General features: G+C 38.2%; 8 protein-coding genes across 10 annotated transcripts; all 8 read left to right on the top strand.

The window, feature by feature from the left end:
* Positions 1-7053: 7053 nt before the first annotated feature.
* ece2b (endothelin converting enzyme 2b) lies at positions 7054-56035 on the top strand. 2 transcript variants are annotated; one of them, XM_079481196.1, is made up of 20 exons: positions 7054-7289; positions 7381-7461; positions 29968-30054; positions 30973-31117; positions 33491-33706; positions 40982-41106; positions 42579-42725; positions 42832-42894; positions 44892-45080; positions 48170-48312; positions 48551-48665; positions 49161-49271; positions 49416-49514; positions 49665-49742; positions 50093-50196; positions 50328-50438; positions 50548-50615; positions 51301-51491; positions 52762-52857; positions 53196-56035. In XM_079481196.1, exons 2-20 carry the CDS (start codon positions 7429-7431, stop codon positions 53370-53372), a joined length of 2298 nt encoding a protein of 765 aa, XP_079337322.1. In that variant the 5' UTR covers positions 7054-7289; positions 7381-7428; the 3' UTR covers positions 53373-56035. The 2 variants fall into 2 exon arrangements, with proteins under 2 accessions (XP_079337322.1, XP_079337323.1); XM_079481197.1 differs by lacking the exons at positions 7054-7289; positions 7381-7461 and adding an exon at positions 25789-26033.
* A 552-nt stretch (positions 56036-56587) lies between these two features.
* On the top strand, positions 56588-70084 carry ano7 (anoctamin 7). Its single transcript, XM_079480857.1, has 24 exons — positions 56588-56779; positions 58717-58870; positions 59183-59240; positions 59821-59969; positions 61292-61399; positions 61708-61844; positions 62162-62219; positions 62351-62461; positions 62953-63124; positions 63220-63310; positions 63413-63509; positions 63708-63851; positions 63949-64086; positions 64191-64289; positions 65178-65280; positions 65356-65467; positions 65540-65594; positions 65789-65886; positions 65970-66124; positions 66275-66480; positions 67065-67201; positions 68875-68965; positions 69207-69326; positions 69669-70084. The coding sequence occupies exons 2-24, from the start codon at positions 58781-58783 to the stop codon at positions 69801-69803; spliced, it is 2664 nt and encodes an 887-aa protein (XP_079336983.1). The 5' UTR covers positions 56588-56779; positions 58717-58780; the 3' UTR covers positions 69804-70084.
* A 668-nt stretch (positions 70085-70752) lies between these two features.
* Positions 70753-75252, top strand: rnf168 (ring finger protein 168). 2 transcript variants are annotated; one of them, XM_079481777.1, is made up of 7 exons: positions 70753-71206; positions 71448-71850; positions 72016-72086; positions 72278-72448; positions 73120-73214; positions 73621-73696; positions 73997-75252. In XM_079481777.1, exons 2-7 carry the CDS (start codon positions 71517-71519, stop codon positions 74675-74677), a joined length of 1428 nt encoding a protein of 475 aa, XP_079337903.1. In that variant the 5' UTR covers positions 70753-71206; positions 71448-71516; the 3' UTR covers positions 74678-75252. The 2 variants fall into 2 exon arrangements, with proteins under 2 accessions (XP_079337903.1, XP_079337902.1); XM_079481776.1 differs by having other exon boundaries at positions 70794-71206; positions 72278-72481; positions 73997-75009.
* A 3663-nt stretch (positions 75253-78915) lies between these two features.
* On the top strand, positions 78916-81532 carry LOC306908779 (transmembrane 4 L6 family member 5; the record flags this gene model as incomplete). Its single annotated transcript, XM_079481966.1, has 6 exons — positions 78916-78941; positions 79027-79180; positions 80062-80130; positions 80255-80409; positions 80745-80937; positions 81012-81532. The coding sequence occupies 6 exons, from the start codon at positions 78916-78918 to the stop codon at positions 81024-81026; spliced, it is 612 nt and encodes a 203-aa protein (XP_079338092.1). The 3' UTR covers positions 81027-81532.
* Positions 81533-86146: 4614 nt separating this feature from the next.
* On the top strand, positions 86147-88406 carry LOC306908872 (G-protein coupled receptor 87-like; the record flags this gene model as incomplete). The annotated part of the gene is made up of 2 exons (XM_079482113.1): positions 86147-86499; positions 87047-88406. The coding sequence occupies 2 exons, from the start codon at positions 86147-86149 to the stop codon at positions 87648-87650; spliced, it is 957 nt and encodes a 318-aa protein (XP_079338239.1). The 3' UTR covers positions 87651-88406.
* A 3779-nt stretch (positions 88407-92185) lies between these two features.
* On the top strand, positions 92186-96391 carry LOC306908871 (P2Y purinoceptor 14-like). The gene is made up of 2 exons (XM_079482112.1): positions 92186-92266; positions 94445-96391. The coding sequence occupies exons 1-2, from the start codon at positions 92230-92232 to the stop codon at positions 95443-95445; spliced, it is 1038 nt and encodes a 345-aa protein (XP_079338238.1). The 5' UTR covers positions 92186-92229; the 3' UTR covers positions 95446-96391.
* Positions 96392-100283: 3892 nt separating this feature from the next.
* LOC306908778 (P2Y purinoceptor 14-like) lies at positions 100284-101256 on the top strand (the record flags this gene model as incomplete). Its single annotated transcript, XM_079481965.1, is given in 2 exon segments — positions 100284-101065; positions 101067-101256. Coding segments are annotated over 2 exon segments (972 nt in total).
* A 9110-nt stretch (positions 101257-110366) lies between these two features.
* Positions 110367-111523, top strand: LOC306908322 (P2Y purinoceptor 14-like; the record flags this gene model as incomplete). The annotated part of the gene is made up of 2 exons (XM_079481084.1): positions 110367-110596; positions 110809-111523. The coding sequence occupies 2 exons, from the start codon at positions 110367-110369 to the stop codon at positions 111404-111406; spliced, it is 828 nt and encodes a 275-aa protein (XP_079337210.1). The 3' UTR covers positions 111407-111523.
* Between the last annotated feature and the right edge of the window lie 11104 nt (positions 111524-122627).

Genomic DNA, 122627 nt, shown 5'->3' with positions numbered 1-122627 from the left:
CACATTCACAAAATGTGAATTTTTTATTTTATTTTTTATAAATAGAAATCTTTGAAAGTAACAATATTATACAGATCAAACAGGAGACCATACAAAGAGGAAGAGAAAGAGAAAGAAGAAAAAAAAGAAAAGAAAAAATACAAATAAAACACAAAACAAAAAAACAACAGGTACTTCCCCTCTTTCCTATGGACACATTTTAAATACACACACACAAAAAAGATATATATAAAAAGAGCATCCATAAAAACAGGCGGGATATTAAGTTGAAAAAAACAACTGCACAAATTTTAACAACTTTAAATTCTTTTGGTTGTTTATAAGTAATAGAGATTTCTTTAAGTTCTCTAATTCTAACAAAAATAAATTGTAGTTAAGTGCAGATTTAGCAAACTTTTGTTAGTGAATATAATATTTGCAATGTGAAATATAGAAATTCACCACATGATCAAACATTTTACATTCATTTGTATATGAACATATAACATCTTTAAGAGATAACAGATAAACAATATTTGTATGGGCAAATAAAAAGGAGCTAGCATCAGACCAAAATTTAAGGGTTACAGGACAACTATAAAATAAATGAGCCAAGTTTTCCTCCTGCCTATTACAAAAAGAACATGTATCACCAATATCCGTAAATTTAGATAAAAATAAATCGTACACAAAATGTGAATGTGTATGTGTGACATGCATGTGTGATGTTTCACAGGAAGAACCCTATGCAGTTTCCGGTTGGGGAGACTTAAAGCAGAGTTATAGTTAAAGCGCCACCAGCTGGCAGCAGGAAATATGGCACAAATACATTATACGAGTCCAATATTTACCTGTGTAAAGGTGCAGTTCACCCAAAAATAGCAGTTCTGTCATCATTAACTCATCCTCAGGTTCACTGTAAAAAACACAACTTCAAATAGTTCTCCCAACAAAGGTAGAAGAAGAAGAATGTATCATTTTGGGTATACTGAACAAAATTAATCTAAATGTGGTACCAACAAATAATATTTTGTTGACTGTACTTAGATATCTAAGTGATTTTCCAAAGCGCGTCAAGAAGTTCGACCAACTATGTAATCTCAAAAAACAATTATATTGTTTGAAAGTTCCCAGCATGCATTGCAGAAATTGTAAACAGCTTAAGCAGTCTCTTAAATGGAGATTGTAATATAAATATGTATATAAAAATAGAACAATTACATATTGATGTTATATAAAACATAATCTTGGGTTGGTCAACTAAGTCCATAATTGAGTGAACTCGGAAATTTAAGTGTTGCATATTTGTTAAAAGTTGGTTCCACTAGTTTTTTTTCAAGTGACAGTCATGTGACATTACTCATTACTTTTTATTTTTTACAGTGTTGTTACAAACCTGTATACATTTCTTGGTTCTGCTACACAAAAGGAACATAGTTGGAAGATATTTGAAAGAATTTCAGTAACCAAACACATCTCACCCCCCTTTTACTGCCATAGTAGGGAATATAAATACTATGAGAGTTAATGGGGGATGATATCTGTTTGGTTACGGACATTCATCCAAATATCTTCCTTTGTGTTTAACAGAAAAAAGAAATGTATACAGGTTTGGAACAATCTGAGGCTCAGCCTCTAAATGATGCATTTTGGGGCGAACTTTCCCTTTAAATCCATGTGTCGAAGTGAAGATTTGAAGGTCTTTAATTGTTGAGTCTTCTGTTTGTCTTGGTGAGCCATTATCTGAAAAAATCATATTCCTTGCTTTTCCAGCATCTTTAATGTGATATAAATATGATATATGATACTAAGATGCCGTTTGGAAAAAACTGATCAGTGTAATTTGTTATTATGATGCTCGAAGTCTCGAACCCCTAACACCAGCTTTAAACTAAACCTATATTCTGAATCTGATTGTTTGACCTGCAAAGATTTTGATTCAGGAGCCAGTCCTGTTAGCGAAGGTATTTTTTCATTTAACCTCAGAAATCATAACGAAGTGCTTCAAGTATGTGCAGTTTACTATGTAAATAGTAAAGGAAACGATTCAACAAACAGAGGCTGAAACAATGAAATGATCAAAATAAGTCAGTGAGTTGAGAGCCTGCTTGTGTCCATTTTCTCCTATGATGTTTCTCTCCACCCACCACTCCTCCCACTTCACACTCATTCTCTCCACGGGAAGAAAGAATCACTGGCCTTCAACTGGCTGGAAACAGTTGCCATGGCAATACTATGACAACGCCTTAGTCCATCTCATTTAGTGATGCTATAGCAGAAAATTAGACTCTTAAAGCTGAATGACATCCTTCACCCACAATGTATCTGCAGTATTGTCCATGTGTGCCCATGCAGCTGTTTTATATGGAAACCATTTGTTCAACAAAATACTATATGGATGTAAAGACAAAACACTGATGTATTCATGCAATGTCACAATTCAGTTGCAATTGAACAGCACATCCGTTATAAACACAGATTCTGTCCTGCATGGCTGCACTTTCATCATGTTGGGAGAATCGGGAATATATGCGCTACAGTGAGGGATATTGGCTGGTTAAAGCTGCATTTAACCCAAAGTTTCTTGATTCAAACCAAGAAAAAAACAAGGATTGGTGAGTTGTGGAGTTTCCTGTAACCAGTGTGTGTGTGTGTGTGTGTGTGTGTGTGTGTGTGTGTGTGTGAATAAAGCTGTTGACCTCATGAGTCATAAGATGAGTCTGTAGAATTTAAAGAAGTGACAGCAACGATCAATGTATTCATTCACCTAACTGTCTGGTTTAATAAACCTCGAAGTATAATAAAGAGCAGCGTCTACAGGATGCAGGATATTGTATTTAAGGATAATGCTTGTATAAGACCTGCATTTTCTTTTAAATAGTCAAACACAGTTCAATTAAACTATAAAACTAAAATCTGACAATTGTAAGGAATTCTACTGTGTGACATTTATTAGTCTGTGGCTTTAATTACTCATGTGGCTGCTGTCCTTTTGAAACCTCACATCTTCATATTTTGGGATTTTTATTTTTTTGTCATAAAAATGTGTTATAAGTCATCCTTTATGTTTGTCACAGGATTTTGCGAATATCTAACCAATAAAAAGTATTAAAAAGTGCTATTCATAGATTAGTGAGTAAAAGTATAAAAGTAGGCCCAAGTATCATTTCCCGAAAACATATCAGCTTTCAGAAGAACAGCGAATACTTATGCTTAAATCTGTAATCTATAACTTTTGTCAGATATTGTCATCTTTATTTGAAACAGGTGATTTAACGTGCTTTTCTTTACACGGGATTAAAAAGGTCAAAGTGACATTTCCCACAAAATTGTACCTGACATAACAAATGTCAGGAATGAGGGTGGAAAAAGAACCCAAGCGCAGGCAGCAGCGCACACATGAATCACTTTAATAACACAAAAATAAAACGCATGATGGAGTGAAACAAACACCAGACAAGGGATAATTAACAAGGGAATTAACGAGGAAACGAGAGGGGCGGGGTCAAAGACGAGACCGTAGAGAAAGCACATCATGTCGTGACTGACAATAGAATGGTTCTCTCTACACAAACTGTGTGGCCCTGCCATGATTCTGCCACAACACCAAGAAAGACATGACATGATGAGGCAGAATCATGACAACAAATTATGAATCATTACTATCAGCTTAGTTTTGAGTAGGGAGCTGATCTTTTATTTACTTTCTCTTTTATAACTTATTTTTCAAGAAAATTCTCAAATCTCTGGGCCATTGGATACTTTAAAATTTTAACATGCGTAAACACAAACTAATATGAACTAACAAGAGGATTTTCGACATGTATTAATTTTTGTAAATGTAAGTTAATGTCAATACAATTGTTCATGTTATTTCATGGTGCAATAACAACTGTAAACAGTTACAACATTTGATTATAATAGTGTTTTAGTAAATACTGATATTAACATAAACTAAAATTAACAAATGTTCTAGAAGTATTGTTCAGTGATATGTTGCATTAGCTAATGTTAACAAATACAACCTTATTGTAAAGTGTTAGCGTTAGCGATGTCGCATGATCAGCTTGCAGCATATTCAGTTAGTATGGCCATATCTGCCTTAAACTAGCAGACACACATTTTCCTCCAAAACGCAAGTGCCTCTCAGACAATCATTTTGAGAAATGTCTTAATTTCATGTCTCGAGTTAAAAGGCACTTTTGCTCTAGTTTTATGAGTAAGTTGCATGAATTTTGTTCTTGCAGTGATTTGTGCAATAATTCACAGTGTTGTTGCAATCGCACTTTGACTTTGATATCCAGTATTAGTTTGGTTAAGTTTGAGTATTTTTGGGTGAAGTAGGCTACATGTAATGTTCAGTCTGTGAAAGTGAATGAGAATGCATCAAAAAAGATACTGTCATTTTTGACACAGAATGAGTAGACCTGAACAACACGCTGTAGAACTAATAAACACCGCCAAGAGTGTCACATGATCTTGATTATTTATTGAAATAAACAAACCTAAACAGAGATAGAGTCAAACTTATTTTAGGTGGCAAAGGCAAGACACATGCGCTGCCAATCCAGTTGAACTTGCATTGAACCCAAAATATTATTTTGAATATGTGACTAGGCCACATGCAGGGCTTGTACATTTCACCCAAAAGCAAAACCTGACCTTCTCAGAGAAAAGGAGGGGGTAGGTGAACAAAATTCTGTTGGAGGCAGAGACAAAACCATCATTGAATAGACATCCAGAAGTAAGTAGGAGAAATTGTCAATGGGAATAAACAGAACAGGCTTCAAAATTTAAGCGAGAAATGTGAATATCTTTCCTTTTCAGTCATCTTCACTTTACAGGATTCCCCGAGATCATTAGGTTTAAACACATAATAAAAATATGACGATGGGGACGAAGACTACCTTTTTTTGTTCCAGCCATGAATCTGAATAGACAATACAACACTAGAGTAAATTTCTATCACATTTGCTCTAAAGAGAACTGATTTCAACAAACAAACAAACAGCACATCTACTTTTTGGAGTGTTTGCATGAGATCAAGTTGGGTTCTTGGCAGGCCTTGGTCTTTGTTCAAGGTGAGAGATGAGAAGCAGACAGAGCTATCAGCAGAAATATCTGTCCTGTAACCTTGCTTTCCCATCTGGCATACGGGAGAAAATGAAGACAGGAGTTGAGTGCCGAGTTATATTACGCATACAGGAGTTAATGGAAAACACCTAAGAGTTACAACCTTCAGCTATCGATCACAAAGTGCATTTGAATTGAGCTGTGTGTTCAATGTTGCTGCTTTACTTTGTTTGGTGTGAACCAACCAGTAAATGCGTTTTAAAATAAAACAACACTTACAATAAACAATTCATAGTATTCGACAGGTCCATCACTTTGATTCAGAGGGACCGGGTGAAAGTAGGCTGCAGTAAAGTAATGTAAGTAATGCCACAGTCACAAACTCAGTTGGTGGCTACACCTGAGGAATAACAAATGCAATTTTTGTATCTTTCTTATGGATACTACAAGCCAATGAGTGTAATGTATTTTCTGATTTCGAGCCAGCAGCTCTTTACGCAGGTGCCATTTCATTTAAGTGATGTGGGGGCTGGGTGAACTCCAAGATGCAGAGATATCAGCCAGGTGTTTACGCTCCTTCCCAGACAGAGAGAGACGCTCAAATCAGTTTCATAACCCCATCCGAGCTTAACTCATGTAAAATATGTTTTCAATCACCAGTGATCTCCAGCGGTTTCCTGCACGCGAGAAAGTTTCTTATGAAATAACTCTGATATGAAGAGTTTATTTCCAAATTGAGAATTTAATTTTTTTTTAAATCATGTTTTATTGTGTATTACAATTAATAACAATCAACTTGCAGTTGATTTGTTTTGATTTAAGCCTTAGTAACTAAGTTCTCATTTTGGGAACAAACTCTTCTTTTAAATATCAGAAATAAAAGAGTTTTATAATCTGATGCCTTGTCACGAAGAACCGTTTTAGGTCCTTTGAAGCAACTGTTCTGATATGAACGATCTGGAAAGAAATATTGAAATAGCTTATTATTACCATCGTCTGCTCAACAATATGAAAGGCTACATGGCACAGATCAAATAGAAAGTGACAACTTTAGGCTTTTTGTTAATGTGGACAGAACCCAAGCGCAGGCAGACATGTGTCGAACAACAAGACTTTAATCCAAAACAAAGACCCTCGATGGGGAAAACATGAACAAACAAGACTGAAAACTAAAACTTCCCACAAGGGGAACAAAACAAACAAGGTCTTAAGGAAAACAAACTAAGACCACAAACTTGAGTCCAGGGAACAGGAACACAGGTAATCCAGACAGACTAGGAAGGGTAAATGTGCAAAGTGCAAAATGAACCGACAAGAGACAGAGGGAAACTGGGGCTTGATAAGGGGAAACACTAACAAGGACTGATGACACAGGGAGAGTGGCGGCAGGTGACATGAATGAAACACTAAGGGAAAGCTAACAGGAGGATTGCACGAGGCAGGTGAAGGGAATGAAACACTAAGGGAAAGATGGACCAGGGCTGGAGACAAGACTAACACTAATGGACCGCTAACGGGGAAACAAGGGGGCGGGACTAAAGGACGTGACTCACCGGAGAGAGAGCATGGCTTCTCAAACCAAAACAATGCTCCTTCTCCACACAAAACACATGGGACTGACATGATCCTGCCACAAGACTCGAAAACCAAGACAAGGAGAGGCAGGATCATGACACTTTTGGACTTTTAAATAACTCACCACACATTGTGGTCACCACAAACCCTGTTTGTTCCATACAAAGTCATATTTAATGTGGCCAGGTTCGTGCTTCTACTTTGCATAGTTTGGTTCATGTTTACCCTGACAAAGCACACCTGCAACCCACCAGTCGAGACCCACAGCCACGAAGAACCTGCAAAACCTGTTTGTATAAATTCATCTTTGCATTGAACGAGAGAGAAACAAACACACTCCACTCATCTAAAAAAGCGATTTTTAAAAGTGCACCAGCGCTCATCCCATTTGATGCTTATGACACAGATGCGGCACGGGACACAGATGCGGCACGGGAGCGCGCAGTCAATCACTGACCGGCGACGCGCTCGAAAGGGGCGGGGGAAAGAGAGAGAGAGCGAGCGAGCGAGCGAGCGAGAGAGAGAGCGCACAGGCTGATCTCAATCTATCACCCACAGACATCTTTCGATGTTGTAATACACAGAGAAGAGGACGGGTGATCTTTGGCATTGGCAAAACAAAGCATCATGCGCGCCTTTTTCTGAAGACGTTCGGCGATTGGGTAACGCATCTCCTGTCAGTCTTTGTGTTGATCGATAAACGCGAATGCGCGAGGAACGCTCTTTAACTCTCATTGATCGTGTTTGTTTCAGGCGCGAGGGATGATGGCATAGTCCCGTGCGGAGCGCCGATGCTGCACGATGAGTGTAGCGCTGCAAGATTTACGGAATAACGTGAGTCGCACTGACTATTACACCACATACATCTGCAGACCATCTCTCTGGCATGTGACCTCCGTGAAACCGATTCCCGACACATAGAGAGCCGAAGCTGAATGGAAGTAATCCTGCAGTTTTTCCTGTTTACTCTTCTATCGAGCGCCCGTCTCGTGTTTCGCGGGCACCGAACTCATTACAATATTTACTACTTTACATACGAGGTTGTTGGCATTTCAACATTGTTATTGTGCGTTTCCGTGTGTCTTTACGCACAAACGGTGGACGTCTCGTCAAACGTTGAGCTGCGTCATTACATTGTTTATACGATTATTCTTTTTCATCCGTAAACGCATCTATATTTAGTGACAAACTGTTTCCCGGTGACACTCGTCAAACCCGAACAACACGGATCCCTTTATGAAGTTTTCACCACTCCGGTTTCAGCGCAAGACGAACTGGTTTTATCCCTTGACTTTGTAGGCGATTGTTTGCAGGGAGTGGCCACGAGAGCATCTTGAGTTGCACGCGGTTTATATACTGGCGTATGTTTCCATGGCAACTAGAGCGCTGGGGGTCGCGCGACGGGAACTCGTTTGCTTTAAAAGCGACGCGCAAGCGCATCTTTTTTCACGAGCCTTACGTTTGTACAGGTCCTTAAGGAAAATTGTGAATGTTTTGGAGTAGAGTTCGTATATAATATGGTTACTATAGTTAAACATTTGTTTACATTTTCCAATGCGAATGTGAGGAGAAAACCATTTGGTTGTTTAAGTGTTGTTGGGTGGTTACTAGATGGTTACACGTTCTCACCTACAAGTTTCTGTGATATTCCTTATAGGTTTTAATGTAGGTCGGTGGGAACCCTCTTGCCTATTCACCATGCATTAAATTAATTTAATTTTAAAAGATACTACACCTCTTTACCAACCTTCAAGTATCATGCATAGAGGCCTACTTAATATTTAAAGGTGAAAAAGCAATAGGAGGAAATAATGAGAGACACCAATGAGAGGAAATAAAAAGGACACGTGAACACACTCATTTACAGAAGTTCATTTAATGCTGCTGCTCCAATTAGTCATTTTCCAATATGCTGAAATTCAATTACTGCTCCCAGACCGAGAGCCATTTCCAAACAGCTCAGTTATCTGCATTAACAAGAACATTGGCGCACCGCTGCACGTTATATATTGTGTACCAAGCTGTGCTGAATGTTTAGGAAAAAAGGCCAATCATTAAATCTTATGATGGTAAACAACCTCACAATATGCATGGTTTTAGAACAGTTTTATGGTTCAATGATGATCCACATAAAGCAACTGAATTCTCTACACACATTTAACAACCATCACAATTGCAACAGTTATTATAATCAGAATGATCGCACAGTACATCTTGCAGCAGCCCTGAGATTTCAGTCACATCACAGTTTTTTTAATTGCTGCGCTATTTATGTTCAGTTTGCACAATAGCAGCCTGCATAAAATGTTGCCAAATTATTGTTGAGGTTTTCTACAATTAACAATAATGTTGCTTTTGTTAAATCATTTCTACAGAGTCACTGTAAACCTTCGGCACGGCTTTGTTGATGTTTGGTGTGGCAGGAGACGTACTGGCCTGCCACTTATTGGATTAGGTGGTTATGAAGATAAAGATGTTACATAACCGGCATCATCCTGTTTGCATGTTTATGCCTTATAAAAACGTATTCAGGGAAATATATTAACTCATGACAACTGAGATGAGAAAGGCATTCTACAATTCTATATGCATCTTTACACTGCTGGATGCGTAGCGGCTGAGGCTAACGTTATAATTTAGTTTCAAGCCCTCTAGTAGTTGTACAATTATTTCTGTAAGTAGCAGTCATCCTTTGGTGTAATCCAGGAAAGACTTCTCAAATCCCCATCCAAACCATTATTGGAGAAAACCAAACACTGGCTCCACATTAGACGGACAGGGAGACTCAAGGGTGCGGTTTGCTGTGGGAAAGGCCGGTTGTTAAGCTCGCTGGAGGTGGAGTGCACTCTCTAGTCATCCCCTGTGTGACCCCTGAAGCATTTGCTCAGGGCTTGGGAGCACTGGTACATCCTGCCATTGGGTGGGTGAGAGCAGGGAGATGGACACACTTTCCTGTATACGCCAAGACTCAATCTGTACCGGTGTGTGTGTGTTCAGGGTCCAAGCTAAGGTCATCAGTGTAGCAATCCACCATCTCAGTCTGGAGCACATGTTCTTTTTAGAAGGTCTTTTGTGAGCAGCATTGTTTTGGCCAGCAGTTTTTCTTAAAACATCATCATAAATACATCAGGGATTGTGGGTAGTCTGGACACTGAACCCTTTAGGGGCTCTGTTTGTCCATCAGATGGTTTAAAATGCAACAGACAAACCATTATTTTCTCTGAAACAGGGTAGAAATTCAACAAATCAAGATTTAAATCAATAAATAAATAAAGTTTGTTGTCAACCTCCATTTTGCTTAGGTAAAAATGTATCCCAAAATTATTTACATATTTAAAGCGATTAAAAGTCTGGATTTTAAAAATAAAAGTATCATAAAATTGGTTTATAAGATGAACTCTAGTTTTGGTTCATAAGATGAACTCTAGTTTTGGTTCATAAGATGAACTCTAGTTTTACCATTTCTATTTATTGTTGATGCAACAGTTCTAGTATTCATTTAGTTTAAGGTTTTCAAATAATACTTTATTTGATTTCAACCAATACAAATATTGTAATAGTTATAGTTCCAGTGTAACATAGCTCGTTTGGTGATGAGTTTTCGATGACAGAATTTCCAATTTTGGTACCAACTATTGACCATCCACAAACTCTTTCCTATAACATTACCCTGTTTACACTTCATACATTCTCTAAACTCTTTTTCTTATTGCTCCTTGTTCCCATTAATTTAATCTGTTTCCATCATTTGGTTGCTTAACATTCTGCCAGCTCTGCACTGCAGTACCTGAGAGCTGGCATGAGGATGACAGGAGAGAGAGAGAGAGAGAGGCTGAGGTTTGCATTCTGCAATCTCTCCTTCTCTTTGTTGGTAGCCTCTAGACCAGGGGTCGGCAACCTTTTTGAAGTGCTGTGCCATTAATTTTTTTTTTGGCAACCACTGTGCCATTTTAACGTCAACGTTTAGTATTACATGTAATTGTACATTATATCTTTTTTAGATTGACACTATTTGTATACTTATACTATATGGCTATAAAACACAAAACAGAATGCAATGAGCAAGTTGCTTCAGAAGCATTATTTTTCAAACTAGTAAAAACACGAAGACTGCTGGTTTGTTTCTCATAACTGGAGACAGCGCGTCTGATGGACTCTGCCTTATCGGCCTCATCTTTGAAGGATTTTTCGTGTTTTGTTTCAAAATGGCGCTTAACGCTGGATGTACGGCACACAACATTTTCTAAACATAAAGTGCATACGGCACGATCTTTTTGAAAAACAAAACCAAATTCTTCTCTCCAAGAGGGCTGAAATGAACGAACATCAGTTTTTGCCTTCTTTTGCGTAGTAGCCATTTTTTAACCTCGTCTGAAATTCAGCACCACGGTGAGCGCAAACTAAGCAATCGATGACACGTGACATCTAAAGCAGACAACTTTATGTAAAAGATGTTGAGTACGATTACAGAATAACAGGCAATTTGTCATGCGAATACGACCAGTAGTTATTATTATTATTAGTAGTAATATTTTTCTTAACTTCACAAACACTAGTTTTGTATTAAATAAATCATTTTTCTAAATGTGCTTGGCGTGCCTTAGGTTGCCTACCCCTGCTCTAGACTGTGAAGCACTCCATTCTTCTTCCTCTTAATCATGTCCTCCCACATTAAATGTACGAAATGTCTGATGACTCTTATTACATTTTAACCACATTGCTGCATCGTTAGCCATTTCCTTTCTGCCCGGCACAAAATATTAGTTTAATCTGTTTTTCTCATGATCTGTGCATCATTTAAGCAAATTTATGTGAAGGCCAAAATTGTGCAGGATATTAAAGCTGCAATCTGCAATCTCTGTTTAAAACAGAAAATGTAAGTTTTACAGACTGGTCTTTTGAAGGGTTAAAGTCAAATGATCTCAGATAAAAATGTGCAGTGAAATGATTACACGTCAACAGTACAAATCAATGTTATAAGCTTATTGTAATGAATTGGTTTGAAAACTTGGTTTTAGGGAATATATATTTTAATATGGCATTCAGGATTTTTTTTAATCTATCAAGAACTTGTTTATAAGTAAAAGAAAAGTTGTTAGTTAGTTTACTTAAAATAATATCAACTTTAATATATGTTCTGATATGTGAAGTTTGTTTAGTTATATTTGAGCTATAAAATCTGCATTTTTTATTTTTATTATTTTTATTATTTTTAAAGAAATCAAAATATCTTGTTGATTTTGCGTCTTGTCGGATGTTAAGATTTTTTTTACTTGAAAGCAAAGAAATACTAAGTAAAACAATTTTGCTTGTGTGAAAGCTCAGACAACAGGAGGGAAGCTATTTGAAATCTGTCAGGGTTACACAAGCAGAAATTCACAGGAAGGCAGGAAGCAAGTAGTTAATAGATGAGGATAGCCTGTAAAGAACAGCTCCACGGCTGAGGATGACGTTAGAACTGCTCCCTCCCATGATTCCTGTGGTGCATTTCCACCATAACTCTTGAGTAAAGCTGTATGCATGACATACTCATAAATTGCTTATGTGCTCAAGAGTCCCAATTCTTCCTTTTAAAATGTGTGATGGTCAACGGTTTTGTCTGTAAGAGAGAAGCGTGACGGCTCCCCACAGGTTTGGCCCTTGAGTTTAAGGAGACAAGGGAACGTATTTGCGTAATGTTATTCTTTACTCAACTGCAAAGAAAAAATGAGGTATTCCTGCGAAAACTCAGTTCACTTCTTTCACTCATTTTTTCTTCCTTCCTTCCCTCTGCTTATCCTCCCTTCTTCCTTTCATGGTCTGCATGCAGTGAGTGAGGTAACCTTGATGCCCAGATCAGTGACGTCATTCAGGCACCCTGGGGAAAACACTGCACTCTCTCGCACGCAGGCACGCACGAACACACACACACACACACACACACACACACACACACACACACACACACACACACACACAAACACACACACAGTGTTGTTCTATTTGATCAATGACATGCTCAATTTGATGGTGGCGAAGCATACAGAACAGACAAACAACGTAGCATTCTCGTGTCATGAACAGCAGACATTTTTGGGGGCTTTTTACCCTACACATACATTACCTATTTACTCTCATGTGAGGAAATTATATACAATAGGATCCAACAGTTGGAGACCACCAGTGAATGTGCTTCTCTTTTGCGTTTCAAAAATGGAGAATCTATTAGTATTGGGTTTGTCCGTCAGTAAAAGAAGGGCCTTGTGTACACAGGTGTTTATGATCAATGTCATATTGGATTAGTGACTTAAAAATATGCATAATCGTACATGTTTTAATCGAATGCCTTAACCTTTCTTGGTATTCCATTTTAAAAAGCCATGAAACTTTATGAATTAAACTTTTTTTATATGCAGTTTTATATAATCAAGTGCAGGTATGTGTAATAAAGTTCGTTAGAAGGAAAGGAAGGAGGAGGGAATCGGCGGACATTCAAATAAAACTTTAATTAAACATAAACAAACAATAAACACGGTCGACTGCCGGCCATAAAACAAACACAAACTTAACACAATGTCCGGGCCCGGTCCTCTCTCGTCAACAGTCCTGCCGGTCGTCCTTTTAAGCTCCCGGTCTCCTCCGTGAGAGATGCGGGACCGGTGCGTCCACAGCTGATTGCACTTATCACTCACGCCACCGGCCCCGCGTCACGGCTCTCGTCCCGCCTTCCTCATCACAGTATGTTTGTTTGAAACATTGTTGATAAATACCTTATACAATATTATGCTTTGAACAGTGGGTTTTACTACAGAACTACAATAGAATATTATTGCTAATAGATTGAATGGCAAAGGGTATTACAATTTCACTGCATATCATACTTATGTCAACATGAAATAAAAAAGGTATCTAGTTGCTAGATGCACAAGATTGCACGAGAGAATTTCAGGGCGTATAACACGGAGTTGTTTTTGCTTAACGAAGTACTCGGCAATGTAAAGTGGATCTGTCATATCGCTTGTATATTACAATTATAACCCATTTTTGCCGGCTAAAAATACATACACTGTTATTCAACTGGAAATTACTCTGTCAACTCTGGCATGCCAAAAGCTCACAGATGCCATCTTGTACAACTAGTGAATTGGGCATGATTCATTGTTGCATATTGCTAACTGAAAGAATGTTAATAATCTTTCATTAAAATGTAATAAGTTGCTCTAACACCTGGCTTCAAGTCCTGTTCTAATTATTTTTTAGTCAAATGTCCTTTTTCACTAAGATTAAAGTAAGGTGTGTCTCATATGGGCCACATTTATTACGTATGCAACCTCAGATACTTTACTTTAGCTGTCGGTGTTATTCCACTATTGAAACTTAATTATTAAAACTGCATCCCTTTTTAAACAGCATCTCTCAGCAGGCGGTCATACGTTGTGTTTATTGGTGTAGAGCAAGAGAGGGACGTGCTCGTGTGAAGTGCGCTCAAGTGTCTAACTGCATCAGGGCAGCCGGCAGAGAACAGAATGGCCTTTTGTACAACAACAGTACGGTTCTGTGTCCGTACCCATACCGCAGCCACAATGGAAGCCCCATCTAACGGTGCAGGAGTGTTAGCACACTGTAAGCAGACTAAATGAAGACCTTATGAATGAGAGGCTAGGGGACTGTGGGAAACGGGTTGTTGTGAATGCGTGTTACTGTGAAGGGAATATATTTGCAGGAAAGGAAGGGATGCAGTTTGGTTTTATGTGGGATGTCCTGTAAATAACTGGAAGCAAATGGAAGTTATATACAGAGGGATGGTTGACCCTAAATAGAATGTTTTCTGTAGTTTTCTTTTACTTTCCCGCTAATTCATCCATACATTTACTAACCCCCATATCATTCCAGACCCATAGCTGTTAAGGTAATTGAAGTTGAATGACATAGTAGCTTACAGAGAGTATATTTCAAAGTTTACTTTCAACTAAAATTGTGTTACAAATATTGAACTAGTAATCTAATATTGATAAGTTCACTTGGAATATAGTTGCAGTACAAATGTAAAATTTTGAAGATGTGTGAAAGATTTTTATAACTCGGAATTTATATAAAACTGCCTTTTCTAAGATGTTTTCCAGATTTACAGATCTGGAGATCCTGATCTTGCAGACATACGCTCTTAAAATTAAAGGGGCTTATAAGGTTGTGAAACAGAAAGGTTCTTCAGATGTTAAAGGTTCTTTATGGAACCAAAGGGTTCTATGGTAGCGAAAGAAGTACCTTTTGAAGTATCTTTTTTGTGTACATGTGCTATCTGCGTGCACAATTTCTACATAAAGTATACTTTAGAAATAGACATGGACTTTACTTTTTAAAACAAGTGAGATACACATTTGAATGTGGCTTTACTTGTTAACAAGACATTGAGGCCAGATTTGATGAGGTATATATAAAACAATCATGGGTAACGAGACATACCTGGACACCATTAGTGCGGTTAACACAAAAGAACATGAACAAGGTGCATCCCAAATCACACACTTATTCTACACCATTTTGAAGTAAAAATAGTGTGTGTAAACTAGTGTAAAAAATAGTGTAAAACGTAACTAATCGCACTTTAACTTATTTGTTAAAAGACACCGCTGTATCGTTTCAAATTCAAAGCAAGAATGAACAACAGACGAATTCCAAGTTTAATTTTAAGTTATCTTTAAGTTGTGTTGTGAACATGCGGAAACTAACTAACTAAAATCAATATAATAACGTCACAAGCCCTGTCGAAACAGTATAATTTATAAATATGGTCTTGACATGCACCTTTTCTATATTGCAGATTTTCCCCAAATGTTAGGGTGGGATTAACAAAAGAGTCTGCAGATTTCATATAACCCTGTTTATGTGGGGAAATAACTCGAAAGAAAAACGTTATGTGAGCAAAGATTTATGTGAGGGGTTATTTGGCGCTACACTAGCAAAGTTCTCCTGTGGTGTGATGCTTCAATCTGACAGGGACTGAGGTCATTTTGGGCAAAACGGATAGAAAATTACAGCACCAGTACAATGTTCAAATAGATTTTTATTGACACGCATTGTCATTGTCTTAAAGGATTGTCCCTATTCTCTTCATGAGCAATGGGTGTGTTTCGGGGCAAAACGTGCAGTACACCAACCAGAGACTCATCTCTTATTCCCTTTTAGAGCCAGTTGCGTTTGCGCCATGGGGGATTCACTATATACGCAGCGTAATTCGCAAAGGTAAACACTGGACGCTTCTCGAGAGAGGAAACACATCTGCTCGTGCATGAGGTTAAAACGTGTATATATGCTCTGCACCCACCTAAAGGTGCATTTTACTAACATGCTTTTTACATAGCGATACGTCAACAATGCACCTCAACACACCTCATTTTCAGACCAGCACGCCCATGGGCGCACAAATGGGCAAAAAACGTTGCTATTTAAACTGGACTTGAAAATGAAAGCCGCGTCAGTGCTGAAATTAGCAAAAAAACACATTGCACTCCTCATTGCACCAGGTGGGGCCCTTAAACTTTAAATGTTGAAATGAAGACTTTTATAAGATAGCTGATAAATATTTCCGATTTTTCTTTTTTTTGCTGCTAGGGACAGTGAGGACAATGATAGAACAAACAATGATTGGAAGTACGGTATTGGGAAATGCTGCGTATACCGGAATCAATTCAATCAACACCACAGATCAATATATTAAAGCACACGCAATAATCTCCACAGTTGTAAACTCTCTTAACTTTCCTCTTTTAGTCTCTTGAGCATTACTTTTATTTGTACCTTTCCTTTGTTTTGTCATGTAGCAGGAAGTAAGCAGCCCCCCTGGCACATTTCAAAGGCCAAACTGTTTACTTTCTCACTATCATCATTCTGTCTAAGAACTCCCCTGTTGCTTCTATCATCCCCTTTTCGTGTCCCGCCCTTCTCGTTCCCTCTCAGACCTTCCCGACTGCGATATTGCATGTTGTTTGTCTGTTTGCTCGTGCTCTCTTGCATTTTTCCCTCCCTCTCTTAGAGCATTCTGCATGTGTTTATGGTCCCTCTGAGGGAGGAGAGAGTGGGAGAGAGAGAGAGGAAATGAAAGGGGGGAGGCAATGTCTTTCATGTGCTTGCGATGTGTGTGGTACAGTGCTTGTCAGTATTGTTGGTATTGTGTGGTGGGTTTTTTTGAATGAGAGGTTGTTCTGCTGTTGACAGCCGTCGCAAGTTGACTTTACAGAAATGAGCTCAAAAAATGCATATCTGAAGCTGCATCGATTTTTTTTGACTTACCGGGGCCAGAGATCATTGTTTTGATATGCTCACTTTGATTTAGCCAAGAAGATCATGTTCTTGGATCAACATCACTGTTACTGTCAACCTTATCAGATTTTAGGTTAGGCCTATGGTTATACATAAGACATTTGAATTGATGCAAGTTTGCTCTGTCATGGCTCAGCAGAGATAAAAGTACTTTAGTTGCGATTCATTTATGTCACAAATGCTTATTATGATATGAAGAATATAATTCGTAATATTAACATTGGAGGCATAGCTGGAATAACATCAACGTCTTTGAGGAGAGGTCATGTTAACATGACTGATACAAATATATTATCTTCGTTTTATCCTACATACAAGTAATATATAATTATTACATTCATATGACTTGTGCAGGCCATTTGATTTAATGAAGAATTTAAGGCTAAGTTAAAATCATTTTCATTTTTTGTATACTATATATACAGTATTAGTATACAAATCCTTGTGTTTGATTCCAGAAAGGGCTGTACAACACCTTTTTTGCACAGAGTATATTGTTCTTTATTAAAGTATACTATAGTGTTTACTACAGTTTATAAATTTACTACAAGTTAATTATTTTTTCATCTGGTTCAAATTAAGCTGACTTTTATTTTGCTTGAGCGTCAGTGTGCTTGACATTAGCTTCATTTAAACTGTGAAATGCTTGTAAAATAAATTGTGGATGAAGATCATGTATTCATGTCATGGTATAGTAAGATACAGACAAATCCACGAGTGTCACGCTTTTAACATGCTAAAGTATGCAACTCATTCACTCATAGACACATGGAACAAGCAGAGGACAGTCATATTTAAATAGTAGAATTCCGCTTTCGTGATTCCTTCCATGTTTTCCCACATCGCGCAGATAAGAGGGCTCTAGATCAATGGACTCGATACAGCCGGAAAACAAGTTTTAATTGCAAGAACAAAAGAAAAAAGAAAAAGATAGTGGTGCGCCAACGACAAATGCACTTCACACAAACAAGCGGCTCAGTCTAATGCACCTTCCAAACTGTTTCGCACACGTGCTACTCTTACATTTATTTGTAGCACAGACCGATTTTCTTCCAAGAGATACACGGGACTCTGTTAGATGTCCATCTATGCTAATTGTCTAGAGTAAATTACCAAGAAATAAAAGAAATAGCATTCATGAATGGGAGTTTATGGTTTTGATTGGAATTTGTCATAAGGTTTGACTTATGCTGTTCCAGGACATGCAAAAGAGCACCGCACATTTGATGTGTCTCCCCTATTTAACACACCTGATTCAATTCATGATTCAGCTCATTAGGATAGAGACTCGTAAACTGAACTGAATGTCTCAAATAAGGCAGACAAATGCGCAGTGCTGTGGGAGTCAAGAACCGTTCTCTTTCAATGTTTCAGAGATAATTAGTGGTTTGCTTTGTCAGCATTAACAGATGCGTGCGTCCTGGCTTGTTGTGTATGCTTGTGCTCGTGTGAGTTATCGAGCGAGTCTCACTGTCAGAGTGTGGAGAGAGGTCATGAATTGAAGAAAAGAGGAAAAGGAGATTGCTGAACTCTGACTTCCGTTTCGTGTCACCACTGAATGCTCGGGCCAGCGCTTTGCTCGTTTTCACTCTCTTACCCCCCTGTACACCCTCCCGCTCTCTTCCATGAACTGGGATTGAATTATTACCGGTAATGAGTAAAGAACTAGACGGCACAGGGAGTAATCACAACAAAGCTGATATAAAACTCTTCAAAGTCCAGACCCCCAAGACCCAGATTAAGAGCTGCTAGTCTAAAACCTTTAGAAAAAAAGTCAATTTTGTCAAAAAAGTCTTTGGTGAAGTCAATAGAATTAAATGGTTAGAGGACAGGGTAGGTTTATAGGCCTATCACAATGATTTTCACTGCATGCTTGCTTTTTCTCTCCGTCACAACGCAGTTTATTGCTTTGGCATAATACAAGAATTTTATTTGTGAACTGAACTTCATTGCAGGGTACATACTGTGTATAATATTTAGGGGCAGTTTCCTAGAGAGGGTTTAGCCTAGTCCCAGACTAACTGAAATGTCAGACTTGTCTTTATCTAAAAACTGCTTGCACTGACATATCTGAAAAGATAGTATTACGATTGTTTTGTCTCAAGACAAAGTATGTTTTTAAAAACATCTTAAACCAGGACTAGGTCTTAGTTAAACTAGGGTACTTCAAATAATCCCTGTCCGGGAATCCACCCCATACTGTTTATTAGAGATGTTAAGTATGTTTTGTCTATGTTGTAAAAATATAATAATAGGATTGTTTTGGATTGATTTGAATCATCTTAATGTACATGAAGTGTGCACTTTTGCACCATTGTTAGTTGGAGATTATCAGATACTCAAAATAAAATGACTGATTCTATACATAAAACAGAATCGAGAAAGTCAAACGTATTTTTAATAAGATGTCTATTGTGATAATTATGATAAGATGTATTAGTATTTCTTTAAGATGGCTACTGCACACTCTTAAAAATAAAGGTGCTTCACTATGCCAGAACCGTTTTTGGCTGTGTGAACTATAAAGAATGAATATCTTTAACATATGTAGAAGGTTTCTGTTGCATAAACGGTTCTTTGTAACGGAAAGGGTTCTTTAGACTAAAAAGTTGACAAGAAATGGTTCTTTTAAAGGGACACTCCACCTGAAAAAGAAAATTCTGCCATGAGTTACCCCCCCCCCTCAAGCTGTTACAAACCTGTATACATTTCTTTGTTCTGTTCAACACAAAGAAATATGTTTGAAAAAAAATCACATTTCTGGGACACCATTGAATACCCTGGAAGGAAAAATTTTAATGAACTGTTTGCTTTGCTACTTTCTTCAAAATATCAAATTTTGTGTTCAACAGAGCAACCAAAACAGGTTCTTCTATGACATCGCTTCCAATAACCTTTTGAAGCACATTTATTTAGCACATTTTAACAATGAATGTCAAATTGCTTATCAAAGTTGAGCTGGAAAACCGTTTTACCGGAAAATCTAATGATTTAATCACTTCATGACATCAGAGTGTTCTTACTGCCGTAACTATGACCTCTCTGTTCAAAACATTCGCATTCATTGAATAGAAAGTTTGAGTTCTGATTCATGTAAATAGTTGGGTAGCCACAGTAAGAACTATATATGCATTAATTCATCAGGTTTTTTTAAAAGAATAATTTATATATGGCATAATGTCTCATCTAGGCCGATTACTATAGCTACAATTGAGAAATTTCATAGCCTCTTCATTTTATGTTTAATCATAAATCACCAATGCACGCTTTGTTTTGTTGGACCATTGTTCCTGCATGCACTTAAACAGAGACTTTAAGCCGAGACACAAATCCAAGTCCGAGACATTGACCCATTGAATAATGAGATTCCTTAGAGAAATGATAACAACACTGTTGGTCTATAGACCAAAACCACAAGATCAAGTCTCTAGTTCCTATCACAGTTTGATGCGCAGGAACATCCATAAGTGCGCCATTTTTAAATTTCTGAATGAGCAGCCTGACATTTAAAAAATTCTGGATCAACCAATAGTGTGCATTTATGACAGGCCTACCTATTTTAATATTTTATTTGATAAATCCAAACACCAAAAATCGACCATAGTCTTTGCTTTGAATACAATTGCATTTGTTATTTGCAGTCGATTTGATACAGCCAGTGCGCAGGAGTTAAACACAACAGCTTTGAAAAGCATATCAATAATTTACTTTGTTTAACGTGTTGTCTCTCTCACTTACGCACAAAAAGACGCTCTGTCGATTACGACTGCGAGTTCAACACTCTTGGCCAGATTGCAAATGTGAGTCAAGCAATTTATCAGAGCTTTCCCAGCTGGTCACTATCCACCGTCAACAAGGCAGTGTTTTTTATGTTAAGTGTGTTTTGTTTGTGTAATCCGCACCCTGCGAGGAATTCCACTTCCTTCAATAACGAAGGGAGGTCACTTAGGCTCTGTCATGTGCGCTTAAGATTTAACAGATTGTTCGTGTGTGTCATCGCTCCTCAAAAAGCCCCTTTCCAACAAGAAAAAGCCACTCACTTCCTCACATGTGGTCAATGTGGGAAACTAATCGTGCAGCACTTGTATGTGTAAAGTGTATTTCTAATATGCGTTTGTCAGATGGGAATTTATTCATGCATATTTTAAGGTTAGACAATGTAGATTGTGTGATTGTATTTGGTGACCTCACCCGCATCACCCAGCGACACAATGTCTGAGCACCTTCATTAAGAGACCGTAGATGGCCGTTCTCAAACCTTTGCTTTCTATCTCTCAGTTTTCTGTTTTCTCTCTTGCGTAATGCCCATGCTGTCAGCTCAAAGCGAGCACTGTTACCTTATAATTCGCCTGGACAGTCTCTAAGCCCCAAAAGAGACGTGTGTGGCCCTCTTCATAACCATCCAGAGTGTGCCTATATGATTGTTTGGGTGGACCTCCTCTTTGGCTCTCGCTCCTTTCAAGGTGGCTTTGGGTTGGCTTGGGCTGATTTCTCGGGGCAGGAGTGTGGGGGTATTTCTAGCTCTCGGGGGCAGAGGTTGGACTTTGCCAGCCTTCCCCCACTGAGCGATTTCCTTTTGAAAACACTCCTCAGGAAACCACTTCAAACAATCACATTCCGCTGAGAGAAAGGTCCACGCCACTCCTGGAACTTGGGAAAACCTCTCCCTTCCCTTCATAAGGCTAGTCTTTTTTCTCCGTCTCGACCTTAGGAGCGAGTCTTCATCTCTCACTTATGTTGATGTCTATTTAGATGTCAGCTATCACATGCTTTCTTGCACATGTAGTGAGTCAACATTTGCCCCAGAAGTTTGCTACTGTTCATTTAAGAGGTTTATATGTAAATTATCTTTATTATCATTGGCAACCGTGTACTGTGACAGTACGTACTGTCTCCTGTGGTCTCATACAACAATATCCATCTGGTGCATAACACATCTCAGCGAAATCAGAAGACATCTATTTGATTCCTATAGCAAACGCTTTTATCCAAAGCAACGTAAATTTTACATTTTTGTTCACCAAGTCATGTTTTAGTAGTAGTAGACCAGCTGGCTATTAGTTACTCTAACTACCCTGGGCTCGAAATTGCCTCCTTCCATACTGTATACCATTTAAAAATCTGTAATAAAAATTGAATGTGAGAAATACCCGGCTGGTCTACTACTACTAAACATGACTTGGTGAACTAAAATGTCAAGGCTGTAACATGACAAAATGTGGAAAAAGTGAAGCGCTCTGAATACTTTCCGGATGCACTGTACGTTGACGGTTTGCTTTTTTGTTCAGTATAGTTGGAAATGTTTGATGCCTGTATAAGAAGGTTTCTTTGCAAAGCATACATTTTGTTGTTGCAGATGCACAAAACAATTTACTCTGAAATTCAAACCGTTAAGGTCAGACTGAAGTGACTGGGGATCTTGTTAAAAACTCATTTGTTTATTTCTAACACTGGAATCTTTCTGAACGTGCTGCAGAGCTTCAGACATATTTCACACAGTCAAACAGCCCCCACATCACGCTGTCATCAGTACCAGCTATAATTCCAGTATCCTGTTTTTTAGCCTTACGTAATTCACAGCTGAACTTAATTGTGGCGTAGTAACTAACACACTATTAAAGCAACACTTTGTAGTTTTTTGGCCTTAATATAATGTCTCTAAAATTATTTCAGTGGTGGAACAACTCTTTAACTGCGGCTGCTACCTAAACAGACTCATAGCGGCTACAACCACACTCTGTAAGTTCTGTGTTCGGGTCGGAACACACAGTCCCGCCCATCCCCTGCCTGCCTGCAGAAGAGTACGACATGGTTTCCTAACAACGTTTTTGCATTCGCCAGTTTCATCAGTTTAATTAATACATTTGCGTGTATTGGGCTGCCCAAGGGGAAGGTTATAGCGACATTATTTACAACCATTGTAACATTCAATTTCGCTCATCAACCACATGGGGGAACCGTGAGCCACTGTTCTATGGTGTTGCTTTAAATATTAAAATGTTGCACTATTAAACATAATATGTACCTCGCATTCAAACTAAATATAAATCCTCCGACCAGGAGCTGGAATAAAATGGTAGACGAAATGTTACTTAGATGTTTTGCAGAACAGACTTTACGACCTAGAAGTCTTGCCTGAAGAACAAATGATACAACCAAATTAAAGTGATAGTTCACACAAAAATGAAACTTCAGTCACCATTTACTCACACTCTTGTTATTAGTTGCAAACTAGATAGTACTTACTAAAAACCCTATTGTGTAAATTTTATGTCTGAAATAAGACCTGTTTAGTTCATCAGGTATAACAGTGTGTATACAATCTGGAAAACTTGTTTCCAGAAGCGATTCATTTATTCAGGTTCAAGAAACTGCCAATTAAAACAACGCAGAATTTACAATAGAGCGCACTCAAGACTTCATGTTATACGTAATTACGTTGAAAAGATCACGCTTGACATTGAAGAGAAGATGAGAGATTTTTTCGGCCTGCCCTACCAAAGTTTAAAATCGTCTGACATCATTATTTGACCTTTTAACTCCCTTTTTTACACGTTCAACATATAAACCCTGACTCGGTACTTCCGCCTACATCAAGCGTGACCTTTTACACGTAATTACGTATTATGTGAAGTCATGTGTGCGCTTTGCAGAACAGAGCAAGGCGAACATTTGTGTTTATAAAGCATATACATTTCTATTTTTTGGAGAATGAAAAATCGTTTCACTAGATCACCACTATATGGAGAATAATACTGGAATGTTTTCATCAAAAAATTTAATTTCTTTTCGACTAAAGAAAAAAATACATAAACATCTTGGATGACAACAGGGGTAAGTGTACAATTCCTTTAAGTTGAACAAAACTTTAATTATCGATCAAAAGTTTGATGGAACTAACCTGTGATCCTTCTACAAATTAAGTGCTTTAAGGCCCCCGTGAACCAGAAGTTGCGATTCTTTTTACTTCTGCATTTTGACGCTTTTCCGAGTGAAATGTAATTTTGAATGAGAAAAACAGTGGTTGTCTTTCTCTGGGATTTGATTGTATGTATAAAAACAGCCGTTGCACAGTTGAAGGGGAGGAGTTAACGGATGCTCTGCCCAAACCGTCTAACATCATTTAGGTTGGATAGTCATTACAGGAATGAAGTGCATTTTCAGATTAAACTAAAGATTATACGGGCACACAAATCTAAAAAAGAGAATGACCCACATTGATAAACTATGTTCAATAAACGCTGCAATATTTTATGAAAACGTAAGCATTGTAATTTTTTACTTCACTGGGACTTTAAGAAAAATCAGCTTGTTTTATCATATTTTTGCTTGTATAAACTGACTAATAAAACCCTTGAGACTCCCTGAAGTTGCCTAAAACCAACCCAATCAGATTTAAACTGTTGATTTCAGTCAGTCCGTGTTCTTTTTGTGCGTAGTATTCTTCATACGGTCTGTGAATGGACGGTGGGCGGTCTGTGGGTGTGAGCTGTCTCGAAATAGTGCATCATTTTTAATGGTTTGTCTACATTAAAAGTTCTGTGGCTGATCCAGAGGGACCTTTACTGTTCCTCAACCTCGTCAAGACATCTTAAAGGTCTTCTTACATAACACTCAGAGCATACATCATGACCTCATTCACTCTCGCTTTCTCTCTTCATCATTTACTCCATATTACGGCAGCGTTTGTTTATTGTCGGCATCGTAGTCCCGGGAATGTTCTGTAGCATTTTTCCTGTAATAGGGCACTGAAGTGCTTTGAGAAGGCTTCTGGTTGGCCGTTCCTGTTGCCAATAAAATGGCTTGTGAACATATTATGAAAGATATTGATTTAATTAGTGATAGTTCATGTGATGGGGCCTTGTTGCCATGGTGATGGGATGGGCAGTGCAAATATACGGGAACGGGAGTTTTATGAGGACCTTAAAGCAGAGATTTGACCTTTTAAACACTGTTGTATTTATCACACACACACACACACACACACACACACACACACACACACACACACACAGATACAGATACAGATTTGTTTATAGCCATTTGTGGGGTCTGTTTGCGAGTTCATGAGTTAAAATATTATATAGAAATATATAATCATCAGTTGAGAAATACTGTACATAAAATGTAGCGGGAGCATGAAAGGATGGAAGAGACGAAGACCAGTCATTAGTGAGACTCCATAGTCAAACTGATATTTGTCAATGTGGTGTTCTGCTTTCAGGTCCTCTTTGGGTGTTCCTACTGAATTTAGAATCACAATGAGATGTAGTTGTGCTCTTGAAAAAGTACTGTAGATGCGTCAAGCTATTTTATATGCCTTTCTTTCTTTTTCACTTTCAGACACGGACAGAATATATTTTTTTCATTTCCTCTGCAGCAAAATGAACTCTGAAGGCTGTGCATTAGGTGTTTAATGGGGTGTGGGTGAAATGAAATGAGAAGTAACATTGAAGTGTTTACGAGAAGCAACATCTCATAGAAACACTTCCCGTTTGTTTAAAAGATTGGGGCAAAGTTGGATGAAATTGTACATTTTGTTTTACATTTAACTACCCATTTTGACTCAAATCAAATTTTGCTTGTACCACGATTCTTTGTTATTAGTTTCCTGTTGATATGTCCAGCATTGTGCTTGCATTCAGGCACACTCATCTAATATATACCATCATTCCAACATGACTTGAAAGCAGAATTTGTCTGCAGTGGTTTGTAGATTCTTTTCCTGGTTTCACAGCGTCTCAGAGTCCACTGATGTTTACCATGACTTTACGATAAGGTTGCGGTTACAGTTTACGTAGCCTCAATAACTTTTTACAACTTCCCCATATGCGCATGTTTCACCGTTATCCACGAAACCGAGGTAGGAGTCTCCTTTTAGGAAGTGAGGTTTATCTGTTCTTCACTCCCAGCAGCCTTCCCTCTCCCACGGTAGCGACCTGCCCTTTCTGGGTCATGCTAACAAAACATTGGCTTTCCTCTCCCCCATTCTCCAGTCGATGGTTTATTCCAGTCACACAACGCGAGTGGCACCAGTTTACTTCTGCTTTTGGACTGCCGATGTCTTTCACGTTCTTTTTACAGCGCTAAGAGAGTATTGATGTATGGTGAGTATGTAGAAATTTGTCGTTTATTTTTTGGGATGCTGTGACATTTTTAGAGTGTGTTTGCTTGAAGAGATGTATATAAAACGGTTTGGAGTATACTGTCTTTCTGCATACTGTACATACTTTGAATACACAAAACACAATCGTCTGTCATTCTAATCAAGTTTTGAGCATTTTTGGAAAATGAAAAATCTAGTTTGTTAACAATAAAAATTTGAATTTTTTAAGAAAATTAACAATTACAAATCGTGACTTATTATCTCTGCTTGACACACTGGAGGTGAAGAGTCAAGAGAATTGCATTGTGGGAGATGGTATTCAGCTCAATGTAATCTGTTGTATTACTCAAATTTACTCAAAAAAATACTCAAAAGTTTATTATAGGTCATCTGGGGACAAATAATCTGCATACACTGTAAAAACAATGACTAGCTGCCTGAAAGTTAAATATAATTAGCTTTAATAAGTCATTTCAACTTAATTATATTGAACTATTGGACTTATTGAAAATACAACTATATTTGTTGAAGTCAGTTTAGTATAATTTAAGTTTAATTGACTCCTAAAGGTTATATAATTTAAAATGTAATGAAGCTGTTTAACTTAAGATTTAAAGTTTTTTTTACAGTGTACTTTGCGCAGTACATTAACTACTGGGTATACTGCAAATAGTAAATTTAAGCGTGGTATGATGCACATGACAGTTCATCAAAGATGTGTCAGATATGTATGAAGGAAGAAGTTTGGTTCAAGGCACTGTTTCAATGTCCAGCCAACCAAGAAACTCATGAAACCTTACCAAACCTCCGGAGATAATTCTTGTGGGTTTGACATCCTCCTAAAACTACAAAGGTCCACAACCACAGCCATTATATTTGAAAGGAGTGTGGGAAATCATGACAAACAACTGAAGTGTCATTTGGCTGCTTATGAGAAAACCTCAACCTCTGGAAAACAAGTCAATGACGGGAAAATGTCAAACTAGGGATGAGCAGTGGTTGTTACGGGTGTTTGTGTGGGCGTAGCGTGTGTTTCACATCACCATGAGTCAGAGGTTTTGTCTTTCTAATCTCAATTATGGTTTCCTGTAAAAGCCCATTGAGGAAGAGCGCACTGAAACTCCAAATCAGGCTGCGAAGATACAACATTTGTTTAACTGAGACACTAACAGTCGAGATGATCGAGTGTGGCGTTCCGGATGAACTTTAAAACATTTTCCAAAGGGCTCCCGGTGCTTTGTTGTACATCATTTTCTATAAACAACATTTGTGTGTGTGTGTGTAAGCCTGCAATAGAATCATTTGTCTCTTAACAAATGATGGTCTGCGAAGAAGTTTCGTTTAGAACAGCAAAAGCATTGTATAAGAATAGTTGTGTTATTAAATTTTAACAAAATATGTGTAACTGAGACATTGTCTTGGTCGTACAGTATGACTTTAAAATTGAAATTGAAAGTGTTCTTATATATGTATATGCATTTATTACTTTTTAAGGTTATCTGTGTATGGCAATGACCTGGACAGGCTTGTCTGATATACAGATTTGGCACTTCCCCAATACGCTGCATATAGATTTAGTAGTTCCCTCTTAGTTACAAAATTGTAATCCTTGTGTTGTATTTGGGACCTGTTTTACAAAAAAAGCATAAAGCATAATTCTAAAACGTATTATTTACCATATATTAGAGATGTACCGATATATCTGCCAGTATCGGATGATTAAAGCAGTTTTTCACACTATCGGCTATGAGCAAACAGCCAAGAACAGTTAAGAAACAGTATCAGTTTGATGTTCAATATTAATAGTCATTATTTAAATTAATAACATTCAGAAAGTTGAGTAATATTAATTTAATCTACAGAATCTGTATCGGCGGATATCACTCTAAATATTCTGCTGTTGGTATCGGTGGAAATGTATTATCGGTGCATCTCTACCATATATTCTGTCTGTTATCTGTCTCATCCAAAACATGTTTATTTTAACTATGCTTTTGACATAACATTCATTGCTCCGTATTCTTACTGCATGTCAACAATTGTCTCATTTCTACGTATTTCTCTTGTAGAATTTCAGGAGAAACGTCTTGGTCGGGTTACTTCCATCAAACTTTTACTGAGTAGAGCAACCTTTGAGCAATAAGCTGCTCTTTTCTGGATTTCTCTCCGTGTTATACGTGTATGTGTGTGTGTGTGTAATTTTGCTCAGATTTGTTTAGTCTGCTCTCGTCGAATGAGATGGGCGAGAGGTTTTGCTCCAGGCTTTTTCGTCTGCGTTTCTGCACGGCTGTCAGTGCAGGCAGACAGATATCAATAGACGCCGTAAACGAAGTTAGATTCATGCAATGTTTTCCATTTTCTATGGAGTAACGCTTAAAATCTTTGACACTGACGGAGCAAAAAGCCACCCCGAGGTGTAGATTAACCACCTCGTCTGCTGCGACTTGTCATAGTTGTGTATGCGTGTGTGCAAGTATGTGTTCATTTAAATTCCTCTCCAAAGACCGAGAAGGGGGGAGGAAACAAGGAACCCCCACCCCAACATTCATCTCCATTTCACACGCTCTTGCGACATGTCTTGTCGTCAGACTCTGAGCTGGATCTTGGCCCGCTCTTGCCTCAAGGCCTATTTTCTATTCTCTATAGATTTTTCCATTCGACTCCCAATTAGTGTTAAACTGTGTGAAATGAAATTTAGAGAGGTCATGACCTGAGGGATCAAATTTGACTTGATCTTTTGACATGTGAGGTACTGTAAAAACATGCAAGAACTCGTAAGTTCATCTTTTAGATTGTATTATGGTGACCAAAAAGATGCCCAATTGTTCATTTTTTTTTTTGCTTCACAAAAGCAGAACTAGGACATCCATTATTACACCTCAAGGATACAATTCCTGTTCTTGTTATTTGTAACAGTAAGATTGTGATGTCTGAAAAGTTAGCCAAATGTTGTGCAGTTTTGGATGTGTTAAAGCCTTTTAAAGGATCCCAGCCATAAGAAATGGACGTCTGTTTAGTGACATGCTTGATCAAATCACTGCAGGTTGATACGTTCGTTCTGCATTATACGTTGAACTGCTGATTCACCTTTGCCTCAACCTCACTTCATTATAAAGTCTCCCCAATTCACACTGGGTCAGGTTAAAGGAATTCCAAAAAGGTTTTTAAAAATGTGAAATCTACTAAATGAATTGTACAAAGAATGCAGTTTTAAAGTTTTCATTTGCTGGTGTGTTGTGTATGGTTTACAATGCTTTTGGGCTTATTTCACTGTTGTCTGCTTGGGGTTCGTTTGATTTCACGGTTGTCAGGTTTTAATGAATAAGCACATCCGGAAGTCACACCTTCTCCCAGGAGTATTTCATATTCCTCATAATTGAAGCATTTGGTAGTGTGCTAAATCTGGTCTGAGGTATCATTGATATGTTATGCATCTGTTCGTGAATAGGCATCTGTGCTGTTTGTGGTTGTAGAGCCGTTTGAAAATCCATCTCTGGCACAAACACATGCGGCTGTATACCTATCTTGCGTAACCCCATTTACTTACGCAATGTAACATAAATCCAAGTAAAACTGAATGTTTAATGAGAAAAGATTTTAGGTGAGATTGTCCCCATCGGGTATTGATTGAATTGTAAATGTGGTCTTTATGTGATGAGGGCTGGAATGAAGCACAATGCACTTTTGAGCTGGTTTGACTTAAAGGGGTTTAGGGTGGGGGGAAATGTCATTCACAAACTGCTTTTGAGGTGGATGGAAATGCTAATGTATATCCTTCTCCTTAAGGACCTATTCGGGTCTTCCATCCACAGAAAGATCAAATATTTCTGTTCTGTTATCAGACAAATTTGTTTGTACTTGTTGTGAATATGCCTTTGGTGGTGACAATGTAACATTTACAAATTAGTCATGCCTCTCTTTCTCTTGGGTTTCAGATGTCTAACTACAAGCGTGCAACGTTTGAAGAAGAGGATGGGACAGACATCCCCTCTGATGGAGCCATCTCTCCTGACAGTGTGGAGGTGGGTTGGGGTCAGCATGGGTACCTTACCTTAAATCAATGTAGACACTATTTAAATATACGAATGTGAAATGCAACAATATTAGTGACTCATTTTAAAGAGAGGGTAACAAAGGCAGTGTTACTTTGTTCAAAACATATAAGTTGACATGAATAAGGACAGAACAACCAGTGAGAGAATACTGGACAGAGAGTTACCTGACAGATTGGACTTTGTTATGTGCTCTGTGAAGTGCAGTCGATCATTACACAGTAATTATTAGCCGACGTGGATTGCACTATTGTTAATTATGCTTGCGATAAAGGGAAGTTCCATTAAATCACTGGGCTGGTTGGTTAGAGATGTTTTGTTGCAAGGTTGAGTTGATAATTTTTCAACCCGGTTGAGGTATTCACGAAGAATAAGATCAGTGAAGTCAGTGTGGAATCGGCAGGATGTAACGATGGATGCAGATTGTGTCTCGATGATAGGTGCATATTGAGAGGAAGAGGGGGCTCAGCACTGAACCTTGAGGTACCCAAAAAAATACATGAAGCTAACAAACCTTTCTGTTCTTAACAAACTGCTTACTTCATTTCTGAAATAATCAGTGGACAGTACAGTCTACTACAGTACAGTATTCAGTTATGATGTCCAGATTTTAAGAAATGTACAGTTTGGCTTGTTTTATGTATTTTTGCTTCTGTCTTTTGTATTGATATATTTTTTAATCTGAGTGGTAGCAATAAGGCATATTCAGCCGCTGACATACTCATCTTAGAATGTACATTGGTTATTATATGGCCAGTTTGCATAAGTCAAAGTATGCTATTTTTGGTTGCGTTGCCTTTGTTAGTAATCATAGCATGTTTAGACGTTAACCAACTAATAATGATGAATCCTGAAATAGAGCTAAAGTTCATGATAATTGTTTTATAGGTGGGCTTCCGCAAAGGTGGTGTTCAGCTGTTTGGTCCACTGGGCAGGAGGACTCAGCTGGAGGTGGTGTTGGCTGGTCTACTACTTGCTTCGATCTTAGCTTTGTTTGGTTGTGCTATCACACTGGGCATCCGCTATAACAGAGGTAACAGGCACAGCAAAAAAAAAATTATATACAAGCTACTGCTAATTTTGTCATTTATATGGAATTGATATGCATAAAATGGATTGTGTTTACTTTTTACTTTTTTTTATAAATGTCTCTGACCATACACAACAGAATCACTATTTATCCAAATTGATATTGTATTTTACATTTAGTTTTTATTGTTTGGTTTTCAAATAAAAAAAAATCTATAAATCTTTAGTAGCAGATACATTTACTTGATAAAATTATTAGTTATATTTAAATAATATCTTGAAATTGTTTTCTTTTTCTAACCTCATTGGTAATAGTTTCAGTCTCATTTTATACTTTAAACGAAAATATTTGCACATGGAGTAAAACAAGCCTTTAAAATATGTAAACAAACCTTGATCCATAGTTATTATAGTTTTGATTTTAGTTTTATTTAATTTAAAATAAATTCATGTTGTAAATTAGCTTTTATTTTTGGAATTGCAGTTCTTTATTTTAAATTAAATTTTGCTGTATGCTTTTGTCATTTGATAAATTATTTGTTGGTTTGTTTATGTTGATTCATAAGATTAATACATTTTTATTTAAGTTTTAGTTTAGATTTTATTTAATTTTTCATTTAGGTTAAGTTTTTTCAAAAACATTTAGTTCAATATTTTATTTGATTTCAATGAACAAAAACCTTTTGAAATAATTATTTTAGTAAACTAAAATAACCTTGTCTTGATCTCATTATCGCTTATCTTGTACTTTATACTTTATATTTAAGATAAATTATTAAGAGCGCTGTTGTCTGTACAAATTTATAGATGCCAGTGCTTGGCCATACACTGAAGGCAAGTGGTCCCATCATATACGCTTATTATGTTCCTTTCTTAATCTAGTGAGAAATATCTAATTTACTAAACATCACCGCTTTCACAAATAAATTTTTTTGTTGTATACATTCTCGTGAGTGTTTACATTTCTCCGTGAGCACCGTGCAACAACAGTTGGCTGGTCAGATCACAGACACAGAACAACAACACCCTGACTCCGTTATAAGACTATAATAAAGCAAAACTCACTCGTGAAATGCCAAAATTCAAACAACACATTACATGCCCCACCAGAGACAACAATATTTTCTACCACAATAAAGGACGCATGTCGCTCTGTCCCCAGAGCAGCTTTGGGACTCCCTGACCACTGCCTGGTTCATGTTCTCCCAACATAAAGACAAAAACTTAAATCTGCTAAGCCAGTAGTAAGGAGTGTTAAGAGATGTGTTCTTTGGCAAATTGTAACCTCTTCAGCACATGTTGTTTTTTCAACAATGGGACTTTGTGGGAGCTTCTTGCCGATAGCTTGGCTTCACGTCTTCTAACTGTTACAGTACTTACAGGTTACATCAGATTTCATTTGCCATTTTGGCTATTACTCTATCTTTTCGAATGGTAGCTTTTAGTTTTCTTCCACCTCGTTCTGGTTTTCGTTTCCATTTTAAAGCATTTGATATAATTTTAGCTGAGCGGCCTATCATTTTCTGCACTTCTTTATATGTTTTTCCTTTTCTAATACATTTTTTGATCAAAGTACGCTGTTCGTCTGAACTATGTTTGGAACGACCCATTTTACTCAGATTTTCAGAGAGAAAGACATTTGCTGCCTTCGTCTTTAAGTAAGGGCCACTTGTTTGACACTTCTACAAGTATAGAAATATAATTTCTAACAAAAACTGATGTGGTGACTGATCTGGTTATACTCATATTTAATATACATGTGTTGTTGATATAACATTCAGCCATCAACATTACTCTGCATAGATGGCATATGACACAGTACACTTTGTATATAGCACATCTGTAGATACAATATATTCATTGTTGTCCTTTTGTCTAATATTGTCCTTTTTGTCAAAAACGTATTGTCTCTCACATATTTATTTTTACGCCTTGTCACTTTTTTAAACCTGTATGTGCACTGGTAGCTTCTGTCACAAAGACAAATTCCTTGTGTGTTCATGCACACTTGGCAATAAAGCTCTTTCTGATTCTGATTCTAATACTAAACAATACAAAAATAATCAGTAATATTATATCACTACTTTTCACAATCCAATCAAATCCTCTCAGATTAAAATAAATTTAAATGATGGCATCAATTGTTTTGCTGCTTACTCGTTCATTTAGACACAGAGATTTCATAAGTAACATTTATGCATTTGGCAAACGCTTTTATCCACAGCAATTTAAATTGCATGATACTGTACATTTAGTTTTTTTTAGTATATGCAATCCCTGGGTCTTTGCGTTGCTAGCGCCATGCTCTACGCACTGAGCTACAGAAATGCTGTTAAATGCATCGCAAACTTTATATCAATCTGTTTTTAACCCACAGATCCGGCTCATAGTATTTGCCTCACAGAGGCCTGCGTGACCGTGGCCAGTAAGATCGTGGAAGCTTTGGACCGCTCCATCGACCCATGTCAGGATTTTTACCAATACGCCTGCGGGGGCTGGGTCCGCAAAAACCCCCTGCCAGATGGCCGGTCCCGCTGGAGCACATTTAACAGCATCTGGGACCAGAACCAGGCTATTCTCAAACACCTGCTGGGTAAGAGCCGGAAAACACACACACACACACACACACGCGCGCGCGCTCATCCTTTTTGCAGGATGGGATTCACTGAGTCAATCTGACTCACACAACTCTATATGTTTAGCAGAGAGGCTGAATGATTTGGTGGATTCTCCAGTTGAAATCTGCAGCATTCATGTTTTTTGGAGGGCCTTACACTTCAGTTCTCTGTACCGGGGTTGTTTTCGAAGCTCTGCTCAGCGAAAACTTTTATAGATTTCCGCTTTGAGCTACCTAATTACTTGTTTTCACTGTGTGCATTCAGCCCTGTATATCTGTGGGATAGGGGTCCGATGGCTTTCTTCACCTGTTTTGTGTTTCTTTAACCTTTAATCCCTTCATTGTTTGAACTTGCTTAGATTTTTGCACCGCTTATAAAGCTTGCTTTTATAAATTACAATTTCTTTAAAATAAATGTTCAAATTTTTGTTAAGCCCTATCGACTTCTGAATCTAGCTGGGACCCATGATGTAATTGCAGTTGTAGCCCTTGGACATCTGATGGGTTCATATCAAATAACCAGGTTGCCTGGTTAACTACAATTGTACTTGCTTGTTGTACCCATTTCTTGGGTTACTAATTGCTTGCTGGAGTGTTTTGGATGAATTGCAAGGCCGTAGTTTGGTGGTTTTAATAGCATTGTTAGATTGTTGCTAGAGTGTTACGGATGGTTGCTAAGTGGTTACGTACTAGCTTTTCTGCACGATTGTAGGTATCATACACAGCACAAATGATACAGGAAGTTTTGTTCACATTCCTGAACCCAAGCATGGGCAATTGTTATATCAAACCCAAGAAATGAATGAGAATTTAAAGGGACAGTTCACATAAAAATAATAATTCCGTCATAATTTTTTCATCCTCGTGTCAAAAGAAGATATTTTGAGAAAAGTCTGGTTTTGTGTTTATATAACGGAAGTCAATGGGGGTCAAGTTTTTTTTGGTTACCAACATCCTTCAAAATATCTTGTTTAGTGTTCTGCATAATAAAGAAAATCACACAGGTTTGGAATGTCATGAGGGTGAATAAATGATGACAAAATTGTAACCTTTGAATAAAAAAGTATCATTCGCTCTCTATGTATTTCTATGGTCGTTGTTACAAAATCATTATTCATTCCAAGGCCCCCTTGCAAGCGCTAATATCCTCCTTAGGAAATGCCGTTCATTTAGGTTTTTAATAATTCTTCTCTGAAATGATTGGCATGTTTGGCCCGAGCTCTTCATTTAATAACCCATGGTACACGCTTAAAACATTTATTTAAAGAACCTTTGACTGAATGGTCCTTCATGGAACAAAAATTGGTTCCTCTATGGCATCACTGTAAAGAACCTTTTAAGCACCTTTATTTTTAATAGTGTAATGCGACGGCTTTGATCACAAATTTTCTCTCTCTCTGTTTCTCTCGCTCTCTGTGATGTTAAACGTATGCACTCTCACACTGAAGCTCCTGCAGGCGTTCTGCCCCAGTGACACTCAGTCAAATTGACTCTGCGTGCTGCATCTCCCCCGCAGCCAGCGCCAGCGCCAGCCAATTGTCAGGCCCCTTTCTCTCGCCCCTTTCCCTTTCGACGCTCTGCACATTAAATAACTCTCAACTTACGTGAACGTGTATTTGATCTCATGTTGCTGATATATGATAGGCCTTTTGTGGATTGCGGTTTTATTGGCTCATGAATTTGTTCAGATAATGAAGTGTGTGTGTGCGTGCGTGTTCGGGAGAGACAGTAAACTGCTCATTGGATGTGCAGCATGCTTAGGTGAACACAACGCCTCAGCGAACAGCAAACGAATGGTTTTTCCCATAGTGTGTCACACAACCTGCACAACCCCCACTTAAAGATAGAGGAAAGATCTTCACTTCTGAACAGGGTCATGTGCTGATCTCATGCAACCTCCCTCACCTGTACTTTCCTATCTGTACTTCACTTTCCTTACAATAAGGAAAAAGCCAAATAATAAAAAAAAATGGTTTCTCGGCATCTACAATCACTACAACTCTCTTTTCTACAACTCCCCTCAATCCCCCAATTCCATTTTGGTTTGAAATAACCAATTTAACTCCCCACACACAACTGACACAAAATCTTGCAAACCATTTTGTAAGTCTTGTATATGCGTCAGAAAAGTGATGCGCAATAGGTTGAAAAACCTTTGTGTTGAGCTTCTTTTGTGTTCAGAGCTTTTCAAGGTTACAGCAGGTTTTAAGCGTGCTAAATTATTTCATAACAAATGTGAGGGAGGATATGGTGTTGTGCTTCAGGGCTTCTGTTTTGAATACATTTTAATTCATCTGAATTAATGACGGTTTTAATAATAAGGTGTGCATATGAATGAATAGTGCTGCTTTAAAATAAAAAACAGTAAAAATAAGTCATTATACATTTTAAGTGTTAGTTAACCACCATTCTTGTTTTCCGCAGTGCTGAAAACCATCCGCTGTCTTTTAAAAAGATGAATGTGTATTGTATTAATGCGTTTCCTGTTAAAAATGGGGTTGGGGTGTTAAAATGTTCATCAGATTTGTTACTCACTGTAGGTGTTACTCTCTGCCAAAATATTGTATGTATATGAATACATTTATGAGACCAAGATTAGTCATCAAAGTTTTCCGGTTTGTGAAGAGCATGAAATCTACGTTTTGTCCACTTTAAGTTCTTACATGACCGCAAAGCTAAGAGACACGGAGTACCAAACGTTTGCAAAACTTCATTTCTTGTTAAAGGGGAAGTTCACCCAAAAATCTACTTCGTGTGAATTTTTATTCACCCACATGGGTGAGAGAACTTCCAGCGTCTTCGTAGCACAAATGAAGATATTTAGATGACATCCGAGAGATTTCCAGGCCTCCTCATAGACATCATGGTTACAGTTTAATGTTGAATTTTAACTAGTTTTAAATTAAAGCACTTTTTATGACTTGACTAATTTTGTAAATTGGTCAGATGTGTTTTCTCCATATGAATTCACAGCTCAGTGCCTTTGAAAAATCTTTGTATTCCTCTTGTTTGCTCACGCCCCAAATATTTTCAAGAATATGAATGAACACAAAAGATCCAAATGTGGCCGCTTATAGGTCCAGTCAGTTATATCTAGCGGCAAGGTTGCGAATTGCAACCAACCAACCACCCACCCACTCCACCCCTCTCTTGAAACACTACGACGGCTGACAGAACAGGGCGAATTATGTACGGGGACCCGCGGTGTATGTAGATAGAAATAGCTCATTTTAAGGTCACAAAAACATAACGCTTCATTGTGTAAGCTCTTTATAAACATGTTTATTATATTGCGTTTCTATCAATAGATCATCCCAAAAATGACACACTGGACCTTTAAACGGTCGTTTGAATAATTCAGTGTATGGAAATGGTGAGTTGAAAAGTCAGACTAAGAATGTTAAAGAGAAGTTTTAAGCAATGTAACGGCAGATGGTGCTTCTGTATGTGTGTGGCTCACATAAAGAAATGTAAATCTAAATGCACTGTGTGCTTTGCACTGACCCACAGACGCTCTGAAAAAGACAAATGAGCACTTGTGCCCGCACACCCGGTCGATTGTCACCTTTTGTCCGGCAAAGACAAACAAACACGAGCAAATGCTGCACATGGAGCGAGTCCATTCCTCTCTCTCGTGTGTCCTTTCCTCAGACCCGCTGACCGGTAATTGGGTTGCTGCTCTGCCTCTGAGAATTTATTGTCTGAATATTTCTGCCTTCTGTGTTAATGTAATCACCCTCTTAGGAGAGGACGACACTATGAAGGAGGAACAAAATCAGTGCGGGAAAATGTTGTCTTGGGATTTGCAGCTTGCGGCACAGTTGTTTACACGGATGATCGTTGTGTAGATTATTAATAATGCTGCATCGCAGACACATAAGTAAATTATTCCTTCCTTCGAAGTGTGAATTTGTCATTGCCATGACAACAAATAAGAGCACCAATTGTAGTGATGCTTTCGGCCTGGATAAGTGTAATTGTGTGTTCTAGAGGGGGTGTTTGCCTGTATATCTGTATGTGTGTGCATTTATTTGCTCAAACCTCAACCTGTATTCCCTGTGAAGATATTTGAAGGTAAAATATGTTTCTTCAAAGACAGCGGTGACAAGTAAAAACAGAATTGTAAAGAGTTGATTCCAGTGAAACTTGCTGCCATTATTCTTGACATGTTGCTGTGTAGTTGCAAGGTGTCCTGGCTGGTTGTTAGGGCACTGGCATGTGTTTTCTCGGACGTTTATGGATGTTTCTCTTAAAATTGGTCAGGAGAAATAAAACCATAAACAATTGAGACTATTGTTCAAATTGATAAGGAGTATGAAGGTGTAAAATGATTGTAGATTGTAGAGGTACAATCATCTAGATTTCGCTAAATTTGATGAGAAATGTTTGAGTTTATATTGAGATCTTTAATAATAGATTTGTGATTGCAGACTTGACAAATCGGAGCTCAGTTTGATCAGATCAGAAGCAAACATTTCAAACAAACATTGAATTTGTTTGATGTTGAGAATAAATCATTGAGATGCTGAAGAGATCTCACCTGAGATTTTCTTATAGAAAGTTTGTTGGCCTATCATTTGGATGTTAAAAAGGTAGTTCAACCCCATATATAATAATGAAAAAACAAACATGTTACCCCTTATTATCTCAATTATTTCCCTAGATATGAATGGGAATAAATTGAGAGAGCTCAAACTGAGCTCATATGTGCCAAGTCTGCAATTAAAAGTCAATGTTATTGATGATCTTAATATAAACTCAAACATTTCTCATCAAATATAAAGAATGTCTTCCACACAACAAAAAAAAACTCGAAAGTACCATAAAACTAATGTGTTAATTAGATTTCTCCTCAAATTTGCCCACATCCAGATTTGTATCTATTTTTTGACCAATTTTAAGAGTAACATCTGAGACTTAACTGCAGTTTATAGTTGTGCGTCGTGTGTACATGGAACATACGGCGTAGCCTACGCAGAGACGAGTACACTATGCAGTAGCCTGACGTGCACCTTCCAAAAATGTAACAGCAGGTCATTGCGACGCGGAACGCATGCACTGTGATTGGTTCGGTTGAACTCCCTTCAGGTCAAAAGTATAAACGAAATCATGCGCGTTGCGGTCCGACGCAGAATAAATAAAAAGCCTTAAGTGGGAACCAAAATAAAAAACATAGTTGAGAGGTCCTTCAAATCTTCTGAGCTTTAAAAGAGCAACCTCTGAGCAATAGCATTTTCATCTTAGACTCTCATGCCATTGGTTGATTTAGAGGCTGACAGGTCAGACTGCTCAAACTAACAAACAGAACAGTGCCAGAGAGTCGCCATGTTTACACTGTTCACCTACTAATGGTTATGTGTATTACAATGCACTTCACATTAAAGCTCCTGTCAGACAAGAAACAATGTAAAACACGCAGGTCGCATACTGTATGTTTGGCTTGTTTGCATTTCTATTCCGTTTTGCACTCAGAGTTGCCAGTCACCTGTTTCAGACACGTCCACTTAACTGCACTGTTTCTCGTACGAAGTTAGAATGACAGCGGCAATGTTTTTCCCAATATTCACCGCTGGCTGCTATGGCACACGCTGTTTTGACTGCGACTGATGGCGGAGGTGATTGAAGATGAAAGCCACCCCTGCTCATTTGGCCCGCTAACAGCGGCTGAGTTTCGTTACGTTTTGTCACAGGGACAGCTGCCATGGAGATGACATTAAAAAGATGGATGACATGAGCCTTTTTTCACTGTCTCTGCGTTGCATCTGCGAGCGTCCCATCATTCCATGCGGTGAGGCTAGATCCAATCAGAGGGCACCGTATTGTCAGCTTGTCAGAGAGCTGGAGAAAATCAGTGGGCCGTTCCAGGGCACTGTGCGTTGACCCGTTGCGAGTTGTTTTCCCCGCTGTCATGTTTGTTTATCGAAACGATGTTGCTCCACGCATCCTAGCTGCGTGGGGTTTTTATTTCTTATCTCTTATTTTTCTTGTCTTTGGTTTACCCATGTGATGTCTCTCCTAAATTGTTTATTTTTAGTGCATGATTTTCCATAATCAAATAAGTGCCATTTTCAGGATTGTCACATCCATATTTCTCAAGAATGGACACATGAAAAATTTAATAACGTAACTATTTAATGTTCCATGTAGAGGTATCACTTCTGTATTTTTGGGTATTTTTGCTTTTGTTTTGTGCATTTTAATTCACATACATCTCTCAAAAAAGGTGTCCTTTTTTGTCACATCCATATCGTATTTCTATTTCCCTTTTTAAAAAAGGAAACCTTGTGCATAGACCGATACTTTTCTGATGGTTAGATTCCATCATCAACGGTTTAGTAAAATATAAATAGATGGTTCCGTATACTGGTAACAAATACATTCACTGAGCAGATATGTCACATCCATTACTTAAAATGTCAAATCCATAAATCTGGAACTGAACTTTTGCATTCCATTTAAAATGTGTAGATGAAACCTGTTTTTTTACAGATTTTGTTTTCTAAATAAGTCTCAAAATGTACACAATGCAAAATAAAAACAAAACAATCTATTTCAATTACGATTAACCTTAGCAATTTCGATTGCCCAGTTGAAGTAAAACATTTAGATATCAAACTGTATGGTCGTTTAGCCTGCTTATTGACATATGAATATATATATATATATATATATATATATTAAATATATTTATGAGCACCATTTTGTGTATATATGCACATAGAACCATGTTTTTTTTCAGATTTATTTCAATTTGTATTACCATAGTTGAACTACATGATGGTTAAACTGTTGTAACTATAATAAAACGGGTTAATTTGTGGTCCCTGTGCTTTTAATGCATATACTTTAGTTAAACTATGCTTATTATAGTAAAAAGTAGTTTTATTAAGATATCAGCAGAACACGCAACACTGAAAATATACGCACAGGAATTGATAAGAGGAATAACAATTTAAATCTCGAGTATCTGATTCATATTCCTTTTGTTTCAGATCCAATTCGTAGCCTTTCGATTCCGATTCCAAATTGAAATTGATTTTCGATTCCCAACCCTAGTTGTCACATAATAATATGCTTATTCATAAAGAACAACTAGATTTTGAAAAAATGTCTTATAGAACCTTATTATTCCGTTTTTGTGATTTGTGAATTCCGTAATTGTGATTTTTGTAAACTGACTTTTTATTCATTTTAGGTAAACGAAATGTTTCACAGCGCAACTCAAAAATGTTCTTCCCATGTTTTCCACAGAGAACGGCACATTTAATTCAAGTAGTGAGGCAGAGAGGAAAACGCAATCATACTACCTTTCCTGTCTGAATGAACAGCGAATAGAAGAGCTCGGAGCCCAACCGCTCATCGAATTGATTGCAAAGGTGAGTGTATTGCAGCGCCCCCTCTGGTGTGGAGGATTGGTAGTATTGTGGTTGGTTGTTTTAAAGCCAAAATTCTTATTAAAAAAAATAAATAAATTGTATTGTACTTGCAAACGAAATGTTGGAAACACATCAAGGTAAGAGGGAATTGTAAAAATGAAGTGTTATTGTGTTTAGAAAATGCCTATAGGAACACAAAAAAGGTGGATGTCACAGCTAGTCACTGTGAAAGTCGACATTTATCCATTTATTAATGAGGCACAATATGTGGGATGACCTTGGAATTCATTTGAAGTCTTTGGAAGTTGTATTGATTGGTCTGTCATGCGTCCCCTAAGAAAGATCTCATTGCCTTTATTGGAAGAACAACTTCATCGTCTGAAAATCAGTATGCCCTGAAATAATGAAGGTGTAGACACTGTTATGCACTCGCGTCTGTCTGAATCAGCCATTTTAAATAAGACATCTCTAAAACTATCCCTCGACACAGACTCTGGAAAATGAATCCATCTCGCAGACACAAAGCAGCCATGTCAAACAGCACTTCATCTTGCTAATTAAAAGCCCTCCCCGCACACACAGCTGTCCGCTGGAGGGTTTAAAAGAAATATGAGGATATAAATTGAGGTAGAAAAGAAATCCTGACTCGAGTCACGATCTTCCGTTTCAGCAGACTTGTGACAAGTCTGTTCCCTTCTCCTCATCTTTTGCTCTTTCTCGCATCTCTTGTCATTGATATAGTGATCGAGCGAATAGCGTTAAATGCATCAAAGTGTCGAGAGAGCCGAGAATAGTTTTATTCTCAGAGGTGAGATGGATTTAATTGACTTTGATATTAGATGTCAACTCAGACTCAACTTCCCTTTCGCTCCGAGTGCAAGGTGTCACTGCTTCTGGCCTTTTCCACACTTGCTTAGCTTTATGTGTTCAGAAAAAGTTTTAAGACTATTTGTAGCCATTCTACACACCTGATATTAACCGTCTCAGGTAATCTGATCGCACGTGGTCAGGTAGGACCATCATCATCATCAAAGTTTTAAACGGCAATACATTTTTTATTACTTTATATGTTGTCGGTGGTGATGGTCAAGTGGGCAGTAAATATGTAATCCAAAAGGTGACCTGAGTTTGATTCCAGTCTCATGATCCTTTGCCGGTCCCATTCTCCTCTTACCACCCTGTATTATTTTATATAGTAAAGTAGTTTTTCATTGTTTTTCTGACAAATGTGACATGGTTTTTAGGAAGTTAGGAAACGTATTATACACGTATAGTGTTGCATTGTAATTCCTGTAGTTTATTCTATAGAGTATTGCTTTAGCATTGCAAAGGTTATAGGTTGTCCAATACTCTGATGTTATTACCTGGTGTAAATGACCAGGCTCAGTACTAAGAATCCAGATCAAGAACCTCAATCATGTTGCTGGAAAGTGATTCAATTTATTTTCGTGTGCCCGTGTGTGTGTGCGCAGACTGGGGGCTGGAATATCACAGAAGCCTGGGATAAAGATAACTTTATGGATGTTTTAAAGACAGTTTCTGGACCGTACAGAGCTCAACCCTTCTTCACTGTGGGTGTCAGCGTGGACCCAAAAAACTCCAACAGCAATGTCATTCAGGTACATAGTTTAATGTTGAAGATATTTCCTTTTAAATTATATATAATATAGTTACCACTTGCATGACTATATTTACCACTGATGTATGTTTACCTGTGTTTCTCAGGTTGACCAATCAGGGCTTTTCCTGCCATCTCGAGATTATTACCTCAATAAAACAAATGAGAAGGTAAGATCTGGCAATAGAGTTCTATGTGTTCTAAATACTGAAATACTGCCCATCTGGAAGCGTTCAGGTTGAAAGAATGTAGGGAGGTGGTTTGAAAATCATAAAATTTGTGACGAAACATCATTCCAGCCTGGTAGTCAACACTCTGTAGCACATGCCTGCCAAATGTCCACGTGAATGTTAAGATTACCTCTCAAAAAGAAGAAAAACAAGATGCGTGAACGGACTGAACATCCGTTGCAGTATTTCAATCACTAAAAACAGAAAAGTTCCACTTTTCATTTTAAAGGGATAGTTCGCCCAAAAATTTCTGTCATCTGTCATTGTTTACTAGCCCTCAGGTTCTTTCAGACCTGTATAAATTGCTTTATGTATAACGCAAAAGAAGATATCTAAAAGAATATGGGAAACGAAACAATTCTGGGGCACCATTGACTACCATAGTAGATTTTTCCTGTTATGGTAGTCAATAGTGACCCAGAACTGTTTGGTTGAGATTAAGATTAACTTTATTGTCCATTCTGTTTGCCCAAAACCGGAAAATGTGCTTTGACACTGCATAAGAACATAGACATAAACCATACTAACACCACTAACACAAAATGAGACTAAATCAAACAGCTAAATTAATATAAATAAATAAAAAACATTCATACATACATAAAATCTAAACGATCCTTTAGAAGAAGATTAAAATAGTGAAGAAAATCTCTCACATCACATCACTTCAAGAAATTATATGGTTACAAACATTCTTCCAAATATATTTTCGTGCGTTCAGCAAAACAACGAAATGCATACAGGTTTGAAACAATGATGACAGAATAGATTTTTGGGTGAATTATCTTTTCCTTTACACTGACGCCAGGATGAAAGTATGTATTTTGGAACATTCTTTATATTTATGGGACAATAATGCTGCCGTTTGGGTTGTTACAACAATGATTAAATGTTAAACCTTTACTCATTGGGTTCCCCTGTGTTGGAATGAACAGCCAGCCTCCACTCGACCTGCAGGATCATTCGCAATTTACAAAAAACAACTCGAAACAAACCTGATCTTCATTTATTTGACTAACCAATAACTGACTGTTTTATGTCTAATAAAAAATGTTTTTCATGTTGGTCATTCTCTACCTTGCTTGCTTCAGCTCCTCCTTATAACATGGCTTCTTATACTATAATATAGCGTGTTGACAAAATGTTATATGCACTCCTACATGTAAGTCACTTTGGATAAAAGCATCTGCCAAATGAATAAATGTAAATGAATATGAAGACAACATGCACGTCTCAACTTTTCAGGATTATCTTTCTGTGCTGGGATTCTGTTTAAGTACAACTCTGGCAAAACCTGGTAAAAATAACAAGGTGGCTGCTAAAGAAAGCCTTATATTTCTATATGCCTGTGTTGTCACTACGAATGGGGATTATTAAAAGAAAAGTCCTGTTCGCAAAAGCTGACAAAATAAACTTCTAATAATTGTGCTTTTAAAATTTAAAATACTGTATTTGGAGCAAATGCTGATCTTCTTATCTGCAGGGGCATATATATTTTTTTGCACTTTCTAGAATGATAATGCAAATGCCCCGTCCTCCAATACCTTTCTGTTATAAATGCCACTTTATCAAATGCTTTAGATGATAAGGTAGCCCAGACAGGCAAAAATGAAAGCATGATGACTGTGTGCGTCTCAGTCATTCACCTTCAGATCTTCACTTGAATAGATATGACCTTACTCCAGAATACAAGTATTTGTTCATTTTCTTTTGAATCGGTCTCGTTTTCGTAGAGAAAGTGGAAACACGTCTTTATATTTAGATGGAAAGGGTCTTTACTGCTTCTATTCATGGTGCATGCGGTTCTGACCTACGCAAACAACTACAGGGTGTTTTAAAATGAGGAGTTCTTCAGTGTGAAACTGCAGGAAATGTTTCTTTGCATGTTTCTGTTGTGTTATGGGTTAATGTCATGGTGTAAATGTCACTGTGTTTAGGTGATGAAGGCCTATCTGGACTATATGGTGGAGTTGGCTTTGTTACTGGGAGGAGACAAGAATTCCACTCGGGGTCAAATGCAGCAGATTTTGGACTTCGAGACAGCGCTGGCCAACATCACCGTGCCTCAGGATGAGCGGCGAGATGAGGAGAAGATCTACCACAAGATCTCGATAGCAGAGCTGCAGGTATGCGTGTTGTTATATGAGGGTTTAATGGGAGTCTTCAAGGCTTATGGTAGTAGTGTGTTAAACGGGTGAAAGTGTTTCGGGATAATTCAATTTTTATCTTTAAATCAGTTTTATGAGTGAGGGTTTCAGCACGTATTGCTTGTTAAATGTCTTAGCGTTGAACGTGTTTGTGTGAGATAAGAGGAGAACGAGTCTATGAATAATGCAATATTCAGTATAGCCACTGTGTGTGTGTGACAAGAATATAGAATTGTTCTTTCTTTCTTTCTTTCTTTCTTTCTTTCTTTCTTTCTTTCAGTATCCAGCAGGACATTTTCTGCTTGTTTCTCTTTGAATCTAATATTCTCTCATGTGTCATCTGGCTTTAATTATTAAGAAATGTTTTCTTTCTGCACCTGCATTCAGGAGACTTTAGCTTTTTGAAGGCTCCTGTGATTTCCGTGGCAACAGTTGCTGAGCAACAGTATAGTGAGGTAGAGGGGGTGGAGGGATGGGCTTAGCGGTTCATCACTTATGATGCCTGATATCAGATGTCTGCTCTCTTTTAAAGGTCATTATGTGCTATAGCAGTTTAATATGATATGTTTTATAAATATGAGGCTTTATGTTAAATTGATTTGTATTTACATTTATAAGTGAAGCTTATTATGCAGAGGCTATATGTAATTGTAGGCCTTTTGCTGTATACAGTGCATTCAAACATACAGTAGCAGCCTGACTGACACCATGTCAACACGCCACATGACAACTTGTTTGTTCTTAAAGGGTTTGTTGCGCTACGCCACATTCACAAAATTCCAAATTTTAATGGGCTATTATGTCTTTTGTCGTGTCACGTGTAGACACAGTGTTATGTACCCAAACATATATTTAGAACAAATCCTGCACTTCCTTGGTATTCAATCAATAGTTGAATTTGGTCATCATTTATAATTTTATTATTTCTATCTGTCAATATACTGCAACAGTCCCATTCATTTTACCCCATAAAAATGGGTTGCCAGACGCCAGGGTTGCCAGATCGGTGTTACAACGCATGCCCATGGCCACCTCGATACCAAAAGTCTCTACTATACGTAAAATACATATTTTACAGACCTAGTTATGCATTACAGATTAGTGTCAAAAACACTATTACACACAGTTTATTCTTTAAAATCACTTTGTAGAAGTGGTCATAAACACAGTCGGTTTACATAAATACTTCCATTATACCTTAAAAATGACCAGCAAAAATCTTTTCACCTTCAACCAGCAGAATAAAACAGAGTTTAAAATTAGCCCAACTTGGCAACCCTGGACAAACCTGCCCTAAGCTTGAAACTAGCTTTTGTCTTTACGTATTTTTCAAAGTGATGTGAGTTATCATTGGTTTGGTTCATATTGAAGATCTCATGACTAAAATGAAAATTACCCCGGAAAGAGGCCTTCATAAGTGGGCAGCAACTGTTGAGCTTTATTCTGATTTGTGCAATAGCGGCGAAAAAGTAACATTTGCATTTGCATGTGATTTCACCGATGTCACAGCAGTACACGTTGGCATAAAAAATTTAAGGTGTTTTTTGTGAGAAAGTTGCAGACACTGAAACTTTATTCCACAGTCTTTATCTGGAAGGCTGATGCATTATATTTTCATATCGCAGCCGAAGAGCTCAAAGATGTGACGCCTGAGAGAATTTTTACATTTCATGCTTTTCCACTCTTCACAAAACCTTTTACCCAAACACTTCAGTGTGCAATTTCACTAGCAACAACAAATATTGCAAACCGTTGCCATCGTCTTGCATGTTCATTCAAATTGGAATCTTTAACCATAATTTGAGAACCAGAAATAGACAAGAAAAAATACGTACTCTAAAAACAGTATCTTGTGTTCCCTTGCTTGCAAAAGTTGTGTTGGCAATCAGTTTACCGAGCGCTGAAAACGTTTTGTGTGCATCAGATGGTTCTTAAACACCGCGAGCAACCTCTGAAGTCTGTCAGCCTGAAGTAAAGCTGTTTTTATTGTATCTCAGCTTTATTATCCAAAACATGTGTGAGTCACTAAAATATTTCATATGTTTTTTTAGCGTATCTCCAAAAGTTTTTTCTCTTCAACTTTATTTTTAAAAAAAACAGCTCCACCATGACCTCATAAAACTTTATGATCCATTTTAGTCCGCTAATTTGTTTTCTCCCTACAGGGTAAGACTGAGGGGGCTATGCGAACGAGGGGCTTTTAACTGTCTGTTTATGATGAGGTTTTTGCTGTATGACTCCCAAGGGCACATCGGCTAAAACTGCATCTGGGTTTGAGGAATGCAAACATGAGGGTTTAGGTCTATACTGCTGCTTGTTTTTGTTTAAGTGAGAGCGAATCTGAACATGCATTCGCTCATAGAGTTTGCTATGCCTTCAACCAGGCAAAGAAAAGTGTTTGCATGACCAGAAGAAAGAACAACTCTTTGTATGTATCTTTCATTTGTGACCTTTTTTTCAGACCCTCGCCTCGTATATCTATGTGTAGACCCTTTTTATATGAAATGCTTTAAAAACATCCAAATTGATGCATTTTGCTGCTGCGCAAAGGCAGATGCTGGTTTTATTGCTCTCTTGTGTTTCCTAAAATCCCAGAGGGGTTCTGCATCACTTAAAATCTGTTGTCAGATTTTCGCTCTACAACTATTCTAGTTGTAAGTAAACTTGATGAGCCTTCATTAAATGGATAAATCATGCAGAAATAAAAATCCCCCAAAACATAATTTATTCATCCTCATGTTAATAATAACCTGTATATGACTCTTCTGTGCAACACAAAAGATGATGCTTAGAGAAAAGTCATACGCACTTTTTCGATCCCAGGGGATTGCAGATACCTATGTAAAATGTATAGGATAATGCAATGTAAGTCGCTTTGGATAAAAGCGTCTGCCAAATGCCTAAATGTAAATGTCCTACATGTTTAGAATGACAAAGGTTTTTAAATGATGACAGAATTTTCATTTTGGGGTGAACTGTCCCTATAAACCCAATCTTTTTAATAGTGAATCAGAATGAAACGCATTGATGAGTTTGTTGACATTGACGGTGTGTTGTTTTGGTCACAGGGCTTGGCTCCGGCAGTTGATTGGCTGGATTATTTGAACTCCGCCCTCTCGCCGCTGGAGTTAAATGAGACGGAGCCCGTGGTGGTCTACGCTAAGGAATACCTGCAACAGGTTTCAGAGCTCATCAACAAAACCGAGCGCAGGTACATCTGTCTCTATAGTAACAACCAATCAGAGTTCAGGCAGACTGCGTCCCCTCTGCGTGTTTAGCTTGTGGGTCAGAACATTCCGTTCTATTACGTCTTATTATTTTCTCGAAGGATATTAATACATCTTCGCTCTTACAACTTGTGTAATGCTTGCTCTCTTTATAAATAAATTCATTTAAAATAAAATAAGAAGATCCTCCTTTCTGACACGTTCTCTCCATTTCCATTTCAGTCTTTTAAATAATTACATGATCTGGAATCTGGTGCAGAAAGCAGCATCCAGTCTTGACCAGCGCTTTGAGGATGCTCAGGATAAGCTGCTAGAGAGTCTCTATGGCACCAAGAAGGTATGCGTGTGAATTTAAGGAATAGGAACTCATTTACTCACCCTTGAGTTGTTCCAAATCTGTATACATTTCTTCGTTGTGATGAACAATACAGAGAAAGATATTTGGAAGAATGCTTGTAACCACAGAGTTATTGGCCACCATTGACTACCACAGTAGGAAAAATGACAATGGTAGTCAATAGTGCCCCAGAACTTTTATTTGCTTTCCTACATTCTTCAAAATATCTTCTTTTGCGTTCATCAAAATAAAGAAGTGTATAAAGATTTGGAACAACTTGAGGTCGAGTTAATGATGACAGAATGTTTATTTTTGCGTGAACTGTCCCTTTAAAACTGAAATTTCTGTCACCATATACTCACCCTTTAATGTTGCTCAAAGCAAAAATGATGTTTACAGAATCTGTGTGCATTTAAAACATTTATGACAGCTTCATGACTAGATGTTTCAGGTTGTTGTCTGTTGTTTGTTTTATATAATATGCTTTGTTTTCAGTCTTGTACTCCACGCTGGCAGACATGCATTGGAAACACAGACGACACTCTTGGGTTTGCATTGGGGGCTCTTTTCGTCAAAGCCACCTTTGACAAGCAAAGCAAAGAAATTGTGAGTGATTCACATTTCTAAAAACCTATTAAACCTCTCACATACAAATTGTTGTGTAGTGAATGTATTCACGATGTGAGTTTGCCCCCATGTGGCGGCAGTTAATAATGAGCGCTTAACCTCATCCTGTCTTTCTGAACGCAGGCGGAGGAGATGATCAATGAAATCCGCACAGCTTTCAAAGACGCTTTGGATGACTTGAACTGGATGGATGAGCAGACCCGACAGGCTGCCAAGGACAAGGTTAGAGCGGATGAGAGCGTTACTGACAGCCGCATGACGGGATAAGCAAAACTTTGGGATTTGTTTGGGATTCAAGCCTGCGAAAACCGCTTAACTGTAAACACGTTGCTTGCCAAGAAATGCAGAATAAAGTGTCTTTTCTGACTCTAGGCGGATGCCATCTACGACATGATCGGATTTCCAGACTTCATTCTGGAACCCAAAGAGCTTGATGACGTGTATGATGGGGTGAGGCGACAAATGCATAGTGCTACTTTCTTCTGTTTTATTATTCAGTGCATTTTCGCCTGAGGTCCATTTGTGTCAAAAAAAAGTTTGTATGCCTTTTTTACACTGATCCAGAAAAATATAAAAGTCTAATACACTCTTGACTTGACTGTCAAGTCATGCTTTCAACAGTAGGTATTAATATTGATAGAATGAAACCAGAATAAATCATTTTAATATCATTTAAATCATTTCTGTAATTATTTATTATAATCCATTTATTTGATATTTAACACAGACAATAAATGATTTCATAGATTTGTATTTAAAATGTTTGAGCTTACGCACAGTGTGATGCACTTTGCCTGTAGTACGAGGTCATGGAGGACAACTTCTTCCAGAACACGATCAACTTCTACAACTTCTCGGCGCGAGTGATGGCTGACCAGCTCCGCAAACAACCAAACAAAGATCAGTGAGTTCAACTGTGTGTGTGTGTGTGTATGTGTTATACAGAATATTTAAATATTTTTATATATATATATATATATATATATACTATAAGATGTTTGCCAACACCTGACGACAAAATCTTTTTTTCTGTAGATGGAGTATGACCCCGCCCACAGTGAACGCATACTACATGCCAACCAAGAACGGGATTGTGTTTCCGGCAGGAATCTTACAGGCTCCATTCTACGCCCAAGATCACCCCAAGTGAGCAGTCCCGCCTGAAATAGCTAGCTTGCCAAAAAACGTGTATCTTTTGCTGTATTGTTGGCCAGTGTGTTAAAGCTGATCATTGATGTTTGTGCATGTCTCACAGAGCTCTGAACTTCGGTGGCATTGGTGTGGTCATGGGTCATGAGTTGACACACGCATTTGATGATCAAGGTTAGCACACACACAAACACAGACTAGCAAGATTTGTTTGTGAATTGTTTTTATTGTGAAGATCTTTCTGTACATTTTAAATGGTCTTTTCACTGTTCATTGAATGCACATAATTTTGGACCAGAATAATTATAGTTTTATTTAGAAAAAGGTTATATATATTTATTTTATGTTAATTTCAGTAATTCTTTAGCATGTTTGTAAAATTGTTGCTGTTTATATATTTATTTATTGATATGTTTAGTTTAAAATTATATTAATTGGAAACATGCCCTAGCTTAAACTCAACAAACATTTGAAATGATGCCTCAACAATTAGTTTTTAAAGTGAATAAAATTTCAGCATATTATATAAGAAAATCTATAGAATTTTGTCAATACTTTTTTAAATAACTTATAATAACATTAATATGTGTTATATATAATATAATATAAATATACAATTAAACAGAAGTGTTTATTAAAATTAAAATTATATATAAAATAAAAGTAAAACTGTCTAATTTCAGTAAACATTATGTATTGTATATAAAATAATAGAATATAAATAATGTTTACTTAAATTAGACAGTTTTTGTAAACAATATGTATTATATATCAAATAATATAATCTAAATAATGTTTACTGAAATTCGACAGAAATGTTTTAATAGTTTTAGTAAACTATAATAACCTTCTTTAACAGGAAGAGAGTATGACAAAGACGGAAACCTTCGACCGTGGTGGCAGAACTCATCAGTCGACGCGTTTAAGAACCGCACTGAATGTATGGTGGATCAGTACAATCAGTACACCATCAATGGAGAGCATATTAATGGAAAACAGACACTGGGAGAAAACATAGCTGACAATGGGGGCTTGAAAGCTGCTTACCACGTAAGTTACTTCTGTTTAAAACACAACATGCAGTGTGACATCACCAGTGTTGAGCAAGTTACTCTGAAAAAGTCATTACTTACTATTTAATAATTCAATAGTGTAATTGGATTACTGTACAAATGACTCTCTCCAAGTAGAATTAAATTACTTATTACTAATGACTTTCTATATCCAATATCAACCTTGATTAGTGAAGAGATTCAAGGAAAGACATGAGACGCCATTTTAATTCATTCAAATAAATCATATAAAACTAGAGAAAGCAAAAATATTATTAACTGACCAAAGTATTACAAATGTGAGAATTATACATTAAAGCACAGATTTTAAGGTTAGACTTGTATTACACAAAGTATTTAGTTTAATTACATCCAAAGTAACTGTAATTCAATTTCAGAAACAATTGGAGTAATACCTTTGTGTAGTTTTTTCAAGGGAAACGTAATTTAATTACAGTTACTCAATTACTTTGTTACTAGTTACACACAACACTGGACATCACTCCGGTTAGCCAAAGCATGCGCACCGGATAACTTCATACACTTTGTCTATCATGGTGGGGAACATAAGGTTTGATTTCTGCATATGCACGAATGATGTTAGGTTTGTAATGATTTTCTGATAAGGCCGGCTAAGATCTGCATGTGGAGTATACCCCAGACCTTAATAAAAAACATCTGATCCAGCAAACAGGGATTACTTGAAGGTTACAGGCAGATATACAGTCGTGGGACAAATTAGGAGACCATGTCAAAATCATTTTTTAAATGTTCTATTTAGAGATGTCTGTTTAGGTAAAACCATCATTTTTGTTTCATTCTCTGAACATTATTTCAAAATTTGAATTAAAAATATTGTATCTGTTTGCATTTATTTTTCGAAAATGAAAACTAGAAAAACTGATCAAAATAACAGCAAAAATGCTCTGTATTTTTTCAGACCTCCAATACTGCAAAGGAAACAAGTTCATAGTCACGTTGAAGCAATACAACACTAATATTTCTAGATGTATTTAGGAACAGTTCAAAGCTTATCGTTTATGTGATGACCTGGATTCTTCTCGCAGTTTTCATGTGTCTTGTCATGCTGTCAGTCTTTCACATTAGTGTTGGATGACTTTGTCACTCCAGAGGTTTGGCCACAATACATCTAGAAATGCTGTACTTTGTTTAGAATGGGGATTGGACCCTTCTTTGAAATGCTACATTGTCATTTTGTACATAAAGAGAAGTAAATAATCCATTTGAATGTTTTCTTATTTATACAGGCGTTTAGATCATGGGTGCAAAAGAACGGAGAAGAGAAAAGACTTCCCGCTGTCAATCTGACCAACGACCAACTCTTCTTTGTGGGCTTTGCACAGGTATTGCCTTGCGCCAGCACAACTCGTCTCATAACAAAATAATCTTGCTTTAATCGCTGTACGTACAGAATAAAAGCATACATGATACAGACAGTTTGATCTTAAGTGACATTGGGCATTCATTATTCATGCTATTACATATATTGTGTCATTCAGAAAGGGCTAACCTTTGGAACTGAATAATTGACATGACTATATTGGCACAGAAAGGATGTATATGTATCCTTTATTTAAAACATTAGTTGGCTAATTCAACCACTTAAACTACAGCAACGCTGAAAAGAAACTCGGTTTTTGAAAGCATTTGTTCTCAGACAGATTCCTTTTGTTCCCCGTAGGTGTGGTGCTCAGTCCGAACTCCAGAAAGTGCTCACGAGGGTCTGATGACGGACCCCCACAGTCCGCCCAAATACCGTGTGATCGGCACCCTGTCCAACTCACCCGACTTCGCAGAGCACTTCCAGTGCCCGCTGGGGTCTTCCATGAACTCAGGGCACCGCTGTGAGGTGTGGTAAACCCGTTACCCAGAACACACCAGGGACCACCAGCTTGCTTGCACAGACCAGCCTGGCCAAAAAATCTGAACGGACAGTTTTGGCTCTTTCTCAAGCACAGTTTTTTTATTTATGAGCTCAAAGTCATACGAGGAGAAAGCGAGCGTCCGCCAGTTTTTTTTAGTGTTTTTGGCCGACTTAAATCTGTTTTTCCTCTACTGCCACACCACGTTTTATTTATTCGTTTGCTGAAGTTGGGGGACAATTTAGGGGAGAATCCGTGCGTCCAGTGCATATGTGTGTTTCCATGCTTCATTCCTGTTTACAACAAGCTTGATTTCTTGCCGTCTGGGATGGAGAACATGACCATTGGGATGCTGCGGAGAGTCCCTCATTGTGACTTCACAGGTCATGCGTCGGCTCCACCTGTGATCATGACTTCACAGGAAGTTCTATAATCTCGTAATGACCTCACAGGAAGTGCTTTCAAGGATGAAAGTGTGTTTTTATGATTGACAGGGATAGCCACTGTTTGTTCATCCCACCTGTGTGTCATGTTTTGATCCAGACAAAGTTGAAATGAAGTGTTCATTTTAAACTGCTTGTTGCCAAAGAACAATTTTGGTTTTGTTCCTTGCGTAGATGAAAGTGGAAATCCGCACTGCTTTGCCTTCATCAGAATTCTTTTTTCTGTGTAATAACTGTGTTTGTCTTGAATCATTGGAGTGTGAGAGCGTGTTGTGTTTTTCTGTGTAAATGTGTCTGTAAAGGAAGACGTCTGTTGTCTGCCTCGTTCAGAACTTTGTCAAGTCTACTGAAGTGCTTTCATATATTCTGAAAACCACTTAAAGGGTGAAATTCTTCCCAAAATCAAAAGAAACAAAAGGAATTATATTTAGCAAAAAGAAAATTGTGCAAATTTGTTGGATCATTAAGGATTTAGCATTGTAACATTATTTTTAAGTTATGCCTCCAGGTTTGTACCTTTTTTTATGGATTTCACTTATTTTGTTTATTTTTTGTAACAATATTATTTTTACTTTCATTACAGTATGAAATATTAAAGTCAGTGCATCATATACTGCCCAGACATTTAAGTCTTTCTTTCGTTTGCAGAATACAAAAGAAGATATTTTAAAGAAAGTTGGTAACCGAACAGCACTGGCCCCCATTCACGTCTATATTATGGACACAAAACCAATGCAAGGCAATGGGTGCCAGTTAACAGCATTCTTCAAACTATCTTCCTTTGTGTTGTGGGGAAAAAAGAAAGTCATACAGGTTTGAAATGACGAGAGTAAATGCATTTTCCTTTCCATCACTTTAACACCTTTCCAGTTAAGTGATATCTTTTAGGCATTTTAGTAATATTCTGAATTGTGTGTAAACTCTTTAAATGTGCCTAGTCGTAATAAAAATGATGCCACAATGCAGGAAAATGAATCCAGTAATGTCAAAACATTTGTTACACATATTTTTCCTATTTCCTTTTTTGAAAAATTGTTAACAGTTTCTGTGATGTTTGCCCTTACAGTTGTATCTTCTGCTATACGTCCCAGCACCATTAAAAGTGTTTCAGGGTGTTGCATCAGAGAGAAATGTTTTATTAAAAAATGTCAGGTTAGATTTGTGCCGTATGAAGATCACCCCTCGTCATTTTTTGACCCTGAGTGTACAGTGTAATGTGAATTAAAGTATTCAACATCTTTCTTTGTGACATAGAATCTGGTTAATCTGGATTGACATGGTTTTTACTCCAATTCATTTTTTTGTTATTTTTTTTTTTTTTTTAATTGTCCGGCATCACTTCCTGAAGTTTTACCTTTGGTCTGATTCTATAGAGGTTTGCATTGGTGATGTACCGTACGCTATCTGACTGAATGGCTCAGACTTTTTCATATGTTTCTTATAAATCATACATACTTTCTGCGGTGTTTATAGGCAGTGTCAGGTGCCAGTATGATTTAGATTAGGCCTCAATTATTAAAAGTATAGACGTATGGAATAAGATGTATGTGTTCTAATATATACTGGACTTCAAGTTTAAAAGTTGAAATGTTTAAAAGCCTCTAAATAGCCAGTACTTCCCATGAAGTGTGTCATTCACCTGCTTATTCACTATTTCAATCACATAGACCAAGTTGCCAATCAAAACAATACTTGTTCAGACCTGATAAAGTTTCTTTTGCATTCATTTTGCTAGATGAAAGACATGTTTTAAGTTGTGGCCTGATGGAATGGAGGTATCGGTAATATTCTGACCCTAACACTTTCAGTGTCAAAGATGATAAAATCATAGATGTAAATTATAATTTTTCTGAATGTCATTAAATGTGCCACATACAGTACAGCATTCCGTTGATATTGGACAGAGCAGGCTGATAGCGTCCGCCCCGCTGCTGTTTGTTGTCCGTCGCCTTGCTTTTCTTTCTTCAATTATGAAGATTGTTGCCTTATTTAATTTATAATGCACATGCAACATTTAATCAACTGGTGTTTGTTTTCATGTCTCACTTGTACTGCTGGCATAGATGTTTGAGAGATTACACTGTCTTTGTTGCGGTTTTCTTTTTTTAAGACTGCATTCCCTGATATATTAGTTGACAGGACAAGTTGCTCTGCCAGTCGTGTAGTGCAATGTTCCACCTAGACAAATGTCAATCCAATAAAGGATATATATTATAAAAAAGAAAATTGTAGTTGAGTTTATGTTCTAAACATTCACAAGAAATACATTTTAAATATGCATTTTTATTTGTATATATATTTTAAACATGCAATAGCAGAAATTACAGATATGTGTAAAAGTTATTTTAACTTGTCACAATATCTTAAAGCAGCATTCATGCAAGACACCGCAAAAGACGCGAACGACGTCTGTCGAAGGTGTGTTTACACCAACAAACAAAGTATATGAAGTGAAATGGAAGAAAGACTCAATTTTACTTCTCGTTCTCATTTGTATAAATTTCATTGGAATTGGTTATAAGCACATCTAACTTTAAACAGCCAAAAACTGTGCTTACGTTATAATATAAATTCTCTGTTGAGTTGAGTTCTTAATATGTGTCTATTTTGGGAAAGCATTTTCTTTGACAAGATTGACACAATGAATACTTATTACTGTTTGGTTTCAATGTGTGTGTGTGTGTGTGAGTGAGTGAAGTATAGAGAAACTCCTCCTTAACAGCAAACAAGACCTGTACAGACTACCACTCTGTTTCCTCATTGCTTACAGTCATTCCTCGTCCTGCTGGAGGATTGTGCCCTCATCCTGGAACAGTTCTGGAGTGCTAAAGGAGGTGGAAACAGGAATGTTACTTTTGGAGAAGAGTTTAAAGAAAACCGCAAAGATACTGACTTGAAGACAACTGGAGCTGCCACAGATGCAGAGAGGAGGAGAGACGGCATTAGGACGGAAATTACAGGTGAGAAGTGAGGAGGATGCAAAATCTAATCTTGATAAAATCGACAGAGACATATACTAGAATTGGAGTGCGGAAATTAAATTAAGTTTTAATATTCATGTGGTGTAGTTGTAAAGTAGCATTTATGTAATGCCAGCCAAGCTTTTTTATTCTATTCTTAGCTTGAAAGCTCTTGGAGAAGCTCCATCTGATAATGTTGGCTGGTAACATACCAAGCTAAAGACGGTCATCTCAATTTATGTCGTAATTGGATTAAAAGTATTCAATGATGAAGGTGATCTAATATTCCACAAATCCATTGGTCTTTGCCTTACAAGGCTTTCAAAACTTTGTTAAACTTTCAGACAAACTTTAAAAAACATGCAAAGTTTGTCTTAACCAACTGGTTTGTGAATTTGAATGGTATACTTCAGCAACTTATTGTGTCTATTATTTGCAAGTGGCTCTGATCAAAGCGTGTCTGCTAGATGAATAAATGCAATGCATTCTTCATTCACACTTGTCCAAAAGTTTAGTTAGTCTTAGTTTTAAGCTCTGTTTGTTTTCGTTTTTTTACGGCCGATTTGAATTCAGTAGCCTGGACACTTCTTTGGCACACAATTTGATTATTACTGATTTAGTACTGTGTTAGATTGTTACTGTCTGATTATTATCCATCTTAGAAAGCATTTTGTGTGGTAGATCAATTGTAATAAAAGCAAAATTCAATTACATTAGCAATAGTGATCTCTGACTTTTAAGCTACAATGTTTTTATTGACATATTATAGTTATACAGAATGCTTTTATATATACTGCCTGATACTCTATTGGCACATGACTCAGATTTGACATTCATATTGTTTGATTGGTGTCAAATAACATCCTCAACCGTGTTCTGTGGTGCATGAAAAACACATCTTTTTCAGATATCAGGCCTAACGTCAGGGTGGTGTTGTTGACACAGAAGTGACTCATGAAGACAGCGCTGAAACTACAGTACCTACACAAAGTATTAGAACAATTTTGCCAGACTTTAACACATATGTTACTGGGTCTGGTGTCAATGTGATCACGTGTGACCCAGCGGTATTTTATTACCCACACTTACCACTGTTTTCATTTATTTTATTTAATATGTAAGCATTTTTATCTGTATAACTGTCTTAATATTTAAAATTGAACACACATAGTAATAGTTTGTGAAACGCTTGATATTTGTTATGTAGGCTAATGCGTTGACATTCATGTCATTTAGTGAGGCTTAAATGGAAAGTTCACCCAAAAATAAACATTCTGTCATCATTTATGCATCATTGTGTTGTTCAAAACTTGTATATGACTCTATCTTCTGTGAAACACAAAAGAAGATATCTTGAGAAATGTCTCCGTTGAACTCAATGTCATCGGTGTTGTTCCGTTACCAACATTCTTCCAAATATCTTCTTTTGTGTTTTGCCAAAGAAAGAAAGTCACTCATTTTGACATGAGAGTGAATAAATGATATAAGAATTTTCATATTTGTGTGAACTATCCTTAAAGTGTCCTATTACTTCTCGAGATATATATTCATGTGTATTTATATGCATGCGATTGTGTCTATACCGATGTTTTGTGTATCACGGTCACTTAAGAGACTTCTGATCTTTAGGGGTTTTCTAAGGACACAGTGCACTTTTATAATTAGCTTCTTCAGCAAATGTAAATAACTTGCAGGTATTAGATTGTCTCTCGGATCTCTGTATAGCATGATTTTATAGTGATAACTACCATCATCTACTGTCTGTCGGGGCTATTCGGTACAGTTTTTTCATGAGGGCATCACTTTTAATCTGTATGACATTACTTATAAAAAGCTTTGATCCCTTCTCCCCCAGAGGAACAACACTCTTAGTTGTTATAACATCACTCTTGCATTGTGTTCCTCATCAGTTTTTCTTATTTGTGCTGTATCAAAAGGCGGGCAGAAAATTAATCCGTCTGCAGTTGGACAAAACAGAGCTACGCTGGCTCTCCAGGGTTGATGATGAAAAGAAAGAAGAATTTAGTGGCGGACAATGCTACTCTCATCGCCCTCTCCAATCAGCCTGAACAAACCTACGGTAGCATGAAGGTACCAGAACAGCTTGTGTTATCTTCTCATTTACACTGTTGAAGAGAAAAGTGCAGATTGTTTACAAAACCCACATGCTGTCACAAAGAGAGGAAACTAATTACCACTTAACAATGTAACACAAACATGCCAAACTCTTACAGTTTCCTAGAGCTTCTCACAACTCCACCCATATATTCCTGATAAGAGGCTCATTAGAGTGTTTTCCTTGGGATGGTCTTGAACACTTTGCATGCATGCACCAGAGCAGTTGTTAGTATTGATGAATGGTTGTTGTTGGTTGTGATAGTGATGTCTATATGTCATACGCAGATGCATGCCGCACCTCAGGAAAACATGAACGTGTTCAGTGATGGGGTCACCCGCATTGGTGAGTATTTTCCGACAGAATGCCTCAAGGAATGAACTTTTTCATAGATAAATGTGATACGTTTTGTTCTTAAAATTCCCAAAATCTTAAAGTGTCGAAGAATGTGTGATCACTTTGTAAACTGTACACCATTATTAAAGAATCTTTTTTTTTAGAGATTTGGTTGTACTTTCCTTGCAAATCTCATACAGTAAAAAAATCTGTAAAGAAAAACAGTAAGCTGGAGAAAAATTAATATTCCATAAATATTTGTTTCTGGTAAAATTACAGTTTTTTACCGTATTTAAACTGTAAAATAATGAAATCTTGTTGAGGGGGCTGGGAGGGGGCAGAAATAAACTATATGATAACGGTTTTCCAATGTATAATTACATTTCCCCCCATTTTTCTTGTAAATGTACGGTCATTTTTGTAATTTTACGTTTTTCGATTGTATTTTATAAAACATAAAAATCTGCAAAAAATCACACACAAATTCTGTGAGGTTTTTAATGAGGTTTATAATACCAAGATATAAATGCTAAAAGTTTTAGGAAAAGAAAAACCCAAATTAATGGCATAATTTTCTATCTATCGACAGATTTTGTTTTGGTTTGGGAAGATTCTGTGAACCCTTTGAAATTGGCTGAATCAGACGAAGAAGCAGCCAGTTCCTCGCGTGATACCCACAGGAAGTGGAGGACAGAATTCCTCTCCAGACTCCAGACTGCCGGCCTTCATCAGGAGACGGTACACAACATATCAGGGATCTGTTGAGAGATTATCTCAGTTGAAGAAACTGCAAAATGCTTGATTTAAAAACCATAGCGCCAATACACTTTGAGCTTGAAAATACAAACAAAGATATAGAGAGTAAAAGGAAGCAGCTTGTACATTTGGTAATCTACTTTCAAGGTTCAAAGTCAAACCCTCATCTGTACTACACTACTAGGTGGATGACCTTATGTATAAACTGTATTGGGGTGCCTTTTGGCTCCATTGTTAGCATTTAATGTATAATATTGGGATTGCAGGGTTTCTAAAATAACTTTCCACAGAAAAGATTATATGGCAGTAGTCTCATGCTAACACATGTTGGCTAGAATTTATTTTACAGTTATACTTTCCAGACAGTGAGATGTTATTTTAAATATGTAACATATGTTTGTTGTGCTATACATTCCATTTCACTATCAGTCCATTTCTGTCCAGACTTTTCCCCTTTTGATATGACAAATAATGGACAAGGATGCTAAATATGTTGTGGATACAACTACAGTTGCATTTAATATGAAATATGTGAGCCTGGACTACAAAACCAGTCAGAAGGGTCATTTTTTTTTAATTGAGATTTATACATCATCTGAAATAAATAAATACGTCTTCCTTTGATGTTTGGTTTGTTTAAGATAGGAGAATATTTGGCTGAGATACAATTATTTGAAAATATGGAATGTGAGCGTGCAAATAAATCAAAATATTGAGATAATCACCTTTAAGGTTGTCAATTAGAGGCGCTGTAGCATAAAGCTAGCAAAAAAACAAGTAACTTGACATAAAAAAACATTACTTTATAGTTGATTTCTTGTGCCCCCCCCCCCAAAAAAAAAGATATAAAAAATTTTACCGTTTATTTTTTACATTCGGTCAAAAACTGTAAAATTACAGAAAAAGACAGCCAATTTACAAAAAAGATTTTTTTTTTACAGTCTGGGTAATTCTCAGACTGCAAGCGAAGTTTGTAGGTGTTTCAGGCCATTTATGTTTGCGATTTTGCTGCATCCACTGACAAAAATAAAGTTTTAATATATTTACGATAGGAAATATGTACAAAATATCTTCATAGAACACGATCTTTAGTTCATATTCTAATGATTTTTTACATAATAGAAAAAAAGATAATTTTAACCCAAAGGCTCTTGCTAAAAATATACCCGTGTGACTTATGACTGATTTTGTGGTCCAGGGGCACATATTGCTATAAAAAGAGATTCACCCATATCAAAAACATTTGTGAACTGAATAGGATACGCAATTCATGTATGTCCAATTCCATCTTCAAATGTGTCCAGAAAGAGGTTGTGCAGGGAAAAACAAAGACCACGTTTGTTCTTTTGAGCGCCCCCTGGAATATTCTGTGTTATTACGCTGAAGAGATCAGCCTTCGGGTGCCATTGCAGGTAAAATGTGATCTTTTGTGCACAGCACAAAGCAAATGATTAATAATTTTACAAATACAAAACGTACAAGTCCCACAGGAACTTGTAACTATTTTACAACGTTGGTAATTCATATTATTGAATATTAAATTCATTTAAAAATGTGTAATAAGTAGAACAAATAACCAATATTGGCTTGAGAGCTTAAATACTAAAACGCACGAAAGAAATAGTACTAATTCACATGAATTAACCACATTGTAAAATAGTTACATATTGCAGTGAGACGGTGTTGCAATGTACAATCTATTAATAGTTTGTGACTTCAGGTCGTGACAACACCGATATCAATCTGGTCCGAGAACGTCCTAAACAAGCTGCACATTCCAAACATAATGGCCCAGGATGTGCCCAACCTTCCGCCGGACTACTACACCTGTCAGTTTCGCCCCAATAAACTTGAGAGGTACTACACTGAATTATGCTGCCTTTCATCAGTTTTTTTCCTTTATACTAGAGATACACCGGACAAGACTCTCAAATTTAACGCAACCATGTGCTTAATTCAAACATCTGTGGGTTTGCATTTGGATTAAATGTTTCTTCAAAAGTATTCATGTTTAGGAGGATATGAGCATCACATTTAACAAGTTCATACACTCAAATATTTACATAGACAACACCACCTCCTCAAAGACAAACAGCTTACACACTACGACACGCTTGTGCAAAAAATAAGTGCTTTCATACTTCACAAACACACCAATGTGATGCTTCTTGCAGGTTTCTCGGTCATGAAAACAAAGACACCTTCTTCAAGCCCACACAAAGACACCAGATAGTGAGTTTGAAGAGCATGATCCCTAACTTTAATGTTTGTTCTGAAGACTTTGTGTCTTTTAATCTCCATAATGCTCTGGATACAGTAACCGAAGAATCGTACATTGATTTTTCTTTGCTTCTCCTCTGAAGCTGTATGAGATCTTGGCCAGGACTCCATATGGAGCATTGAAGGAAGGCGAGGTTGGAATTGGCAGGCTGGTTAGTGAGAAGGTCTTCAGTGCTGCGTTTCCTCTTCATGAGGTAAGTGTGTAGAGTAAATGACGTAACCGCGCCAATAATATGAACATAACCTCAGCAAACATAATCAAAACTGCCCATATGTACTTTCTTAATAAACCATCATGGTCTTATTGTGCATGACTCATCAATACACAATCCCAGATACCACAGGTACAGAACATCTGTAAGATGTCTGCTAAAGATGTTGAAAACATCTGATAGACATCTTAGAAAGGTTTTCATACATTTTAAATCACAAACATCTTACAGACGTATGGCAGATATCTACGACATCTGACAGGAGACATATCAGAGACCTATTGCCGGTGATCAAACAATCAAAATAAACTACATCTTACAGATGTAAATGCAGATCTTCCAGATGTTTGTGTGCTATCAGGGATAATTCATTGATACACATTGAAACTGGACTGCGTTTAACTTCTGGTCTGTGTTTGTTTATCGATCGTGCTAGTGTCTTATAATATAACTATTTACATTTTCATGATTAGGGTCCATTTGAGATGCCGACAACTCCATTAACGTTAGATCCACAGTCTCTCAACATGAGGCAGATTCTTTATCATTACTGGGCTCGCTGGGCTTGCTGGAGGAAATACCAGCCCATGGATCATATTCGCGAGTACTTCGGAGAGAAGATAGCCCTCTATTTTGCCTGGCTTGGTACGATTATGTCTCACCTACAGTGCACACAGAGCTGGTTGCTAATGGACTGCATGTAATCTGCATTTTACCTTTTTCATTTGTCTTCTCTGCAGGCTTCTACACAGGCTGGCTGTTACCTGCAGCTGTAGTGGGTTTAATCATATTTTTTTTCGGTGTCTGGCTGATGGTCACTGACGTTCCAGCGTGAGTAAAATCTTCTACTTGTCAATAACCGAATAAAATTTATGACCCAGCCCGGATCCCGACCCTTAACCTTCATGTGTTAATACCGTATCTGTTCCATAGAGAGGAACTTTGTTCCAGTGGAGATGCATTTGTCATGTGTCCGCTTTGCAACATCTGCAGTCACTGGAACCTCTCCAGCATCTGCTATACATATAAGGTGACTGTTCTGCAGTTTTACCAAGCTTTGAAATGCCTGAGAATTTTTTATTAAATGCTGAGTAACATTCTTAGGTGTCTTTTTAAAAAACATAATAAATCCCAACGAACAATAATAATAAATCTACGTTTTTCCAAATTGCAATTCAGATGCTATCACATTTTGTTCTCACACTGCCTGTTCAAAACTTTGCAATAGGCAGGCTTGTTATTTGACAATGGAGGAACTGTGTTCTTCAGCATATTCATGTCTTTGTGGGCGGTCACCTTCCTGGAATACTGGAAACGCACCAACTCCATACTGGCCCACCGCTGGGACTGCTCTGAATTTGAAGATATTGAGGTGATGACAGAACATGTTTATAAGTATTTGTGATGGTTAATATTACAGTTTAGTGCTATTTCCCAATATTGACTCTAACATGACATTCTGATTTTAGGAGAGGCCAAGGCCAGAATTTACAGCATTGGCACCAAATACCGTTCGTAATCCTGTGACTGGGGCAGAGGAGCCCCACTTTCCTGAGAGGCAACGACTGAGACGTACTTTGACCGGCAACATGGTCATCATTGTAATGGTTAGTCAATGCATGACGTACTACATGTCCACTCCTGAAGTGAGTTTAAATCCTTGTTTTTAAGATGTCTTAATCAGTCACAAAAAGATTCTTCACCTTTACAGATTTCCATGGTTTTGATATTCCTGATGGCCATTATCCTGTATCGGACCATTTTAAGCATAATTATATACAGATCTCAGAATGCCTTCTTCATATTCTCAGTAAGTTTCTTTGAATTTCTCATGTCTGACCGTGTTGGAATATAGTTTTCAAAATGTGAAAAGTGAGAAGATTGTGAAAGTGAGATTTTGAAGGGACGGTTAATGCAGAAATTGTCCTGTGCCCTTTCTGTCGGTCTCTCGACATTGTGTCGACAGAATGGGGTTTGATTTGAGAATAATAATGAATTTAAATGAATTTTCTCATTTGATATTTTTTATCACTTGATTCAAAGCATAATTTTTAGTCATGAGACATGCAGATGACAAGCTCTCATATTCAGTATGTATATTATAAACATGAACTAAATAAGTTTTAAATATACATTTTTATAATTACACATACTTTAAAGACATTCAACAATCCACTAGATGTGCATAGATTTATTTTATGATGGATGTATGAGCTTTACAAAACTTAGTTTCTCGGCCTCTCCTCACATTGCAAGGATATCATATTTTTCAAAAAATACTAGTAATTAGCTAAAATAATGGGTATATTCTATATTTATTTTCATCTTTGCGTGAACTCTGTAAAGGGATCCAGATATTTGACCAGCTGGAGTACCAAATCTTGGTGATCCGAATGAGCTGGCTCACCATATTGGTCAAGAGCCTTGCTCGACAGGCCAGTCAATCCCAGCTAACGTTTGTCTGTTACCCTGTAGCTTGGTTGGTTACTTGGTTCATGGCCCAGTTTGTTCTTTTTAGCTCCCATTTTTTCCAGATGGGAGTTAAGCTGTCCAACCATCAAAACTACGAAGCTAACATCACTTAAAAATATCTTAACCATATTTAACCAACCATAATTTTATGTTTTCTTAGCCAAAAATGTACCATGTTTTCACGTTTGCTTACTAAGAGAATATTTCTATGTTTTATCTCATACAGGCTGGAAGGATAGCTAGTCTTACTGGTTCTATGCTTAATTTAGTGGTTATTCTGTTGTTATCGCGGCTGTGTACATACCTGGCCAAAATTCTGACACAATGGGGTAAGTCACCTAACTGCATGTACAGTAAATATACTGATACCGCAATAACACAATTTATTTTATACTTTCTGTTAGAAATGCACCGCACTCAGACCAAATACGAGGACGCTTTTATTCTCAAGGTGTTTGTCTTCCAGTTTGTCAACTTCTACTCATCTCCTGTTTACATTGCATTCTTCAAGGGCAGGTGGTTATCTTAATATGAGAATAAATATGTATGAAGACCTAATAGACATTTAATGTTTGATCTGTATAACAGGTTTGTTGGATACCCTGGAAACTATAGCACACTCTTAGGAATCCGAAATGAGGATGTAAGTGTTTACACTATGGGCAGCACATCGTCGTCATCTTGTGCTTTTCTTTGTCCTTTGTTCAATTTAAACAATCTTCTTTTACATTGTTCTATACACACCACTCACAGTCCATACACTTTATCACTTTACTTCAGAGTTTATCCAATAATATCTGTCTTATGCATGTAACATATGGTTCTGTCTTGGTGTAGTGTGGATCCTCTGGATGTCTCATTGAATTAGCTCAAGAGCTGTTAGTCATCATGGTGGGCAAACAGGTCATCAGCAACATCCAGGAATTTATCATGCCGTATGTCTAATCTATCTAAGATTTTGTTAACATGTTATAAAGTTAATGTTAAGAATTAGGCCATGAGTCATGTGTTTATATAGTAAACTAAAGGGATGGTGGCAAAAGAGGAAGTTGAAGGCAGGTCCCAGTAGAGAGGTAGATGATGAATCAGACAGCAAGATGGTGCTCGGCCCTTGGGAAACAAACTATCGGCTTCTGGTGTGTGAAGGGCTTTTTGATGAGTATCTAGAGATGGGTAAGTCCACATGTCTATAAAATTTAACAGATATCAACAGAAGACTCATTTGAAACTATATGGCAAACTTTCATTTTTAAGCTTTTCAAAAAGGCTTAAACTGGAACCATTTTAGTTTTGCTCCATTCATTTTGGAATTCTTTATCTTAGTGCTGCAGTTTGGATTCATCACCATCTTTGTAGCGGCCTGTCCCTTGGCCCCACTCTTTGCTTTGATAAATAACTGGGTGGAGGTACGCCTTGACGCCCAGAAGTTTGTGTGCGAGTATCGCAGGCCTGTCGTAGAAAGAGCCCAAGACATCGGCATCTGGCTGACCATTCTTCAGTTCATCTCTTACCTGGCTGTCTTCAGTAATGTATGTGTCCTCTGTAATTCCAGCTGGCATACAGTAATGCAGGTTGTTATCACCATAAACAAATATGCATTTGACACTTGGGTACATCTGAACTTGTTAAAGTGTGATTTTTAAGGTCCACCTTTGGTTAATGGAGTGTCCAACTACAAGTTTACATACATACAAGGTGTAAAAACACTTCCATTTTCTAATAATAGTCAGTAATTATCACCTTACTTCTTGTTTGACTCTCAAATTATTAGTTTCGGCGATTCATCTGTCTAATCCCCCCCTTTCTGTCAGCCTACTCTGATACGATTGGTCAGATAGTCTAGTCTGCCGTTATTGGTCTACCGCATACAACGTTGCAGTGTTGCAAATGGAACAAAAACAGAAAACTGAAATTAGAACGACAGACGACTCGTGATCCAAAATCAACTCCTTTTTTCCCAAAAAACTTTCAGCTTTACAACTTGCTGACTGCTTACATTCACACACCAACATTACACACTGCATGAAATGTAGTTTGAAGGACATTGTAATAGTTACTCTTTAAATATATATGTCTCGTAATTTTCCTGTTTGTTTGTTTTTTCTTTTGCCAGGCTTTTCTGATTGCATTCACATCTGACTTTCTTCCACGCCTCTATTACCGCTACAATGAGGGCAGTATGAGTGGGTATATCAACTTTACTCTCTCAGTCGCACCAAACAACTGGACTCAAAGCCAAACGACATGCAGGTAAACACTGTGGTTGTCAAAAACACAAAATGCAGATGAGCCCAATTGCTGGGTTGTTTTACCCAACCATTGGCGGATACAACCTAGCAGATGGGTTGGAGTAACTCAGCATTGGGTCATTCTTTAACCCAGCAGTGTGTTCTGTCCAATATATTCCCAGCATGTGTCAAAGCCCAAAGTCCAGCACTTTTTACATTTACATTTAGTCATTTAACTGACACTTTTATCCAAAGCGACTTACAGAGTTCAGATCTGGTTCAATGCTGCTGCATTCTGAAGTGGTGCTGGAATGGTTTGATAGCCTTAGCAGGAAGACCTGCAAAAAGAGCATTGCAGTAGTCCAACCTGGATATTACCAGGGCCTGGACAAGGAGTTGTGCCGCATGCCCAGTGAGATGGGGTCTAACCTTTCTAATGTTGAATAAGGCATATCGGCATGACAGCGTTTTCTTTGCAATGTGATCATTGAAGGACAGCTGTTCATCAAATATGACTCAGAGGTTCCTTGCTGTTTTGGAAGGAGTGACTGTGGACTGTGGTGCCAAGTTGGATGGTGAAATTATGCTGCAGTGTGGGGTGGGCCGGAAATACAAGTAGTTCTGTCTTGGCAGGGTTCAGCTGGAGGTGATGCTATTTCATCCAAGCTTCTAGGCAGGCTGTAATGCGAGCTGGTACAGTGGTATCGTCTGGCTGAAATGAGATTTAAATCTGAGTGTCCTCAGCATAAGAGTTATTGGAGAAGCTGAGTGCCCTTATGTTGGGTCCCAAGGATGTAGTCTAGATGGAAAAAAGCAGCGGTCCAAGCACCGATCCCTGAGGGACCCCAGTGATCATGTGTTGAGCAGTGGACAGCGAGCCCCTCCATGTAACCCTGAAGGACCAGCAGAAAGGAGTATCTGAGATTCCCAGAGATGACAGGGCTGCTAGCGTTATCTGGTTATTGAACAATGTGTTGAACGCTGCTGATAAGTCTAGTAGAATCAGGGCCAAGGATTTAAATTCGGCCTTGGAAGTGCAATCTCTTGTGCCTGAATATTTTGATTAAATAGGTTTGGATTACAGATTACAGAAGGGGCCATTCGGACAGATCACGTCTCTGCCTCAAAAAATGTGAGATGCAGCACCTGAGACGCAGCACCATGAGCGCCTCCTCCGCCATGTTACTGTCAAATAAAACAATTGTCATGCCTACTTGCTACTGTAAACAGAAGCTCGCAGCGCTCGCCGCACCTCCAAATTCTTATGATTGGTTCACTGCTTTTGGAACTGACATTGGTGATAAGGGCTGCATGTAAAACTTAAAAATGAGGTGCTTCAAACGACGCGAGATGCGAGCAAAACGGTTATGCAAGTCCGTCAGATGCATGTTTAACTAGAAAAATTGTTGGAAAGTAGCACATTGGAACGGAAAAACTCGTTCTGTTTGAATGGCCCCCAAAAACTGATGGTGAATTTTAATAGTTGTTCTATGCATAGATGGATATATCACTTTTGTTTATAAATGTCCCTACTGATTAAGAATTTAAATACTACATTATTTGCTTTATATTATTTAACTGGTTTTTGTACTTTATGTGTGGTAAAATATTCTACTTGTATACAGTATAAACCATCACATGTGTATTATAAAGTAATTATATCACTATTTACTCAACTTTCACCCTTTCTCTTAGATATCGAGGCCTCAGAGATGAGAAAGGAAAGCACACACTTGATTACTTTCATCTGCTGGCCATACGTCTGAGTTTTGTCATTATATTCGAGGTGCTCACATTAGTTGTATTGATCCATTAGTCTGAAGTGTACTTTGTTTAGTTTGTAAATCTAAATCACTGAAATGCCTTTTCCACCAACACAACCGAACAATACAATTTTCTAAAAGGGATAAAGACTCAAGCTGTAAATCCCAGTCTTGTTTATGTCAAAGTCATCAATTTCATTTTAAGATTGAACTGATATAGATAATCATGATAAACACAATAAAACATTTATTATGGATTTTCAGCATGTTGTGCTCCTGATTGGTCGTATTATTGACTGGATGGTGCCGGATATTCCAGAAGAGGTGGAGATTAAGATCAAAAGAGAATATTATATGGCCAAAGAGGCACTAGCTGAAAATCAGGTGAGTTTGTATTACTATTGTAAAGTGTAAACTCATCAAAACTAGTTCTTCAGGCAATTCTATGCAATTTATTCTGGGCTTGGCTGGTTTTTCTTCATTATTTAGTCATTCCTTTCCAAAAACCATTTTATATTCAAATTATTTATTTATTGTTATGAAAAATAAATATTTTTTGCACAATTTTATTTTACAGAAATATTTTCTTTCATATGCATCAGGAAATCAGGAAGAACGTTTAAATAAAGTGTCCCTAAACTTTCGAACGGTTGTGTGTCTGATATGTATGTTTTGTGCGTGTACAGATATTGATCTGGTCTCATTCATATTCTCTTTATGTTTCAGTCCTTCAGCAAATCCATTCTAGATGATGTACAAAGGCAAAACTCCGAGCTGCGACACAGAGTACTATCTCAGATGTATCAGAGTCCTTGTCCTTCTGGAACATCACCCGTGCTTGAAGACAAACCACCACTCTGACAGCCTGATGTTCGAGACTGAAGCCCTTCCATTTCAGGCACAATCATGAAAACCATTTAAACCACTGCGAAAAGTATTTGTACATAACTATAAACATGTAACATTTAACATGAGATACTTCAATGGTTTACAATTGTTCTTAACATATTTTACATTTCATGTTCACTACGAAAACATTATTACTTTGGTTTGTTTTTGAAAAATCCATTGTCAAAAGTATTTTCACATTAAAAGCAAACGTTGTATGTACATGTAAATAAACATAACTTTGTCTCCCTGGCTTAAGATTTATTATTTGAGTGTAAATAGGGCTGTCACAATTAGCTCTTTGACTTCACAACTGCACATCTCATCCACCATTCCTACTTTGAACCTCTACTGTTACATTCACATGTAGTCATGTTTTCATTTGTATCAGCTTTGAATTCCATACATTGTTGTATCTAGAGAAAGAGAACATAACTCTCATATCTCATGTTTAGACGTGCTTGTTAGGACATGTCCAATGCAGAAGTCACACTTCATCAAACAGTACTGATGCGTTCAAGTGTCTTATTTTCAATATAACAAACAAAATGACATGAACATGTTGAAGTCTGAAAACCATGTTGTGGTGTAGCTATATTTAACTTGACACAAATGCATGAGGGGAGATGTTTTAAAGACACACACAAAACAAGACACATACAACCGATAGAAAAACACACATTTTAACCTATTTACGTTCAGAAATCATAATTTATCTGTTGCTCCAGACTTTCTATTTGAAATGTAAGTTTTTTTTGGTCATGAACGTGTTTATTTAATTACAAGGATAAAATCAACAAACCAATAACTAGGGCATTTCATTTTCTTTATTATATTTTTGTGGCCGGTGAAAAAGTCTTTATCGCTGAAGCATCCATTTTTATAAGAATTCATCATAATTCGTTTCTTTCTACATTCTCTCAGACAGTCGTACATATTTATGACCGAAATTACCGGACTTTTATTCTGAAACTGTTTCCTTTCGTTGGTGTCCGTGGCTTCACAAGGAAGTAACAAGGCGCAAAAATCTGCCGCGGGTTGGGGCCTCGTCGTAGGTGTGAATTAAATTAGTTTTATGTGTATTTTATGCTCAAGTCAACGCATCGTTTAACAGTGGGGATGCCATGCTCTTAATAATTAAAATATACCTTCGGTTGTAACCGAGCAGTTTATGTGCTTCAAAGTTTCTCCTCTGTATTGTCTAGATTTGCAGAAGCGGTTCGCTTTACAACTTGCATTATATGTTAAATCCGATCCAAGTTTTTCATGCGTATACTGATTATTTATTTAATTTTTTGTTAACGTTTTCTATTATTTACGTCTTGTGGCAAAATATGCGCAAATTTCGTGTTTTCTGAGGGGGACCCGATTACAAGGTAAACAAACACACCTTTGTTAAAATCTTTCCTCTTATTGATTTGCTACGGGTGATTGAATATAGTTTCTTGTTTATAAATAGGCAAGTTACTGCTTCTAATGCATAATGTATGATTTACATCATTACCTATGACTGATAGAAAAGCGATACAATATCTTTGTGTGGGAAACGTAACATTATGTAATGCAGGGGCTGAAATAAAGTTCCTTAATAATCTTTGTTGTTGTCCTCTTTTTCAGCTGATTGTCACGTGAATTTGGACTCCAGGATCAATAGCAGTGTTTATTGTGAGAGAGACAGGCTGAAAGATGCCACCTGTGTCTGAAGTGGACACAGGTCCTGTTGAAGAAAGCTCTGGAGGTCTTACGCGGTCAGATTGCGTGTGCCCCGTTTGTCTAGACATATTCCTGGAGCCGGTCACCTTGCCCTGCACACATACATTTTGTAAACCCTGCTTCCTGGAGACCGTGGACAAGTCTAACATGTGCTGCCCGCTTTGCCGGAAACGTGTGTCCACTTGGGCACGACTCAATAGCCGAAACAAGACTTTGATCAATATGGAGCTGTGGAAACGCATACAGAATGCTTTTCCAGAGCAGTGCGAGCGGAGATTACAGGGGATCGAAGATGATGATGTCAGCAGTGAGTATTGTGTGAATGAATCTTGTGTTTCACTTTTTGGAAATGAACCACTTGATGGCTGAATAGAACAATAGATATTTCGTATGCCTAAAGAAAAGTGTTATGGCCAAAATTCAATAAATCACTTTTACGTGCTCATCATGTAATGAGTTTTTCCTCTTCCAGTCATGATTCCAAAACCTCGGGTGTGTCAGCCGGGTGAACTGAGAAGAGAATATGAGGATCAGATCAGTAAGGTGAGGGCTTTATGGTGGTCTAATATTGAGTTTTTAGCCGACAGGGAATAGAATAGCAGTCAAATCCCACTGTAAGCACACATCACATTCTAATCTCAAGTTTACATGACAGTTTTGGGTGCTTGTCATGCTAGTCAGGTTTTGCGAAGGTCCGGTATGGTTGTCATTACCTCGTTTCGTGCATTTAACAGCTGGTGGAGGAGAAGCGAGCTTTGGAGGAGGCCGAGAAGAGAGCCAGTGAGGAATACATCCAGCGCCTTTTAGCTGAGGAGGAGGAGCCGCTGGTGGAGGCCAGGAGAAGACAGGAGGAGAAGCAGCTAGAGGATGATGAGAGATTGGCCAGATTGATCAGCCAAGAGCTGGTGAGGTCACACATCACAGATGGACATATACTGGTATTGGTTCATTAAATGCAAATTCAAAGATCTGTCATGCAAATGTAGGATGAGAAAGTATTGGAAGATTAAATTGTGTATTTGGCAGTGGAGAGGTGACATTTACTTTAGTCAACTTTTGTAATCTTTCTTGTAGCAAGCAGTCTGTACCGGAGTTATTATAGTTTTGATTTTTGTTTTGTTAATATTTTAAATTAGCTTTTATTTCTAGATTTTTGTGTTAAATTAATTCAAAGTTTTAGCAATTTTTGTATATCCTTTTGTCATTTTATAATTTATTGGTTTATTTTTAATGTTGCTATATAAGATGTATTCGTATTTGTTCATTATTATAATTTTACTGCTTTAAACTTGCTTCAGTTTATTATTGTGGTAACATTTCAAATTGTCTTTGAGTTAAGTTTTTTTTCAATTAACAAAACGTGTTCAATGTTTTAAGTTTAGTAAACTAAAATGACTTTGTACTGTACATATTTTTATGTGCAAACATATAATACAAATAAACAAGTACTGTATAAATCTCACCTAAACTCAAATGGAAGATTTTAAGAATTTACTAAATGTTATGCATGCAACGTGGAAAGTGTCTGTACCTCCACATGAACTTCTGTTATGTTATACTGTTTTTGTCTGTGCAGAATTCAGGACCAATCTCTGAATCCTCTTGGAACATCAAGCCTGGTGATGCTATGCCAGTAAAGAAAAGGAAATCAAATACAGGGGATATTGAGAAGTAAGTGTCTTCTGTTGTTATCTGTGCTCCTCTGTTTAAGTGTTCTACGTTAAAGGAGTAGTTCACCTTCAAAATTAACATTTACTAACCCTCTTGTCATTTGAAACTCTTTCTTCTGCAGAACAATAAAGAAGATATTTGGAAAAACAGAACAGCACAGCCCCCCAATCATTTAAATTGTAACCAATGCAAATGCATGGGGGGGGGGGCTGTTAAAAACATTCTTCAAAAATATGATATTTTGTGTTCTGCGAAAAGTCATACAGGTTTCAAATGACAGGAGGGTTTTTTAACAAACAACAATTTAGCAGATGTGTCCATTTACACTCTTAAGTCTTTTTAATTCTTAAAACATAATTATTAATCATTAAAAATGAATAATGAATGATATTCCCCTTCATCTCAGGTTTCTACGTCCAGTGCCACATAAACAGTCGACCAGTTCTGAGAGCAGCCCAAACTCCTCACTTATGGCTAATAAGGTAAAATGCTTCTTAATGTAGTTGCAAATTGCTGCGTCTCCATATTTCGTGATTTTCTTTGCAATAAATCATTATTATTAGTCACTCTTCATGTTTGTCACTGGGTTTTGCGGATATCTGCTTGTCAACGTTGCCAACACAGTAATTCATCATTTATTTAAATTTGGACAGGTTTTGGAAGGACAGCAACGATATATAGAATAGTGCATATTTAAAAACGTACTCTAAATACCATCAGAGTTACAAATCTAAATATTTATGTAACAGTCCAATCTCATGAATTATCCTCGTTTTTTTAAGGAAAACATTCTTAACCCTCCAAAAACCCTCTTGTCAAAATCTGAAGAGGACACTGATGAGAACATGCCAGTGCTGGATTACTATGGCAAACCTTCAACCTCAAACTCGTATCCCAGCTGCTCGGAACAATCTTTCAACAGTCCCAACAACACTACATCCAAACGGAAAAGTTCAGAGACGGAGGTCGAACCCGAAGCTGATCTACTCAACAAGAGACCGTGTTCAGATCCACTCTTTGAACTCCCTCCAGCCGAAAGCTCTGTCCTGTCAGAGATGGCATGGTACGAGGAATCCATGCGAAGCCGCTGGCAACAAGAGGAGGTGGATCGACGGCTGGCGATGCGACTCCAGAGGGAACTGAACCGCGATTACTCCGTGGACCGCAGGAAAGGTTCGGCCGACGGCTATCAGCTCAGGCAAAAAAACAGCACGGCTTCCACAAGCTCAAACCTGGATGAGGAAAACACAAAAGGGAAAAGTGCAAAGAGCTCCACTGGACCGAGGGAGGACAAGGAGAAAGCTAATAAGAAACTGTCTGGAACAGGCATCCACCTAGTGGCAATGACCTCTGTGAAGAGTCCTGTGTCCTCTCCAACATCAACAACAGTCCAGTCCACTCCTCTGAAGAAGGGAACTAAGCAGACCACCCTTACCGAAATGTTTCCCAACATGGGCAGTTGAAGCTGTCCTCTCCTGTGTAAGACTGATTTATTTTACACCGGAGACTACAAATCATAACAGATGTTGTAAGATGCTGCTACTGAAGGATGCTGTTCAGTGATAGCTTTTCAATTTCTCCCCGTATGTTGCTAATACCCCTTTGGTGCCTTTTCAAGCTGTCATTTTGGGAGGATGATACTGTGTAGTCATGATACAATAGTTTTATTACTAAAAGCATTTATCAGTTGACTAGTGAAAGAGTTTAAAATAGTATGAATGCTGTAAAAAAGGTTTTACACATGTTCTATTTGTACCCATTTGAAACTTAGTTTCAATAAAATAGTAGATTATGCAAAAATAATTCTGTCGAGGGTGGTTATTTCATGTGTGAAAGGTTAAGTGTAGCAAAGGGGATACACTTTGGAAATAGAAAATATAGATATGTATTGTTCCTAAAGAAAATAATTTGTTTCATGATGCTGCTAGGACACAGAAGTTATCAACCTGAGAATTGTAACCACATCCGGGTTTTCCAGATATGTGGATTATGTTAATTCTGGTTTATCTGAATTTATTATTTAAAGAGAGGTGTTTTGAAAAACAATCTTTTTCTTTCTGTGAGCTACTGAACAAATGTCTCCCAAATATGTGAATTATGTTTAAACATGACAGTTGTTAAAAAAATATTTCCTGTTTTTATGAATTAATAATTAAATTTTTTAATTATAAAGCTTTTTTTTACCGTAATCAACCAGACACATTTCATATAAAAGTATAGTTTTTTTGCTTAAAACGAGAAGGGGCCAAACAGGAGCATCATTGCTATAAATCAATTTTTGTGTCTTAAACCAACTTCAACTGGCGCCAAAACGTTTCTGTACTTCAAAAGTATTGAAATTAGTTGAGAAATTAAAATGATGTTGTGTTTTTATCTAGAAAACTGTAGCTCCACCATTCACTCGTATGTCTTTGTAGTCGGCTTTTGCCTTCACCAATATGGCGGCGGCGTTGATGTATTATCCATTGGACAATGAGGCATCTAGTTAATATATATATGTCTATGAGGGCAAGCCCGATGCGCACAAATCTAATACGCATGCTTCAAAGTGCTCTCATCCAAGAAGAAGTGGTCTCATGAATGTGCAAGACAGAGGGGAAAATATCGATTAAAGTCTGTATTTAGTTTTTCGCACAGAAAGCATTCTCATCGCTTCAAAAAAAATTCAACTGAGCCACTATGCGCAGATGGACGAATTGAATGATGTCTTTACTACTTTTCTGGACCTGGGCAAAAACTGACACCATGATGTCTATGAGGAGGCCTGGAAATCTCTCGGATGTCACCTAAATATCTTCAATTTTTGCTCAGAAAATGCCTGAAATTCTCGAAACATGTTTAACCTCGTGTGGTTGAGTAAAAATATTTGTATTTTTGGATGACCTTCCCCTTTAATGGCACAAAGACTATTCTCTGGATGTAAAAGAAACCAGGGCAGATGTGTGTGCACTGTTGTAAAAGCAGGCCGTTTTATTGTGTGTAATTCTTTCTTTCTTCATTTATTCCACTTATCTGTGTGTTGCAGAACAAACTGCTATTTTATAATTCTGAGCTCCGTTGTCTTTCGCATTCGTTGTTTTTTCTGCTGAGCATCAGGCTAAGGAGACCCTGATAGCACACATCTGGCTAACATCTATTTGACGTCTGCATCTGCAAGACATCTCTAATACATAGTTTGCACATCTGCAATACACCTCGGAGATGACTGGTGTCAGACGTCATATAGACATCTAGAAGACTGTAAGATGTTTATGATTTAGAATGGATGTAAAACTGCTCTTTCTAAGATGTTTAGCAGATGTTTTTACACAGCAGATGTATTACAGATGTCTCCAAAACGTATACGAGCAAACTATGTATTGCAGATGTAAATGCAGACGTCAAATAGTAAGCCAGATGGATTGTGCAAGGCGCGAGTAGGCCTACGCGTTATTATTGGGGCAACTTGTTCGAGGCGGATTTAAATCCGATCGATCAAACCACTTCATGAGGTGGTCTGGAAGGCATCGCAGCCAAAACTGATCAAGTATAAATGCATGGTTGTTAAAACCACATACGTCAGTGCTTTACTCCTCCCAAATGGATGTATGTTGCTCGCAAGTTACCCGCGCCTGAGGCAAATAAACCGATACAACAGCCGGGGATGCAGGAGCAGCCGCGAAACGGTTGAAGACCCCTGTTATAAGTTGTGATATAACAGTTTAAAATGTATAATAACCAAACACAAAGCGGAGGAACACACGTGTCCGATGAAACCGCCAACACGAGGATGAAGAAATGAAATGTTATTTGTATAGCATCATATTTTACAGTACCAGATGAATTACGGCTTTTTTGGCCTTACTATTATGGTCTTGTTTTAGTATTTCCATATGTGGTTTAAAGTGTTGCACCACTTCCCAGTTCGGTCTCGTGCCTCTCGTCACAGTATGAATCATAATATTCCTCATAGATTCCCTGTGACCAAAATCCCCTCCATGCTTTTTATCCTACTGAGTTTGACTGACTTGAACCATCCAAAAACGACATTATGTATGGCGTGCTGCAATGAGGCGCATCTATGCATGTAAAAAAACACACTTTCCCCCAAAAAACCTTTCACACTCAGAGCAGGCATTGACATTCAACCCCATAACATTAAATATTTCACATTTCTTTTTTAACATAGTAACATAATTGTTGCACAGAACATATTTTGAGACTCATTTAAAAATGATAGCAAAAAATAAAAGTCATGATATGTCAGTGCTTCAGCCCACAGTGAAATAGTTTCCGTATGCTGCAGCTTGGCAAGAATGCAAAAAACCCCTGCAACAGATTGACTCATAAAGTGTCGCATGAGGTTGCTGACTGATGGTGGTCTGATCAGTTGACCGGGTTCTTAAAATGCAACAGGATCTTTCCTGTAGCTCAGTTGTATGAGCATTGTGTTAACAACGCAATGTTGTGGGTTTGATCCCAGGGAATTGCACATTTAAATTTATAGGATAATGCAATTCAATGTTGCCAATTACTCATACTGTATATGTGTTTCTATGCATGAGTGCCACAGTACTTTCTTTATCTTACAACAAAGTGCACGGATTGTTAAGAACATAGACATATATGTTACAACATACCTGTACTATATATGTTGTGCAATTGAAATTGTTTGGCAGTTTTTACAAAAAGTAATAGAGGCAGATAAGGAAGAGACGCCAAGTTGCAGATGTTAAGTTTATGTTCGGTTATGTTAAGTCAAGTTATCTCTAGTGAATATAAATAAAGCTATAAATTCAACTCTGATATGATGACCTTTCTGATGACTAAAAAAGCTAAAGCATTTCAAAAACTCCATTTACCATTTGACCTTGTCATCCATCCTATACAAGCATAAAAGTTGGTATGATAAAAGGTTTTGATTTCCTAACGAACATCTGTAAAGTTACCCAGGAAGTGTTCATATTGCACAGCATCCACATATTTTCCATGATGCAATTTTCAATGATAAAACAAAGTCAAGGAGTCAAGATCAAATTTCCAAATGAACTAATGGTCTATATAGGTTATTGAGATTCACACGTTCTCTATTGGTTAATGGGTCACTTTTGTCATCCTTGTAGTGTGGTGTCACCTATGTTATTCCACATATTGCAATGTCATTCCATTTTTAAGAATGTTACTTTCAACATCCTTTTTTGTTTGTATGCGTCACAGAAACGTAGGTAGACAGTGGTTATTTAAGCAGTGGCTTAAGTTCCTTGTCTTGGGATATGTTGGATGCTTTGTGACTTTCAAAGACTCTTCTAGGCATTGAAGTGAACTAAACACCAGTGTTTTTACCAACTGCAGATATATTTTCACCACTTTACTCTACGGTCTTTGCACAGGTACAGTAGGTTTTTGTATTACATCAGTGTGCATTTAACAAGATGGGTCCTATTAATGGAATAAGGTTATTTAGCATTATTTGTTTTGAGATGTCACTTGGAATGTAATGCAATGATATATTAATACATACAGTATTACACAAAATAAATTCATGGGTGTTTATGTGTGGCGTGAGTGTCCAAATACTCTTGCACTGTATTTTATTTGAAGAATTATTGAAGGGAAAGGTTTTTAATGAACACATCAAACATCAATTGTGTTTAAAGGGAACATTTGAAACGCACATCTTTGTTCTGAGTTGCATCATTTACTGTATATTATGTCATATCATATGTATGATTGTCTACCCACCAACGGGTAAAAACAGAATCTAATTCCTTATGTTTCTTGTTTGCGTGCAGGGTTTGTGAACTGCTGTGATGTGTATTTCGCGGTGCTCCAGGGTTTTGGGGACGGCTCTGATTCCTATGGCAGTCGTGTGCATGGTGGCAAATGTGCTGTTGTTATTTCCAGACATGAATTATCGATACTTGATAGAACATCATGTAACCAAAGAAGCCGTTTGGTGTTGTGGTATATGGGCATCCGGATTTCTGGTGAGTTCAGATGCACAAGTGGTTTTCTTTTAAATTCATGTACATAATACTGATAAATATGTAATTTACGCAATGGCTATTAAAAAGTATAAAAAACAACTAGAGTGAAATTATTATTATAATTTATAATAATAATAGTTATAATCAACATTTATTATTATTATTTAATAATTACATTATAACAATATTAACCATAAGTAAATTATTAACTTAAACTGTGATAATGATTAAGAAATACATACTTTATATAAATTGACATGCTGTTAAAACACATTTAAATTGTAAAAAGTGTATTACAAGGGTACACTGTTTTCTTCGTTATAACAACATCTTTATTAATAATAATCTTTATTTTCTGTCGCACCTTTAAAAGTACATATTGACGTATTTGCAAGAACAGATAGAAAAAGACATCAAATAAAATAAACAAAAAATATTTATTTGCATCATTTTTTACCTAAACAATAATTTATCTCATCACTGCTCAATTAAGTAAAATTCCAAGATTAGGTTCCTTGGGTACTAATTAAAAACAGGTTTTCATGTATCTACATTCATTATTTTAATATAGTTTATACATTTAAAAATGTATATTTACTTTTAAATATAGTAGTACTTTAAATGATTTATGTATTTAATTATATTAACTGTCCTATATATTGTGTGTGACCTTGCACCTCTGAGCTTGCTACAATAACTAATGCAGCTTTCCGACTATTGGACTGACAGGTTAAGCTGTGACCTAATATGGATTGCAAAAAAAGGTTACATTTTAATTTGTCAGTGTTATAAACACCACACCAAGTCATCTGCAAGGTTTAGTTTCACATGACACAGCAGTCATGTGGATTGTCCACTAACGCATGTGTGTCCTGTGTCAGGTGCTTGTGGCTGTTCGCGGATTTGCATCACACGCTGATCAGAAGGGATGCTGCTACTTCAGAGCTCAGGTGTGAGAATTGTGTTTATTTGCGGACACAATAACCTTTTCTTATGATATCACATGTCTATATGAAATGATCAGTATCCTGTGAAAACATTCAGTGCAGATCTCATGTACTGTCATTTGTTTAGATGTTGTGTAAGTTTGGGTACACGTGTTTGGCTCTGCTGGCAGCGGGGTTCTGTTTTATGGTTAGTGGCACTGGTCTGGTGCTGGGACCTCTCTGTCTGCACAACGGAACTGAGGGCCTGAAGTGGGAACGTCCATTAAAACGAGTTAAACATGGGTAAGACCTCAAATTCCCATATACTTCCACTATTTATAAAGAAATCTATTCTTCATTAAGTAGCGTTTCTATCAAACACCTTTGAACGCATCAGTATTGTGGCTGTATAAAAGTTTTTTTTTGTGGAAATCATTTGAACAGATGCAGTGAGCTGCGTGCACATTAAATATAATTCAAACTAGCTTTCCTGTAGCTCAGTTGTTAAGAGCATCATGTTAACAAAGCATGGTTATGGGCTGGATCCCAGGGGATTGCAGATACCTATGTATAAATGTATAGCATAATGCAATGTAAGTCGCTTTGGATAAATGTTTCTTCTGTTTCTGTTGTCACAGAGAGAAGCTTTACCTGTATGAGCCAGACAGGTGGGCATCAGCCTGTGAGGAACCTCGAGGCGTCGTGCTCTGGAACGTTGTTCTGTTTTCCATCCTAATGGCAGCCAGTGGACTTCAACTCATCTTCTGTGCCGTTCATCTCCTCACTACAATATTGGGGGTGATTTGTGGACCGTGCTTCAGCAAGAACAAGGTGTTTATAAATACGAAAAACGAATGTTTTTGCATTTCTGAAGCAATGTAAAACAATTTATTCTCATTTGCTAGGTTTTTCCAGCGTAGAGAGAGGAGAGATTCAGAAGATTGGTATTTTCCGCTGCATGAGAGCTTTGACTCACATTCATCTATTTTAAACAGACCCAAAATAGAAATGAGAAGAGGATTCTCTGAAAAAAGACTCAACGTTAATACCATTTTTTATTTCCACAAATAAGCTGTTATTTTGTGTTAATGTTTATATTTAAAATGATACACTGTATAGGAACGTGGGTGGTAATTTCAATAATTCCATGTTTAAGAGAATAAACTGCCATTGATGTGAATGTAAATAGCTTTACGTTCTCTTTATTGTTTTAATTTCTACTTGGTTATAAACTATGATTGCGCAAGGCACACCAATGTTTACAAATTTAATGCATATAACGTTATTATGTTATCATGTTTTTATTGTATTTTATTGTGCTAGTTAGCTGTATTTTTCTATTTATTATGGCTTATATCAAAACAAACCAACTGCAGATTGATTGATATTAATTGGAATGCACAATAAAAACATGATTTCATTTGGGAACCAAACTCTTCATTTTGCAGTTCATATACTTTTAATACCATTATACATTCTGAAAAATCACTTTATTCCAGTGTCTTGTCTTCACATTATTATGTGTCACGGTGCCAATGAGCCACAAGGGGGTGAACAATTTTAGATTTTTAAGCTGTTCTTAGTGAATGCTTGTGGGCTTTACTGGCTTGTAGCCTATATCTCAGAATGTTATAGACAACATTAAAACTTACTAGAAGCTGGAGTTAATCATAAAACATAGATCAATTTAAACAATCACTTGAATTAGATGTGCTAAATGTAATAGGTGGCAGCTGATTTTTATAAAATCTAAAATAAATGAAAAGTCTTCTTCTTAAATTTAGATTATGTCCAAAGTTTAATTAAAAGAATAATTTCAAGATGATTTTTGCTGTAAATTATAGTTGTAGAGACAGACTAGTATAAACAGAATGAATCCATTAGGGGTTTGTGCAGGGGTTTTCAAACTCCAGAATGTTCTTAAGGGTCACCAGAAAGTTTCTGAGAAACAAAAGACAGAAAATAACCTACGGAAGATTATTACAGTTTAATTTCTACCAAGCATATTTTGTCTTTATAATATCACATAATATTTTATTTTTATATATATATATTTTTTAAAGGGGTCCCTCACAAAAGGTTCACAATACTTCGGGGTGCTTTGCATGAGTTTGTAAACCCCTGCTCTAGTGACTCTGGTCTTCCGGGAACGTGCAGAGGCTTAAAATATCATCTAGTTCATAGAGCCCCTGCTATGTATTCTCAGGATGCAACATGTATTCTCAGTTCATATCCTGAATTCTCAGAATAATTCATACATTTTGTCAGTCGTATTTGTTTTTTTCTGCTTCCTCTCTTTCCCTTGTATTGTTTCACGCTGTTGGCGTCTACCCGTCACAACACTGGACTTGTATGTCCCGCTCTTTTAAAACACACTCTGCACACCCACATATTTATAAAAAAGTTATATTTTATGTTCCTCCAGTCTGCCAACGCAATAACTCAAAGTGAATTGTTTTTGGACAGAAACATGAAAATGCAGTATGCATTATCTCTGCTGAAAACACTTCGGAACTTTGGTAAATTGGCCACACTGAAGTATCTTACTGTGTTTCGTAAGCTGGGCTGTGGTCAAATAATGTTTTTATAAATATTGAATGTTCTCACTCTACAAGGTTTAGTGTCTGCTTTTAAAAAAGGTAAAACAGACAACAACTGCATCGGTCTTATAAGTGACTAATAAGGAAAGAGAAAGTGGATATTATTGACAGACATGCAGTCTAAAAACGACTTGTATTACTTTAGTTGAGACTTTTTATAAAGTATTTGGTTAGAGCAAAAAGAAGAACAAGGCAATAAACAGCATGATACATAACCAAATTGGTGAAAACTCATCTGATAAGAGCATGTGCACTGACCACAGAGTCTCATTTAGAAATCTTAGTTTCATACTTATTGGGTGAACTGTTTATAAAAACATGTGCAATACTAGATTATAGAATTCATTTCTACTCTGTTTAAAGCAAGTTAAAGTAACTTTTTTAACAGTAAAGTTACTGTCGGCATGCACCTTACAGACGGTTTCATCAGACTTTGTTTATGTTGTTGCTGTTGAAACCGTCTGTAAAATAGTTTGTTCCATTTCTTAAATCTGATTTGTCATTTGCTTTCACGTACAATATTGTTTGGCTTTATTACTTCTAATATATTTGTTTACGGAAGGTTCTTTTAGAAAATAAGGCACTCAAGGCTAGTGCTTTGTCAATAAATCACAACTTCATGGTTTGTTCACGAGAAAACACAACCTTCTGTACCTTATGGTCTGCTTATTTACAACAACATTCTCCGAAACAACAGTCATTTTGAAAGAAACTCCTCTGCACTCTTCTTAGAAGAGCAGTATCACTTCTTAGAATAAGGCCAGTCTTGTCACATCAGTGTTTCATGAGTTACTGGGAAATTGCATTTTGTGTAAACAAACCTTACTGGCTCTATTTGCTTTTTATGTTAGCCTTTTTATTGTATGCCTTTCTTACAATACTTTCTTAACTCCTTTAATTGGTGTGTCATAACTTCAATTAAAGGCAGAATAGGTGATACTGTCCAGAAACCTTTTGTCATGCTGGTTGGAAATCCTAATAGCTTTCAAGTTTAGTGGTCAAATAATATTATTATAATTATATATCATCTGTGAAAGGTGTAGGACCAAAATACGTTCCCGCAATCAAAATGTTCTGGCCGAACGCTGTGACTGGTCATCTATACATTTTCAGCCAACGTATTTTGCATACCACTGCGCACCTTCTTCACGCAGACATCATCAGCGCCACAGCGGCTCACAGCCGCTGTGCCAATGTAGGGAGAATGGTGGACAATCAGCAACAACAAACCTTGTTTCCTGTGGAACTGACAACAAGTAAATCTACAAAACAAAGTCAGTTTTTTAAAAAGCAGTGACAAAAAAAACCTGGATCATGAAAGAGGAAAAACTTGAAATAACATTGGGTCAGCTTTTACACGATGGAGACAGCTCCGGCAGGCAAAGGGTCTGAAAGACGAAACCATGGTTGCAGGTATGTACAGGTATGTACATGCTTCAAGAATAATTTAATGGATTTCGTTTGTAATCTGTTACGTGGATTTATGAAATACATTCATGTGTTTGGAGGTGGCATGGTTTCGGACGGTGAATCGTTTAGAGGGTGGGATTATAATTTCAGTGCTGACTGGCTAAAATTAGCACCTTTCCAAATCAACTATCCCACCTTTAATCTTAATCTCTCTGTTTATAAGGGAAATAAAAAAAAATACCAGGAAAGTTAATCTAAATCTAAAAAGTTTTTCAAAATAAATTTTTCTGGCAACGTCAGTGATCTGGATGGGCGAGAGGTGGTCTCCACCTGTGGCCAGAGCAAAAGATATAGATTTTTCATGCCCACTTCTGGCACGAGATCCTCCTCTCTACTCACCGCCGTCGCCAACATCACTGGAAGTAGGCTTAGGTCCCGTAGAGGTTGTAAATATGGAAATTCGGGAAACTATCTAAAATGAACATGTCTTCGTGGGTGTCCCTGGGATTAAGACTGATACTGGAAGGAGGCGACTGAAGGAGGGAGCCAGCTATAGTAGAGCACCTGATGGAGGCTCCTGCTGGGGTGAACGCTGCTGTGGTGCTTGATCCGTAGAAAGTCGTAGACGGCAGAACGCGAGATGGAAGCACTGGCCTCTCAGGAGGCGATCACTGCTGCGACGGTGGCTTCGATGCCTTAGATGGAAAGACTGGCCTCTGAGGAGGTGATCGCTGCTGCGACGCTTGCTTCGACGCCTTCGATGGAAGCACTGACCTCTGAGGAGGCGATCGCTGCAACGCTGGCTTCGACGCTGGCTTCGACGATGGCTTCGACGCCTTAGATGGAACCACATAGCTTTCCATGCTGGGATGGACGTGCTGACCTCTGCTGAGGTTTTAGCTTGCAGTGATTCTGGTTTCTACGTTTGTGAAAGTGCTGGCCTCTGCAGAGATCGCCAGCGGAGCTGGTGGCCCCGTGTTGAAGCCCGGGAATCAATTGATGATTCCGATCCTGAGCTGGATTGATGAGACACGCTCGGCGGGGCTGAAAGATTGTGTTAGAAAGACAAGTCTTCGATGACGGGGGTCTCGGACATAGCGTCGAATTATCATTGATGCTTAATCCTAAGAGATCGAGTAGGTTGGATGGTTTCCCTATTTATAAGCAAGCTTGCTATGGTTGATTGTGTATGTGCGGTGATTGCTGATTGTAGACCAGCCGGCTGATTATATGCTCCGGCTCCTCCCGAACTTTGTTAATTAAACATCATTTGTGTTTATGCGATCGTCATTATGTTTACCATGTAGAGTACAGTTTATTAAACAACCATATATTCACCTGTGATGGGTTTTCTGTGTTCAATGCTCATATTTGGGTGAATAATTCTTTAACACTGGGTCATCTTCCTTATTCTCATTTAGCAAAGAAATGCGTCATCAAAAACTTCACAATACTAGGTTCCTGTTTTTACACACTGTTATCAAGATTAATTGTTTGTAAGTGGAGAACAGATGTCTTAAGGTAAGTTATCAAAAACGTTGTTTATGTTACTGTAAATGGTACTGTTTTCAAAGAGATAATGTATAACACAATTACACGAACAGATTTTTGCTGTCTTTTGGTATTGTAAGATTTCACACATCATTTCAAGAGTTTTCATTTATCAAGTATTTATTTATTTTGATGTTTGACATTTTGGTTTAGCATCAGGTCTTGGCACAGCAGGCAAAACGCCTTTGGCTAAAGCAGCTCAATACAGACATTAAATGTAATCTATTGAGTTCAACGTATTGAATTAAATTTGGTAGGGGGATCTTTCATTATGTGTGAACTGAGCTTGGAACTGTGAGCAGTAGTTTGATGAAGAATTGTGAAAACTAAAGGAACTATTTATTTTTTGTCAGGGATATTTCATAAAAGTATTTAGAAAAAGGTTTATATTTGATAAAATGCAACTTGCAGTAAATGTACTTCCTCTTAAAACAGGTTAAACACTTGATTTTACATCTTGATCATCAGTCTGCTCAACCATGGAGGGAAACACAACAAATTCAACTGAAAGATCATGTGGCTTGTCTGAAATGCCAGCTCGTCCATTCTTCATAAGTGTTTACACACTGATCTTTTTTGCAAGCCTGATGCTCAACAGCATTACAATATATGTGTACTTTTTCAAAGTTACAACAAAGTCCAGCATCACCCTCTATCTCAAGAATCTAGCTGTCGCGGACATGTTCGTCTGCTTGTGTTTGATATTACGCATTATTAAATATGCTGTCAGCTCAGAGGAAGTTCAGCGTATCTACTGTAACTATGGTGCTCCAGCTGCCTACCTCAACATGTACTCCAGTATTCTCTTCATGGGCTACATCGCTGTAAACAGGTATGCGAGTGTGCTTCTGCTGTGGAGTTCTTCAAATGAAAACGTGTTGTTTTCCATAGAACTGAACATTTTTCTGAGAACTGAATGGAATTTTGATAAAGAAAGTTAAGGGAACTTATTTATGTTCGTTTAAACCATGTCGTCAAGAATATTTTTATGATGTCACTTGCTTAATATGGTTTCAGAAAGCCCTTATGTTTAAATAAGGAAATGCCACTCGATAACAGGGTTATGCAAACACGAGAGGCAAAATCTAATTCTGACTTAAAAATAAAGAAAACCTCAAATATTTTTGAAGAATGAAAAGTGAAAGAATGAGTTCAAAATTGTTTCTTATTTACCCATTAAATAGTAAAGAATAGAGCATGCATAATTTATATTTCACATTTAATTCAAACAAAAAAGCACATTTTCATAGAAATGTACATTATATTAGCAGGGAATCATGGAAATACAAGTGGGACAAAAGCCACACCATATCTATATATAATGACACTATAAATATTTGAAGGGCTTCTGTATGATTCAAACTGCTTTTCCATTTCAGGTACTTGAAAATTGTGCGACCGCTGGAGGCTCGCATTACACAAACACTCCGAGCGACCCGCAACATCTGCATAACAACCTGGGCTATCCTGTTGGCGGTTAATTGTGTCTATATGGTTGTTTTTGAGATTACCCAAAGTGGGGATTCAAGAATACCTGGTCATGGAGGTTTTGACTGTGATATTTATCATAACAAATTGCTCAAAAAGATTTACATGTTCATTCAAATCGCATCCTTTGTAACATTTTTGTTTGTGCTGCTATTACTGATCCTTCTGTACTGGTGGAACGTACAGAGACTTCTTCAAGCTCAGCGTGCTGCTCCGGTCCAGTCTGACAGCACCAATCTGAGCAAGTCCAAGCGTAACATGCAAGTACTAGTGGGTGTTTTCTGTGTGTGTTTCGTCCCATATCACATGGTGAGACTGCCATATGTGTTCATCAAACCTCTGTTGAGTGATTGTACAGCAGTCCAGACCTTCTACATCCTAAAGGAAGTGACTGTGCTACTTGCAGTACTAAATGCCTCATTAGATCCACTCATTTACTTTGTCTTCTGTAAGGCTTTCAGGAGTCATCTGAACATTCGCTGGAAATGTAGTTAACTGGACAAAAAGGTGGAGTGTGTTTCTGGGCAGTGGAGTCATCAATGGAATTAAAGAGAACCCCAAAGACTCCTCCTATCCTAGGTTAGACATCATACATATGTAGATGTTTATGACAAAAAAATTTCGCCAATGAAACCTATTCTAAGAGTTAAAAAGTTACTATTGCGGTTCTTAGAAAAAAAGTTTTAACCCTTCCAGACTAATTTGTTTCAATGACATACAGGCACAACACCACACTCTTTCATCTGATATTATGCTATGTTTTACCATTTCACACCACTGTATTTTATTTTCCTGTGATAATATGTCATTTTTGTGTCATAACATTTAGAGAATTATTGATTTGTTTTTCGTATACTTAGCTTTTTTGAGTTAACTATATCTATCATGTATTATTTTTGTTAATCACTCATTTGGTTAGCAAAAAGCTAGATGGTTCTAGAGCCACGTGTTGTGAAGGATTATTTCAATATGAAGCTACTTCAGTTTCAATTAATTTAAGTGTGTTAATTTATGTAATTTTCATTTCTTGCAGTTTACAGTTATGGTATATCTTATTTGAACTATTATGACAAGAGCCACCCAAAAAGGTTTGCACAGGGCCCCCAGACATCTTAGATCGGCACTGAAGCCAGGACACTTAATGTACTGTTCAATTTTGAGATGTTGGTCTATTTTGCTTTCATGATCTCTTTTTCTGTAATGGAAAGAACATTTCCAAAATACACATTAAGGTGTTTGTTTTAGCTTACTATAACCTGGTCTGTTTGTTTCTGTATATTTCTTCTAAATTAACCAACAAATGCATTTACTGTATTTCTGCATATTTAAACAACATTTCAAGGGAAAATACTCTTGATGCAAGTCAAATTAACTAATAACTGGCATCATGCTTTAGTTATTTATTTTTTTCCTATTCATCTGTAATTCCTGTCAAAAGTTAGCACATTTTAATTACTCAACGGCTTATACGCATATCAATGAGGCGATTCTGATGACGTTATTCATTTTACTGAATTCAGATGTTGTTTCTCCAATATGTTAGCATAAAATGATATAGCTTACTGCTTTAGCTAAACTTTAGCACAATCATCAGCTTTAAAGTGATGGATGTTAGCAAAACAATATTTGCGTTTTGTCTTTTGGATGATTAGCTGTGAACTCGAGGCACATGTGATAGTCTGATCATCACCACTCACCTTCACACCTTGGTTGTCTTGACAAATGGTACTGAAAAAGGAGTCCTGCGGCCAGCTGTGTACTAAGGCATCCGTGCCGAGGGGACCCTCGGTCAGGGAGTACAAAAGACTGCACGGGGAGGGAGTCGCCACTCTCCGTGGAGCGTCCCCTAACGAGAGAGCGCATCGGCTGTCTGGTTCAGGTCGACCGGGATGAACTTGCAGGAATCTGGTCACCTTTTGATTCCATAGGGGGAGGCGTCGGGTGAGTTGCGACAGTTGGCGTGAGCGTATGCCGCCATGGTGATTGATTTACGCCACGGCAGTGGTGCTGTTCAACTGGACTTGCATGTGTTTGTCCTGCACGACGGGCTTGAGGCTCCTCAGTCCCAGAAGCTGATGTGCAACGCCTCTCGGAACCCCACGCTTGGAGAAAGGTCAGGTCTGACCAGGGTCTGAGGGTGCGAAGACACTGTGGCGTTACCGTAATCTGCCTGGTGCCGGTGCACCACACCGTCCAGGGAACACGACTCTGAAGCCAGTGCTGAAGCGGCCGCATATGCATCTACCCGGAGGCTCTGAAAGTTTTTCTGCGGAGCAGAGAGATTCCGACTGATCAACCTCAGACAGTTCAACACTGCATGGGGGAGAGCTTGCTCTTTTCCCAGTTGGCCCCGAAGGCCCAGACGGTCTGGGAGCTGAAGCACAAGGTCACTGTGCGTACACAACACATCTCGCAAGTGTGCTAAGATAAGCCAGTTGTCGAGATAGTTGAGATAGTAGTAACCCTACTGGGTTAGTTGAGACGTGCTCGCAGCCGTGAGAAATTTGATATTTTAGTTCTGCAGCTCGCTGCTGAAATGCCCGCTCAGAAGGGAGAAGTCCGCTGCTTCGCGTCGTACATCCAGCAGATTGAAGTGAGTCTCAGAGATGATGTCACTTGACAACATATGCCACGCAGGTTCCGAAGAACAAAGGTGGAATTAATGACAGCCACCATCTTCCTTTTATACCCGTATGTACAGGGTGGAGACTGGCGTGCGTGTGCCATTCGCCAAGCCCCTCAAGATCAAACCCCAGTCAGTCTCTCAACACAACGTCGAGAGACCGACTGAAGAGGAAATACTGTTACCTCACAAGCAGGTGAGTTTAATCACTGACAAAGCACATGTTTTCTTTGTGTGTCATGATCCTATCCTTCTTATCAGGAGTTTTCTAGTTCTGTGGACATGGTCGTGACAGTACTATGTCTTTTGTGCTTGTTGTGTTCTGTGTGGAAACACGTGGCATTCCCCTCACCTGGCCAGTGTCATTATCCCTTGTGTTCTCTGTCTCTGGCTGGTTCGTTATAGTTTGTCTGTAATGTTTGTGTCCAAAGTCTGTACGGAGTATTCCCCAACTTGTTTACCTTGTTCTAGTCGTGCCGTCTTTCATTGGACCCTTTATTTTTGCCTTTTGGACCATTTTTGTCCCTCGTGGGAAGTGTTCTGTTTTGTGTTTAGAATTTTTATGCTGTTTTGCCCCCTCGTGGATTTATTATTTATTAAACATCTTTTTCCCTACCTTTGCTGTCTGCGTATGGGTTCTGTCAGTGAATCAAGACAGAAGGAACCGGGCAACAAAGCAGACAGCAATGACCAAGTCGATGTCTGAGCAACGTAGCCCCCAGGCCCACGTCCTATTCTTCCTCAGTCAGAAGGGGGCTGGTGTGAGAGGGTTCCTGGCCGCAGAATGAACCAAAGGTCATTTCATTTTTGGGGAGAAGCAGTCCCAGCACAACCAAGGCGAGGACTATATGTAGTGACGTAAATCTGCGGCAGTTCGCGAGTCTGACTAGGGCACGACTCATTTGCGTGATTCAGGGTCGACTCCCCTTTTTCCAAGCCAATAACGTTGTTATTCATTCACCTTCGGCTTGCACTGTATGAAATGTACTTTACATGATCTTGTAAAATGTACTCTTTAAGAAAACGTACCCCTGGTTGCTAATGTAGCAGTGGCAGTAATGTGTGGCGACTACGCCACCCCGAGATCTAACCCGGGGAAATGAAAGTAACCACCTAGGCATCTATAGAATTCAGGTTCAAGCATTGGACAAACAGAGAAATGCTTCCATACAAAAATAAAATTTTATTAATCAAATTCAGAACAAATAGTAAACACTCTGAAAGCTGACGTCAGCATATTCTTAAAACACTACGATCTGGGTAAGAGTCAATACCACATCACAATATATCGAAATTCACAGCAATCCAAATAATTCATCAAAATCAATAAAACACACTAATAAATAATACACAATGATGTGTATTTCAGTGTACTAACATAGACTCTCTCTCTCTCACTCACACACACACACACACACACACACACACACACACACACACACACACACACACACTCACTCACAAGACCGGGCTTGAGGCTAACTTCACCAACAACAGTAGTACTGATAAATTAAATAAACAAACAACAAAGAATGAAATGTTACAATACACAAGCAAAGAAAATGAAATAACCACGAGCCAATCGTAACCAAGTGGGGAGGAGGGGCTGCAATTAACCACAGTCCATCCTGCCACACTAACAGTCCAACTCAACTACATTATAAATTCAGTTTGGGATCTGTGAATAAGTAACTAATTAAAAAAAGCGTAAAAATAGAGTCAAATACACTTTCACAAAGGCCAGGGTGGATAACGTATTACTTAAATAAAAAACAGGATCATTTAAAAACTATAAATTGCCTTTCTTTAATGTTTTAAATAAAAAGTATTGCTTTAATAAAGAGGCAAACACCCTTTCACAGCACCAGTCGTTTAATATGATGTAGTTATAGTATTATTACATTTTCCCCAAATTTTCACTTTGGCGTGAGAGAGGAAACCAGCTAAACTGCACATGACTAACACAAACACAGCTTCCTACATTTAACCCCCGTGTGTGAACAACAACAGATGCACCACAGTGGGATACATCTCAGAGAGCTAATAATATGTCAGCGAAACAGCAAATCCATTTTTATCAATTTGTTTTATCTTAATGCATTGTTCTGACAGTGTCTTTTATTGAAGATTTGTGCATTATATATAATTAATAATGTTATTATTTAATATTATTATTAAATAATAATAATCAAATATTGTATACCTTAACAAAATTATTGAGAACTCTCCAGAGCAACTGCATGAAAGAGCAATAAAATGTTATTATAGTAAAGCTTTGAGAGAAGGATACTTGACATATTAGTGGAGGAACCTGTAGTGCTGAGCAAGTGTCTGCCCACGCGACATCTCTTACAGCCATTCTTTTGGTTCCTGTCACAAAGAGCATGCCTCCTTCCTCTGTAATATCACGTGAGGCTTATCTGCCCTTTCTAATACTTCAGCGCTCCTCTTATGATACAGTGCCTGCTGATTCATCTGATTCCTCAAAGTAAGAATTTTTATTATGTTTATAATCAATTAAATGTTTTGATGCTAAATTATGTGGAATATTCTTTATTGTAGACAGAACAACTTCACAGTGTAAATTATTAAGGTGATACAAATATTTGTTTGTGATACAAGACAGACAAATGAGCTCTCTGATGTGGTTTATTTAATTCAAGAAAAGCAGAAGGAAAGAATGTTTTCAGAGATAAACAAAGTAGAAAAAAAGTAGTAAACCAAGCAGTAAAAAGTCAAGTTCCATGTCATATATTCATGTCTTGAAATTTGAAAAATAGCGGACAAAAAGAAAATATTTTCCCATTTGAGTTTGCTGTTGATCTGAAGTTGACAAACTGCTGAACTTGCTCAGTTTTACCCAAGAGAATCTGGAAGCTTTTTTATCCTTTATTGTGATTTATGATAAACAAAGACAATAACAACATTCATCCTCCACAATCTGTAGTGAATTGAACCCTAAATTCCCACATATATTATATCAAACAAAAAAAAGACTACACAAATAATTGCTGTAAAAAAACACTCTGAAAACCAAAATCCATCAAAGTGTCAGGGATTGGACAAGGAGAGAATCCAAGAGCAGGCAGCATGAAACACTGATTTAGATCAAAACACAAAAAAACACACAAAACTAAAAACCAACAATGACAAAGGGAATAATATTATAGACTAGACTAGACTAGACCTCACAGAAAACATGCAGGAACAGGACGTGAAGTCTTTAACAGACAGGGAACAAAATGAACACACACAGGACAGAAGACACAAGGTAATAATAAAGGGAACCAAATCAAGAGGGGAACAGGTGCAGGGAATGAAATCATTAACAATACATAATGAGGAAACTAGAGAGCGCATGACATGTCAATACAAACAATGTCATGTCTCTCTTACACTAAACACATGGCGAGTCATGACACAAAGAATATAAATATTTAGCTTTTGTATTATTTCATTTTAATTTCATTTATTTATACACATAAACTTTACAGCTTTACAGAGACAGCATAAGCAAGAAATACATAAACAACATGTGATTAAAATAATAAAATATTTCAAACAACTGTAACTAAAATGTCTGGTAGAGAAATAGAGCTTTAATTTAAATTTAAACTCATGTACAGAGCGGAGGGATCGTAGAGACACTGAGAGACTATTTCATAGTCTCGGCCCAACAAACAAACGTACAATCACCTTTGGATTTTAAACGTGTTCGCGGCAGTGACAGAGTATAGTTGCTAGCAGATTGTAGGCACCTGCCTGAGTTGCTTAGTAAATGATCATATAAGTATGAGGGGAAAGCTATAAATATAGCTCAGTGGTAAGAGCATTGCGTTAACAACGCAAGGTTATGGGTTGGATCCCAGGGGATTGCAGATACCTGTGTCAAGTCAAGTCAGCTTTATTTATATAGCGCTTTTTACAATTTTCATTGTTACAAAGCAGCTGTAGGCTACAAGAAAACATTGACTATAAGTAAAACATAAAAGGTTATGGAAGTCAAAACACAGTTCAAATATCAGACACACAATAAATTACTATATGCAGAGTTAATTAAATAAGACTATCAAATTCTAGCAGCCCCCCCCGGCCAGGCAAACAGTGCAAAACAGTATGCAAACAGTGGCGAGGAACCCAAAACTCCATTGGAGGAGAAAAAAAACCTCAGAGGGAGACCAGGCCTAACCAGGGGATTCCAGTTCCCCTCTGGCAAAAACTGCTGCCTCTGCACAAGCTCGACAGTGCTTGCACAACAAGGCAAAATAAAAAACAAATTTAGATTTAAAATTAACAATCTAATAGCGACTGAAGTTTTGTAGAAGTTTTGTCATTGTGGTGGTGTAAGCGCTTAACTCAAGTTAAGCCTACCCAGAGTTGATAAAACTAACTGAAATCAGCTGTTCTGAAATCAAAAACTTGTGAACCACCAGGGGTTCGCAAACCCCAGTTTGGGAAACCTTGGATTATTGTAACAGAGAGGCGTCTTGAGGTTATACCATATACAGCTTTGGTACATTCTGCAAGATTAGCTGTACAAAGAATTTGTTTTACATTTTAAAGTAGCATTTTTTTAAAAAGTCAACAAAAATCCTTAAACAGTGTCTTGTTATGAATTGTCCCTTCAATGTTTAATGTAATTAACCAAGAGCTTTCGATGTTTCAGATATGGACTACAGCAATGAGACTCGGACAGCAAGAAACTGCACAAATTTCAACAGTGTGTTCACACGGCAGGTTCTGCCTGTATTCTACTGCATCATCTGTGTCTGTGCGTTTATACTCAATGGATTTGCCGCTTGGATCTTCTTCAGAGTTCCAAACTCCTCAGTCTTGGTGGTTTACCTTAAAAACATGGTGGTGGCTGACGTTTTGATGCTCTTCACATACCCCTGGCGTGTTGCGAGTGACCTGGGTTATGGTGGCTTGAAGTTAAAATTAATGGTGTGCCGCTACACTGCTGTGCTTTTCTACCTAAGCATGTACACTGGAATCGTATTTATGAGCCTGATCAGCTTGGAACGTTATTTCAAAATCGTCCGCAGCACATCAAGCGTATTGTCCCATCTACAGCGTGTCACTGTGGGAAAGGGTCTGGCGCTCTTAGCATGGATTGTTATGATCATATGCATGTTGCCAAACTCCATATTAACCAACCAGCCCATTCCTGAGAATTATTCCTGCATGGCCCTAAAAAGTTCACTGGGTCGACGGTGGCATGACATTTCTGTCCACTTTAATGTCGGAGTCTTCTGGGTGGCTTTCCTGTTGATCATGTTTTGCTACACCTCCATAGCATGTCATGTGTACCACTCCTACAGAAGGGTGCAACAGGACAGCAGCAAGGCTGGACGACGGTCAAATCGAAGCATCTTCAGCTTGCTGGCAGTGTTTGTTTTGTGCTTTGTACCATATCACATTTGCCGTGTGCCCTACACTCTCAGCCAAAGGCCCGGGGCTGGTTTTAGCATGCATAACAGTTTTATTCTCTTCCAGATGAAAGAGGCGACACTCTTCCTGTCTGCCCTTAATGTTTGTCTGGATCCCGTAATTTACTTCTTTATGTGCAGAACATTCAGAGAGTCACTCTTGCAAAAGATGACTTCTGTAAATGGTGAAAACAGAAGGCCTTCTATCGGGACCGGATTGAGCATCAGTAATCTGTAAAATTAAAGTTAAATGAAATGAGGTTTGACCTTTAAAGAGACGCAAAAATGTTTCCCCACATGGTTTTCACGATTGCGAAACGAATAGCAAGAAAAGGTGAACATGTGAAATGAAATGTCACACAGAATTGTGGTGTAAAAAACCACAAAGATAGCAAACTCCATGTTCTTTAGAATTATGAGTAAGCACACACTTAGTTTAAATGTTTTATAGATATTTTGAATATCATTGTATGTTTAAAAATGTTTGATATTGGCTATCATACACTTTTACCTCGATACACAGAAGATGCTTACAAAAATCATACATCGGAAAAGTCATATTTACAAAATATATATTTTTAGAATATTTAGAACAACAATCATTTGATATATATTAAACTTTATTTAAGGAGTTTAATTTAAAACCCATATACTTTGCAAATATCCTTGAAACCACTATGTAAAACCCATTTGTAAGTAAGGAACTTTAGTATAATCACATATTTCATTTATGTATTTTTAATAAGTCTAGTCAGAGTTTATACACGTAGTTTCATTTTATACAAAAAATACAAATGACGTTTGTCAAAAAAGGATAAAGTGTATTGGTATTCTCATTGTTTTTACAATGGCATTGTTTTAGTAGTAGTCTGTGATATTACACTATGATATGACAGTCAAGATTTGCACACAAAACAATTGATATGAATATAAAATTCCTGCGATGGGTTTAAACTCTGTCTCATTATGAATGCTTTGTTTGCTAACATACATGGCATGATATAATGATCCTCTCTTGAACTCAAGGTTAACTCCAACTTTTGTAGCATATGGGAGATGGGTGGTGAAAATCAAGTTTTTAATGTTGTTTTTATGTCTATGTGGTGTTTTAATATGCTTTAAGACAAACCATGTACAAATGTATACTTTTAATTCAATTTTCTACATAAAACACTCAGTTTACCAAAAACTGTTTAAAAAATGTGGTTTGAAACTGCCCCACTAATAATGTCATAAACATTCCCTCTTGATGTTGTGTCGAGACTGACAGAATGCGCCGCGTCACAATTTCCAGCAGAACGTTCACTGTCTCATTTCCTAAACAGCTTCACTTTGTTGTAGTGTTCCACCCCAAGGGCTGCTTATAACTCCCGCAAAGAGCTGGATTTGCTTCTTTCTTCATTCTGTAAGGATGGCAGCCCCCTCTTTGGAGACACCAGCATTCACCAAGACAAACCCTATGTTACAGACTTCCAAACTTTATGGTCTACATTTGACCTCCAGCCCCTGGCTATCTGATGTGTTTGGCGAAAACCAGTCTAAACTCAGGCTTGCAGAAAGAACATAGCAGAAAACTAAAGATACAGATGATCTCAGTTACTATTTCTCTGCAATTGTCCACAGTGTTAAAACCACCATACCAGCAATACATCTGACAGACTCTTTAAAACGTTTTACTTCCTTCTCTATCCACCTCATCTTCAGCCACTTCCTGTTTAACACTTCTCTTCTTTTTATTTGTATATAGTGAAGCTGAAATCTCTTAACTTCTCCAGCCAGCCCAGTACCTACCACCCCCCTTCACCCAATTCCCTCTCACCTCCTTTTTTGGTAACGGTATCATAGATTATGCAAAATACGTATAATAATCGTTATTAAATATACATATTTTACAGTCTCTGATTAGTAATGTGCAGTATAACAATATTGGTATTCATTCGTCCAGAGAATGCATCAATGATTAATACACTTTACGTTATCTCATGGCCATAAGTTACGTTACTTCACTAAACAGAAACTGGAGCAAAGGTAGCGTAAATCTAACATGGTTTAAGGGATTTTGCATTGTGAGCATTGATCACAGAAACCCATCACAAATGAATATATGGTTGTTTATTAAACAAATGGTACACATAACGATCGCAAATACAAACAATACACAATATGAAACGTAAATATAGAAAGAGGTAGTTAGAGAGAGATGTGAGAAATAGATTGTGAGAGTAGCATCTGAACACCAATAAAATCATCTTTAACAAAGAGGCACAAACTTAACGCAGCTATTCTATGAATAGGACGGAATACTTGCAAGCTCTGTGCTGTATTTGTATCCATAGCGTTTGGAGGCAGGGCAAGGTTGCAATTGGTTTCAGGATGCGGTCTCCACTGAAAAGTTCCGGCCTCATGGCCCTGTGGAAGGCCACAGTCCATTGTTCCTTCTCCCCCCCCCCCCGATGGGGGTGAAGGCGGTCTCCGAAGAACTGGTTTCGACGCTAAGAACTGGTTTCTGGTCGAGGCAGGTCCAAAGAAAAGAAACGAAACAAGAGCGAAAATGGAAGAGAGTGATCTCTTATTTAAGCCCTATAGCTGTGACTGACCCAATCAGACGATGGCATCTTCAGTGGGAAAGCAATTGTCTTTGTCTTCCAGCACTTACTTTGGAGCTGGGAGCTGATTGGGTGACCTCTCAGAACACTTATTTAGATGAAAGAACAGTCGTGTCAGATAAGTTCCTCTGGACAAACTACAGATGCAAACGAAGTCTTCTCATATCTAGTTTTGCTTGCTTTGAAGCTTAAGAGGCGTAAATACTCCCCGGAGAAGCGAAAGGGTTTGCCCTTTGATGATGGCAACAAGAAACCAGAACAAAAGAGAGTGGGGAGGGGTTTATGGCTTTTCTTTCAATGATCCTGTTTAACACTTCTCTTCTTTTTATTTGTATATAGTGAAGCTGAAATCTCTTAACTTCTCCAGCCAGCCCAGTACCTACCACCCCCCTTCACCCAATTCCCTCTCACCTCCTTTTTTGGTAACGGTATCATAGATTATAGTTCCAAGCCCATGTAACTATATGTTACAGCTGTGTTACATGATAATACAATAACAAAAATGGGGGAGCACAAGAGTCCAAACATAGCCGACAGGATATGGTCGCATGCACCGGGCGGGAATGCCCGGCTGCACCGACCTGGAATGCCTGGCTGGTCTGAGTATTTCGGAAACTGCTGATCTACTGGGATTTTCACGCACAACCATCTCTAGGGTTTACAGAGAATGGTCCGAAAAAAAAGAGAAAATATTCAGTGAGCGGTAGTTCTGTGGGCACAAATGCCTTGTTGATGCCAGAGGTCAGAGGAGAATGGCCAGACTGGTTTGAGCTGATAGAAAGGCAACAGTAACTGAAATAACCACTCGTTACAACCGAGGTATGCAGAAGAGCATCTCTGAACGCACAACACGTCGAACCTAGAGGCGGATGGGCTACAGCAAAATTGGACAATAGAAGATTGGAAAAACGTTGCCTGGGCTGATGAGTCTCGATTTCTGCTGCGACATTTGGATGGTAGGGTCAGAATTTGGCGTCAACAACATGAAAGCATGGATCCATCCTGCCTTATTTGAACAGTTCAGGCTAGTGGTGGTGGTGTAATGGTGTGGGGGATATTTTCTTGGCACACTTTGGGTCCATTAGTACCAATTGAGCATCATGTCAACGCCACAGCCTACCTGAGTATTAGGTGAACTCATGACAATGAGTTTACTGTACTCAAATGGCCTCCACAGTCACCAGATCTCAATCCAATAGAGAACCTTTGGGATGTGGTGAAACGGGAGATTCGCATCATGGATGTGCAGCCGACAAATCTGCAGCAACTGCGTGATGCTATCATGTCAATATGGACCAAAATCTCTGAGGAATGTTTCCAGTACCTTGTTGAATCTATGCCACAAAGGATAAATGTAGTTCTGAAGGCAAAAGGGGTCCAACCCGGTACTAGTAAGGTGTACTTAATAAAGTGGCCAGTGAGTGTATGCTGCACATGCTCTAAATCCTGTTTGGTAAAGTCGCGTTACTTATGGCCACAAGATAACGTTAAAGTGTATAATATAATTTAAGCATTTGCTGGATGAATAAATAAACGTATTGTTATCACTATACTGATAATCTGGAACTGTAAAATATGTATATTAAACGACAATTATTATATTTATTTTCCTTTGAGCTAAACTAATTCATTGACTGAAATTGATGCTTTAAATAACTAATTTCATGAATGTGATATTGATGGATCTGGTGGAGAATCGTGCAGTATTTGGTGAGCTAAGTTCATCACTATTTTAACAACATCTAAAGCTGCTACAACATATTAAATAATGCTGCACGTTCCTAGGCACTTCAGCAGGTCTTTAGGTGCTTAACTGCTTTGTATTGTATTATGCTTTTCTTAACTCTTCCTCAGACGTCTCCGTATTGTAGCGGTTTTAGCTGCATGTTAAAATAATGTAGCTTAGCTCACCAAATAATTTCTCCACCAGATCTGTCAAGATCAAATTAATGAACATCAGTTGAAGTCAAGGAATTAGTTTAGCTCAATGCAAAATACGTATAATAATCGTTATTAAATATGCATATTTTACAGTCTCATTTCTTTTTGACGGAGGAAAACTGTAACGCACATGCACAAGCACACACACACACACACACACACACTGCACAAGTGTCTGCCCACACAGCGTCTCTTGCTGTTAGTGCCTATCACACAAAGCATCCCTTCTTCCTCTATATTGTCATGTGAAGCTTATCTGCCCCATCTAATACTTCTGTGTTTCTCTCTTATGAAACTTCTTATTACTCTTCAAGTAAGTTATTCTTTTTAATTCAGTATGTAATCAATTTAATCACAAAAAGTTTTTTTTATTTACCGTAATTCTTAAAAGTACACAATATGGTAGGCAAAAACTTAACATACAAAATATAAGGTAATATAAACATTCTTTAATGGGTAATAATATGCTGTGTTGATTGTTTTGTATTACTGTAATAATCTGTGTTTGATTGATGAAAAACTTCCAGATATGGATTCTAGAAATGTGACAGTAGTGGACAGAAACTGCACAAATTTCAACAGTGTGTTCACACGGCAGGTTCTGCCTGTATTCTACTGCATCATCTGTGTCTGTGCGTTTATACTCAATGGATTTGCCGCTTGGATCTTCTTCAGAGTTCCAAACTCCTCAGTCTTGGTGGTTTACCTTAAAAACATGGTGGTGGCTGACGTTTTGATGCTCTTCACATACCCCTGGCGTGTTGCGAGTGACCTGGGTTATGGTGGCTTGAAGTTAAAATTAATGGTGTGCCGCTACACTGCTGTGCTTTTCTACCTAAGCATGTACACTGGAATCGCATTTATGAGCCTGATCAGCTTGGAACGTTATTTCAAAATCGTCTGCAGCACATCAAGCGTATTGTCCCATCTACAGCGTGTCACTGTGGGAAAGGGTCTGGCGCTCTTAGCATGGATTGTTATGATCATATGGATGTTGCCAAACTCCATATTAACAAACCAGTCCATTCCTGAGAATTATTCCTGCATGGCCCTAAAAAGTTCACTGGGTCGACGCTGGCATGACATTTCTGTCCACTTTAATGTCGGAGTCTTCTGGGTGGCTTTCCTGTTGATCATGTTTTGCTACACCTCCATAGCATGTCATGTGTACCACTCCTACAGAAGGGTGCAACAGGACAGCAGCAAGGCTGGACGACGGTCAAATCGAAGCATCTTCAGCTTGCTGGTCGTGTTTTTTATATGTTTTGTACCATATCACATCTGTCGTGTGCCCTTCACACTCAGTGAACAACTGTAACACAAACTACTTCAATCTCTTCCAGATAAAGGAGGTAACACTCTTCCTGTCCGCTTTAAATGTTTGTCTAGATCCTGTCATTTACTTCTTAATGTCCAGAACCTTCAGAAAGTCACTTATGCACAAGCTGGCTTCTGTAAATGTTAAAAACAGAAAGAGTGAGCAGAGCAGCAGTAATCTGTAAAGTGAATGAGAGTAAGAAAAAAATGTATCAAGGTTGGACATTACATAGGCGCATAATATTTAGATTTAAGCCCATACATGATTTCCTTGCATAGAATGTAAATAGCATTAAGAAATTAATCGGTGAAATAAAATGGAAGGTGTGACGAGTCACCCCAGCGCAATCAGCGTCGCCATGGAAACCACGGGAGGTAACGAGGCACAGCTGTCGGTCGTCAGGGAATGATCTAAACCAGCATAAAAGCCGGTTTCACAGACAGCACGAGGAGCTACAACTCCATGGCAATACTGTGTCTAATGAGTCTTTCTCCTGTGACGTTGACCAGGTTCGGACTACTAACGACCAACAGCGGCCACGTACCCCCGAAGCCAGCAGCACTACCCCACGAGGGATTGCACGGACACGAGGGATTGCACGGACACGAGGGATTGCACGGACACGAGGGATTGCACGGACACGAGGGATTGCACGGACACGAGGGATTGCACGGACACGAGGGATTGCACGGACACGAGGTTTTGCACGGACACGAGGTTTTGCACGGACACAAGGTGTACACGGACGCACGGGACTTCGAGGAGATGGGGCTAGAAGTGAAGCACGGCTCACCACCCCGCACCGCGAACCCGGAAGCACCGGAACTACTCCTAGCGCTCTATTGTTTTATCACCGGCCGTTGGCCACACATGTTAATAAATTCCCCTCCGGGCGGTAAAAACCAGCAAGAGTTGTGCGTGTCGTTTCTCTACTCGTGACAGAAGGTCAACCAGGACTCTTAAAATTATTTCAGATCATATTAACTCTTTAAATTACACAACTGCAAATTTGATGTGTTGTCTCATGCCAGCAGCTCTTCTCGGTCTGTTATTTCAATAATATTTCAAATCAATATTCCATGTCATGTGATTAGTTGGCCGGTGTAAAGTCCTCACAAAATAAAACCATTCAGGGTAACAAGGACCACAATGTAAAGAAGGGGGTGTCTTGCTACCTAAATTAATAACTGGACACAAAATATTGATTTGAAATATTTGATTAGCTCATTGGTAACAAATGCAGACCTTCCGTAAAGAAGGTCTGGGCTTTAAGTCAAGACACGACCTTCAAACAAGACAATCATTAGTAAATAGAATCTCATACATTTTATGAATTAGGCATATTTATATTTCAATTATTTGTAAGTATTGAACTGCACCTGTCAAGGTCGCTCTTTGTACATGGTTAGGTTTTAGCAGTAGTTATCAGGACATTGGAGTGGTCTGACCAGTCGAAATCAAGTATTCCAAAGTGCCCTGTAAAAATCTGCAATAGCAACTGGATAGATTGTCTTTTAAACTTTAAATAAACCACATAGTTGGACAACATATCTGCCGGCTCATACAACCACATATGCTGTTTGTTTGTTCCTTCACCAAAAAAGTTTAACGATAGCAACCTCATAAAAACTTTGGAATAACACAAAGGAAACTATAAGAATTATGTTGTGGTAACATGGTATTTTCCAATATCTCACCCAACCCCGTTTTTCTAAACTGCCCCAATATCTCCTGCGCGGTGTGCAGATCATCTTCTCACGACACAAACTCATGCCCTTAAGTCCACCCTCCCTCCCCTTCGCGTTCCGCGAACACATATCCTAAATCAGGGGTCGGCAACCCGCGGCTCTAGAGCCGCATGCGGCTCTTAAGCGCCGCCCTGGTGGCTCCCTGGAGCTTTTTAAAAAATATGAAAATTTAAATATAATTTCTGTAGGAGGAAAAACATGACAAACATTCTTAAAGTTTTTCAACGTTGTAAAAATGTGTATAATATTTAATTTCAACATTTCTGTCAACGAAGATTTACGTCATATACTGCGACACGCGTTTCACAAACAAACAAACCGGTGGGTGTGTCATGGACCATGGATCCCAAGGGGAAAAAGAGAAAGATAGTTGAGGAGAACAGAGGATTCAACAGTTCTTGGACCGAATCATTTGCTTTCATTGCCAATGTGGAAGGATATATACAAATACAGTGAAGGAAAGGGCCATTAAAATGGCAGGCAACATCACCAATCAGCAAATCAAGGACATTAATTCAGCTCCAGCATACTCAATTGCCTGTGATGAGTCGTGTGATGTGAGCGATATTGAACAGGCAGCGCTGTTACGCAGGTATGTTAACTCTGTGGGCCGCAAGAAGAGATGATCAAATTAATACCACTGAAAGGCCAAACACGCGGAGAGGACATGTGTGAAGCTGTGCTGAAGTGTTTAAATGACAATGGAATAAACACCAACCACCTGATTTCAGTGGCTACAGATGGGGCGCCCAGTATGAGGGGACCACAAAAGGGGTTTGTGACTTTATTACAGAAAGCGTTGGATCAAAATCTGCTTGCATTTCACTGTATCTTGCACCAAGAAGCACTGTGTGCACAAACATTCCCAACGGAGTGTATGGAGGTGATGAAGCTTGTCATCGAGATGGTGAACAAGATAATTGCAAAAGCATTAAACCACCGTCAGTTCCGTGCATTGCTAGATGAAGTTGACAGTGAATATTCCGATCTCCTGCTACACAACAAAGTCCGATGGCTCGAGGGCTTCAATCTCACTTCGTGCATTAGTCACGCAATGCGCATTTGTCGCTCAAGAGTCCCAGTCACACTCGAGCATTGGTCTCGCAACGCACATCGGTCGCACAAGGGTATCACCCACACTATGTGCATTGGTCAAGTAACACGCATTGGTCGCACAATGGCTTCACTCCCACTACGCGCATTGGGCACGCAAGGCGCATCGGCTGCTCAAGGGTACTGGCCCCACCATAGCGCCAGACCCAGGAGCCAGCGCACAGATAACCGCCTCAGGAACCAGTGCATTCCGCTCTGCAGGAATCCCACACTTGACACCAATATCGCCCAGCACCTGCTCCATCTAAACCTCCACTTCGTTTTCCAGAAACCGCCGCAGGTCAAGCCAAGAAGTCATCCAACACGCCCAGCCGAAGCGGCATCCCACGGCCGGCCGCGGTCCACCGGATTTCTGCATCTTTTGGGGGTCATCAGGGCCCAGTACCATGTACTGTCCAGCGCCGTCCACAACTTTTTGGGGGGGATGGGCGCTCAGGGCTCGGTCAGGGCTCTGGGCTCCCTTCCCGGTAAAAGGGGGAGCGCTCCGGGCTTGGACGGGAGCTCAGAGCCCGGAGCCCTCTCCCCGGACAGTACGCCACATACGCATAAATCCTTATTATCCGCAGCCAGAATTTGCAGGGGCGAACTCGTGAAATGATGTTTGATAAATGATGTTTATTAAACAAAGTTCGGGAGAAGCCCTGGAAAATTACTGCACACCGAGCACATAATCGGCAATCAGACCAATTATCCAACCAGCGTCAACAGAACACGCATAAATATAGAGAAGCTCCTCGACTCAATCTTCTCATCCGATTCTCGCAATCCCGCCACCACCCCGACTCCTCTCCTTTTTTCCGCCCCTGCCTCTGGCAGCCGGGGGGATGGGCGCTCAGGGCTCGGGCGGGAGCTCAGAGCCCGGAGCCCTCTCCCCGGACAGTACGCCAAATCCGCACAAATCCTAATTATCCGCAGCCAGAATTTGCAGGGGCGAACTCGTGAAGTATTAATTATTGTTGTGTTTAGCATTTGTAAGTAATATTTTGTGGTTACAAAGTGCATTTATAAAGCATGCTTACTTAAATTGTGAATGTGTTTTAAGCAATTTTATGCATTTGTGAATTTAATTTAATACAATTTTGGGATTCTATAGCAAACTGCAGTATTCAGACCTAAGATTTTCAAAAAGTAGATTTTTGGCTAGTTTTTGCTTTGTCCACTGGAGGGCAGATCTGAAATGTAGAAAACAAAAACATTTTAATGCCTGGGCAATTTCAAAGTTATGGATGTAACATATAAACGCTCAGATAATGTGTTTGTTACCAACTGAACCATCGGTTTAATTTTACTAAACCATTGTTGATAGAGTCTAAACATCAGAAAAATATCAGTCGCTGTTTTAAAAACGGGAAATAAACGTGACAAAAAAGGACACCATTTTTGAGGGATGACATACTTTGTAGGACTTCTGTGAATTAAAATGTACAAACCAGAGGCATTTAGGCAGAAATACCCAACAAATGGAAAAGGTATGCCTCTTCATAGAGCATTAAATAGTTCTTTATTTAAATTTTCATGTCTCCATCGTGAGGAATATAAGATTTTCTTCAAAAATCCATTATTATGTGGATTTTGTATCACCACATGCAGTTACTAAGCGTGTGTAAATGGGGTTAAAAAAAAATAAATCCCCATCTCGTGTCCTCCCACTTCTCAAACCAAAGTTACACCCTTGACAGATATTGATGGTACAGTCCTGAAAATGACACTTACCTGACTCTAAAATAAAATTATAAACGCTGGATTTGGAGATTGTTTGAAGCTGATCCCGAAATCCCAGTTCTACAAAATGCCGGACACGACGTGTACGTGCATCATGTGATGATGTGATGCTTGCTCGTGCTGTAGTTCTATCTCCATCTACCCACTAGCCCAACTCTAGCAGCTTGTGTGTTTCTGTAGATAACCGTACAGCTCTATCTCTCTTTTATATATGTGATCGTACTAAATACTCTTTGAAGATACAACGTGTCCAATACTACTGTATAGGCACTCAAGATTAATTAAATTTACATTTAGGCAAACACGTTTATCCGAAGCAACTTACATTGCATTATACTATACTTTTGTTTCTAAGTATGTGCAATCCCTGGGATCAAACCCATGTCCTTGTCGTTGCTAACGCAATGCTTTAACCCCTGAGCCACAGGATATTCATATGAGATTGGCAGAAATTGCGTGTGTTACCCGATCTTTAACACTACAGATCTTAAAAACTTTTACTCTGATCATGTGTAAAGGCCCTTTTAAATGAAAACACGCAACAACATGATAATAGCTAGTCTTATTATAAGCAATGCGATGTTTGATAATAATATCATTGAATAAAATCCTAATATAAGAGACAACCTGTTAAAATATGTTCGTTATGTCCTCAGTTGTATATTTATGTAATGCTGTACTGTATGTATTTTTGTATATGTGTATGCCACAAGGGGGCACTAAAGTTGAAGCCACAGAAGGCGTGTTTGAGTTATTATGTTTCACTATGAAAGGCCATTTAAGCAAAAATGTCTTTAGACGTAACGTGTACAGACGCTATAACGCATGTACGCGTTAATGCGCCCAAAGACGTTATTTTGTTTACAGACGTTTTGGTTTAGCCAATGGTAAGCCCCAAATCGGAAGGATTTGCATAAAATTTATTAAACATATAGCCGTGCCGTCATCGTTCACGTAGCCACGTGACTTTCATGAATAATGCATTTAAACGTGACGTGCCCTTATGCGTGGCATTGCATATGGTCCTAGTTCCGGATACGTTCCGGATGCGTCAGCATATACGTCATTTTAGGACATGGAAAAAGAGGGTCAGATAATGTGGAGGTTTTGTCTCCTTAACAGCCAAGTGATCTGCTACTCCTCACAGTGTTCCCACTTAGCGTAATTCTCATCTCGCTTGTATAGTGCGACATCTACGGGTATTTCCCTATAAAAAATTTGTTATCTTTTTAAGAAAAGTGACTAAAGTGTCAAAAAAATCCATTGCCAGGCCAATTCATTGCCTAGTTGCTGGTTTGTGAGTCTTGCCCTATTTGTGTTTGATCATGTTCTCTTAGTGCTTGACCTATGGCTTCTTGTTTTATAAGTGTACTGTAAATACTGAGTTTTGCATTGTGAATAAGATGTTTTGTTAAAATATTTGTTTTGAAATGCAAAATAAATGCAGCATATGATATTGGTTAACCAGTACACAAAAACTTTTTTTCCACAAAATACTATGTTCAGTAATTATACTTTTAATTATTTATATAATAAAATTAAACTGTATTTTCGCCATGCTTTTAAGCAAAATAAAAAGAGTCAAAAGGAAAATGTAGCTAAAATGAAATATGGCAAGGGCTACATTTCTTGATGTGACATTTAGTTTGACAGCGGAAGTTTTGGGTTTACGCTTCTACACGCAATTACGTCTTTATAGCGTCTGTACACATTACGGCTAAAGACATTTTTGTCTAAATTGCCTTCCATATTTTACGTTCACATCAAATTTCAAAGTCAAAAGAATCAGTTATATTAACATCCAAGCAGACATGAATCACCTCACTGTGGTTTGAGATGCTGTCAAAATCTCGAGATTAAAATGAGAAAATTTGCACTTTTGAGAAGGAAAATCTTACAACAAAAGCAGACTTGCTGGGAAAGGAACTGAAAAACAACTAGTAAACGTTGCTCACTAGAGTAGACTATGTGGCATGCAATACACAAATGGACCAATGAGCAAACACTGTGGTGGCAGCAGAAGATAGTATGATAATGTCACATTGCATTAACTTTCTTAATACAAATGTGTAGGCCGGTGCGTGAGTGTTAATGAGAGTCAGTTGTACGAGCACCGGTCTCATCCCCAAAAGAGCTTTATTAAACAAAATCATAATATTAGAACAAAGAAAAACACTTCCCATAATCTAGGAATAAACTGGAGGATACCCAAGGGACCTAAAACGTATACTTCTAAAATAACAATACAGGAAAAATACAGAAGAAGGGGACGGACATGGCAGGGGAAGGTTGGGGCAATAGTGACTGGGCTGCCGGCTGGGCAAGGCAAAGCGTCAGCTGGACAGGGCTAGGCTGCACGCTGCTCATTCTTTCTTCTGCTGGGTTCTGTTGTTGGCGGTTCATTCTGTCAGGGATGGGGGACAGAGAACCCAGACGCAGACGGATCTCGAAACCAAAAGAGCTTTATGAAAGGGAAAACACAAAACAAAACCCACAATGGTGCAAAACACGAAATCATAATATTAGAACAAACAAAAACACTTCCCACGAGAGGGAATACACTGGAGGATACACAGGGGAACTAAAACGTATACTTCAAAAATAACAATCATACAGGAACACGGTAAAGACAAGATATCCAGACGAGGGGTAACATGAACAAGAAGAATCATGACACCTTTTGTTCACCATCTGGACTGCACCTCCTTTCTGTAATGAGCCTCTGAACTTCACAGTTTATATTTTGGTTGCATGCACATGACACCACCATTTAAACAAATGTGTTTTTTTGCATCACAGAAACAACAATAGTATGACAAAAAACATGTACTTTGCCACTTTTTAGGTACCCAAATCACAGTCATGTATACAAATAAAAGAAACAATTCTTAAATTCTGTTGACATTGGTCTGCCATTACATATTTAATATCGGCTAAAACACGTTTTTGTTCCTCCGTTTGACAGCAGAGTTGTAGATGAGGAATGAACTTCCTGTTCCAGCAATTCTTTTTTCAATATATTTCTACCAGCAAGACTCGGGAGGTAAAAGGTTTGGCAATGAACATTTATTAACATTTATTAAACAACTGATAGGGGACAAGGTTTGAATATGGTAGATATATAGTTCCTTGGCGTAGGCCCTGTCTCTAGCTCACTGTTCCTGCGCTTCCTGCCTTAAGATGAAGGCAGGGGCACAGCCAACCCCCCTTGGGGGTTGGACATTTACATCGTCTGCTGCTTGAACTGCGACACAAACAGAGGGGTTAGTGTGGGTGTCTTATATGTTCCAGGGTTAGATGGTGATTGGTTAGGTCTATATGTAGTGGGTGATGCAAGATCGAGTTTTTCTGGCAGAATTTGCACTGAAGCTTACATTTCTTTTTTTGAAAACATTGAAAACACCTTTCTCCCAGTAAAAAAAATATCTAACCCATTTATAAAACAATAGCAAAGAGTTGCTATTGAAAAATGAAACCCATCAATCCTATTATTTCCCTTCCATATAATTTTTACACTTCTTACCTCTTACACAACCGCTTTTGCGTGAGTATAAAAGGAAGTGGTGAATAATAAGGACAACCTGCTAGATCAAAGCATAGAGAACACACTTGTATGAAGAGAATTTCCGGTGAGTTTATTTAGTAATTCTAAGGACAGTATCCAAATAATAAGATAAACTGATTGAATGATTGAAATATTGTCATATTCTCTCAATTGTCAATAAAATATGAATTGCTGTAAAGCAGGTATGAACTCTGGTCTATTGGCAAAGATCTAATGTAAGTAGAAAATGGTTAAACATTTAGGCAAACGTACTTTAGAATTTCTCTCAATTAACAAATTCTGCTAATTATATGTACATATGACAATAGCCAAAGTTATAGTATATAGTAAATATATAGTAAGTATATTTACCGAAGTTAAAATGGCATGACATATTCAGCAAAGGTTGTGTTTTATAAATGTATGTGCTTATGTTCATTCACACAGGAGTTAGAAATTGTGTTGTAACACCTTAAAAGGCAACCCAATCCATACACAGAATTTTCATTTTTAAAGAGACAGATGTACTGTATACTGTAGATATTTGTGAAAGATGATTTAAGTATTATGATTTATAATTTACAAAGTAAATGTACAAGTATTACATGCTATTGTGTGTGTTTTATTATTTATGTAACAATACTGTTGTGTGTGGGCTGGATGCAATTACTTGGAATCCAACTCAATATTGTGGCTATTCTTGTAGCTCCTTTCAGCCAGAGAGCAGTCTTCTTTCTCGTGTCTAATGCATTACCACAATGACACCTTTATCTGTCACATTTAGTTGTGATAACTGAACTGCATATGAACAATGGCACATTTTATCTTTTTAAAGAGGACTGCCAACCATTTTGTTTTATTATAGCCTGCAGGCAACAGTCTTGTAAAGGGTATGCAGTTAAGAAACTGCACATATTTGCCTTTTTCTTAATATAGTTACGCATGGTTTCTAAATAAACTAATCTGAGTGTTTCTTTCTTGTTCATCTAGATGGAAACACCAATCCCTGTAACCAGCATCACTACTTATCTAAAGAACACCATGAAACTCAACCAGACTAACCTAACTGAAGGTCGGTGTGGATATTCAAAGTTCCCAGCTCACCCCGTCTTCATATTTGCATTCTCACTAGTGTTTGTCATCAGTCTGATGCTGAACTGCGTCACAATGCGGGTGTATTTCTGCACAAAACAACGTGTCCAGTCCAGTGTCACGGTTTACCTGAAGAATCTAGCTGTGGCTGACTTCTTCATTTGTCTTTGTTTACCATTGCGGATCGCTCACAATGTCAAATATTCAGTGACACTGCAAACTATTTACTGCAGCTTTGGAGCGACAGCCTTCTATTTAAACATGTATGCAAGCATTATATTCATGGTCTTTATTGCTGCAAACAGGTAACCATCCCATACCGACTCTTACATTTGTCAACTTTTGCTGTTATTGTGATTTTAACTGATTTAACTCTATTAGCATATTGAATATGAATTTCATAATTTACTAACTCTCATATACATTTTTGTCAATAATTAGTTTGAAGTTCATCCATTTTTATCCTCAAAGTTGAATGTTATTTATTTTAATAGTTTGATCTTACTTCTTACCGTAGGTACCTCAAAATAGTTCGGTCTTTGGAAACAAATGCCCTGCAGACAGTTCGTTTTGCCCGCCTGATTTCAATGGCAACTTGGCTCTTCCTAGCATCCACCGGGTCCATCTACTTTTTTCTTTTTCTGCAGAAGTCCTGGGGTCATAATCAGAGCTCTGAAGAAATTAGTTGTGAATCTCTTCACAGTCTTCAACTTAACTTGGCCTATAAAATGATCCATTGTGTGTCCATTGCACTCTTCATCTTTGTGCTGGTTTCTCTGATTTTCCTGTACGGGAGAACGCTGCAAAAGCTCAGAGAAACTCAAATCTCTACACAGGCTGTATCCAGTAGTCAAAAATTGAACAAGTCTAAGCGTAACATGCTTATTCTAGTGGTAATTTTCTGTGTGTGCTTTGTTCCCTATCATGTGGTGAGACTGTTTGACGTTTTCATCGGTGTCTGTACAGCGCCTCGGGTGTTAAGTATCCTAAAAGAGCTGACCGTTCTGCTTTCAGTGCTAAATGCCTGTGTGGATCCACTTATATACTTTATCTTTTGCAAAGCTTTCAGAGCAAAGCTTGGGTTTGGTAAGAATAGAAAGATATGTAAAACGTGATAAAAGTGTTTAAACATCTTTGTCTTTTAATCATGAGCGAGTCTTACGTAAAGTGTACATGTCCAATACATTTCGTTGCACTGTACTTGTATGTGTGTAATGACAATAAATTGAATCAAAAAAATCAAACATGTGGTTTCCTACTATTAAAGTAATAAGCTCTATTCAGCCTGATCGCATAGAAACTTGTAACTGTTTTTACAATCTGAATTGTGTACTTATAAAAAAAGCCAGATGAAACCCCACCCCTACCCACAAGTAAACCTGCCGGTTTAAAGAATTTTTTAAAGTTTGTAATGTAATTTTAAAATCAATCCATCAATCCTGATTATGCATTTAATGTCCGGACAGAGGAGTCTGACTTTGTGTGCTATGTTCTTATTTTTGTGCTTAGATATTTTAATGCTATTTCAAAATGATTTTTGATAACTTTTGTTCTGGTGAAAGTAATACTTCATGAGGTGTGTCCTTGATTTCCCAAGATTACCCACAATTCTTTGGATCACCACCAAGTAATATGAAGAGCTTACTACGTTGGATGAATATGTAACAGGACCAGTCTCAACCGATGGCTATCGTTAAAACTTCGGCCAGAATGTTTAAAGGTCTTTCACATGAAACCAAGAAGGAAGTAACTAGAATGCATAATGTCTCAATGTGCTAACTTTAGCCTGCTAGCACTGAAATCATGATCGTACTCTCCAAGCGAATCGCCTTCCAAAGCCGACATGTTAGTGTTTTGACGAGACATATGCCTGCGAAGAAGATGTTTTCAAGTAAAGCTCCTTGTCTGACGTGAGCCTACCCAATACATTATTAACATAGTATTTCATAACTCCACATAAAGAATTACAATCTAAACCAATACATTCTTATCAAAGCATGTTCATACCTGTCCAAAAGAAACAGAGCAACCATGGTATCATCATTCATACACTTTTCCTCCCGGAGCTGGCTCCATCGTGTAAAAGCTGCACCAATGTTTATTCAAGTTTAACCTCTTTCATAGTCCAAAAGAGAGTAGGCTTTTTCAAATAATGTCTTTCATTTTTTATATTTACTAGTTGAGGGTTCCTCTGGCCAGTCAGGTTTTTGCCGCTCCTCCGCCATTCTCTCTATATTGAAACAGCGGACGAAAGCATGCTGATGACATATGACGGTGCTCAGTGGGATGCAAATTAATGAATGAATATGTGAATATGTAAACAGGCCTAGTCTCAACGAGTTTACTTGATGAAGTCGAGCTAGGCGGGTATGGTTTCAGCAATCTCCCCTGCTCCAACCACATCTCAACGTTGCCCATTTTCGATTATCTGGAAGATATGTGTGATTACGTGTTGCCAAGATTGCGATGACCAGCTTCAGCCTTCAAAAATTCTTATGACAGACCACGGGTAATGTCACGGACACTGTGTTATACAGTCTATATAAAACAGTCTGGTTCCCCAGTTCCTGTCTTGTCGTTTTCAAGTGGTCATATTTAACCTGCTGTCTGCATCTGGGTGCTTCCTGTCAGTATCATGACAGCCGTGATTGATTCACGACACAGTGCCTTATTACTTACTTGTGACCCCCTCTGGGATTATCTTATCCCTTATTTCTTTATGGCATTTACTATTTTGGGTTTTCATCATTTAAGTAATATTTCTCTAGATAAAGAATAATCAAAATAAAACAAATTGTGGCAAAATTAAGATTTTACTTGGAATGACCCTATACAGGGCTTGACAAGTCCCTCATCTTCATGAAGTCTGCTGAGCTCGAGAAGATGAAGATACTAGCTAAGTGTAACAATATCATGGGCAGGCTGGGCGAGACCAGTGGGGGCATGGGCCGTCTGCAGCTCATCCTCAGAGTCGGGAGTGTGAACTCATAGTTTTCCCAAAATACACTACATTAGGTTGCTTCATGACCTGCAATAAAAAGGAAATCTTGATTAGTCGCCAGCAGGAACAGTGTCGGAAAACACTGTCCTATGTAAAAAAAGTACTCACTCAGTTTTTCTAGATGCTTTGACCACTCGCATCATTTTTTGAGGCATTTTTCTGAGGGATGATATTTACTCAATATAAATTCATCCAGCTCCTCCTCTGAGTTCAGTAACACAAACACCAGAGCTGACCACTGAGCAGGCGACAGTTTGACTCTAGAGAGACGTCTGACTGACTGTCAGAGCTGCTTACTGTCTTTCTCGTGAGGTCTTGTAAGAGAATACGATTAGACTTCAGTGTGAGACCGAGAAGAAATCTGAGGAAAAGGTCCCAGTGTCCGTTCTCACTCTGCAAGGCCTTGTCGACTTCTTGCTTCAGTAAATCATTAATAGTTGACCTGAACATGTTTTTAAGTCGTGTGTTTTGTTCAGAGAAGGTCAACATCTTAAATAAAGCAGCTAGAAACTCCTGGGCACTCAAGATGTATAAAGCTGAATACTTTCCCCAGGTGAATTCCAGGCTCCTGAAGATCCGAGTACAAACTCCTGAAAACACGGACACTTCTCTCACACCAAAGCCACACTCTCTCAGATCCTCCTCATAGAAGATCTGGTTCCCTTTCTCCAGCTGGTCATAAGCCAATTTTCCTAATGACAAAAAATGCTCTTTCTAGTCTGATGTAGATCTATTTTTTCGATTAGATTAGATTCAACTTTATTGAGCAAATGAGCATATTTCAGATGTCCAAGTGAGCAGTATAGAGTGCAAATGATGCTGTGCGTGTGTAAACAGTCCAGTAGAGCAGATAACATGAAGTACTGGTGTGTACAGTTCAGTCATGCATGCAGCCCTGTAGTGCAATGTAAACGATGTTATAGCAGCTTGGAGTTCAAGGTAGTGGAATCAGTGGGGGGCAGAGTTTAATAATGAAACAGCTCTGGGAAAAAAGCTGTTTCTTAGTCTGTTGGTTCTTATCCGAAGGCACCGGAAGCGCCTACCGGAAGGTAGGAAAGTAAACAGTCTTTGAGAGGGGTGAGAGGAGTCCTTGAGAATGCTGCGAGCTCGACGCAGACAGCATCTTCTGGATGTCCTCAATGGGAGAAAGTGTAGTCCCTGTGATGCGCTGGGCTGTTTTCACCACCCGCTGCAGTGCCTTGCGCTCAGCAACAGAACAGATCCCGTACCAGACTGTGACAGTTGGTCAGGATGCTCTCTATCGTGCAGCGATAGAAGTTCACCTGGATAGTTGAAGACAGTTGGTTCTTCTTCAATGTCCTCAGAAAGAAGAGACGCTGGTGAGCCTTCTTGACCAGGCATGAGGTGTTGGTGGTCCAGGACAGGTCCTCCGAAATATGAGTCCCCAGGAACTTAAAACTGGAAACACGTTCAACAGCCATCCCATTAATGTGGATGGGGTCGTGTGTGCCTCCTTTCGCCTTCCTGAAGTCCACAATGATCTCCTTTGTCTTGGAGGTGTTAAGGAGCAGGTTGTTGTCTGAGCACCATGTGGCCAGGTGCCGGACCTCCTCCCTGTATGCAGTCTCAACGTTGTTGCTGATGAGACCAATCACCGTTGTATCGTCTGCAAACTTGATGAAGGAGTTAGATCCGTTCACAGGCCTGCAGTCGAGTGTGAAAAGGGAGTAGAGAAAGGGGCTCAGTACGCAGCCCTGTGGTACACCAGTGTTGAGGTTGGTGGTGGTGGAGCAGATGTCGCCTAACCTAACAAGCTGAGGCCTGTTCGTCAGGAAGTCCATATTCCAATTGCAGGTAGAGTTGTTAATGCCTAGGTTTCCAAGTTTGACGATTAGCTTGGCAGGGATGATGGTATTGAAAGCAGAGCTGAAGTCTACAAACAACATGCGTGCGTAAGTGTCCTTATTGTCCAGATGTGTGAGCACAGAGTGCAGCGCCATGGACACTGCATCATTCGTGCTCCTATTGTTGCGATAGGCAAATTGGTATGGGTCCAGTGTGGGTGGTAGGGAGACCTTTTGGTGTGCCAGGACCAGCCGCTCAAAGCACTTCATAACAATGGGTGTGAGTGCTACAGGGCGGTTGTCGTTAAGGCATAATGGGAACAATGGAGGTGGATTTAAGACACTCTGGAACCACTGCTTGGGCGAGGGACAGGTTGAAGATGTCCGTGAAGACCCCAGCGAGCTGCTCCGCACATGCCTTGAGTACACGACCAGGGATGCCGTCTGGGCCAGCAGCCTTGGTCCGGCTTAGTGCTGCGTGAACATCAGTGGAGTTAAGTGTGATGATTGGGTGGTCAGCAGAGGGTGTGAGCTTGGTAGCTGTTTCCTTATTGTCTCTCTCAAAGGGAGCATGAAAGTCATTAAGCTCGTTCAGGAAGACGGCATCTGTGGCTATGGGGGTGGAGTGTTTGGGTTTGTAGTCACTGATGGCCTGGATGCCCTGCCACATGCGTCGAGGGTCAGAATTGGAAAAATGCTCCTCTAGCTTCAGCTTGTAGCAGTGCTTGGCCTTTTTGATGCCCCTCTTCAGATTTGCCCTAGAAGTACTATAGGCCTGTGCATCATCCGATCGGAAGGCAGTGTTGCGTGCTATCAACAGGAGGCGCACTTCCTTGTTCATCCATGGCTTCTGATTGGGGTACGTGGTGATCTGCTTCTGGGTTGTGGCACTCAATGGTGGAATTTATGTAGTCCAATAGAGAGGAGGTGTAACTGTTGATGTCCGTGTGAGAGCCACTGGTGGCCTGAGAAGCAAACATACTCCAGTCTGTGTGTAGAAACCTTTCCTGGAGTGAAAATCTGCCCCCGCTGGCCACACCTTGATGGTCTTCACTGATGGCTTCACACGATTAATGAGATTAATGTTTGTGTAGACATGATCCAAAGTTTTGTTTCCTCTTGTGTGGCAGGAAACATGCTGATGAAATTTAGGGAGCACTGTCTTTAAGTTAGAGTGATTAAAATCTCCCGCAACAATAAATGCAGCCTCCGGGTGAGCAGTCTGTTGTTTACTGATGGCTGCATGAAGTTCTTTCATAGCAAGCTTGGCATCAGCATCCGGTGGAATATAAGCTGCCGTTATAATGGTGGAAGTGAATTCCCGTGGCAGATAAAACGGTCTACATTTAACCATGAGAAACTCAAGGTTCGCCAAGCAGTGTCTCCCGACAATAACAGAGTTCGTGCACCAAGCTTTGTTGATGTAAATGCACAATCCACCTCCTCTTGTCTTACCGGATTCCTCTGCCGTTCTATCTGCCCGGTGTGTGTTGTAGCCCGCTAACTCAATAGCGTTGTCCGGTATGCCGCTGTGTAGCCATGATTCCGTGAAGATTATGACATTGCAGTTCAAAAGTCTTTTGCTGTTGATGATGCGGAGTCGAATCTCATCAATTTTGTTCATTAATGATAGAACATTAGCAAGGAAAATGCTGGGTAAAGAGAGCCGGTGTGGTGTTAGCTTTAGCCTAGCTCCTAGACCTCCGTGCTTCCCCCGCCTTTGTTTACGATCTTGACGAGCACTTCCGCCCGGCCGTGTGGGGTGCGTTGCATCGGTTGCTCTGACGATCTCAGGGACGAGTTGAATATTGCTTATGCAACTTCCGGACATGCGTAAACTGATATCCAAAAGCTCCTGCCGGGTGTACGATGTAAATGCACAACTGTTCTGGACGAACAGACCCGAGATGAGCAAGAAATACACTATATAAATGCTAAAACTGGAGAGACGCTGAGCCTCGCGATGTTTACGCGCCGCCATCCTGGTCTTGGAGCTATAAGTTAGTGCAGTTATTGAAGTTACAGTGCAATAAATGAGTAGAAATAGAGTTACAGTGCAGTAGATAAGTTAGTACAGTTATTGAAGTTACAGTGCAGTAGATGATTAGAAATAGAATTAGAGTGCAGTAGATAAGTTAGTGCAGTTATTGAAGTTACAGTGCAATAGATGAGTAGAAATAGAGTTACAGTGCAGTAGATAAGTTAGTGCAGTTATTGATGTTACAGTGCAATAAATGAGTAGAAATAGAGTTACAGTGCAGTAGATTAGTTAGTGCAGTTATTGAAGTTACAGTGCAATAGATGAGTAGAAATAGAGTTACAGTGCAGTAGATAAGTTAGTGCATTTATTGAAGTTATAGTGCAGTAGATGAGTAGATGCAGCTAATAGAGTTACAGTGCAGTAGATAAATTAGTGCAGTTATCGAAGTTACAGTGCAATAGATTAATAGAAATAGAGTTACAGTGCAGTAGATAAGTTAGTGGTGTTATTGAAGTTACAGTGCAATAAATGAGTAGAAATAGAGTTACAGTGCAGTAGATAAGTTAGTGCAGTTATTGAAGTTACAGTGCAATAGATGAGTAGAAATAGAGTTACAGTGCAGTAGATAAGTTAGTGCAGTTTTGAAGTTACAGTGCAATATATCAGTAGAAATAGAGTTACAGTGCAGTAGATAAGTTAGTGCAGTTATTGAAGTTACAGTGCAATAGATGAGTAGAAATAGAGTTACAGTGCAGTAGATAAGTTAGTGCAGTTATTGAAGTTACAGTGCAATATATCAGTAGAAATAGAGTTACAGTGCAGTAGATAAGTTAGAGCAGTTATTGAAGTTACAGTGCAATAGATGAGTAGAAATAGAGTTACAGTGCAGTAGATAAGTTAGTGCAGTTATTGAAGTTACAGTGCAATAAAGGAGTAGAAATAGAGTTACAGTGCAGTAGATAAGTTAGTGTCACGGTGTGTGGACAGAACCCAAACGCAGGCAGCAGAGTTAAATAACAAAAACTTGATTTAAAACAAAAGACCCTCGATGGGGAGAACATGATCTAAAACAGGACAAAAGTGTAAACTAAAACTTCCCACATGGGGAACAAAACAAACAAAGTCCTTTGAATAATAAATCAACAAAATCCACAAACTTAGAACAGGAACAAACACGATAATCCATAGACAGGAATAATCCAACAAGGTGACGTGAGGAGGTACGATAATGACAAAATGACAATGAACCGACCAGGGACAGAGGGAAAACTGGGGCTTGATAAAGGGAAAACACTAACAAGGACTGATGACACAGGGAGAGTGGCCACAGGTGACAAGGATGAAACACTAAGGGAAAGCTAACAGGAGGATTGCACGAGGCAGGTGAGGGGACTGAAACACTAAGGGAAGGATGGATCAGGGCTGGAGACAAGACTAACACTAATGGACTGCTAACAGGGAAACAAGGGGGCGGGGCTAAAGGACGTGACACCGGAGAGAGAGCATGGCTTCTCAAACCAAAACAATGCTCTTTCTCCACACAAAACACATGGGACTGACATGATCCTGCCACAAGACTCGAAAACCAAGACAAGGAGAGGCAGGATCATGACAGTTAGTGCAGTTATTGAAGTTACAGTGCAATAGATGAGTAGAAATAGAGTTACAGTGCAGTAGATAAGTTAGTGCAGTTATTGAAGTTACAGTGCAGTAGATGATTAGAAATAGAATTACAGTGCAGTAGATAAGTTAGTGCAGTTATTGAAGTTACAGTGCAATAGATGAGTAGAAATAGAGTTACAGTGCAGTAGATAAGTTAGTGCAGTTATTGAAGTTACAGTGCAATAGATGAGTAGAAATAGAGTTACAGTGCAGTAGATAAGTTAGTACAGTTATTGAAGTTACAGTGCAGTAGATGATTAGAAATAGAATTACAGTGCAGTAGATAAGTTAGTGCAGTTATTGAAGTTACAGTGCAATAAATGAGTAGAAATAGAGTTACAGTGCAGTAGATAAGTTAGTGCAGTTATTGAAGTTACAGTGCAATAGATGAGTAGAAATAGAGTTACAGTGCAGTAGATAAGTTAGTGCAGTTATTGAAGTTACAGTGCAGTAGATGATTAGAAATAGAATTACAGTGCAGTAGATAAGTTAGTGCAGTTATTGAAGTTACAGTGCAATAGATGAGTAGAAATAGAGTTACAGTGCAGTAGATAAGTTAGTGCAGTTATTGAAGTTACAGTGCAATAGATGAGTAGAAATAGAGTTACAGTGCAGTAGATAAGTTAGTGCAGTTATTGAGGTTACAGTGCAATAGATGAATAGAAATAGAGTTACAGTGCAGTAGATAAGTTAGTACAGTTATTGAAGTTACAGTGCAGTAGATGATTAGAAATAGAATTACAGTGCAGTAGATAAGTTAGTGCAGTTATTGAAGTTACAGTGCAATATATCAGTAGAAATATAGTTACAGTGCAGTAGATAAGTTAGTGCAGTTATTGAAGTTACAGTGCAATATATCAGTAGAAATAGAGTTACAGTGCAGTAGATAAGTTAGTGCAGTTATTGAAGTTACAGTGCAATAGATGAGTAGAAATAGAGTTACAGTGCAGTAGATAAGTTAGTACAGTTATTGAAGTTACAGTGCAGTAGATGATTAGAAATAGAATTACAGTGCAGTAGATAAGTTAGTGCAGTTATTGAAGTTACAGTGCAATATATCAGTAGAAATAGAGTTACAGTGCAGTAGATAAGTTAGTGCAGTTATTGAAGTTACAGTGCAATAGATGAGTAGAAATAGAGTTACAGTGCAGTAGATAAGTTAGTACAGTTATTGAAGTTACAGTGCAATAGATGAGTAGAAATAGAGTTACAGTGCAGTAGATAAGTTAGTGCAGTTATTGAAGTTACAGTGCAATATATCAGTAGAAATAGAGTTACAGTGCAGTAGATAAGTTAGTGCAGTTATTGAAGTTACAGTGCAATATATCAGTAGAAATAGAGTTACAGTGCAGTAGATAAGTTAGTGCAGTTATTGAAGTTACAGTGCAATAGATGAGTAGAAATAGAGTTACAGTGCAGTAGATAAGTTAGTACAGTTATTGAAGTTACAGTGCAATAGATGATTAGAAATAGAATTACAGTGCAGTAGATAAGTTAGTGCAGTTATTGAGGTTACAGTGCAATATATCAGTAGAAATAGAATTACAGTGCAGTAGATAAGTTAGTGCAGTTATTGAAGTTACAGTGCAATATATCAGTAGAAATAGAGTTACAGTGCAGTAGATAAGTTAGTGCAGTTATTGAAGTTACAGTGCAATATATCAGTAGAAATAGAGTTACAGTGCAGTAGATAAGTTAGTGCAGTTATTGAAGTTACAGTGCAATAGATCAGTAGAAATAGAGTTACAGTGCAGTAGATAAGTTAGTGCAGTTATTGAAGTTACAGTGCAATATATCAGTAGAAATAGAGTTACAGTGCAGTAGATAAGTTAGTGCAGTTATTGAAGTTACAGTGCAATATATCAGTAGAAATAGAGTTACAGTGCAGTAGATAAGTTAGTGCAGTTATTGAAGTTACAGTGCAATAGATGAGTAGAGATAGAGTTACAGTGCAGTAGATAAGTTAGTGCAGTTATTGAAGTTACAGTGCAGTAGATGATTAGAAATAGAATTACAGTGCAGTAGATTAGTTAGTGCAGTTATTGAAGTTACACTGCAATAGATGAGTAGAAATAGAGTTACAGTGCAGTAGATAAGTTAGTGCAGTTATTGAAGTTACAGTGCAGTATATCAGTAGAAATAGAGTTACAGTGCAGTAGATAAGTTAGTGCAGTTATTGAAGTTACAGTGCAATAGATGAGTAGAAATAGAGTTACAGTGCAGTAGATAAGTTAGTGCAGTTATTGAAGTTACAGTGTAGTAGATGATTAGAAATAGAATTACAGTGCAGTAGATTAGTTAGTGCAGTTATTGAAGTTACAGTGCAATAGATGAGTAGAAATAGAGTTACAGTGCAGTAGATAAGTTAGTACAGTTATTGAAGTTACAGTGCAGTATATCAGTAGAAATAGAGTTACAGTGCAGTAGATAAGTTAGTGCAGTTATTGAAGTTACAGTGTAGTAGATGATTAGAAATAGAATTACAGTGCAGTAGATTAGTTAGTGCAGTTATTGAAGTTACAGTGCAATAGATGAGTAGAAATAGAGTTACAGTGCAGTAGATAAGTTAGTGCAGTTATTGAAGTTACAGTGCAGTATATCAGTAGAAATAGAGTTACAGTGCAGTAGATAAGTTAGTGCAGTTATTGAAGTTACAGTGCAATAGATAAGTTAGTGTAGTTATGAAAGTGGTCCTTAGTGCAAATGAGCATTCAGTATAATATTTCTGGTGTGCAAGTGAGCAGTATAGAATGCAAATGATGCTGTGTGTGTCCGGTAGAGCAGATAACTTGAAGTACTGGTGTGTACAGTTCAGTCATGCATGCAGCCCTGTAGTGCAATTTAAACACTGTTGTAGCAGTACTTCATATTTCCCATTATAGTTTTGAGTCTTCAGTTTAGTTTGAAAGATCAGGAATTGTGTGAACATTTGTGTAAGAGTCTTGGGGATCTCTGTGTTCTTTGTTTCCCTAAACATTCTCTGGAGAACAGTGTCTGAAATCCAGCAGAAAACTGGGTGTGACACATTATGTAGAGACTCCTGGATGATCCTATGTGTTTGATGGACAGACTCTGATCATTTATTCTCTTCCTGAAGTATTCTTCTTTCTGACGGTCATTGAATCTTCGTACCTATGTGACTTGATCAACACTCAGGATTTGATTGGCTGCTGTGGTCGAGAGGTGATCCAGATGAGAGCAGAAGTAAGTCAATTCCCCTTGATGAGATTTGTCAACAGCACATCCACTGAAGCTGAATCTGTTAGATGCAGTCGACACTCATCCAGACCATCAAATATAAACATGACTTTGTAGTCTTCGTAATCTGTTGATGTCAGTTGTTTAATTTCTTTGCAAAAGTGATTGACAAGTTCCATAAGACTACGATTTAGCTTGATCAGTTTCAGCTCTCTGAAAGGAACATGCTGATTCTTTTTTCCTTCAGTCCAATCCAGAATGAACTTCTGTACAGAGACTGTTTTTTCAATTCCTGTGACTCCTTTTGGAGGCACATTTCTCATGGGTTTGTCTTGTCCAGTTAAAGCTTTAAAGATGTCACTGCATTTGATTGATCTCTCCTATGTCTCTGATCTTCTGGATGATGTCTCAATCTGTCTCACCTCATGTTCATTGTTGATCTCTCCATTCCCTCCCTCTGTGATGTAGAGCTCTGTGTAGATCTCATTCAGATGTGTTGAGTCACTCTTCATTAATTCCCTGATAAATTCCTTGATACACTGGCATCAGTTCTGACAAGGCAAAATCAACATGATCAGGTCCTAATAAATAAGCACAATCATTTGCCTTTATATTTTTTGTGTTTATGGGATATGATGGATCTCATGAGATATATAAATCAGTTGTATCAAGGTCTTATTCAAGGTCTA

Source organism: Barbatula barbatula, assembly GCF_947034865.1.
Source record: "Barbatula barbatula genome assembly, chromosome: 19".
NCBI lineage: Eukaryota > Metazoa > Chordata > Actinopteri > Cypriniformes > Nemacheilidae > Barbatula > Barbatula barbatula.
Note: the sequence above shows the minus strand (reverse complement) of the source record. Positions and strands in the feature narration are given on the sequence as shown.

What these genes read in the sequence shown, in the direction of transcription:
- LOC306908871 (XM_079482112.1), top strand. Translation starts at nt 92,230, where the DNA reads ATGATACAGTGCCTGCTGATTCATCTGATTCCTCAAA. An exon ending in GATTCATCTGATTCCTCAAA is followed by an intron (nt 92,267 to 94,444) that starts GTAAGAATTTTT and finishes TCGATGTTTCAG; the next exon opens with ATATGGACTACAGCAATGAG.
- ece2b (XM_079481196.1), top strand. Translation starts at nt 7,429, where the DNA reads ATGAGTGTAGCGCTGCAAGATTTACGGAATAAC. An exon ending in TATTCTCAAACACCTGCTGG is followed by an intron (nt 33,707 to 40,981) that starts GTAAGAGCCGGA and finishes TGTTTTCCACAG; the next exon opens with AGAACGGCACATTTAATTCA. An exon ending in GTCTCTATGGCACCAAGAAG is followed by an intron (nt 48,666 to 49,160) that starts GTATGCGTGTGA and finishes CTTTGTTTTCAG; the next exon opens with TCTTGTACTCCACGCTGGCA.
- ano7 (XM_079480857.1), top strand. Translation starts at nt 58,781, where the DNA reads ATGATGAAAAGAAAGAAGAATTTAGTGGCGGACAATGCTACTCTCATC. An exon ending in CCGGCCTTCATCAGGAGACG is followed by an intron (nt 59,970 to 61,291) that starts GTACACAACATA and finishes AAATGTGTCCAG; the next exon opens with AAAGAGGTTGTGCAGGGAAA. An exon ending in ATCCAGGAATTTATCATGCC is followed by an intron (nt 65,887 to 65,969) that starts GTATGTCTAATC and finishes GTGTTTATATAG; the next exon opens with TAAACTAAAGGGATGGTGGC.
- rnf168 (XM_079481776.1), top strand. Translation starts at nt 71,517, where the DNA reads ATGCCACCTGTGTCTGAAGTGGACACAGGTCCTGTTGAAGAAAGCTCT. An exon ending in CGAAGATGATGATGTCAGCA is followed by an intron (nt 71,851 to 72,015) that starts GTGAGTATTGTG and finishes TTCCTCTTCCAG; the next exon opens with TCATGATTCCAAAACCTCGG. An exon ending in TCACAGATGGACATATACTG is followed by an intron (nt 72,482 to 73,119) that starts GTATTGGTTCAT and finishes TTGTCTGTGCAG; the next exon opens with AATTCAGGACCAATCTCTGA.